This window comes from Galleria mellonella, unplaced genomic scaffold, assembly GCF_026898425.1.
Source record: "Galleria mellonella isolate WM207_F2 unplaced genomic scaffold, CSIRO_AGI_GalMel_v1 utg149, whole genome shotgun sequence".
Classification (NCBI taxonomy): Eukaryota; Metazoa; Arthropoda; class Insecta; order Lepidoptera; family Pyralidae; genus Galleria; species Galleria mellonella.
Window position 1 is genome coordinate 454,768 of NW_026442000.1, and position 144,179 is coordinate 598,946.

A 144,179-nucleotide genomic window follows, 5' to 3' on the forward strand; every position below is an offset into this window, starting at 1 on the left:
CAAAATATTCTAAATATAAAAATAATAATAATATTACAGGGTTTTTTTTTTTTAAATTTTTTTTATACAACTTAGAATGGCAAACAAGCTGACGGCCCACCTGATGGAAAGTGGTAACCGTCGCCTATAGACATGAGCAGTACCATGGACATAACAGAGTATACTGTTTCGCCCACGATACCCCCCATGCGTTGCCATTCCTGAGGACTCAGATGTTATTCCTCTGTACCCTGTAAATTCACGGTAAGTTTAGCTTGAGAATAATACTATTAGTGTGTTTCTGTGGCACATATTATTATAATTAATAATCATCTTAATTCTTCTTTGCATGATTTTTTATTCGTGAAATAAATCAAGGTGATATAATCCAAGTTCAAAATTAAAGGAAAAGTGGTTAAAAAAATAAATTTGACAGCTATGTTTTCTTCTCTGCAATGGACATTAAAAAAGATATCCAGACACGATAAACTTAAAGTGAACTTGTTCTTTTATATAATTTTTGGGCATTCAATGTTATGATGGAAATTTCCACCACTATGCAAAGAAGGGTTAAGTCTATGTTGCAGTTGTGAGCATTATAAATACCATCATGATCATTTCAGTCATTATTCATCCACTGCTCGACATAGACCTTCCCCATAGACTACCATAAGGAATGGTCCTGAGCCACTTGCATTATAAACATGAATCATAATAATTAATTTATGTGAGGCGGAACAACAAATTGCAACAGCTGCATACAAATTATTGTGTTGGTGTGAAGGCTACACGAAATACTATTGAGCAGTTTTAAATGACTTCAAAAATACTCAATCACTTGGACGTCTATTTGTATATATTTTAATGAAATTTGGTCTTTCGGGACCGCAGAACTTTTCGGCACAGGTTTTTTTGTATAGCGTAATATTTCCCGAATTTCCCATGGTAAGGGTTTTTATTTAAGGAAAAATAAAAATATTTCGTGGGCAAGGCTACGTAATGCACGATATGTGACGTAGCTAAATAAATATATAAATAGCAGAGATAGGTAACCCGTCTGGCAAGTTTGCAGCGACAGGCAAAGGAACTCTGCTTCGAGACGTAAATCGCGTAGTTCCAGAACTAACCTATTGCAAAATGGGTCATAAAATTGTATTTCCGCGAGCCGCTGACCCGGCAGACAATGGGTGACCACCGGCATTGTCTATTGTCATCGCCGACTGCTGGCCAGACGGTCGCGATGAATGGGGCAAGTTCATTCGATCCGGCCCACATTCGTGATGCGACGAAGACAGACATATACAAGCGGGCGGGCACGAAAGAGAAACGAGCAAGAACGGTGTTGCGGACACTAGAAATTATTGTACCGCTGCTTGAGTTTTGTTTTGAGGCGGCCGTGGGACCGTGTTCCGCCACGCCAGTATGTCCACGGCCGGCGCACGAGTCGAACTGTTTGTGCGTTCGGCTCTATCCGCGCGGTGTTCGTAATATGAACTCGCATTTCGATACGTATCGCGCCTGGCCGCGCTCACTGCGTCGATAACATCTGCAAATCCAATATACAGAGTGGTGATAGCGCGATACGGTTCACTTTTACGCGTGTTACTCGACAGTTTGCCGACGGCCATGTGATCGCTCCCGTCGATGGGAGCGAGGAGCGAACAAAAAAGGCGCCCGCTAATGTCTACCCCTCCCGGCCGCTACAAAAAAGGGATAAAAAGGATATTCCTGGAATGCGCACATGTGGACGCCGGGTAACTGTGGCTGCCTTCGTTGAGTCCGCAGTGTTGTCACGATGCCCCGTAGGAGCAAGTGGATGCATCTGGCCGCGGGCGTCGTCGCCGGCGTCATAGTCGGCATGTTCCTTAAGCTGTGCTTGCGATCGTCCTCTAGGACTACGATAGAAGCCTGCCCGCAGTCTGCGAAAGTGTACGTCGCCCCCGATCCACTCGCCTTGATAGGCCTCGGGCCGGAAGAGACAGTGCAAAATTCTAACAGGACTTTAGTGTTTGTCGGTGTTATGACGGCCGAACAGTATTTGGATACGAGAGCCAAAGCAGTTTACGAGACGTGGAGTCAAGATTTGCCTGGACGTATCGCGTTCTTTAGCTCGGAGGTGTCACGGGCTCCGGGTTTACCTTTAGTTCCATTGCGGGGTGTGGACGATAGCTACCCGCCGCAGAAGAAGTCATTCCTTATGTTGTTGTACATGTATGAGAAATACGGCGAAAAATTTGAGTGGTTCATGCGTGCCGACGACGATGTTTACGTTAGGGGTGATAAGTTAGGGGAGTTTTTGCGTTCTGTGGACAGTCGGAAGCCACAGTTCATAGGGCAAGCTGGCAGAGGTACGAACGCCGAGCGGGACGCTCTAGCTTTAGATTATAATGAGAACTTCTGCATGGGCGGTCCCGGAGTGCTGTTCTCCAGGGAGACTCTGCGGAGGGTGGCACCCCACGTGAAGTACTGTCTGAAGCATCTGTACACGACTCACGAGGACGTCGAGTTGGGTCGCTGTGTTGCCAAATTCGCCGGTGTTTCCTGCACCTGGAGTTATGACGTAAGTAACTATTGTGAAAATAAATTGGCCATTTACTTGTTCAATCTCAATGCAATTTTTCTTTTAAATAATGTTAGTCGTTTAACAGTTATTCTGTGATGATAATTCGAAACACGCTTGTGAGATATTGTATTCTAATAGTGACATTATGTACTCGCTTCTACCTACGTGCCGTATCGTAATAGTTACAAAAATCCAAATGTTATTTTATGATGCATTCGGTTTACGATTCATGATCATTGTTTTGATTTACAATGGGCAATAGTTTGTACAAAGTTGATAATCAATACTATTGTGCTAGGCACTCATCTGTCATAAAAATATTAGGTAGGGAGTATTTGTAGGTATAAATAGCTAGTATGTAGTAATATAGGTACATAGGTTTTTTTTAATGGATGATAATGGAATGGTAACCCCACCCGCGCTGTCGGTATATACCGGCGGGGCACCGGTGAAGGATGATAGGTGAGGATGAAGTAGGTCAGTTAGCCCATAGTGACGAATTCAAAAAGAATTGTTCACGATGGTTTCCAGGGGGAACCACGTGAAGGTCGACCTAATAAGGCATATTGCTAGCAATGGGGCTGTCAAACTCCATTGCTAACAATCCGTTTCCCCCATATATACATAGGTATTAGTAAAAGGTGTTTATTGATTTGTCAATCACTTGAATCTATTCGGAATAACATGGATTATCTATCACATAATCCGTAAGACGTAATCTTAATTCTATAGTATATTAATTTTTTTTTTTCTAAATATTCAAGTGTATAATATATACAAATGTTTGTATACTGCGGGAATTGAATCCGCAATCATCGTAAGGTGAGTTAGTACGTTAAACTATTACATATTTTACATCTAAAGAAAATCTGTGTTAGAAACTGCTTAACCATGGTAGTTAATGGATTGTCAAGGTATTGTTATGTAGGTAACAATACCTTAATAATCCATAGGTAATAAATCCTATAATGATAACGAAAACATGGAAGATAATTTCAGAAACAGTATGGTGGAGTGGGCATGCTAGAAATAAGGATGGTTCAGATTTAACACCATCAGTGACCTATCGAATAATTTAGCCGCATAAGGCAAAAATAATTGCCTCCCTTTATAACAGTAAGTCGCTGTCAAATAGCCGCCCTAAATTTTTGTTGTTCTGACCATATTCCCGGTTTGTTCCTATTTTTATCGGACGCTGATTATGTCATATATCCTAGCCACCTTTTTATATAAATTATAACTACCTCTCACTTATAGACATAAGCAGTACCATGGACATAACAGAGTATACTGTTTCGCCCATGATAACCCCCATGCGTTGCCATTCCTGAGGACTCAGGTGTTATTCCTCTGTACCCAGTAAATTCATGCCATATCCCTTCAAACCGAAACACAGCCATGCAAGCACAACTGCTTCACGGTTGAAACACGAATGGGACAGAGGTACTCAAGCAATCGATTTTTGTACAAAGTCTCCCTATGGTAATTATTACAAAAAATCTTTTAATTGCCTGGCTTTATACCAGATGTCTCACCCTTAGCGCCGCACTGCAGTCGATTAATCACTATTAGGTATCTCCTAACTGCTATTTATAGTTTTAGCTTTTTTTTTTTAATTTACATGTCTCCTTTCCTACGTTACATGGACAAATTATTTTTACTTAGATATATTAAGAATTTATCTTTTCTTTTTGGTTGTATCGTATTTGGGATACATTTCTAAATAATGTATTCAGTGTCAATTCATGTGCCAATTTTGTCCATGTTTTTTTTTTATACAACTTAGAATGGCAAACAAGCTGACGGTCCACCTGATGGAAAATGGTAGTGTCCATGTTCATTTGGAGATATTATTGATTTTGGTTTTTAATAATTTGATATCCGATAGTATTTTAAAATATCATAAACTTATTCTATATTGTTTTTTTTTAAATATTTTTTCAAAATTTTCGCACGCTACTCTGTACGCATAGATATCAGAAATAAGTCCAATGAAATGGACTATTTTTAAATGACGTATCAAGATAAAACACACGCCAATTTTTAAGTTAGACCTTCCGTAATATAACTGTGAAAACCTTGTCCAATTTGGTGTGACAATTTTTGCGTGACGCTTGAACAAACATATTGACAGACACAATTTTTAAATATTATTTTTTTTGGCATATATTCGTCTTATGTAGACTTCCGATTGTTAATTTATCTTAAATATCTTCCATATTTTTTTTTACAACACAGCGGGCAAACGAGCTTGCGGCTCATCTGATGATAAGTGACTATCGCCGCCCATGATCACCCACAACACCAGCGGCATTGTAGGTGTGCTGCCGGCCTTTTAAAAAGGAATATACTCTTTTCTTGAAGGTTATGTTGTCGTATCGGTTCGGAAATACTGCTGCTGGAAGTTGATTCCAAAAAATGGTTGTGCGTGGAAAAAAGTGCTTTGAAAAACGTCTAACTATATACAAATATCGTCTAGTTATAAGATTAGTAAGTTATATTAGTAACATTGTGTTATTAGAAATAAACATGACACGTTCATTGCCGAATAAATCCGCTAGAGGCGCTGCAGGCACGAGAATGTTTATCAGATAATATCGAAAGGTTAAGAAATTAGGACGGGCAGTTCGATAAAAAATTGGACCGTGAAATATCTATTGTAAAAAATGTAAAGATCGAGACAGTTACGGCTTCACAGAGGTCATCAAACATTTAACAGTTTTATGAAATGCTGTGTGTCTTGTATAAAAGGAATTTGCATTTCTTATTGACTTTTAACCGTTTCTTACTTAACGGTACCGACTGGTATCTACCTACGTGTAAAGTTTAAATGCAAACGATGTCAATTACTTACGTTCACTTTGCGAATGGTTAACGTACCTTCAGGCATGCTATCATGTTAGATTAATTTCATGCAGATATATCTATCTAATAGAAATCATCCCCTAAACGTGAAGGGCGAAAATATTGCTAGCAATGACCCCTATCAGGTCGACCTCCACGTGGTCCCCCTTGGAAACCGTCGTGCTTCATTTCAAGTATATTCATTACAATGGGCTAACTAACCTGCCTTTTTATTCTCACCTATCACCCCTCATCCCTGGCAGCGTATACCGTTAGCGTAGATGGAGTTACTATTTCATTATCATTCATTAAATAAAAACCTATTCATAAAAACTAAAACCTTCTATAAAACTATATTAACTTAATAGTTAAACAATAGAACAAAACAGTGTTATCACTGTTTTGTCACTTTCTTTCAAGTTGGAAATTTAAATAAAAAGAAAGAGACAACAGTTCAATAGCTAAAATAGATTTATGAAAGTAATTTATTTATTTATTTATTTACACTTTATTGCACCAAGTAAAAAGAGAAATAACAAATACAGTAAATATTAATGAGAAGTGATACAAAAGGCGGCCTTATCGCTAAGCAATCTCTTCCAGACAACCTTTGGTTAGAGGACATTGAGAAAAAGACAAAGAGTAGGTGGCGCACTATTATATAAATATTATCATATAAAATATGTATACATTTTACACGTTACCTACGCAATTTAATATTGAAAGTACTATATTTAATTTATGTATGTAATTAATACCATTAGACTCAGTGCCATGCTGCCATAATGTCTTGAACTTAACAGAGCATTTGCACCTTGAACATATAAGACATTGTTGGTAAATGTAAACTTTTTCTCTACATTACGACGAAACTTAATTTCAAATTATATTTATATTCTGTTTAGGGGTTAAACGAAAAGAGATAGGATCAGGGGGTCTACCATGAAAGGAAATTCCGAATTTTCGGACTCAATTTCGTGTTTTTGTTCATACGGAAATCGAGCTTAACATTCCGTTTGTCATAAATCCTACCATAAAAATCCAAAGGAATGATATTTTAACGTCTTTAAACTGTATGTATTATGTAATTTACAAATATGATGTTATCATATTTGTATTTCGTTCGGGGGCGAAATTTCGGAAAACATTTCATGTTAGGCCCTCAGATATGAAGAAAATGGGCTAGAATTGGTCCCGAAATAGCTTGGGTAGCGAAACAATTTGGTTGGCTAGTTGCAGTGATTGACGAAATTGGCGTCAGATTTGAGGTGTTGCCTATTAGGTATTTTATAGCCGCAGTGAACTCTAAATGTGACCCTTGAATAGGCCAGATAAAGGTTCATACTCGATGTTAACAAAGATGTGAATTATATGTTTAGTTTTTCATTTATTCACTATACTGTGCTGCCCTACTTTGCTGTTTTGTAAGCACACAATAAAAGCTATTCATACAATTAACTTTATCAAGTGAGCGTGGTCATATTATGTTATAATGGTTATTTTGTAACATTTAATACATTGTAACGTTGAGTAAAATAATTGGCGTGACAAATGGAAGTAATAAAGTCACTGAAAGTAAGTCTGACTTCCTTCATTTTTGACAGTTTATAGCCACTATGTTTATTTTATAGTATAGTACAGTCATATACTATATAGCAACGGTGGCCGACTTGACTAGACCCAAGATCTACTGTTTACTGACGAAACGCACAGGGTAAACAGTATTTTGAGATTTCAAAAAGTATGAAACCATTTACATACTTTTTGAAATCTCAAATGAAACAACATAGTTCAGTACACAATTATGTAGCATTTTTAATTTGATTCAGAGATAAAAATAAAATTGAAAATTATTCTTAGTAACTACTTATTTATATTAGTGCGAGCATTGCGTCTGAGTATCTTGGATAGATTAGCAAGATATTAGCAATATATTTTTTTGCCTTGTCACTATCGATTGGACTTAGTAGCGACCGACCGGTTGGCTACGCCTGCTATAATAGCACTCTCGTAATTAAAACGTATTTAAAGCACATAATTTATTTAAACTAGTGAGCCGTCCCGGCTTCGCACAAGTAGGTAGCTATATTATTGCAATTGTTGTAGGAATGTATGTATCTCTATGTATTTCAATTAAACATATTAATATAACCAATGTTATTCGCTGACAATGCAGCTTTTAACAGTTGAAAGATTTTTTTAAAACTGTTGAGTATTTTTTGAGTTTATTCATTGCAAACAAAAATCGAACCTTTCCCTTTTATAATATTACTTTATATTTCTTCCATTTGACTGTACTTACTTTTAAGTTGGCGCATTGCTCGACAAATTTAATACCTAAGATGCTGTGGTACTCGAAAAACTGTATTATTGTTCTTATTTTTGGCTGTCAAGTATAACAATTTAAAATTGCATAAACAGGTTATCCACCGTGCGTTTTTTAAGGCACTTTCTTCCACGCACAACCACGCTTTGGAATCAATTTCCAGCAATATTATTTCCGAACCGATACGACATTGTAACCTTCAAGAGTACATTATTTTTTAAAAGGCCGACAGCACACCTGCAATGCCTCTGGTGTATAAAAAAAGATCACTCGCTTGTCTTACATTATTTTACACGAATACTTCTAGGGGAATTTGAAATTGCCATATTTAAACTTCATATTGTAATATTAATGTAAATAATATACAATATATATGCCCACGGCTAGAGGGAGACTTTGTACAAAAGTCGATTGCTTGGGTACCTCTGTCCCATTCGTGTTTCTACCGTGAAGCAGTCGTGTTGCATGGCTGTATATCGGTTTGAAGGGTGGGATATTGCGTGAATTTACTGGGTACAGAGAAATAACAGCTGAGTCCTCAGAAATGGCAACGCATGTCCGTGGTACTGCTCATATCTATAGGCGACGGTTACCACTTTCCATCAGGTGGACCGTCAGTTTGTTTGCCATTCTAAGTTGCATAAAAAATAATTGTTTGACACCGACAAATAATAGTTTATTACATTTATTAATAGACTATGCAGATGTCGCCATTATCTTACGATATCGACCAAAGATCAAAGTTAAGATGCATAATTAAATATATAAAGGAAGTGTTATGTTGTTGTGTAACATTATTATTTTGCGTAACGTGCACGATAAACTAATATTTACATTACATTATTATCATAAAGATATATTATATATAGCTGACATGCGTTTTATTGAAGTCAAGGTGAATATCACTTTACCGTTATGTGATAGCTTTGATAAAATATTAATATTTCTAGTGGTATCTAGGTATTGGTATTTTGGTTTAAAATTTGTCGAATTTCGATATCGATTTTCACATGGTTAATTCCTGATGAATTCATCATGTAACCCACAAAAAAAGAGAATTTACGTTTTATTTATTTATTTATTTTTTGGAAAACGTACAGCTGAATTACAGTCAATACATAATCAATTATGGTAGCTTAAATAGCATACGTTTAAAAAAAAATTAAGTGAAATAAATAAGAATTGTTCGAATGAAATAAGAAGTATAAAAATATTTATTTTTCTCCATTATATTTAAATGAAATGAAAAATTTGTAAATTTTATGAATTCCTTACAATATTTCTCTTCTAATTGATGATGCGAGAATTGTAGAAATAATATACCTATATTTTAAAAGTAAAGACAGTACCTATACTTGGGGGGAAAGGGATTGTTAGTAATGGAGACTGAGAATCCCGTTGCCAGCAATATACCCAACAGGACGACCTCCTCACAGTTCTCACTGGAAACTATCATGGTTAATTCCTGATGAATTCATCATGATGGGCTAACTGGCCTGTTTTCATTCTCATCTATGACTGTTCACTGGTGCTCCGCCAGCGTATCCCGTTAGCGCAGGCGGGGTTACCATACCATTTTCATCTATTAAAAAAAAAAGGAAAAGAACCTCCTTTTTTGGACATCGGTCGAATCCCACAAACATATATAAAACCTAAAAACATAAACGCTTCAGTTTTTGGACATATGTATATACATATATAATATATAACCAAATTGAAAACTCCTTTTTAAATAAGTAAATACGATAAGATTCGACGTTTATAAATGTGTAGATTTATTTCGTGAGTGGTTTCGTACTTTTAAGGCAATAATGAAAGGCTAATTATAGTCCATTAAAGTGCATGCACGTGCATTTCGGTTTTCAAGTCACGAAATTTGATATATGATGACAAATTATCAAGACAAGGTAAGCCTTTTAAATATATATATATATATATATATATATATATATATATATATATATATATATATCAAACGTAGTAAGTACGCAAATATAAAACTTGATGCATTTAGAATCTTACTAGCTTATATCCGCGACTTTGTGGATTCCGTTGGTGTTATTCCGTGTACAATGTGGAAGGTTGGCGGAGAGTGAACCCCACTCGTTGATGGTTGTAAACTGGTACACTTTAGATTTAGATGATGAATACTCTCGTCTTAATTAGTTATATTTACTGTTTGATACAAAAAATAGCTTATATACTTATATGGGGTGGAGAACCATCCCATATACTACATGTCCTCGTGTCCAGTGCATCTAGAAAACAATTGCGGTCAATTCCTAAGAGATGCCATGACGGGATCGCCACGGTCACCTGACTTGAAGATCTACTATGAAATACTTTCCGAAATTTCTGGGCCGTACAAAACACAAATTTGATGGTAAAATTACCGTTTAAAAATGTTAAAATATTATTCCTTTGGACTTTTATGGTAGGATTTATGATGAATGAAGTATTGAGCTCCATTTACTGGATCGATTTTGGCATGAACATAATACTAAATTGAATCCGAAAATTCGGAAATTCATTCCATAGTTGACCCCTTATTTCGTCTCGTCGTTTCTCCCGCCATTATATACTACAAGCGTTTATAGAAAATAATAAGACGTACAATCCAAAATTATTTTAGTGCATTGCTATTATAATATGGGGAAATAAGTTAAATAAAAATTATAATATTTATTTCATAGCTACGGAACGCTACTGATGGCCTACCATGAAATGTTTTCCGAAATTTCGGAGCCGAACGAAACACAAATTTGATGTAAAAATTACATTATAAATGCCGTTTGGAAATATTAAAAATGTTAAACTAAATTGTTCTTTTGGACTTTTATGATAGGGATGTATGACGAACGAAATGTTAAACTCCATTTATTGGTCCGATTTTGGTATAAACAAAAACTCGAAATTGAGTCCGAAATTTCGGAATTTCATGGTAGACCCGCTGATTATTTATCTGATATGCTCTTGGACTGTTTTTTTTTAATTGCTTTAGTTTATTAATGACTTATATATAATTATAGTTTTTATGTTAATCAATTTATAATGGAATTTAATTAGGGAAATATATCTCATTAGTTTATTAACACTATCGTTATGCAAACGGCAAAAGCGTCACTTTTATGGTTTCACTTTTTTTTAGTGATTTTGATAACTAGTTTATTAGGTGGATAATGATAACAGTTACTGGTCGTTACTGTGTTCATTTCATAATAGTTCAAGCGAAAGTTAACTTTAAAAATTTGCACTTTTTTTTTTTTACATATTTAAATGTATTTACGAGACGAGAGTTCAGGCAGATGGTACCTACAAACCTGATAAGTTGAAAAACTTTTTGTTTAAAAAAAAAACGTTGCTAGTTAGAAAATTTGTTTATTATTCCTGTAATATTCACATCTCGGCCGTGTGGTCCTGACATAGAATAGGCCAACCCTTCCTCTCCTGTGGGTGTCGTAAGAGACGATTTAGGGAGGGTGAGGAATGGGCAGCAGCGTCCCTCTTAAAACATTTCTAAAGCTTGACTGCGGTTGTAAGCCAGCCTGACAAGCGTGGCAACTACTGGCAACCCCCACCATGGGGGGTGAGCTTATGTTCAGCAGTGAACAATTAAAGGGTGATATGATGATGATGATTCACATGTACCTTTTTAAACTTTAACTATTTTAGAATTTTCCCTTCACAAACTTCGGAGGTGAGGGGGAATGATTTTAACTTACATTTTCGATCATGAGTAAACAATTATGCAACATAATAATAAATAAAAATAAGTTTTAATTAATATGCTACTACGCTTGGAGTTATAGATATATACAATTAAATATAAACAATTTGAATATAGTTTTATTTAATCTCTATTTGGTCTCCCAGCAATTGTTACACTGATAAGATTTAATATTAAAATTACCGTCTATTTATACTTAGTGTACAATCATTTTAAAGGAAACACAGCGTGCTAATTAGCAAATAAACAATAATACGGCATAACAAACTCCTGAGGTATTCGACATTGGTATAGTTTTTTAAATTCAATAGATGATTGCATCACATAAGATTTAGCTATTCAAATTAACTGCTTTCCTGCTTTCCTATAATATAATATACCTTCTTGTAAAGAAAATAAAAATATTTTTTCAAAGAAGGCTAACAATATGTAAAATTATTCTCAAAACGACAGTATTACTAGTTGCTAAGATACGAGTACATCGCTGTGACAAATGAACGGACGGACTCACAAAGTCGTAGCATTAGGGTTCATTTGTACTTTTATGGTACGGAACCTCTTAGAGGTTCGTACTGTTTTTAAAATAGTAGTATAAGACTATTACAAAATTAATAAATATACTACGTTATATTAATTTATAAATATAATTACGTTAATTAATGAAATAGAAGATTAATTTAACATTTATTTCATCATCGTCATCATATTCTGCGTAAACTGTCCACTGCTGAACATAGGCCTCCCCCATAAAGGGAGTTTTGCCAATAGTTGTTATACTTGGCAATCTTGGGCTTTGGTGATGATTAAAACATCAGCTGTTGTCTCTCCCTCGACTATTAAGTTCCCTTAGTCACGTCTTACGACATCTATGGGAAAGGAAGGAGTGGCTCAATCTATGCCGGGACCATACGACAAAATCTATATACGAACAAAAATTTATTGTATAAATTACAATCATACACAAATACATACATATATAAATAGTAACAAATCGTCGGGTAAAAATGAGATCAAAATGTTTATCACGGTTCATCGACAAATCCAGTTCAGTGCAAAGATCCGCGCAAACCGGTCCCGTAACTGAGAGTGGTTTTTTAACAGATATGCGCGGGCGCAGCCCGGGCATTCGCATGGTGCGTGCATAAAGGGAGCGTAGACTATTGTGTTTTTTCCACAGACAACATTTGTTTGCCGACAGGTAACGATTTATAGAGTGCGGAAGTGAATGTAAAAAAAGTATGCTTCTCTTTATTGTGTATCATGGTTGCATCTATTTTTGATGGGATCTTGGTCTCAGAAGGTCATAGTAAGTGGAAATGACAGACAATTGATGCTAAAGATTAATTCTTCTTGAGATGTTCTTGTAAATTGAATTGTTTCTATAATTTATTAATGGTTTGAAAATTTGGTATTCACTTGTAAATCAGGGCTAGATTCAACCTAAGTAGCTTAAAAGCATTTTCACCTTTGAGACAGATGTCGAAGTTTGTTACGGTTCAATGCTCAGGCAATTTAATGCTAGCCAGTTTTTTTTTGCAAATTTGCGATCACAACAATAGTTTTTGTCTGAGTTACGGTTTGGATTGAGGCTTTATTGAGAGCGACAAAAGACTTTTAAAATATAATATGGCTCCGCCCATAGCAAAGGGAATGGAATAGTAATCCTGCCTACGCTATCGGTGAACGCTTGTGGGGCCCCAGTGATAGATGAGGATGCAGGCAGGTCAGTTGGCCCATCGTAAAGAATTCGACAAGAGTTAATCACGATGGTTGGGGGGAAAGGGATTGTTAGTAATGGAGACTGAGAGTCCCATTGCTAGCAATATACCCAACCAGGTCGACTTCCTCGCGGTTCTCCCTGAAAACTGTCTTGGTTAATTCCTGATGAATTCATCATGATGGGCTAACTGGCCTGTTTTCATTCTCATCTATCACCCTTCACTGGTGCTTCGCCAGCGTATCCCGTTAGCGCAGGCGGGGTTACCATACCATTTTCACCCATCAAAAAAAAATCACGATCGTTTGCAGGGGGAACCGCGTGGAGGTCGTATTGCTAGGGTATATTGCTAGCAATTAGTCCTTATTACTAACAATCCCTTTCCTCCTAATTCCATACACGCTATTAGGTCTTTAACCTAATAAGAAACATATGTGGGACTAGAGTCATAAAGATAAAAAACAAATAAGAAATCTTCGTACCTTAGATTATATAGATAGAGCGTCTCCATAGAAATGCTTCGAGAAAAACGAGTCAACTTTTTCATATAATTTTGCGTGATAAATAATTATGAGTGATTCTTTTATAACTTGAATAATAATTTGACAATTAGCTAACAAAAACTTGACTCGTTTTAGAGGCTGGATGCTCTATCTAAATAATCTAAGCTTCGTATGTAGGCGACAATATTTTTCTAAGGTCATTTTACGCATTGTTTATATAAAAAAATACCAAATACGCGTATTGCAAATGTGAATAATTTTAGAATTCAACGGATATTTGGCACTTTAGAATGTAAACAATTCAATTTATCAAAATAATAACCTTGTATGGCTGCCATTTAGAATTCTACACGTTTTTATATACTCCTTCAAGTTTATTGCGTAATAAATTATCTATTTATATTAATATATATAGGCAATAGGTTATTTTTTTTTATTGGATAATAGTGGATTGGTAACTCCGTTTGGGCTGACAATATACGCTGGCGGGGCACCAGTGAGGGATGATAGGTGAGAATGAAAGGGCAGGTCAGTTAGCGCATCGTGATGTATGCACCTGGAATTCAGCACGATGGTTTCTAGGGGGACCACGGGGAGGTCGACCTGATAGATTATATTGTTAGTAATGGGATGGTAGTCCATATTACTAATAATCCCTTCTCCCCAGCCAATAGAGTCAACTCTGATTCGTTATTATTTCCTGAAGATTGGAATGGAAATTTTTTTTGATTTATTTATTTATAAAAACCACACCAACAATATGCTCACAATAATTAAGTAGACAATATACAATGTTATTAGTAAGTAAAAGAGAAAAACTACTATTACAAAATGCTTAAATCTAAGTTTGAACAAAAAAATCTTACTCCTCACTACCAAGCTTAAGGTCATATGAACATATCAATTAAAGGCGTATACAGCTCTCACAGATAAGCGTCAATGTATACTAACTAACAATTATACAACTAGAAAAGACCTAACTACCAATCCATATTATTAATAAGCCTAGTATACTGCACTAAAGAATTACCAAAGATGTCGATATCATGGTCAACGTTTACGGCTTTATTATACGATGATAACATTCTGTTGAGGGGAGAATTGGATCCTAAGTTAGTACGACAAGCGTATGTTGAAAATGTGTTAACTATTTTAGCAGATCTAATATTGAAATTACGTGGTACTATCAAGCGTATATCCTTAACAACATCAGGTATCAAAATAAGGCCATTTAAAATCTTGAACAACATTATAAGATCTATAATCTTTCTACGCTGACTCAGTGACTTCATCCCGAAGAATTCCAGACGATCAGTATAAGATGCAGTTATTGGACATAATTTATCTTTGTAAGCCAAGTAACGTGTGAAACTTCTTTGCACTCTCTCAATACGATCGATATGACATTGATATTGGGGATTCCATATCAGAGAAGCATATTCAAGTGTACTTCGGACGTATGCGTTATAGAGTATTTTTAATGGCCTAACACCTCTAAATTCTTTACAAGTTCGTTTAAGAAATCCGAGCATTTTATTGGCTTTCTTAACTATATTATCAATATGTCCATTAAGTGATAGTTTTGAATCCAGTATCACTCCCAAGTCTCTTACATTAGCCACCTCCTCAATGCACTCATTCAATAATTTATATTTTGTGGGTATTATATTAACATTTCGAGTAAATTTTATATGGTAACATTTAGAAAAATTTAGAACCATCCTATTAGCATCACACCACTCTTGTACCGATTGAAGGTCTTGTTGTAAAAGATCAGAGGCCTCTGACACTGATATGGACTTATATAATTTAAGATCATCGGCGAAAAGGGAGAATTTACTATATTTTATAACCTCGACGATGTCATTTACAAAGACCAGGAACAAAATCGGACCCAAATGTGATCCTTGGGGTACTCCTGATACGGATTTGTAAGGAAGAGATGTAAAACCTTTGACTACGACTCTCAACTCTCTACTGTCTATGTAGGACTCAAACCAACGAAGTAAAAATCCATGCACACCACACATTGATAGTTTACCAAAATAACATGATTAACCATATCAAATGCCTTACTAAAATCGGTATATAGTGCATCTATTTGCTTTTTAGAATCTATTTCTTTGCATATATCATTCATATAGGTTACTAAATTGCTTATTGTTGATTTTTTATTACAAAAACCATGCTGATTAAACGAAATTATTACTTGTAGATGACGTGTTAAAGCAGGATAAATTAAAGATTCAAAAACTTTAGAAAATGCAGACAGAATTGAGATTGGACGATAATTTTTTATATCAGAGGGATTGCCTTTTTTAAGGATTGGAATTACGTTTGCAACCTTCCACTGTTTTGGATACCTACCTGTTTTAATTGAGATATTAAATATAACAGCAAGAGGCTTCACCAGATTCAAGGCACATTTTTTAATGAAAAGTGGAGGTATACCATCCGGACCACAACCCTTGTTGCTATTAATTTTTCTAATAACATTCATAACATCTCTTTCTGTGAATGTAAGAGTGCTTAGGATGCTCTGAGGAAACGTACATAGTGATTCTGAATTGTTTGTTGGATTAAAGGAATTATTTATATGAGTGGAAGAATCATATGATGAGAAAACAGATGAAAAATATGACGCAAAGGGATCACAAATATCATTACCCGAAGACATACATATGTCATCTAATCTCATTTCAGAAGGCAAAGATGATGCATTGCTTCGCTTTGAATGTACAAATGACCAAAATTGTTTAGGGTTAGATGCTATGTTATCCTCCATCTTTCGAATATACAAACCATAACATTTTCGCATCAACACTTGTGCTCTCTTATTGAGTAACCTTATTTCAATCTCATCTCTTTCATTTTTGTAAATCTTAGAACGTTTCCTAAGTTTCCCTTTCTCTTTCAAAATTTTTATTAAGGATCTAGAAAACCAAATGGGATACCTTAACCTTGATGGGTGAAAATGGTATGGTAACACCCCGCTTGCGGGGGGAAAGGGATTGTTAGTAATGGAGATTGAAAAATCCATTGCTAGCAATATACCCAACCAGGTCGACTTCCTCGCGGTTCTCCCTGGAAACTGTCACTGATGAATTCATCATGATGGGCTAACTGGCCTGTTTTCATTCTCATCTATCACCCTCCACTGGTGCTCCGCCAGCGTACCCCGTTAGCACAGGCGGGGTTACCATACCATTTTCACCCATAAAAAAATATAGAAGGATTACTTATAAATTGTATGATAATAGAAATCGTATTTTTATTACAACATATACATTTATATGTGTCATGTTTGAAGTGTTTAGGTATTTTGCACGTTTGCCGACACATGCGCGTATATTAAGGTGTAAATTGTTTACATAGAAATGATAAACTATTGCATAGATAGCGTGCAGGTAGTTAGTTGGCTGTACACTTTGTTTTCTTTGTAGGTTATTATCCGCTAGTTGTGATACGTTGGCTTTGCTTGAATATGACGTATACATTGTACGTAGTCTGTTTAATTATTGTGAACATATTGTTGGTGTATCTTTTATAAATAACTAGCTGACCCGGCGAACTTCGTACCGCCTGACAGTCTTCTTGTCTTTAATTTTTTTGTTTTTTTTTTAATACTTATTCTGCTATTCGGGACGCCGGGTAGGTACTAACGTTACTCAATTGTTTTGCCTTCCTGAAAACTCTCCACTAACATTTGAATGGTATGGTTAGAGTTCAAATTGACTTTTAAGTATATTTACGAAACGTTTGTATGGAAGTGTTGTTTTCAAACTTTTTCAGACAATTTTTAAAATTTTTCTCTCCGTAAGAACCATTCTAATAATCCAAGGAATATTGAAACAAAAGAATTAGTGTAATCGGTTCAGCCGTTCTCGAGATTTGCGCTTAGCAACACATTCAGGGAAACATTTTTATATATTAAGATTAAAGATTGTGTCCCCAAAAAAAAAGTCGGTTTCAGTTGTGACAAAACCAGTTATGTTCTTCTAAAAATTAAATTACTGAACCGATTTTGATAAAATTTCAATGAGACCAATCAGTAAGTATACCTTCCACTTTCCATCAGGTGGGGCGTCAGCTTGTTTGCCATTCTAAGTTGTATGAAAAAAAACCTTTCAGATGAGAAAGTATTTTTTTTTAAATCCGTAAGAACTGATGGAGTTACGAGGTAACAAACAAAAAAAAAAGAACTGAATTGAAATCTCCTTTTTGAAGTCAAACGACGAAAAAAAAATATTTTACACTTTATTGCACCATTTATAGATTAAAATTACAGTAAATACAGTTAATTTTAATGAGAAGTGATAAAAAAGGCGGTGTTGTTGCTAAGCAAGCTAAAATAAAAATTACTGTAAATAGCAGTTTTGTCCGAATAAATTAAGACATATTAATTTAGAATATGTACTATGTGTGTACTAAATTAAATATATTTATTTAACGGTATCATTTTATTAATCTCTAATATATATATACAACCTTGTGGCTGTATAGTCGGATAACCGGCTATGTCAGTACGAATCGTACGAATCGAGTACGAATTACCCAAATTTAAGAAAGTTTGCCAAAATTCTTTTGAACAAAGTTTGCAAAAAGACTTTTTTCTGAAGCTGGCTTTATTTATGAAGAGAAGCGAAACCGCTTCTAAGATCAATACATTAAGAATACACCTTCAAAAGCATTTAACAATCAGTCATCAAGTCTCTTTGACATGTCCATATCTTTATGTATTTTTATTATTTGCATGTACTTCACTGTTATTTACCACATTCATATGCTTTCTTTATATAACTTTATAATTTAACATTGTTTGCCGACTGCTTTAACCATGCTGTGTGTACACCTGTCTGGGTCTCAATCTAGTTCAAACTATTGTCTTTATATAAATGTCTATAATGTTATTGATTGTAACCGGTTGTGTATACCTTTAATAAATAAAAAAAAGGATGTTTTTTTTTTAATTATATACATCATACATTTTATATTCTGCAAGCTACTTAACCATAAAATTAAAAGCAGCCATATTTTTTTTTATACAACTTAGAATGGCAAAGAAGCTGACGGCCCAACTGATGGAAAGTGGTTACCGTCGCCTATAGACATGAGCAGTACCATGGACATAACAGAGTATACTGTTTCGCCCATGATACTCCCCATGCGTTGCCGTTCCTGAGGACTCAGATGTTATTCCTCTGTACCCAGTAAATTCACGCCTATATATAACTATATTAAGACATTTATCTGTGGGAAATTTAAGATTGGACTCTTATATTTGTTCATATATTTAAACTCCGTGAGATAATGTACGTCGGTATAGATAATTTGAGAATGCGTGCACGCAATGCAGTATTTATCTTGTAATAATACTTACTTATTATTTTATCTTATTATTTCCTTTATCATTTGTCAAAATAATACCATTTTGTCATATGTGAGCGATGAATAAGTGCTCAGTTCTGTAGATGACAAGAGTACACGATAAGTAGTGTCCGACCGAAACAGGTTTTAAAGCCGAAACCGAAACTTACTGAAACATATTTAAGATTTCTCTTCTATACTGAAATCTAGTGTATTTTTTACACAAATACACAAATAGTTAAAGGGTTATAATAAATACTAATTAAAGTATGTAACAAATATGTTATATATATTTATACGTAAAAACATGTTAAAAATATGACTTACTCTTGTAGGTAAACTTAAAAAAAACAACTTTCAGTTAGACACACACACAACACAAACACACACACAATGTTTCGGCTAATTTTTGGCCGAAACCGAAACTAAGGCCGAAAGTAGAATTTCTGGCCGAAACCGAAACCGAAAGTTCGGTCGGACACTATTGATAAGTATGTTGTTTAACACAGAGTTATGTCAGAGACTCAATCTATGTGAAGTATTTATATATTTATTTGTTTAACTATTTATTCCACCAGAAACATAAAAATAAACAATGATATATAAACAATTAAAATTAAATATAGTAGCATAAAGTATAGATTAAAATATATACATAAAGGTATAAAAGGCGGTCGTATCGCTAGGGCAATCTCTTACAGACAATCTTTGGTTAAAGGAGAACAGATACAAGTGGGCAGGTGGCGCAAGAATGAATTAATATTTTTTACGCATAATGCACAAAAGTATTTTTTATTGCACTCAGAAATACAGTAAGCTATTGGAAATGATGCCCACAGCCACTTTTTATCATCACACCGCTCGCCATCGACATGGAATTTATCCTCAAACGCTTGAACCTAACCTTGCACGTACAGTGCGGTTTCATAGGAAATCATGGTCTAGAAATAAAAAAATAGATTTTTGCAAGAGACTACAGCATAGGTTCTTCCAAAAAAGGATAAAAGGGTTTCATCAGAGACGACAATGAGTGCATATTGCCCCTGGTATTACAGGCTATGGTAACCGCTTACTATTAGGTAGGCCTTATGCTTGTTTGCCACCTGAGTGATATAAAAATAATAGCAGAGAGAGGGAGAGAAAGACGTCAGTTGTTTTTTTTTTTTTTATAAAACTTAGAATGGCAAACAAGCTGACGGCCCACCTGATGGAAAGTGGTAACCGTCGCCTATAGACATGAGCAGTACCATGGACGTAACAGAGTATACTGTTTCGCCCATGATATCCCCCATGCGTTGCCATTTCTGAGGACTCAGGTGTTATTCCTCTGTACCCAGTAAATTCACGCAAGTTGTAATCCCATCGCAGCGATTTGTCGGAAGGAACATTTTTAAATTTATTAATTAGGTAGGACTGTCGATATTTTGCGCCGGAGTAAAAAAAAATTACTTGTACAAAGTATATACATTAACTTCGGGTAAAATTTCTAAAACTACTGAATAAATTATAAAACTCATGAACTTATAAAAAAAATTGACTTTAGAGCTATAATTGCCATGAATATTCCCACGGGAACGGGAGAGGACGAAATCGAGCCATGCGAAACTGTGGGAAATAGTGTAGGATTTATTACGTATAAGATTAATGTGTATCAATAATTTTGTTTTGTAATAAAATTACGTTTTTATATACTACATTATTTTAGGTAGGAAACAAGCATACAGCCCGTCTGATGGTAAACGTTTACTGTAGCCTATGGACGCCTGCAACACTAGGGGTGTTACGTGCACGTTGTCGACTCTGAAGAAACCTTAATATACACTATACTATTTTTAAAAAACCTTTTTGATATAATTCCCTAAATGAAATAATTTTATTTAAGTAGGTTTATAGAATAGCTCTTTTGAATCGTTATATTTTTTATTATTCCACTGTATAATAGTTTTCGAAAGTTATCTTTTAAAAAGAAACGTAGAGATGTTGCATCTCTGTGCATATTTTATCGAATCTATCATGGGGAGTGCTCTGGGAAATTATTTGGATTGATACCCGTTGTCGATTCACCACCGTACAACCCGCCACAAACTAAAGTTCCATCCCAACCATCCAGACGAGTGGCGGTTTTCGACCATACATTTTTAAGGCACTTCCTACCACGCACAATCACTCTTTTGAAACAACTTCCAGCAGCAGTATTTCCGAACTGATACGACAACATAACCTTCAAGAAAAGAACATAATTCCTTTTAAAAGGCCGGCAGCACACCTGCAATGCCGTTGGTGTTGCGGGTGGTCATGGGCGGCGGTAGTCACTTACCATCAAGTTAGCCGCATGCTTATTTGCCCCAGGTGTTATAAAAAAACTACACGAATCTTAATAGAAGCTCACCGTACCTAATAGACTTGTAAAAAAATAATGTAAAAACTCCTCTATAAGTTTATTTTTTAAAATACTGCTATAGATACATACAATTTGGATCAAAACCGAGACAGCCTTGGATAGACGACTGGAATATAATTACTGTGGCACAGCTGACTCACAGATCAGTTGATTGCAAATTAATTACGGCGGACGTTGACCCCGCAGTGTCAATGTAAATAGGTACGCTGTTACTGCGAGGTCTATAAATATGTCTTGTGAAGACGAAAATAAGGATAAAAACTTGTGCTTCGTCATAATCACGTCAGGTGATCGCTGATAAATATCTAAGTACTAGTTTTTAACTACGATTTCGTCTACATAACCGGTTTAAAATATTGGTGTTGAGGGTTCGAAGGGCGCATATATTATTTATAATCGCAAACGGTACTGAAAAAAAAAAAACACCATCTCTATGAACTTACCAATGCCAACATCTTATTTTTTAATTATCTAAATTCTAATCATTTATAAATGGCCAGTACGAAAATTAATAACCGGTATTCGATTATTTATAGAATAAAAAGTTATGTTTATTATGAATGAATGAATGAAATGAATGAATGAATTGAACGAATGAATTTAATGAATGAATGAATTCTTTATTATGTATACTGTGGTAATTACAGGTTGATAGGTATACAATCTACCCGCTACGGGCGTACAATATTAAAATTATTAAAAAAAAAAAATACATGATACAGTTTCATGACAAATATTAAAAATATATTACAATAAACAATTTTAGTGTCCTTTTTCTACGATTCATTATTAAAATATTATTTTCAAATTATAAAAACATTTCTTTAAGCCACGACGAGCTATGAGAGTTGTCGATGATCCCAGGCTCACAGGCGGTATCGCCAGGTTTCTTCAGGGTCGGCAACGCACGCGTAATACCGCTGGTATTGCAGGCGTACACAGGCTACGGTAACCACTTACCATCAGGTGGGCCGTATGCTTGTTTGCCACCTCAGTGGTATAAAAAAAATTCTTTTAACGTTTTGTCAAATTATTTAAATACTATTCTTACTACTTACTACTCATCATATCAGTCTTTAACTGTCCGCTACTGAACACAAGCCTTCCCATTGAGTGCGTTTGCCAGTAGTTGCCACGCTTGGCAGGCGGATTAGCAACCCCAGTTAAGCTTTAAAGATGTTTTAAGAGGGATGTTGCTGCCGATCCCTCGCCTTCCCTTAGTCGTCTCCAACGACATCCAGGGGAAAGTAAGGGGTGGCCTATTCTATGCTGGGATCACACGGCCAATGGACTCAATTGACTGTCAAATGGACATCCTAAGATTTTAAGAAGCGATAGTTTGTGGCCGCCAATTTCTACCGGAATAAATACACATAACTCGAGTAATACTCAACTATGTTTACAAGTTTATGAGCATACGCAGTGAGGTCTGACCCAGAATAAGGTGTACTTTCCGCGCGCCGACAATGTTTGATGTTCAGCTGAGCTTCTCAAACTTTTATATTATTTGCACTGATTATTCTATTACTGACTATTGTAATATTAGGGCTGTGTATTTCAATGGATGATAATGGAATGGTAACCCCACCCGTGCCAACGGTACACGCTGGCCGGACACCAGTAATAGATGATAGGTGAGGGTGGAAGGACAGGTCAGTTGGGCCATCGTGAACAATACACCTGGAATTCAGCACTATGATTTCCAGGGGGGACCACGTGGAGGTCGACCCGATTGCTAGCAATGGGATATGTAGTCCGCATTATTAATAATCTCTTTCCCCCTATTATGGCTGGTAGTTCCGGCGTAGAATAGGCCACCACCTTTCTTTCTCTTAGATGTCACAAGAGACGACTAAATGAAGGCGAGGAATGGGCAACAGCGTCCCTCCTAAATATCTCAAAGCTCAACCTATTTCCGGTAAAAGCAGTAATGTTCTCACTTTGAGAGCCACGCTTAGTGTATAGCGAAGCGTCTCTTCATAAACCGGGAATGTAAACACTAACCTACACTTTTGTAAACGATTCCAATTTTAAATATAAACCAACTTTAGCTATAATTAATTTGGCATTCTTTTACTTATGTATCCCGAATGCCTTTCCATTACCTGTACCAGTTTTACACGTTCAAGTATTTATGTAAAAAATTTTGTCATTATTTTTATGAATTATGTATATACATATTGCATGTCAAACAGGCTGAATGTGAAAGCTATTTATGATCATTAATTTAATTCCATTATGTACCACGTTCACTGTAAATAATATTAATATAATTTAATTTAATTTCATATAATTTAATTCAATTTCGTTTAATTTAATTTAATTTCATTCAATTACATTTATTTCATTTACTCTCATTTCATTTACAATTGTCGGGTTACGAAATCGAATTATAGTAATATTTATTGAACTTGATTCAACATTTATTTTTGATGTTTCCAAATTCTGAATCAGTTTTAATTATTTTATTAAATTTATATTTTAACTGTTACAATAACTGGATTGATTTATGTGTTATAAACAGTCATTTTAGCGGGAGTTTTCGGTTACTACACGTCATTTTATAACCACATTTCCATTATATTCTGAAACAAGAGTAAATTACATCACGTCCATTGAACCAAATTGTTTCCCGCGTGCGTCGCGCGGTGGCGACACGCGTTCACAATCGAACGTGCTGCGCGCACGCATGCGTTCAATTATCTCACTATTTGTCACTTCCCCGACGTTTACTAAGTTTAACACAGACTAAATGGTTTACGTGAATTCTTGAGTTGTAGAATCCATTTAACTGTAAGGTCGATATTCCCTGACAGCTCTAGATAACGAGCAATAAATAATATTGTAATGTCTGGCCTATGTAACTCTTTAACTGACTTTTAAAAGTGATTTCTACTAACTTACGTAACATGCGAAAATTTGTAATGTTGGATAGATTTTCTTTATTGGTGTTTGTTATTCTTTTATGCAAAAATTAATGAACAGATTTGAATGAAACTACTCAATGTACGTACAGTATTCGTTGGGAGGATCATTTCTGGCGGTCACGACTCTCAGCCTTTAGGAATTCATTGAGATGAAGACTTTAAAAGATTGATTTAAAAATAAATGATTTGACCATAGTTTTTTTTATTAGGTATCAAGGAACAATGATTTACGTTTGCAGTGTTTTAAATAATATGTGTGTAGTACGTTTAAAATTTCCTGTCTAGTTTTAGAGCGGCGGCCTTGTGGCTTACCATATTATGTAAATAGCTCCGACCTTAGCTAGACTGACTCGGTTGGACAAATAATCCCCATTATTTATGAAATTAACATTTTAGTTTTTTTCCTTAATTTACCACTAAGCATATGGTTTGCTTGATATTTAATAAGGCGTCAGCATAGTTCATTAACGCTTGAAAAATCGTTTGTATTGTTCTTGTGACTTAGAGATATCCAGTTATTTCATGGTCATATTTACACTACACTTACCTTAAATGTCGTATATTTCGTATAAAAAGTAACTTTTTAAATTACGCAATACAGTATGTAAGTTTATGTACATATTATAGAATGCATATGTAAGTTAGTATTACATATCACTAACTGTATCCTATGACTCCGTCCGCGTGAGTCAGTAAATAAGTATGTGTTAACTTAGGATAAAATCTACCCGTGTACTAAATTCCATTCAAGTCTTTGCGTGAAAGAGTAACAAAATATCGTGATAAATTTTCGCATTTAATATAATAATAGGAAATAAAACAAAAATCATTCGGATAGTTTATATGGATGTTAAGTTGGTATGGGCGATATCGAAATGAGGGGTGACCTTTTTTCCGCCATCAATATACAAAAGAAACCAATATAGATATTGGAGGAGTATCAATATTACCTGTGCGTATTTTAATAATTCCGGGCTGCTATCCGGAATTCTCCGGATTTATCCTAATTTAAAAGGCGTCCGGGGGCAGTCCGGTAGGGTTTTTGAAAAGGTGGTTTGAAATCTGGTTGTAACCCGGACATTTTTGTTGTCAGGGGAAATAGATTATTTTTTTATATGTAGGCGATCAATTGAAATAAATCTTAGTTACAAATTCATCCACAACAACTTTTAAATAAAATTTCAAATATTTTTTCAGAAGTGTCCGGGGAAAAAACCATATTTCGCCCGAATGTCCGGGATTTTTGCCGTGTTTATTCGGTGTCGGCAATTTAGGTGATGGCAGCCGTACCTATTGTGAACACCTAGCCAAATCAGACGACCAACCATAGATGTATATATTTATTATGCGCTGACGTAATAGAATACACTGCATGCAACAGACGATTACAGTATCCTAATATTTATCTTGTGATTATCCTCTGCCAAGGTCCTAAAATGACCACTTTGAAGATGCGTAATATTTTTATATTCGTATTCATATTGAAGTAAGTAATAATAAAATAGTTTTTTTTTTTTCAATCCATTTCAAATAGAAGGTTTATAATTTGATTGTATTTTTTCTTTTTTTTTATGTTCGTGAATTTCATAACTCCGTCAGTTGGAAACTTATTTAGAAAATTGTTCACGATAGTTTCCAGGGAAAACCACGTGGAGGTCGACCTAATAGGGCATATGGGGGGGGGGCAGGGCTTGTAATAGTAATGGGGAGGTTAGTCGCCTTTGCTATCAATATACCCTACCAGGTCGACCTTCACGCGGTTCCCCCTAGAAACCGTCATAACTAATTTATCGTTGAATTCGTTACGATGGGCTAACTGACCTGCCTTTTCATCTTCACCAATCATCCCTCACCGGTATTCCGCTAGTGTATACAGATAGCACAGGCGGGGTCGTCGTTCCATTCTCATCCATTAAAAAAATTAGGGCATAAGGGGCTGTCAATCTCCATTGGAAAAGGAAAATGATTAATTATTTTCCCCCCATTAAAAAAATACTATATTTTTTTTAATGGGTGAAAATGGAATGGTAACCCCGCCCGTGCTATCGGAATACACGGACGAGGCACCAGTATAAGATGATAGGTGAGAATGAATGCAGGTCAGTTGGCCAGCCATGATGAATTCGACAAGAATTAAACATGATGGTTTCCAGAGGGAACTTCATGGAGGTCGACCTGAGAGGGTATATTGATGGTAATGGGGCTATTAGACCCCATTACTAACAATCCCATTCCCCCCATTATATAGTATTAGGTATATTTTGATTTTTTTTGTTCAATGACTGTTTTAAAGTTGTTTAAGTGAATATTTCATCATCACGTGTTAGTGTGGTGTGATTTGAGTGTCGTGTTACAACACGCGCCGATTGGTCGTACGTCTGTCCGTTTGCCAATATTATTGCTTACTTGCAACCTAATTTCTATGCACATGTCAAATCTACACTCCGAATATTGTAAATTACTTGATAAGTCCTTTTTTTTCATTAGTAAGCATACAATTGCTTTATTACTAGGTAGGTTTGTATTCGTTCTATCATGCCCTTTTTCTTATACGTAAAATATTTATTATATTTTTTAATTATTTTAATTGAAGAATCTTTTTATTTGAATAAATAAATCGAAATATTTTTATTCGTCCTTAATTGTATTTTTAACTAAGCCTATGACTTTATTTTTTAATCTCATCTGAAATGTTTTTGACTCGTCTTAAAACAAATGTTTTAAAAACATATTGGAAAGATGTATGGATAGCGTAAAACAGTTTTTATTTTAAATAAAAAAAAAAAAAACAACCTTAATATTTATTATAAAATAAGTAGGTAAATTTTATACTTCTTCATAAATATAGACATATAGAGATATAGATAGATAAATAGACGGATAGATATATAATTTATTTGCATTACTTACAGCACACAAATAACAACGGACCTAGATAGATATACATATACAGTAAAAAGGGATAAAGGAATACATATATTAAAAAAAAACACATAAAAGAATAAACATATTTTTTTCCTTTCGTGCGTGTGCCATAGCAACACAAAATGGTCACAATTCAGTTTATTGCTTTGCCCTCAAAAGAACAAAACACTGTTATTGTGTTGAGGTCGAAAGCGAATAAGGTAACAATAAGATAATCAGTTATCTATACAATAAACAATAATACAACAATTCATCTAGCAGGATGTTTATATTATATCACCAGAGGGAGACTTTGTACAAGTCGATTGCTTGGGTACCTCTGTCCCATTCGTGTTTCAACCGTGAAGCAGTTGTGTTTGCATGGCTGTGTTTCAGTTGAAGGGTGGGATATGGCGTGAATTTACTGGGTACAGAGGAATAACACCTGAGTCCTCAGGAATGGCAACGCATTGAGGGGTATCGTGGGTGAAACAGTATACTCTGTTATGTCCATGGTACTGCACATGTCTGTAGGCGACGGTTACCATTTTCCATCAGGTGGGCCGTCAGCTTGTTTGTCATTCTAAGTAGTATAAAAAAAGATACTCTATCTAATTATATTATATATATAAACCTTTCCATAGAATTATTTTATCTATTAATGAAAATCGCATTAAAATCTATCGCGTAGTATGTAGAGATAGCTGTAAATCGCTTCTCACGCGTTTGAATGATGAAACATCCAGAAACATTAACGTTTACGTGACTGTTTATTATTATAAGACTTCCATGGTACAATATGGGCCACCGTAAACGTTATAGTATTTGCCGTAAGTGTTTTGTTTAACCGTAACCCGCCGTTTGTAGTGTAATGGGTTTTGTTAATATGTCTGTAAACACTGATGTGTTAACCTACGCGCAAGTGGTCGAGTGAAATTCCTATATATGGATAAACGAGTAGATATTATTCTGTAAAATAAAAAAAGAGATGTTGTATATTTGTTTATGTACTCTAAATATTAATAGTTGTAACACAGCTGCCGCCTGTTAACGACATGCTTTCTCATTGTATTGGGTTGACTGGAAGAGATCTCTGTCAGAGATAAGTTCACCCTTGCTCACAACATTTATAAATGTATTATATTACATGTAATTTACAAGTGCAATATATATATATATATATATATATATATATATATATATATATATATATATATATATATATATATATATATATATATATATATATATATATGATGAATATATTATACACTAGCAATTCGGCCCTACTTTGCACGGGTATATAAAATTTTTGAAAATACGAAGCCTATGTTACTGACAGTTATTTACTTATCTGTCATGATATCAACCATTAACTGTGCTCTGCTAACCATAAGACTTCCCTATAAAAGGTGTTTTTTGGCTTGATAGGTGGGTTGACAATCGCAGTTAGGTTTTTTATGATGGGAGGTATTATGGGCGAAACATTATACTCTGTTATGTTTTTTTTTTTTTTTTTTTTTTTTTTTTTTTTTTTTTTTTTTTTTTTTTTTTTTTTTTTTTTTTTTTTACCATGGACATAACAGAGTATACTGTTTCGCCCATGATACCCCCCATGCGTTGCCATTCCTGAGGACTCAGGTGTTATTCCTCTGTACCCAGTAAATTCACGCCATATCCCACCCTTCAAACCGAAACACGGCCATGCAAACACAACTGCTTCACGGTTGAAACACGAATGGGACAGAGGTACCCAAGCAATCGACTTTTGTACAAAGTCTCCCTCTGGTGTCCATGGCACTGCTCATGTCTATAGGCGACGGTTGCCACTTTCCATCAGGTGGGTCGTCAGCTTGTTTGCCATTCTAAGTTGTATAAAAAAAAGATGTGTGGAACGCTGCTGTCCATTCCCCAACCACTAAGTTCCCTTAGTTTCCTTTTACGATAATCACGAGAAAGGAAACGGTAGTCCGTTCTATGCCTGGACCACACTGAAAGCTTTCTATAGCTGAAAATTCGTATTTCCAAATGTTCTAGACACGGTGTATATTTTTATAGCGGTTATAAATTAATGATGATGCCCTAATGATTGTTTCATGAGACTAAATCAATTCAAATTACATACATTACGTCAATAACAAGATTGTTCTTATTAGGGTCACCATCTCGTTCTTATTTATTGAGTTTTATTCGCGATAGGGTTAAAAATAAAACACAGATCCTTGCTAATATAATAAATGACTGAGTCTGTTTGTTTGTTATATATAAACGTTTTTTCTTTTCCAACTCGTTTACGGTTTTAACTTACTCGTGCATAAAAAAAGATTTCAAGTGTCCCCTATATCGCCCCTATCGTAACTCGAATCACGAGCTTTACACAACTTATGATGAATAGGAACGCTGAGGGTTGGAAGAAAAGGTTTTAAGTTAAAATGGGCTCTTCAAAGATGTCGCTATTGTTTAGAAAGCACTGTATCTGACATAGATTAAACTTTTCCTTTTTTTTATGAGAATAGAATGGTAACCGCAGTAAGAGATGATAGGTGAGGATAAAGGCAAGACACAACTAACCTGTCTTCCTTCTGAATTCCTAAAGAACAGAACTGATTTCTTATTTCGTTTTGTTCTACTAGTGGGATAGAACGGATTATTTAGTTCGTTTTGTTTTACTAGTAGAACAGAACGGATTTTATAGTTAATTTTGTTTTACTAGTAAAATAGAACAGATTTTATAGATCGTTTTGTTTCACTAGTAGAACAGAACGGATTTTGTAGTTAATTTTGTTTTACTAGTAGAATAGAACAGATTTTATAGATCGTTTTGTTTTACTAGTAGAACAGAACGGATTTTATAGTTCGTTTTGTTTTACTAGTAGAACAGAACGGATTTTATAGTTCGTTTTGTTTTACTAGTAGAACAGAACGGATTTTATAGTTCGTTTTGTTTTACTAGTAGAACAGAACGGATTTTATAGTTCGTTTTGTTTTACTAGTAGAACAGAACGGATTTTATAGTTCGTTTTGTTTTACTAGTAGAACAGAACGGATTTTATAGTTCGTTTTGTTTTACTAGTAGAACAGAACGGATGTTTCAGTCCGTTCTATTTTACTAGTAAAATTGTGTCCCAGAACTATACAGATACAATCAATTCATTAGAAATCTACCACTATGATTTTCAAGGGGGCATTGTGGAGGATCATAGTAGAATCTTTACGTAATTTATACAATAAAAAACACAATCTAAATACGAGGTTTGTCCGGAAAGTACGTATAAAAGTTTTTTAAAAATTTTATTTTACAATTATTCAGGTAAATCAATTTTATCCCCTTCAAAGTACTCCCCCTGTGACATAATGCACTTGTGCCAACGCCGTTTCCACTGTGAGAAGGCTCCTTGAAAGTCCTCTGGTTGTAGGTTTCTCAGCTGCCCCGTCGTAGCTTTTTTTATCTCATTTATGTCCCCCAAATGCCGCCCCCGAAGTACCAATTTGGTTTTTGGGAACAAGAAGAAGTCACACGGGGCCAAATCCGGCGAATAGGGGGGTGTTCGGTCACCGTAATGGAATTTTTACTCAAAAACTCACGGACAACAAGAGAGGTGTGGGCAGGGGCATTGTCGTGGTGAAGAATCCAACGCCCCTCTCGCGCCAATTCTGGACGAACTCGTGCCACACGAGCTTTGAGGCGTCTGAGCACATCGACGTAGAATTTTCCATCAGCTGTCTGGCCTGGAGGGACGAATTCTTGATGGACAATCCCCCGAACATCGAAAAAAACAATCAACATTGTCTTGACCTTTTTAGCCACTTGTGGACGGTTGGTTCCTTCACAGCATCATCCCCATAAACTGTTCTGAGATCGGCAAAAATTTCACGGCCATTCTTGCCGAGTTTCGAGAGAAACTTGATTACGACGCGCTGCTCTTCAACGGAAGCGGGCTCCATGCCGACGGGGTTTCGTTAAGAGGTAACTTCACAGATGGCGTGACAAGCCAGTTCGCACCGCACGGCGGTCAGACCAGAACTGAAGCATTGTTAGGGACATAAGGAAGGGGTCCTGCGCTTACCTGGCCTCCCCACTCCTCTTTCTCGCATTCCAGAACACTTTTATACGAACTTTCCGGACAGACCTCGTAATAGTTGTAATACGAGAAATTATCATGTACTCGTATATTCGATTGCTATCTCGTAACATCGCGTATAAAAATCGCAATTAAAAAACAGGGGTTGATCGCAAAAGCGTGAAAATTTGAATTTGTATGTATTTTTCAATGCTAAGTCATCATAAAATAAAAATAAAAAAAATAGTCTAAAAAATAAAATATTTAGAGGTGGGTCACCCTTATCATTGAGGGGTATGAAAAATAGATGTTGGCCGATTCTCAGACCTACCCAATATGCACACAAAAAATTATAAAAATCGGTAAAGCCGTTTCGGAGGAGTTTGGTAACAAACACCGCGACACGAGAATTTTATATATTGGATATATATATATGTTATATATATATATATATATATATATATATATAGCTTTATTTTTCCTCTATTCAATGCAATGCACCGCCTACATATTTCTCGGTTTGCCCAATGGTTTACTGGTAAAGAGCACGGTCCGGTGTTAAGTCCGCCAAATGTACATAGAATTTTACTGCGCATTAAAGTTTAAATAAATAAAAAAAATCTAGTTACAGTTTTATTATATTTGTAAGAAACAATCTATCGTGTGTGGGAAATGAAACGCTCTATAAAAATTATATAAATACAAAGTGACAAAACAAAACTACATTATTCGAGTTCTCATTTACTATATTACTCATCACCAGATGTTGCTAATAACTGCACTACTGTCATTTCAGTTTTTATTTTTGTCTGTGGATCATAAATTAACGCTTACTTGATAAATTGATTATATGGGTCAACAAACCATAGCGTTTTTTGTTTCGAATTTTTTTTTTGCAGTATTGTATGTACCTAATTTAGGACGTGAATTATAGTTTTTGATTATTGAGTAATATTGACTCTTTGGCACCAAGTTCACTGTGTACAACTGCCTATATGGGGGGAAAGGGATTATTAGCAATGGAGATTGACAGCTCTATTGTTAGCAATATACCCTATTAGGTCGACCTCCACGTGGTTCCCCCTGGAAACCGTCGTAAACAATTCTTATTCAATTCGTCACGATGGGCTAACTGACCTGCTTCCTCCTCACCTCAACTTAACACTTTAGTCTTCAGGAATGGCAACAGATAAGGGTTTTTTTTTTTTATTTTGATGAGTGAAAATGCTATGGTAACTCCGCCTGCGCTATCGGTATACGCTGGCGGAGCACCAGTGAAGGGCGATAGATGAGAATAAAAACAGGCCAATTAGCCCATCATGATGAATTCGTCAGGAATTAACCATGATAGTTTCCAGAGGGAACCGCGAGGAGGTCGACTTGGTTGGGTATATTGCTAGCAATGGGATTCTCAGTCTCCATTCCTAACAACCCTTTTCCCCTCAACAGATGAGGGGTATCATACTCTATTATGTCCATGGTACTGTTCATGTCTATAGGCGACGGTTACCACTTTCAATCTAAGTTTTTAATAAAGTTTTTTTTTAATATGCTTTAGATACATATATTGTAAAACCTATTGGTTTGAACATTTATGAGGTTTTTTTTAAAACAATGTATTCCTTTTTAAGTTGGTTCTGTGTCAGATTTTTATAGGACTTGTCTTGTATTTTTTTCACTAAACTTATTATTTTATATCTCAAATATATATATATATATATATATATATATATATATATATATATATATATATATATATGTTTTATTACTGAATCCTGCTATATACAACAGAATATTGATTAATTAATACTACTGGAACATTCTTATCTGATCTGTTCTCATCATTTATGTATTCTGATTTTTTTTTTATCTTCAATTACTCTGATGTAAAGGATAATCCTATTTACGTTTCAAGATCGAAGTAATTAATTTTCAGATTAAATTCTTATGATTGATAACAATTCTTATCGAATGCGCTACATCGCCCTTCAATAAATACCGAAGATTTCTGATATCCGACTGGTTTATTCACCCCTAGAATAGGTATGGTATCTATGATTACGTATGCTGCAAAAGAACAAGGAATTACATAGAAGAAATGTTTTTTTTTTTTATACAACTTAGAATGGCAAACAAGCTGACGGCCAACCTGATGGAAAGTGTAACCGTCGCCTATAGACATGAGCAGTACCGTGGACATAACAGAGTATACTGTTTCGCCCATGGTGCTCCCCATGCGTTGCAATTCCTGAGGACTCAGGTGTTATTCCTCTGTACCCTGTAAATTCACGCCATATCCCACCCTTCAAACCGAAACACAGCCATGCAAACACAGCTGCTTCACGGTAGAAACACGAATGCGACAGAGGTACCCAAGCAATCGACTTTTGTACAAAATTTCTCTCTGGTAAAAAATAAATAAAATAAAAACAGTAAAGTATATGATTGCCTCCTTTCTTTTTATGCAAATATAATTGAATTGGAATGATAGTCTGCATTACTAGCAATCCCTCCCCCCCCCCTCCTATTATTAAGTTCGCGCACGAGTAGTTAGAAGGTTTACGGGCATTAATAATTTAAAATATAAAATATGGCTGCGGAACCCAATAATGCGTGACCGACACGCTCGTGGACATTATTTATTTCCGCTCGAAAGGAGGAGTCTCCTAATTTGACGGTGTTTTTTATATGTACGTTATGTCTTCAGATATCTCAATTCAGATGATATACAACCGGTTTTTTTTTAACGGGAATCGATCTATCATATGTATTTAGTTAGACTGTCTTCCTAATTCTTAGTTTTTTTTTTTTTTATACAACTTAGAATGGCAAACAAGCTGACGGTCCACCTGATGGAAAGTGGTAACCGTCGCCTATAGACATGAGCAGTACCATGGACATAACAGAGTATACTGTTTTGCCCATGATACCCCCCATGCGTTGCCATTCCTGAGGACTAATGTGTTATTCCTCTGTACCCTGTAAATTCACGCCATATCCCACCTTTCAAACCGAAACACAGCCATGCAAACACAACTGCTTCACGGTTGAAACACGAATGGGACAGAGGTACCCAAGCAATCGACTTTTATACAAAGTATCCCTCTGGTAGCTTCTGGTAGTTTCCGTAGGAATGCTTCATAAAATAGACCAAAATTTCTTAAAAACTAGCTGCCCACCCTATTATAGCACGGGTGTACTTACGAAGAAAATAAAACCGAAGTTCCCTTTATCTTTCATACAAATCTATATATAACCTAAATATATGCATCCTAGATCTAAATTGATTCGCAAATATAAGGGGTATTTAAGGGGGTTGGACCGTGCCCATCCCAAAATTATCTGGCGCCCACCCTAGGATGCAAACGAAGCTTCGCAGAAACATCGCTGAGAGTACATATGCGCTTTTTTTAAGAGGCTAGCCTCCTCCTTCCCTCCATCTTAAAAAATGTTAAATACACCAACGTCTGCAAATATGAATAAAAACAATAATAATGCTACCGTCTTTTTTCTTTTCTCCATAACCCAAATGTTGTCTGGAAGAGATTGCTTTGGGTTGAGGAGAAAATTATATAATTCGTAGTAGTTTATATTATTCTCTAAGTGATGCAATAAAGATTTTTTTTTTCAATTAAACGTAATTACAAATATTTCTGAAAAGTCTATTTTAATTCAATTACGGATCTAAAGATCTGTGTCCGTATCAATTCAAGATATGAGTAAGGCACTACATTGACAACAATTTACAAGTTATGTTAAAATATCGTATTTTTGCAATATAATAATAATAATAATTTATTTATTTGCTTGAAATGCGGTAATAATAACGGTCTTAAATATTATTGAGCTACGCATTTCGCCTTATCTAAAGGCATACAAATTTTTATTTCAGCACATGCTAATTACTTTTTAGTGGCTTATAAATGTACTAGGCATAAGATTTTAAGGAGAACCATTTAATTTAATTGGTATATAATAATAATGAATTGCTATCTGTATTGAGAATTTCATATACTAAAGAAACTTAATAACGTAAAAGATCTGTTCAATATCCGCCAAAAAGTAACGGATATGAACACGGATATAAATTTATTTTCTCTCTCGGAATTTCGCCGACGCGAATACAAATATCCGACGCATCACTACTGTATTTATAAGATCTAGGTTACAATGTACATTTTCTGGGGAGAAAGGGATTGTTTGTAATGGAGTCAAGTAACGCCATTACTAGAAATATACCCAGTCAGGTCGACCTCCACGTGGTTCCCCCTGGAAACCGTCCTGGTTAATTCTAGTTAAACTCGTCAAGATGGGCTAACTGATTAGCTTTCATCCTCACCTATCATCCCTCACTGGTGCCCTGCCAGTGTATACCGATAGCGCAGACGGGGTTACCATACCATTATCACCCATAAAAAAAATAAGAAATATACATTCTCTAACTTATTGTATTATTATTTCAGCCATTAACTGTCTACTGCTGAACATAAGCCTTCTCCTTAAGGGGAGTTTTGCCAGTAGTTGCCACGTTTGGCAAGCGGGTTGGCAAACGCAGTTAGGCTTTAGAGATGTTTTAAGAGGGACGCTGCTGCCCATCTCTCGTCCTCCCTGAGTCGACTCTTACAACACCCACGGGAAAGAAAGGGGTGGATAATTCTATGCCGGTACCACACAATATGCTATGCCGCATGCCGGTACAATACAATAGTCTATGTTCACTTTAGATGTAATGATTGCATGGCAACATTCTCGATAATTCATAAAAACATTTTATTCTTGTATGTGGCAATTAATAATTTTAATTGGAGGTAGTAAGATAAAAAAAAAGTTGTTGGTGTCTGCTCTTAAATACAGAAACAGAACAGTTTTGTCGTTGTCGCTCATAAAGTATTTAATAAGTATAACATTTAATTTCACAATCGTGAGACTTTAGTTTTAAAATTTAATATTTTTGTTTTATAAAAAGAACTACGCAAAAGATAATTTCTCGTGTCTGTCTTAAATATTTAAAAGGATTTAAGATTGAAACGTCTGTCGGAAGATTCAATATCGAAACGCTTAGTTCTTATAACATTTACGAGGTAATCTCAGGTAGCTTTAGCATGCTTTAGGGAACTGAGTGATCTGAGTATGTTGTAAAAGGAATTTACGCTAATCAAAGGGTAAGTCATTTGAACTAAGTTTGAATCTAGGTAGTATAGTAGTGCTTTTAAAACAACTTGTCGGTTTTCGCATTCTCAGATCTTTTAAAAAACTTATCGTACATATAGTCCACTTATATTCTCGCACAGTTTATTTTAAACAACACCTACAGAACAAATAGAGAGTTTATTGGACAGCTTATAAATAATGCACTCAATGTATCATAATTTCTTCCAATTCGCTCAATAAAATGTGACTATTTAATAACAGTAGACTCGTTCGTTTGTATCGCAATTTATAAAAAGATACGTCTTGTTTATGGCCGTCGGCGTCGACACACATTCGGATCAATGGACTGCAATTTTTGAAACATCTGTCTAATTGGTACCTAGATACATGCAGAAGTTTGGTAAGCAAACGCGGCCATTTAATACAATATTTAATGAATATTGAAGCTATTTTTTTTTTGTTGTCATTGTCTCTTATAACATACATAGAATACGCGGGAGTGGCAAGGGTATCCTGAATATGTTATATGTATTTAAATAAATTAGATAGTCCTCTTGTGAGAATGCTTGCTAGGACTATATCATTATTAGTAATAGGTATTAACAGTATATACATATATAACAAAAAATGGACTCAACTTGTCTAAAATGAATAAATTAATTAAATTAAATAATCATCGCATAAGATTTAATAACAAAATTTGATTTTTTACAAACAAAAATAATCAATTTCTAATATAATAATATTTTATAGGAACCTATCGCTAAAAAAAAACGAAAAAACAAAATATAATAAATAAAATAACATTGCTATGACAACAATTACTGTGATATATATATATATATATATATATATATATATTACTATAACTAGATCTGGTTTTGTTGACTCAACAAATAAATAGTCTTTTTTTTTAATATTGTTAATATTGTTTCATTATTTACGTCATCAGTTGCAGGACCTAACAACAAACGGATTATTTTCTAATACCAACCGATAACTAACCTGACCTAATCTTATCTTATCTATCTGTTTCTACAAATTTAGATAATAAAAAACTAATCGACTAATATTATTACTTACATTTACGTACCAGAGGGAGACTTTGTACAAAAGTCATTTGCTTGGGTACCTCTGTCCCATTCGTGTTTCTACCGTGAAGCAGTTGTGTTTGCATGGCTGTGTGTCGGTTTGAAGGGTGAAATACGGCGTGAATTTACAGAGTACAGAGGAATAACACCTGAGTCCTCAGGAATGGCAACGCATGGGGGTATCATGGGCGAAACAGTATACTCTGTTATGTCCATGGTACTGCTCATGTCTATAGGCGACGGTTACCACTATCCATCAGGTAGGCCGTCAGCTTGTTTGCCATTCTAAGTTGTATCAAAAAAATGTTGCTAATTGCCATTTGATGGCTATAGGCGACGGTTACTCTTTTACAACAGGTGAGCCATTAGCTTGTTACCACTTTTAATTGCGTAAAAAAATACGCTTATATATTGTTTTGTGTAAATGTATGCCTACAACCACATATTTTTCAATGAATGTCAATGGAATGGTAACCGCCTGCGCTAACTGTATACGTTGGCGGGGCACCAGCGAGAGATGATAAGTGAGGATAAAAAAGCAGGTCAGTTAGCCCATCGTGATGAATACACACTTGGAATTCAGCACGATGGTTTCCAGGGGTAACCACGACAGGTCGACCTGTTAGGGTATATTATTAGCAATGGGACTGATAATCCGCATTACTAACAATCCCTTCCCCGCCTACTTTTATATTTACTAGATGCCTATTCTATACCATGAGATCACGAGATAGAATACGCCACCCGTTCCTTTCCCGTGGGTGTCGTAAGAGGCGACTAAGGGAGGGCGAGGGATGGGCAGCAGCATCCCTCTTAAAACATATCCAAAGCCTACTGCGGTTGCCAATTTATTCATAAAAAATCTATACTATAAGTGAATATACAATAGCATATAAATAAATACATATCCCGGTGGCGCGAACGAAGTAGCGTGTAACAGTTAGTATTTTTATTTAAAGTTTTAAGTAGGTTAACTGCGAGATCTAAATTAATAAGGCTTAGTTATCAGTAGTCTAATTCTCTTTGTTTCTATGAATCTAGATAATATAAAAGCAATCGATAAATATGGATAATTTTGCGTGTAACCTATTTAATCTATCTATATATCAATAAAAAACACCTGTTAGCGCCTTAATTAATTACTATGAAATATGGGATGAAGTTATTTTAGTTACTTATTATTTTTGTCAGTTATCATATGTTGGTGACGCAAACAAAGTCGCGGATAAAAGCTATTTACATTAAATCACTCCCAAAATCGCCGTATGGTACTTTCCTGTGGGTGTCGTAATAGGCGACTAGGTGCTTGGATGAGCAGCAGCTTTCCTATTAAAACATCGACAAAGCCCAACTGCAGTTGCCAAGTGTGGCAACTACTGGCAAAACCACCCCAATAAGGAGAGGCCTATATTCAGCAGTGGACAGTTAAAATAAATATATGATGATGACTCCCTAAAATGGATCAACCAAGAATTGAATATGGGGCTTCATTATTTAACTCAATCACTACAATTGTTACAATATTTGTGTTATCATTGTACTACATTACTATATACATACACACACTTACAGTTTTACCAGAGGGAGACTTTGTACAAAAGTTGTTTGAATGGGACAGAGGTACTCAACCTCTGTCCCATTCGTGTTTCAACCGTAAAGCAGTTGTGTTTGCATGGCTGTGTTTTGGTTTGAAGACATCACTACGACACTAATTTACTGGATTTGACAATTTTTGTCCTTTCTCTGGTATTATTATTTTTCTGTTACGTCTTGACCAGACACAAATTTAATTATTCCTCTCCATGCTAAGATGACCTGTAAGACCTGTAAGAGATCGGTATTTAGTGATAAAGCCGTCCATTGTTGCCCCTTTATATTTCTTTTATATAATTAAGTTTAAATAATTAATTATTAATTTATTCATTGTACATATTGTTAAAGTTTATAATCTATATCATTTTATGAAGCTAACAAAAAAGAGTTTTTCATTCATTAATTCATTAGAGCAATAATGAGTTTTTCATTCATACATTCATTCATTCATTGGAGCAATAATGAGTTTTTCATTCATACATTCATTCATTCATTGGAGCAATAATGAGTTTTTCATTTATTCATTCATTAAAAAAAATGTTTATTTAGGGTCCTTAGCTTAATAATAAAGTATTCTTTTTAGGATCGATAATAACTGCATTAGTCACAAAGAGACTGTGTCGCAGCGAGCAATAAAGCAAATTCATTGGAGCAATAAAGAGTTTTTCATTCATTCGTTCAATCATTGGAGCAATAAAGCGTTTTTCATTCAGTCATTCAATCATTGGAACAATAAAGAGTTTTTCATTCATTCATTTGAGCAATAGAGTTTTTCATTCATTCAATCAATTTTACTTTTACAATTATAATATTAGTAAGAATATACAAAAGAAAATACAGTTTTTAATATTTTTAATTATTTATTTGAAAAGTGTTCTGATAGCTATCTAAAATATATAAACAGTAATTTATCTAAGATGTTGATCATGATAAATTAAATAGTATAGATGTATAGATATGTGAAAGTATTACATATATAGTTCCCTTTATGACAATAGATATTGGTTTTGCCCGACACAGATAGACTATCAACCTTGGATAAGGGATCGTCTTATCTTCCGATAACGATTTTGTCGGTATTGTTTCCTTTTAACTGTTTTGATGCTTATAGATATAGTATCGAAATGAATGATCTAATTTTTTATTACAATTTATGATCTCATACAAAATGTGTCACTCTGGGTATATACTAATCTGAGATTATGTAGATAGGGCATAGAATATCAAAAACATGTCTGCGTTATAGTCAGCTAAATTGGCATTGTGCTAATTCAATTCGTCGCATATTTCTTACTAATTCAAAACAACAATAAAACACGCCATTTTATCAGTGTTGCAAGTAGTTTGATAGAAAAATTCCAGTTCAAGTCGATCAGGACTTAAATTTGAAACTATTTTTTTGATATAATGTAAATATACGTATATATATTTATTATATACGTATATTTATATATATATATATATTCATATATATATATATATATATATATATATATTCATAATAAATTTGTATTGTTTTTATTTTTCAATTTAACTACACATTATAATGCACACATGCATAAATAAGTTGACCTATTTTTGGCGGAGCGTTTGCATGGAGATACTCTACCTAAATAATCAAAGATATTAAGGATAATTTCCTTAATATTACCATCTATATATTAATAATCTTATTTCATTTATTTATATTAAAGGCGTTCATTATCTTTTTTATTCGTCTGTTAAAAACGTATGGACAATTTTCAATATTTCTGATTGATTATTCAAAATATCCTCCGACAATTAACATTAAATTATAAATCATGTTATACATTCCACATAAATCCATCAATAAACACATATTTTGCTTTGAAAATATTCAAATAAATTTTTGTTATTAATATTCAAAATTATCAATGATAGCTTAATATTTTTTCTTTTTTTATTAATAATCTTCTTTTTCTAAAAAAAAGGTGTTAATAAAATTAATTTAATACACATTGGTAGGTACAGCATATTCTTATCATCATTTCCAAGTTCACCTTTCTAACCACAAACCGCATTCCACTTTAATCAAATTGAGTGAAATATAACACAATCTATGTAAGAATGAGGTACACAATTTAAAATGTACTAGTACTGGATCATATTTCATATAACGCTTCCTACATTACTATTACTTCGTATAATATTTCGTTCTACAACATTCCGAGGTAACTACGCAGTCTGGCCATCAATACTGTTATGTCCAATAAAAAAAATTATGCACACATCTCATTCAAATTTGGAATGCCATTATTTCAGTTTACTTTTTGTTACTTTGGCGCCAATTTTTATGGTTCCTTACCAAATAGATACAAAGGAAGCCTTATAAAGCGACATTGTCCGTCATTCCGTCCATCTGTCACAGCGCTATGAAATATATAATATCTCGACTATCTATAGTATTTGAAATTTGGAACAATTTTACTTATGTTATTGTTAAATATTTCGTAAGTACACATTATATTTTATTGTAATTACTATCGGTTTAACGTGTATTGAAGTCGAGAAATCTTGACTTGTTTCAGAACCATTCCGGACTCTTAATCGTAGCGTATAGCGTAGGCGGGTTCACCATTTCATTATCATCCATTAAAAAAAATTCAAGTATATCGTATGAAAGAGCTTCATTGTTAATAATTTTAAAACTAATCTTTATGTATTTCTTTTGCTGCATATTTTTTTAAATATGGTCGAAAATGTGAGAAAAAAAAAACAATCATATCTTCGAAGTTCCATAGAAATGAAAATAAGTATAAATGAATAATACAGGAATAATAAAATTATGTTTTTAAGTAGCATCCCTGTTTATAAATTATCAAAAAGCCATCAAAAACAAACTTAGTCAACTTTATGGGATAAGTCCGCCATTGTATACTAAATCATTTACTAGTATTTAATCTGACTTATGTACAATAAAGATTTTTACTACTACTACTACTTTAGTTTTAACCACAATTATGGCTCTTAATAACAAATCAATAAAATAAACAAATTAAAAAGTGTTTATTTCGTATGAGAATTACAATAGTGGTTATTTTATCTTATATCCGTATATCCCTCGCCGTTTGAATCCAACTCATCCGTGACGGGTTTTTTTAGTGCATCCAATATTCTAAACATAGATTAAAGATAGTACCTACTACTTGATGTTTATCGTTGAATGTATAACATGATGAACGAAAAAGGCGGGAAATGTTAAACATGGCTATATTTGGAAGAATGAAACTAAAAATACTTGACACTGGCAGAAATTGTCGTAAAAATAAAGATTGATTGCCATTGAAGAAAAAAAAGACAGTATCTACGTTTCTAAAGTATAATAATGTGATCTAGTATTTTTTTTTTAATGTTATTATTGCACTACACAAAGTAGGCATACAGCCAAATGCAATTTTTAAAACTTCATTCATCCGCTCGGTATTAGTTGAATTTTTGTGAATCGGATTATAAATAGCAACAGTGGAACGTCTATTTGTGACAGTAACATGTCTGGACGTCCACGCACTTACTGAATAATAATATAACCATAGAGATAATTTAAATAAATCCCGTCTGTAAATTTTGTCTGGAGATACATTCGGATTATATTATTATTACATTTTGAACGTATAATGATTCTTTCAAATCGGTATCAGATTTATACGAATAAGTTTATGAAAAGAGTAAACTTACCGTACCAGAGGGAGACTTTGTACAAAAGTCGTTTGCTTGGGTACCTCTGTCCCATTCGTGTTTCTACCGTGAAGCAGTTGTGTTTGCATGGCCGTGTTTCGGTTTGAAGGGTGGGATATGGCGTGAATTTACTGGGTACAGAGGAATAACACCTGAGCCCTCAGGAATGGCAACGCATGGGGGGTATCATGGGCGAAACAGTATACTCTGTTATGTCCATGGTACTGCTCGTGTCTATAGGCGACGGTTACCACTTTCCATCAGATGGGCCGTCAGCTTGTTTGCCATTCTAACCTAACCTACAGACGGGGTTATCGATCTATTTTCATACCATTAAAAAAAATAAAAAAAACACTAAGCTAACACTTTCTTTGTCCCCACTGGCATGTCCAGTAGGTCGAGTAAGTCCCTTATTCTTAAAATCCCTCCTCATACCTCCTCATGCTATAGTGGATCATTTACGGTTCATGCGGCTAGACTATGGAACTCTCTTCCACTGCATATTCGTGAAAGTCAATCGCTGAATATATTCAAGAGCAGATTAAAAGAGCATATTCTGTCCTCATAAACTTATTATGTACCATATATGTACGTATTTCGTATGTGAAGAGATATTGTATGTTTATGTATATATGTATATGTATTATTATATACATATATTTATGTATTTGGATTTTAATTATATAAGTTACTTTGTATACATGTCAACATATTTATTATTTCCTAATAGAAACAACTATACTCTTTCCTGCTCTTATTGTACGCACATTGCCCGCTGGTAATTAATGCTCCCTACCACTCAGGGGTTTGCTGGAAGAGAACCCTTATAAAGTTAAGCTTGTCTATTGTACATTTTTATTTAATACAAATCATATGATTGTAATTTTTTGTGTACAATAATGTATAAATGAATAAATAAAGAAGCTAAAAAAATATACTAAAAATTTGATAGAATTACAGCATAATCGTTAGCATTCCAGTTAACGTGTCCCCACCTTCAATCAGAAGACAACACCGAGATAAATTAAGGAAGCACCCACTTGCCCCCGTCCTGTAATAGCTTGCTCCTCGCCACTGCTTCTCACGCGAGGAAACGTCAATCTTACACCGAGACGTGACCCTTGCATCGGTTTTGATAAAGCTTAAGATTACGGTGTTAAGGTCCAGTTTACGACAATCGATATAGCGAAGCTAAAAGGTCCTTCAATTATAAGCTGTCGTGACCTAGAACATTTGTGGAGAATATTTATTCTGTAAGAACGAATACCAGAGGGAGACTTTGTACAAAAGTCGATTGCTTGGGTACCTCTGTCCCATTTGTCATTCTAAGTTGTATAAAAAAAAACCTGCACTCTATTAGGACAGTATAAAAAAGTCCAGTAGCCAAAACCTTTAGAAGACTATATAATATACACTGTCAGGTTGACCTCTACGCTAATAACCATTGTTAATTCAAAAAGAACGAAGTCAACTTCGTTTTCACTTCTCAGCAATAACTAATATTCTAGCGTATGACTATAGCGCAGGCGGGATTACTATTCCATGTTTATCCCAATAAAAAAAAACCTTTGGCGTATGCTGACCGATTTTTTTTAATGGATGACAATGGAATGGTATACCCGCCTGCACTATCGGTATACGCAGACGGGGCACCAGTGAGGGGTGATAGGTGAGGATGAAAGCAGACCCGTTAGCCTATCGTGACGAATTCCACTAGAATTAACCACGATAGTTTACAGGGGGAACCGCGTTGAGTTCAGCCTGATAAGGCGTATTAAGCGCTAGTAATGTGGAAATTAGACCCCATTACTAACATTCCCTTTCCCCCGATGTTGACCGATTAGGTACGTGACAATTTGGGATGCATTGACAGACAGACAACGTGTGCTTCTATACTTTTAATAGTAGAGATATGAACTGATTTCAATTATTCCGTTTGATATCAATTAGCTTTGTAAAATAAAAGATATTGCAATGTCATCATTAATTGTGCATCTGATACAAGCAATTGTGAGTGCAACTCGTGTGCTTGAGTTACACATATAGTTACATACCTAATAAGAAACGCTTGAACAGGGGGTCTACCATGAAACAGAATTCCGAATTTTCAGGCTCAATTTCGTATTTTTGCTGATACCAACGGGTCTACTATAAAATGAAATTCCGAAATTTCGGACTCAATTTCGTGTTTTTGTTTATACCAAAATCGGACCAATAAATGGAGTTTAACATTTCGTTCGTCGTACATCCTATCATAAAAGTCAAAAGGAACAATATTTTATCATTTTTAATATTTCCAAATGGCATGTATATGTATGGTAATTTTAACATCAAATTTTTGTTTCGTTTGGCTCTGAAATTTCGTAAAAACATTTCATGGTTGGGCTTCAAATTCGGCCCAATAAATAAAAATTTAATATTTTGGTAGTAATAAATCCTATCATAAACTTCCAAAGGTCTATTTAAATTTTTTAATATTTTTATCGGTATGTATGAAGTAATTTTAACATCAATTTACCAGAGGGAGACTTTGTACAAAAGTCGTTTGCTTTAGCACCTCTGTCCCATTCGTGTTTCTACTGTGAAGCAGTTGTGTTTAAATGGCTGTGTTTCGGTTTAAAGGGTTGAATATGGCAGTGAATTAACAGGGTACAGAGAAATAACACCTGACTCCTCAGGAATGGCGACGCATGGGGGGTATCATGGGCGAAACAGTATACTCTGTTATGTCCATGGTACTGCTCATGTTTATAAGCGACGGTTACCACTTTCCATCAGGTGAGCTGTCAGCTTGTTTGCCACTCTAAGTTGCATAAATTAAAATCAAACTTGTGTATTGTTCGGCTCAGAAATTTCAGAAAACAATTCATTGTAGACCCTCAGATTTCGATGAAATTTTCCACAATATTTACGGCGTAGGTTTCCCGGGCGATAATCCATAATCAAAAGCCACGTGGATAATATAGTACCTAAACAAGGAGGAAATAAAAATAATCCCTTGATAAACACTTTAAAATTGCCGAAGTACGTTCTTATCCGGTGAATAATTTATTTATCTGACTGTACTTAACTGATGCACAGCGATCGAGTTATCATTGTACCTATTTGTAGTAATTTAGGAGCCATACAGTTATAATCCTACGGATATGTCTGATAAGGGTGTATTTAAATTGCATCCTTCTGTTTTTTAAACACGACTTGATTTTTAAGGCATGGGAACCAGGAGGAACCGCGAGGAGGTCGACCTGATAAGGTTTTTTGCTAGCAATGTGGTTGCTAATCCCCATTACTAACAATCCCTTCCCCCTACCATGCCATATTAGCCATTAACTGTCCACTGCTGAAGATAGGTCTTCCTCTATTGGAAGATTTTGGCAATAGTATCCGCGCTTGACAGGCGGGTTGGCAACTGCAGCTAGGTTTTAGGTGATGTTTTAAGAAGGACGCTGCTGCCTATCGCTCGACCATTATGTTCCCTTAATCACCTTCTACGACACCCACGAGAAAGGAAGTCGTGGCCCATTCTATGCCAGTACTACCCAACCATGAATAAAAAAGGGGAAAAGGATTGTTAGTAATGGGATCTAACAGTTCCATTGCCAGCAATGTACCCTATCAGGTCGACCTCCACGCGGTTCCCCCTGGAAACCATTGTGGATATTTTTAACGGATTTTTTTCACGATGGGCTAACTGACCTGCTTTCACCCTTACCTATCACCTCTAACTGGTGCCTCGCCAGTGTATACCGATAGCGCGGGCAGGGTTACCATTCCATTGTCACCTAATAAAAAAAATACAATCTTTCACGGACAAAAAATACGCCAAGGATTGTGCCCCGTATGCGCAGCTCATAATGTATTCGATGCGCGCGATAAGACAAATCAGCTACTCCAACCCGGACTAATATTAAGTATCGAATTAATGGACAGACACGCAAAAAGATCTAATAACACTGCGCTGCCGCGTTTTGTTAACTCGGACGCGGCCGGTCGCCAAAAAAAAAATAAAGATCGCCGTCCAGTGGCATACTAACGCGATTAATATATAGCAGTTAAAACGAAAAGCATCTCTAAAGCTTGACTGCAGTTGGTAATCCGCCTGCCAAGTGTGGCAACTACTGGCAAAACCCCCTAAGGGAGAGGCTTATGTTCAGCGAGGACAGTTAAGGACTGGCATGATGACGACGATGATCATACCTTCAGAGAGTCAGTGGTTGTAGGCAGGAGGGAAAGGGATTGTTAGTAATGCGGATTATCAGTCCCATTGCTAGCAATATACCCTATCAGGTCGACCTCCCTGTGATCCCTGCTGGAAAGTATCGTGCTGAATTCCTGGTGTATTCATCACGATGGGCTAACTAACCTGCCTTTTCATTCCAACCTATCATCCCTCACTAGTGCCCCGCCAGCGTATACAGTTAGCGTAGGCGGGGTTACAATTCCATTATCATCCGTTGAAAAAAAAGTGGTTGTAGGCACACATTTACACAAAGCAATGTATAGGCGTATTTTTTACGCAATTAAAAGTGGTAACAACTAATGGCTCACCTGTTGTAAAAGAGTAACCGTCGCCTATAGCCATCAAATGGTAATTAGCAACTTTTTTTATACAACTTAGAATGGCAAACAAGCTGACAGCTCACCTGATGGAAAGTGGTAACTGTCGCCTACAGACATGAGTAGTACCATGGACATAACAGAGTATACTGTTTCGCCCATGATACCTCCATGCGTTATCATACCTGAGGACTCAGGTGTTATTCCTCTGTACCCTATAAATTCACTCCATAACCCACCCTTCAAACCAAAACACATCTATGCAAACACAACTGCTTCACGGTAGAAACACGAATAGGGCAGAGTTACCCAAGCAAATACCTTTTGTACAAAGTCTCCCTCTGGTAAAGTAACATTTAGTAAACAACAATTAACAACTGAAATAACTATTAGTCAGCTAAAAACATTAACATCCAGTAACCGATAGATTGGTAACCGTTGGTAATAAGACTAGCAGAATTTGCGTCAGTCAAATTAACTGGACCGGCGAACCAGAGGCGTTAAGTACGCAAAGCAATTTGCCTTCTCGCTGCGCACCGAGGTCGTTTATCTTATTTAAATTTTATGTAACTGTACAAGAAGTACAATACGAGTAAGCCTATCAGTTACTGGCCAAATACAAATACTTAGAATAGCACAGCGTGACGTTGATAAATCCAGCAACCATGAAATGCCCCTGTTGCTAATAACTAGCTCCGCAAACAACGAATACTTTCCCTATCACAATCGACCGTTGAAATATTATATTACAGTTCACTATTGTTCTTCGTCATAAATTTTATTTTGATGGAATGGTAACCCCGCCTGCGCCATCGGTATACACCGGCGGGGCACCAGTGAAGCATGATAAATGAGAATGAAAACAGGCCAGTTAGCCCATCATGATGAATTCATCAGGAATTAACCATGATAGTTTCCAAAGGGTACCTCGAGGAGGCTGACCTGAGTATATTGCTAGCAATGGGATTCTCAGTCTCCGTCCCTAACAATCCTAGTCATAGATTACCAAGCATTACAATTTTGATATAACTTTAAAAATCATAATTTGCAACTATATATTTGTGTATATATAACGCTGGGTGAGCGTAAAGTTGTTATTTTGTTTTATTCGCGTGTTCGTTTCATATTTATTTCATTACAATTATAATTAGTTTTTATTATTGATATTTCATGACATATATTTACGACGTATCTAGTATATGAATTTAATGTTTATATGATATTATCTATATATTTTACACATCATAGTGAAACATAACAATTGGCAATAGGTTTGGATTGAGATCGATGTTGGATTCAAGAGTTATCCTACTGTTTGTTTGTTTGTTTATTGATTACTATTATAATTTAATTGCTTTCTATTTATATACAATTATTATTTTCTTTTGTTTGTTTTATTTTGTTTTCTTTTGTTCTTGTTTTGTGCGCTGCTGTGTGGGCCGCATGCTTCTTCGATTAAATTATTTCTTTTCTTTTCTTTCTTTCTTTCAAATACAAATTTAACAAAAAGAAAAATTTTAGATTCATTCGGTCATGGTTGAAGTACCTTTGCAAAGGACGCTCCCTATCGACACGCTCAATTAACCTCTCTGTCCATAATTTTTTTTACACAATCCACTATAATTATTCCTCTATTTGATATACTTAGATTAAACATTCATAAGCATACATTGATACGTTATCGTGGAACCACTTACATTTCAATAGAACAAAATAATCATGTATTACGTAGTGAGTAGACATCGACATTATCTTATCGTAATAATCGTCAGATAATAGAATTATCTAATTAATTCTAATAGTTAATCCATTAGAATTAATATCAGAGTCAGTGGCAGTTACACGAATGATAAATGCAATAATTAATTGACGTACATGAGATAAAAATGTATGCCTACTTGTTTCCTTTATTCGGACTTCAATAATTTTTTTTTTAATTGTATTACAATGCTAAATTTTTAATGTTAACATGTACGTATTCTATGTTTAACTGTGAAATAATTACAAATTATTATTATTATTTTATACAACTTAGAATGGCAAACAAACTGACGGCCCACCTGATGGAAAGTGGTAACCGTCGCCTATAGACATGAGCAGTACCATGGACATAACAGAGTATACTGTTTCGCCCATGATACCCCCATGCGTTGCCATTCCTGAGGACTCAGATGTTATTCCTGTGTACCCTGTAAATTCACGCCATATCCCACCCTTCAAATCCTATAACTACTTGTATGTGTATAGTATTTGAGGGTATCAAGTTACACTATTGAAGGTAACTAAGAAATAAAATGTCATTGAGTTTGTAACCGACCAGTAAACAAGTAACAGTAATCTTGCATTTTTATTTCGATATCTCTGGACATACATTACAATATGATAAATTAATATGGAATCAGCTATACCTTGCCGATTGCAAAGCGAAGATATCACATAACATTCAGACAATAAAATGCAAGAGGAAGTCTACCAGAGGGAGACTTTGTACAAAAGTCGTTGCGCTTCGACACCTCTGTCCCATTCGTGTTTCTACCGTGAAGCAGTTGTATCTGCATGGCTGTGTTTCGGTTTGAAGGGTGGGATATGGCAGTGAATTTACAGGGTATAGAGGAATAACACCTGAGTCCTCAGGAATGGCAACGCATGGGGGTATCATATGCGAAACAGTATACTCTGTTATGTCCATGGTACTGCACATGTCTATAGGCGACGGTTACCACATTCCATCAAGTGGACAGTCAGCTTGTTTGCCATTCTAAGTTGCGTAAAAAAAAATACAAGCGAATAAATAATATCACCTTTACGAAGTCGCCTAAAAATGTGAAATTTCACTAGTCGAGCCAGATAAAGCTATCATCGCAAATGATAGCATTGCTTGCTGTGTGCTGCGTTCCTATATATTAACGGTCAATGTAACTAAGTATAAGGATTGGCAATTTCGCCTAATAACTCGGAGGCAACGGCTCCGGGTTCAGTGACCCCGTTCGGCGTATTACTTGCGTACAGTCAGACATAATAATCGAAAGTGTGGAATATTTCACTAATACGCGACTGTACCCACGTAACGAGAATTGTGTTAGCTATTGAAAATAAAAGTCATTTTGCATTAATAATAATAAATTGGTCAAGTCCGAGTTGAACTCGCGACTTGAGGATTCCGACTCGCTAGTATACTTAAAATTGTGTATAATGACATAGAATATAAATCTATAGGTCACGGCAAACTGTATTTAAAAAACAAAACAAAAAAAAATACCCTTGTATTCCTTACTTTTATGATAATAAAATACACATTGCCTGGACAATAGACGCCTTTTCGAGCTGTATTTTTATGTAGCTATTATATTAGGCGAGTTTTCTCTTTATCTCCCTCCGTCATTCTCTCCTGTTGTATGTGTGCCATTAAGTATATGTAAAGTATATATATATATATATATATATATATATATATATATATATATATATAATATAAAATTCTCGTGTCACGGTGTTTATATATATATATATATATATATATATATATATATATATATAATGATAAGGGTAACCCACCCCTAAATATTTTTTTAAAATTTTTTGTCAATTTTTTTTTAATTTTATTTTATTATTATTTAGCATTGAAAAATACATACAAATTAAAATTTTCACGCTTTTACGATCAACTCCTGTTTTTTAATGGCGATTTTTATATTCCGCAATAGGGTTGCAAGATGACAATCGAATATAATAATTGTAGAACGATACTACTACCTACTCTTTGTCTTTATCTCAATGTTCTCTACCCAAAAGTTGTCTGGAAGAGATTGCTTATCGATAAGGCCACCTTTTGTATCATTTCTCATTAATATTTACTGTATTTATTATTTTATAAATAGTGCAATAAAGTGTAAACAAATAAATAAATTACAAGATTTCACTTTGTAACTATATCTTACTTTTACACGACCACATAAACATGCAATACCAAGAAGAGCAACATCCTAAAATTGCTGGAACGATTAAAAAAAAAAGTGTACAAGGCATGTCTGATGCGGCCGGGAGCCAATTATCCAAGGTTCGCACTAAAAGAACGTGAAAACCCATTGAATGGTGCATTGACTTAAAATTCAGTATAAATTAGTTGCAGATTTTTTTTCTTAATCACACTATTGGACTCTGTCTTGGAGGTAGCTATTGAAGTTTTGCAAATGAAACCTGAAATTCATTTTCAAAATTTTTTTTTTATTCATCTGTATTTCCAATTGACTTCAAAAGAAGAAGGTTCTCGATTCGGTTGTACTTTTTTTTTATTTTGTTACCATAAACTGTCAACCCAAAAATTTATAAACCGATTTGCAAAATTTCTGTGTTTATCTAAAAGGTTATACTGTCAGATTATTTCCATGCAGTTTTATTCAAATTAGTTTAATAGTTTAATCTTTAAATCAAAATAACTGGTTTTTCCACGGTTAAAGTCGATGTTTTTTTGCGAAACACAATTTTAAGTTATTATTATAAGCCCCTTTTTATCATCACGCCGCTTGTCATCGACAGGGAATTCATCCTCACACGCTTGAATCTAAATGGTCGTGTACAGTTCAATTTCAGAGGGGGGAAAGGGATTGTTAGTAATGGGATCTAATGGCCCCATTACTGGCAATATACCCTCTCAGGTTGACCTCCACGCCATTCCCCCTGGAAACCATCATGTTTAATTCTTGTCGAATTCATCATGGTGAGCCAACTGACCTGCATTCATTCTCACCTATCATCTTCCACTGGTGCCTCGTCGGTGTATACTGATAGCGCGGGCGGGGTTACCAATCCATTTTCACCCATTAAAAAAAAGTTCAATTTCAGAGAAATTTCCTCCCTCAAACGCTCAGACTGTAAAATGAGTTCTTTGCCGAGATTTTCCTTAAAAACTATAGGTGTCTTCAGGATCGGCAACGCGTACACGACATATTTAATATAACAGGTGTCCAAAAGCTATAGTGATCGTTTACAGGCTATTATGGAATTATATCACCATGTCGGAACCGATTTTGTATGTGAAGAAGTGAGAGATGATGAATAAAACCACGTCAATTAATTCATCGTGACAAATTTGAGAGGAATTAATCATGAGGCCTGTCGTAGTCCTCGTGGAGCCTAACAGGATACACATATGTCATTAACCCAAGAGACTTCCTTAACGACAGTACGTGAATTTTTTTTTAATGGATGATAATGGAATGGTAACCCCACCCGCGCTATCGGTATACACCAGCGGGGCACCAGTGAAGGATGATAGGTGAGGATGAAGCAGGTCAATTAGCCCATCGTGACGAATTCAACAAGAATTGTTCACGATGGTCTTCAGGGGGAACCACGTGGAGGTCGACCTAATAAGGCATATTGTTAGCAATGGGGCTGTCAAACTCCATTACTAACAATCCCTTTCCCCCAGTTAAAAGGATTAGAACCTAGCTGTTTGTTTATAATGATCAATTGAATCATATGTATAATATTTAAGGTTCATACAGTACGTATAAAAATAACACAAGTTTTTTTTTTAAATGTAATACTGATAAAAACCAATTATGTTACTATAAAAAAAATTAGTTATTTTTTTAAATAATGAAATTGTGTAAATTAAACTATGTTTCGGAGAATATTAAATCCTACCTCGTAACATTTTTCGAATTCAACAAGAATTATTCATGATGGTTTCCAGGGGGAACCACGTGGAGGTCAACCTAATAAGGCACATTGCTAGCAATGGGGCTGTCAAACTCCATTGCTAACAATCCCTTTCCCCCCTAGTACGTGTATTGGATTGTTATGCATTAAATTAATTATTATTAAAGAATGTTTAAAAAAAATGGCTACACATTTATTTACTTTAGAATTTTAGATTAGACAAGTTCACAGATAACAAATGTATTACGTGAATTAAATAGATAATAATACAAATGGATAATATTAGTGTTGATCCTCCTTATCTATTGGCACGCACTTTACAATATATATACTGTCGTAATTCTATGAAAACATAATGTTAAACAATTTGAAATAACAAACAAGCTGACTATTTTGTTGTATTTGCATGACTGTGTTTCGGTTTGAAGGGTTGGATATGGCAGTGAATTTACTGGGTACAGAGCAATAACTCTTAAGTCCTCAGGAATGGCAACGCATGGGGGTAACATGGGCGAAATAGTATGTATATTCTGTTATGTGCAGGGTACTGCTCATGTCTATAGGCGACGGTTACCACTTTCCATCAGGTGGACCGTCAGCTTTATTGCCATTCTAAGTTGCATAAAAAAAAGAACTAACGGCCTTCCTGATGAACAGTGGTAAGCATCGCGTATAAATAAATAAATAAATAAAAATAACACCATCTTCAGCATATATGAATAAAACCCGGCATAGAATGAGCCATGGGAATGGGAATGTCGTTAAAAGCGGCTAAAACAAGTCAACTCGACCATTGGTCGAGGGATGGACAGTAACGTCCCTCTTAAAACATCATCAAAGCCTTACTGCGGTTGCCAACTCAAGCCAAGCATGGCAACTACTGGCAGAATATCCCAATAGGGGGAGGTCTATTTATTTATTTATTTATTCATTAGTACAAATATGTGTACATGGCGGACTTAATGCTGAAAGCATTCTCTCCCAGTCAACCATAGGGAAGTGTTAGAATACTCGAATGCAGTACTAGTAATTATTGATATACATACATAATAAAATTACATATATAAACGAATAAATATATATGAATAACAAATATACTTACACATATATGACATATACTATATTATACACGAAATTGAGAATAATATAAAGCACTTACTGCTCGGATAAAGATAAAAAGTGAGCGTGAACGGTTTTTTTTTAAAGACGGTTTAGTCGGTAGTCTCTTAATGGCATCAGGAAACGCGTTCCAGAGTCGTGAAGAATGTAGGAGAAAAGAATTTGAAGCGTAACCAGTTCAGCATTAATGACTGATATGGGCATAATTATAAAGGAAGCAAGTTTTTCATAACTTTCCCGTTGTACATTTATTATTAATACTTTACAGATAAGCACATCATTTTTACACCCATTTCCTGACACGCAGTATTTCAAACATTGATCACTCTAAAAGAAGTAATTTTGAACTATTAATATTGTCAGGATCTAAAAAAGTTTTCGATATTAAGTCAAAATATATTTGAATATTGTTAAGACAAATTCCCCAAGAGGGTTGACGTCAGGCAGGCGGCTGGTCGCAAAACTATATGGTAAGCCAAATCATTTAGTACTATAGATAAAACCACATTACGCCGACCCCAAATTGGAATAAAGGTAGGACGATGATGATAATTGTTAAGACAAATAAACATGCAGTTTATTAAAAAAATGTCCGATGAAGGCGGAACCCATCTATTGGCAGATCCGCAAGCCGATTACTTAATTAATAAACACCGCGCGATCACTTCGTGATCTACGAGTAAAGCATGTAAGTACATATGTATATTACTAATTGACAGAAATAATAGTATTACGTAGTACTATTGCTTCCTAATGGCTAAATTAATTAGTTATACGGTTTTTTAGCAAACAAAACTATTAGCGATCAAGTGGCAATATGTAAATAGCACGTATATGGTATATGTATATTTAAAATACTATAATAAAATACAGTAATAAACTATATAAAATTTAATGGTCGAAAGATTAAGATAACTGTCAAGACAACACCAAAGATTATCGGCGTTTGCCAATTCACATATCAAAAATGGCAACTACTGGCAAAATCCTCTAATGAGAAGTACCAGAAGCAGTTTTTATGTACAACTTAGAATGGCAAACAAGCTGACGGCCCACCTGATGGAAAGTAGTAACCGTCGTCTATAGACATGAGCAGTACCATGGACATAACAGAGTATACTGTTTCACACATATTCCCCTCCCCCCTCATGCATTGCCATTCCTAAAGTGTAAGTGTGCAGTCTATGGAGGAAATTTATGTTCAGCTGTGGGCATTTAACGACTGATATAACTATAATAAAGCAATAAAAGAGTCTATTTCTTTGAACAGTAATATTTGAAAAATTCGTTTTGTATTTGATAGCTCATCTCTTGTGGAAGGCGATCCAACATTATAATATGACTACGGGCAAAGCCACAGAAAGCAGCTAGTCCATTACAACAGAAACAAAGTACCTATAATTAAACCTGAGAAATCCCGGCAAACACTTAACAAGTGCACACAGAAACGAGTCGTTAGTAGTTCAACAAAATTGGGGCCAATCAGTTGTTATAACTTTCATCGGAGCCTTGGCCAACTTATTTACAGCCGTTTACGACTTGAAGTCTAATTCTGATGCACCAATAAACTAAATAGAGATTCAAGTAATTTTTATTCAAATAGCCTTGTCTACAAGCAATTTTATAAGCCCAATAGCTTACTACTTATATTACACTTTAGTCCGCAGGAATGGTAACGCATGGGTGGGGGGAGGGCGGGAATATGGGTGAAACAGTATACTCTGTTATGTCCATGGTACTGCTTATGTCTATAGACGACAGTTACCACTTTCCATCAAATGGGCCGTCAGCTTATTTGCCATTTTAAGTTGCGTAAAAAAAAACTTTTAAACCGTAATTTTTTTACGAATACATGATTAGAAAAGTTGATACCAACAAAGAAGGACCCACAAGAAACTCAACTGTTACTCTTTTAAATCTCTGTTAGCATTATGTATATTTATTTAAGTGTACTACACGTATTTCTAAAATTACATGGTCATTAAAAAGCCCATGCGTGATCGTCTAACACCATACACATTTGTCATTCAAGTAATATATGATTTAAAATAATAATAGGCTTTGTTTAATAAGTGTTTTTTATTGGCATATTGCATTCTACAATAGTAGTAGAGGTTTGAGGTAAGAAATGGCAGTGTAACGTCACAAACGTTGCAGTAACATGTTTTTTTTAATGGGTGATAATGGAATGGGAACCCCGCCTGTGCTATCGGTATACACTGGCGGGGCACTAGTGAGAGATGATAGGTGAGGATGAAGCAGGTCAGTTAGCCCACCGCGACGAATCTAACAATAAATCAATCACGATGGTCTCCATGGGGAACCACGAGGAGGTCGACCTGACAGAGTATATTGCTAGCTATGAGGCTACTAAACCCCATTACTAACAATCCCTTCTCCCCCTGCAGTAACATTTTAAAAATAGATCAATTTCGATGCATCTACCATCTAAATCGATACACATACGAGTATAGTTCTCGAAATAATGTATATGGTAAAACAACGTTTGCCGAGTCAGCTAGTATATATATATATATATATATATATATATATATATATATATATAAAGCAATATGTCATATATGTCTTGATATAGAAGATATATTAAGAATATCTTCTACGTAAAGTTCTTGTAAAGAAATTTTAAATCAATAGGAGAGCTCTTAATAAGACCAACAAGGCAAAACAATCATTTTTAGATATTTTGTCTGTATATTTTATCCAGCATTACGCATAAACTACTGCACCAATTATATATGGTTTTGCTGAAGTTGCTGAAGAAAGAAAGAAAGAGAAAAAATAACTGGTATTGCCACAATTGCAGTCTGTTATTTTTGGAGCACAATTTGAAATTATTGTAGAATAAAATCATTAGTTTTCTACTTTATGTAATCTCAAATACGTTTTATTGAAAAACAATATAAAAATAAGACTGTTCGTAGACTGACCTTCAAACGATCTTATTAGGGGTACCGACAGAGACAATTGAATATTAAACATAATATTATACAGTTACTTTCCATGTTGAAAGCGAGACGCGGCAACGTTGGGGCCGCTGAGATGATTTGCACACAATAGCTAACACAGTGATCGAGATAAACATAAAAACCAGTCTCGCCATAATCCGCCGTCTGACTGCGTGTCACTGGTCTGATTTCACTCTCTTCTATTGAAGATTAGAAATAAGTAAGAAGTTTATTCTCATGATTAGGGATGGCCGACTTGACTAGACCCAAGATCTACTGTTTACTGACGGGGGGGAAAGGGATTGTTAGTAATGGAGACTGAGAATCCTATTGCTAGCAATATACCCAACCAGGTCGGCCTCCTCGCGGTTCCCCCTGGAAACTATCATGGTTAATTCCTGATGAATTCATCATGATGGGCTAACTGGCCTGTTTTCATTCTCATCTATCACCCTTTACTGTTGCTCCGCCAGCGTATCCCGTTAGCGCAGGGGTTACCATTCCGCTTTCACCCATCAAAAAAAAAACTGTTTACTGACGTAACCCTTTGCGATCTACCAATTACATACTTCTTGAAATCTCAAATGAAACAACATAGTTCAGTACACAATTATGTATTATTATAGTATTTTTTATTTTATTTAAAGGGAAAACAATAAAACTGAATTTTTTTTTAAATTTCTGTAAGCATGTATTTGGCAACACGATTCTCGGTTCCTACGGGACAGGCTCTGGCTCATGTGGGAATCAATGTTAAAGTTTTGTGCATAAAAACATACTTTAGTAATAGATACATTTTTACTTTTTAATTTTAATTCTTAGTAACTATTTATTTATTTATATTAGTATGAGCATTGCGTCTGAGCATCTTCCAAAAAATTATTTTTTTTGCCTTGCCACGATCGATTGAATTAATAGTCGCGATCGACCGATTGGCTACTTCTGTTTTAGATCATATTCACATGTAAATAGAGTGTATTGTCCAAAAGCGTTCTGAAAGCAGTCGCAAAATAGAATTAGAAGTTAGAATTACCAATCGATAATGCAACATGCTCGATTAGTAAACAATTTAAATTAACATAATTAATTATAATTAATTAAATTAATACATGCTAATTATGATTGTTTGTATATACACAGGTTTGTAATGTTTGTATATAATCAGCTGATGACCTTTGTTAAGCTTCAATTATGTAAAGGTTCCTGCACTTTGATTATGATGACGTGATGACGGTTGATAAATATATTAATAATAACATTTGTTTATTTGCGTAAAACATGGTAAACAATGATGTTTTAATTATGCTTGTTGTCGTTATATTCTATAATTTGACTGCCATTTACCATCCTTAAAAACGGAACACAGCCAAACAAGTATAGCTAGTTAATCATCAGAGCAGGAGGGGGGGGGGGGGAGGATTGTTAGTAATGGGGTCTAACAGTCCCATTGTCAACAATTTCCACAACCAGCTCGACCTCCACGTGATCCCCCTTGAAAACCATTGTGTTGAATTCCAGAATAATTTACCACGATAGACTAACTGGCCTGCCCTGTCATCATTACCTATCATCCCTCACTGATACCTCACCGGTGTCTTCGTTAGCGCAGGCGGGGTTACCATTTAATTGTCATCCATTAAAAAAAAAGTTAGCATCAGAAATCCGAATGAATATGACCAATAGCCCAAACTACTTTATGCACACACATCTGTCACATCTGCCTCCCATTAGGATAGGCAGAAGCAATGAAACGTCAAATGCTTTGATTTAAACAGATCTCTTTTGCTTGCTCCACATTCATCAATCTTTTCATACACGCTCGCCGGTTACGGGTACTTTTAATATGGCCCTTCTTCAGCACGTCTCCTATATGATCGACATAAGACCATTTAAGGAGGCTCCTACCTATATCTCCAACTAAATTATGATCATTAATATATTATTTTTATAAATATATTTTTTTATACAACTTAGAATGGCAAACAAGCTGACGGTCCACCTGATGGAAAGTGGTAACCGTCGCCTATAGACATGAGCAGTACCATGGACGTAACAGAGTATACTATTTCGCCCATCATACCCCCCATGTGTTGCCATTCCTGAGGACTCAGGTGTTATTCCTCTGTACCCAGTAAATTCACGCCATATCCCACCCTTCAAACCGAAACACAGCCATGCAAACACAACTGCTTCACGGTTGAAACACGAATGGGACAGAGGTACTCAAGCAATCGACTTTTGTACAAAGTTGTAAATATACAAGTATACACATTGTATGTATGTACATACGATTGCTCATTTACTGTGTCGGTATTAAATTTGAATTGCATCGGTGCTTACAATTTTATAACGCTCTTGCCTGTTTAGTAATTAACATTGACTCTTTGACATCAACCTTTGGAGTTCAACAATTGCAAATAAGTGATTTCATAACAGCTTTACGTTTTATTTTAAATAAACTTATTACCTGCGACTTTGTCTGCGTGACCGGGATATATTGATAGAACGGGTTAAAAAGATAGCTTAGGTGTTAAAAAATGTGTCTTTTTTGTAATAGCTAATAGTTTTTTTTTATATAGCTTAGAATGGCAAACAAGCTGACGGCCCATCTGATGGAAAGTGGTAACCGTCGCCTATAGACATGAGCAGTACCATGGACATAACAGAGTATACTGTTCCGCCCATGATACCCCCCATGCGTTGCCTTTTCAGAGGACTAAGGTGTTATTCCTCTGTACACAGTAAATTCACGCCATATCCCATCCTTCAAACCGAAACACAGCCATGCAAACACAACTGCTTCACGGTTGAAACACGAATGGGACAGAGGTACTCAAGCAATCGACTTTTGTACAGTCTCCCTCTGGTATGAAATGGTAACCCCATCTGCGCTGATTGTATTCGTTGGTGGGGCTTCAGTGACAGATGATAGGTAAGAATGAAAAGGCAGGACAGTTAGCTACCAACTAAAGCTCCATCCCAACCATCTGGACGAGTGGCGGTCCTCCACCGTGCGTTTTTCATGGCACTTTCGTCTACGCACAACCACTCTTTGGAATCAACTTCTAACAGACGTATTTCGATATGACATCAATTTACTGTGTTATGAAAGAAAAAGTATAAAACAAACATCGAATAATTGAATGTTCCGATTAATTGTTAATTTCACTTAGTGTTTCTGTAAGAATTTCAACAAAATTAATTGCTTTTTCAAGTTCTGTTTGAATAGATTATACATTTGTACGTGTTTCAAATATTTTGATGGAAAAGGGTGTCTTGTAATATTATCTAATATAAGAATCTATTTATTACAATAAATATAATAAAAATATATTTATTTATTTAACTCCTTACTGCACCAGAAACATACAAATAAACAATGACATATAAACAATTCAAGTGAAATACAGTAGCATGGAGTACAGATCAAAATGTACATTATAAAGGTACAAAAGGCGGTCTTATCGCTAGGGCAATCTCTTACAGACAATCTTTGGTTAAAGGAGAACAGATAGAAGTGTGTAGGTGGCGTAAGAGTGAATTAGTAATGATAAATTCTTCTTCTTCCTACCCTTTAATTATTAATGATATATTACTCGATATTTCAGATGCAAACGATCCTGCACCACAACGGCAGCGGTGCAGCGGCGTACACGGACCGGCTGAAGAAAAGGGAGGTACACCGCGCCATCACCCTTCACCCTGTCAAAGATCACAGGCATATGTATCGACTGCACTCCTATTTTAAGGTACGTCTAGCTCTATCCCGTGGCTCTGTTCGTGGTTGTATCGTGATATTGAATAGTTTATAACGTTCTTAAAGAAATACGCTATTATATGCAAAAAGAATTTTTCAAAATCAACTGGTAATTCCAAAAATTTGTGCGTTTGTTTTAACAAACTCTTTCTCTTTATTATATTTCTATAGATTAGACCAACGTAGAAAGCGGACGTACTATTTCTAATCTAGGATGCAATTAAAAAAAAAAACTACTATTGTTTTTTATGCAATTTATAATGGCAAACAAGCTGACGGCCCACCTGATGGAAAGTGGTAACCGTCGCCTATAGACATGAGCAGTATTGTAGACATAACAGAGTATACTGTTTCGCCCGTGATACCCCCCATGCGTTGCCATTCCTGAGGACTCAGGTGTTATTCCTCTGCACCCTGTAAATTCATTGCCATATCCCACCTTTCAAACCGAAACACAGCCATGAAAACACAACTGCTTCACAGTAGAAATACGAATAGAACAGAGGTACCCAAGCAAATACCTTTTGTACAAAGTATTATGACATCCTGGTGTATTCATCACGGTGGGCTAACTGACCTGCCTTCTCATCTCACCTATTATCCCTCACTGGTGCCCCGCCAGCGTATACCGTTAGCGCAGGCGGGGTTACCATTCCACTGTCGTCCATTAAAAAAAAACATTACCTGTTATGACGATGACTTGTTAACGTTTATATAAAGTTGTTTTAACTGTTCGTAGTAACCAAATATTTACTCGTAAAACGGATCTAAATTATCAGAGGGTCTACCATGAAATGTTTTCCGAAATTTCAGGGTTGAACGAAACACAACCGTGAAGCAGTTGTGTTTGCATGGCTGTGTTTCGGTTTGAAGTGTGGGTTATGGCGTGAATTTACTGGGTACAGAGGAATAACACCTGAGTTCTCAGGAATGGCAACGCATGGGGGGTATCATGGGCGAAACATTATAGTCTGTTATGTCCATGGTACTGCTCATGTCTATAGGCGACGGTTACCGCTTTCCATCAGGTGGGCCGTCAGCTTGTTTGCCATTCTAAGTTGTAGAAAAAAAAAAACAAATTTCATCTTAAAATTACATTATACATGTCGTTTAAAAATATTAAAATATCTTTATTTTGGTTTTTTATGGTAGGATTTATGACGAATGAAATTTGAAGTTCCATTAACTCATTTTGGTACGAACAAAAACACGAAAGGAAGTCTGAAAATTCGGAATTTAATTTCATGGTAGACCGCTTGGTAACAACCATAATTCGTAGTTTTATTGCGAGCTTTATGTTGGTGCGAACAATATGACTATAATAAAAAAAAGACAATATAATATTAAAAAAAAAACAAGTTTTCGTATTGTATCATCTTTAAATATAGACGGAGAAATATTTAAACTTTATATTAGTAATCTTGCTTTGTTTATGATAATATTCCTGTTTTTTTATTTTTTTTTATTTTAATAATCAAGCGAATTATACCTAGGTGTGGTTCGTTTACATCTCGTTTATATACTAGTGACTTGCTTCGGTTTTTTTTGATGGGTGAAAATGGTATAATAACCCCGCCTGCGGTAACGGGATACGCTGGCGGAGCACCAGTGATGGGTGATAGATGAGAATGAAAACAGGCCAGTTAGCCCATCATGATGAATTTATCAGGAATCAACCATGATAGTTTCCAGGGGGAACCGCGAGGAGGTCGACCTGGTTAGGTATATTGCCAGCAATGGGATTCTCAGTCTTCATTACTAACAATCCCTTTCCCCCCAACTTGCTTCGGTCTCATACGAGTGCAATTTATTACAAAAATTTTTTTTCTGTTACACTAAAATTATTGCCACCAAGCAGCTGCTCCTATAAGGGGAACTCTTACCAGTAATTGACACGTTTGGCAAGCGAGTTGGGAACTGCAGTTAGGCTTTGATGATGTAGGACGCTGCTCCCTATCTTTCGACTATTAAGTTACTTTAGTCGCCTCTTACGGCACCCACGGGAAAGGAAAAGGTGGCCCGTTCTATGCCGGGACTGTGTAGGCAAAGGGCCACTTCGCTCATCCATTAAATTCACTGCCATATGGGATACTGATGGGTATAATATGGTGTATTTTTTTTTATACAACTTAGAATGGCAAACAAGCTGACGGCCCACCTGATGGAAAGTGGTAAGCGTCGCCTATAGACATGAGCAGTACCATGGACATAACAGAGTATACTGTTTCGCCCATGATACCTTCCATGCGTTGCCATTCCTGAGGACTCAGGTGTTATTCCAGGTGTATGGATGGTATTATAGCATTTATGTCTACAATAGATGACAATCAAATCTTTATTCTCTTATTAGATTATAAATAAATTGTTGTACCAATTAATTTGACGTAATTGAAAATAATCAACGGTCGGCTGCAATTCGCGGAAAAAATGTGTAAAAAATGTGTAAACAGGTCGGCGTGTACTCGTACGCAGTCTGGTATATTGCATTATCATTGTGTATGCGTCAAAACAGGAAAATGTTGTCAAATTACCAGAGGGAGACTTTGTACAAAAGTCGATTGCTTGGGTACCTCTGTCGCATTCGTGTTTCTACCGTGAAGCAGCTGTGTTTGCATGGCTGTGTTTCGGTTTGTAGGGTGGGATATGGCAGTGAATTTACAGGGTACAGAGGAATAACACCTGAGTCTTCAGGAATGGCCACGCATAGGAGGTATCATGGGCGAAACAGTATACTCTGTTATGTCCATGGTACTGCTCATGTCTATAGGCGACTGTTACCACTTACCATCAGGTGGGCCGTCAGCTTGTTTATATATATGTATATATATGAGATATATATACATATATATAAAGAGACATGATGAATTTCTTCTGGCGATGAATCACCACGCAGTTGACATTATGGCTGTCAATGAGACTTGGCTAAGACCAGGGGAGGAAGGACGCGCACCAATTGTGCCTGGATACCGACTGCGTCACCAGCCACGGTCGAATGATGTGCGCGGGGGGCGTGGCGGAGGTGTCGCCTTCTATATTAAAACAGATATAAATGCACGAGTGCAAGCGCATCCAAGTCATCCAACTGTTGAACAATTGTGGTTGACTCTAAGCTTAAACAATAAAAAATTGCTTATCGGTACCGCGTATCGCCCACCATGGCTCGATTCTGAAATATTTTTAGATGCTATCATGGACAGTATCTGTTCCTTTGCTCATTGTGATAATGTCGTTCTGCTTGGTGATTTCAATATTAATATGATTGAAGTTAATGATAGCAAAACTAAAAAATTACATGATTTTTTAAAATGTTGTGGCTTGATGCAAATTATTACTGTACCTACTCATATTCTAAATAATAGTCAAACACTTATAGACGTTGTATGTACAGACGCACAAACTAGAAATATTTCGGTGGATCATGTCCCTGACCTTGGCCACCATTCATTCATCTCCTGCGAAATATTAGTAAAAAAAGATAAACCGCGACCTAAAATTTTAAAATACCGTCCTTTAAAGGATATATTACCGCATCTGTTCGAGGAAGATTTGAGATCAATACCATGGAATTCCATACACGAATGCCGTGGAGTAAATGATATGGTATTGAGTTTAAATAATTTAATCTTACAACTTTATGACCTCCATGCTCCAATTAGAAATAAAAAAATTACGACTCGGTCTACACCTTGGCTTACTGATAACGTAAAATATGTAATGAAATTACGGAATGAAGCCCATAATAAATATCGCAACTCTAAACTAGAATGTGACAAAACTTATTATAAGGAACTTAAACGTCACACCACTATTGCATTATCTTGCGAAAAAAAGGCATATTATGATCAGCATATCAATAATAACATAAATAATCCAAAAAAATTATGGCAAAATCTTAAATCAGATATCTTACCAGATGCTAAGAACTTTGAAATTCCATCAACATTTAACAACCCTGATGAAATGAATAAAACTTTTCTCGACGTTCCTGGTACGCATAGTGTTACCATATCTCAGTTAACTTACTATGAATTTAATAGATTTAGCTCAAATACTTTTAGTCTTAAGCCTGTTAGTCGGGATATTGTTCTAAAAATTATCACTGAATTAAAATCAAATGCGCAGGGAAATGATAGCATTAGCCGTGACATGTTACACCTCACGCTACCATATTCTTTAGACGCAATCACGACAATAATCAATGAATCAATACTAAGTAGTACCTTTCCAGAGATATGGCAGATGGCTATTGTGCGTCCGATTCCTAAAACCAATAATCCTACTGAAATTAAAGACCTTAGACCCATAAGTATACTACCATCTTTATCTAAAATTTTGGAAAGAGTAGTATACTTACAAGTGATGGAGTATTTAGAGGCAAATAGCACATTACCTGACTTGCAATCTGGTTTTAGGAAAAACCGTAGCACCTCTACAGCTTTATCAGACGTGGTAGGCAATATTTTAGAAGCAAGAGATGATGGTAAAGGAACTTTGTTGGCTCTTTTGGATTGTTCTCGGGCATTTGATTCAATTAACGTACAACTGCTTATATCTAAATTATCTTATTATGGTTTTGATATAAAAACAATTCAGTGGTTTAATAGCTATTTTTCAAACCGAAGTCAAATTGTAGAAATTAGAAAGGAAGATGGGTCGTTTCTTTCGTCTCACCCTCTTTCGGTATCTAGAGGTGTTCCACAAGGATCGATTTTAGGACCTTTATTGTTTATTATATATATCACCGATATCATCAGTTGTATTCATCACTGCAAATATCACATATATGCTGATGATTTGCAGCTGTTTATATCTTGTGAACCCAAAGATACGACAGAAACTATACAGAAACTTAATGAAGATCTTAAAAGAATTACTACATGGGCGGAAAATAATACATTAGCACTAAATCCGATAAAATCCAAATTTATGATTCTAGGAAACAAAAAGCAAATTAGTAAAATCGCATTGACGAAACCGATTGTAAAAATAATGAATGAAACGATTCATCAGGTGGACTCGGCACGAAATTTGGGACTCATTATAGACCCAGAGCTACGCTTTGAAAATCATGTTAATGATGTTGTACGACAGTGTTTTTATAGACTAAAAGTTTTATATAAATTACGCGAATATTTGTCAATAGAATTACGAAAAAGACTAGTTGACCCGCTCATTCTATCGAAATTAAATTATGGGGACGTTGTATACGGTCCTTGTCTCTTAAAAAGAACGGAACGCTTAATTCAGCGCGTCCAAAATGCTTGTGCGAGATTTTGTTTTGATATACCATGTAGGAGTCACATCACACCTTTCTTGAACGAAAATAATATGATCAAAATGTCCGCCAGGAGAAAGCTTCATTTTGCTACTTTACTCTTCGGAGTAATTGCTACTGGCCAACCACGCTACTTGCACGAAAAACTGTCGTGGAGGCAAAACTATCACAAGTATGCTGTTCGTCCAATTGTGAATGTACTCAGCATTCCAAGATATAGGACGGCTGCTTTCAGGGGCAGTTTCAAATACGCTGCCACTCGCTGTTGGAATGATCTTCCTCCACCAATTCGAAACCTGAAAAATGTACATACGTTTAAGAGTAATCTAAAAAAATATTATCTACACCAACAAAAAGCCAATTAAATTGCTGGTCTCTGTCCGGGATCTTCCTTACCAGAGACTTTCTAATGAGTATCCTATTAGGTGCAGCTAGGAGTTCTATGATACATATATGAACAGTTATTTCACTTTAATATAATACACAATCAATAATATATTTTTTATTATTATCTAATTACTGGTTGCTATTGATTACATTATTGACATATTGCATATTGCAAGAGGAGCATATTGCAACTCAAGGAGGTATGTACTTACCTAGTTTTTGTGGTCCTCGTTTGAATGTGGGGATGATTCAACTATATTCGATATTTAGTTTCTTTAGCGTCTGTAGTATTACTACGTAAAAGGAAAATACTTATTCTATACGTATTTTATGTTTTTCGTGTGATTATTATCATTCAACATTGACAACGTCACAATTTATCATTCAATATATACCCACTACAAATTTATTATATTTATTTTATTTTTATTTTTTACACAATACACTTTAAGCACACCACTGTGTTGGTCAAGTTTTCAAACATTATTGTTATTATTAGGACCCCGCGGGTTGGCGAGGCGCGTGCTGAAAATCAGCGCTGTAGTGTCCCTGACACTACAGCATAATGCTGAGCACGCGCCTCATTTTGCAGGTATTGCGACGCACGCACACACACACTCATTTTTGATGAAATTGTTATAATACGAATCGTTTTATTTTTCTTTTTTAATTTTATATATTTTTTTTTTTATAAATATTTTTTTGTGTTGTTTCTTTATTATAATTCGTAATATATGGATTTTTTTTAACCCCTGTGTGGGTGCCGTCGCATATTTCTTGTAGAATAAAGTTTTTTTTTCTTTCTTTCTTTCTTCTTTTATATAGTAACTATTTAAAAACCTGTAACTAGAGCTGGTTTTGTTGACTCAACAAATAATTAAAAAGTCTTCTTTTAAAAATATGCTTATTGGGTGCTCTGCGTATGTCTACAGGATTTTCTTCCACTTTCATGCAAATAAATTATTAATTCGACTTGATCGATTTAGACAAAAATTACCCTTTGCCCTTTTCGATTCCATATTGAATTTTTTTTTTATTTATTTATCAAACAGCTTAAATAAATAAATAAGGTGTTAATTTATGTTACTTTTCATTATTGTTAATAAATAATAAATAAATAATCTTTATTTCATTCTTTGTTATAATATAGTTTGAAGTCCTTTATTCCCGAGGTAGGTATGAAAAAACCTGTGTTTCAGGAGTTAAATATAATATGTGTATACAAAATTTCATAATGATTGCCTCAGCTAATGGCTTAAGTAAGGCGTCAAGATGTAGTAGTGTTGCTGGCATCTAGACTACCATGACCTTTTACTATTAGACGGGCTGTACGTTTGTTTGCCACCTTCGTTAACTGTCCATTGCTGAACATAAGTTTCCCTCATAAGGGGAGGTTTGCCAGTAGTTGTCACGCTTGGTAAGCGAGTTGGCAACCGCAGTTAGGCTTTTAGACATGTTTTAAAAGGCACGCTGCTGCTCATCTCTCTACCGTTAGGTTCTTTTAGTCGTCTCCTACTACACCCACAGAAAAAGAAGGGGTGACCTATTTTATGTCCTTTTTATGGGTGATAAAGAAATAGTAACCCCACCCGCGCTATCGGTATACACCGGCGGGGCACCAGTGAAGGATGATAGATGAAAATGAATCAGGTCAGTTATCCCATCCTGACACATTCAACTAGAATTAGCCACGATGGTTTCCAGGGGGAACCACGTAGAGGTCGACTTGACAGGGTATATTGATAGTAATTTATTTGACCTCATTACTAACAATCTCTTTCCCCACCCTATTTTATGTCGGGACTTAACATAATTATAGAACGGATGTTTACAACATAATTTTATATAATTTTACTATTCTATGAAATTCCTTGTACTTGCGTACCATATATTGTACTGTTTATTGTATTACTGACTCATGCGTAGATTTTTGTAAATACATCAGCACATGTGCTGTTTGATCTTTTATGTGAACGTTAGTGTTACTCGTAGATTGCAAATGGTTTTGTTTAGTGACAGATATACTGAATGATTTATGTGTTTCAAACACTTTCATCTTGATATAGCATCATACAGGTAAATGAACTAGTATCTTTTATGACTTCATTAATTAGTAAACAAAAATACAGTAATTTGAAGGTGGAGGTTTCGCTCAGGTTCTTTAGGAAAGGCAATGCGTGAGAGTTACCATGATTGTGTGTGTTCTGTGATGTACATAGTTTTGTTCGTATCTATAGGCGAGAGTTACCATGCACTATAAGATATAATAGATCCTTATCTTGCATGTCACTCCCAAGTTGCAAAAAAAATTGTTAAATATTTATGACGGTTTTATCTATGTAAAAGAACCGCCTTTTGTGAATTACGTATCTCAAAAATAAATTTACCTCAGCAGCCGCTATGTTAATCCAATATAATTGTAATAGATACATTAATGTATCAAATGGTTTAAATTTAGATCAACCTATTAATTCACACAAATTATGAACTCAAGTAAACCATTCAATTCACACAAACTATGAAGCCAAATCAATTATTTAATTCATACAAACTATGCACCCAAATCAACTATTTAATACACACAAACTATGAACCTAAGTAAACCATTCAATTTACACAAACTATGAACACAAGTAAACCATTGATTCACACAAACCTAAGTAAACCATTCAATTCACACAAACTATGAAGCCAAATCAATTATTTAATTCATACAAACTATGCACCCAAATCAACTATTCAATACACACAAACTATGAACTCAAGTACACCATTCAATTTACACAAACTATGAACACAAGTAAACCATTGATTCACACAAACCCAAGTAAACCATTCAATTCACACAAACTACGAACCCAAATCAACCATTCTTTTCACACAAACTACGAATCCAAATCAACCATTCTTTTCACACAAACTACGAATCCAAATCAACTATTCAATTTACATAAATTGTCACATTTATATTTATTAGTGAAATTAATTTTTGTTTTTCTAATATTTTTTTATAAAAGTTATCATTCTTTCTTTAATTTATATGACAGATACATTAATTATGTTGATTACAAAAGAACGTTCGGAATGGAAAGTCCATTGCACTATTATCTTGTTTATATCCGAATTATTGATTGTTCATAATTATAATCTTTATTATTCTTTATTGTAGACGTAGGTATATTATTGACATTCAAAGAGTCCGATCCGGATCCGATTTAATCAAATTATATTGTGGCGTTTAGATATATGTATATTACGAAGATAATTCCTTATAATTTATTTTATATTATAATATTAGATTTATTAAAAGTCTGAGGTAATTTGTTTTGAATACAACAGATGATTGATGATTTTATGTAACAATTATAAAATATATAATTATTGTATAAATAATTATTGTATAAATAATTATATATTTTACAATTGTTACATAAAATCACCACGGTGAGTTTCTAAAATCTATCATCATCTTTTTGCCCATATTCCAATTATTTTTGGTTGGCGTAATATGATTTTAATTATATTACCCAAGGTTTTGAATAATAGTTAGTTTTACAAACGGCCGCCTGCCTGAGTTCTTAAAATCTATACAGGATGAAATTGTTAAAATCTTTAAAGTGTATGTTCTAGCAGTGAAATTGAAAACTTGATAATCGAACACAATTTCGTGCGTATTTGAACTACTTTATTTATCGTTTCGTTTATTGTTTATTTTTTTGTAATTAGTTTTTTTTTATACCACTGAGGTGGCAAACAAGCATACGGCCCACCTGATGGTAAGTGGTTACCGTAGTCTATGAACACCTGCAATACCAGAGGTATCACGCGTGAGTTGCCGACCCTGAAGAAACCTCTTTACAACCCTTTTGAAGATTTGATGCAACCTATTGATTTCACTTAACTAAAGCTATTCTCAAATAAGGGTGTTATTTGGGAATGGCTGGGCTAATTTGATTAAATATCCGTAATAGATAACAGTGGGGGATGATAGGTGTGAATTAAGGAGACCACTTGAGTTGTTCGAAGAATTTCTATAGAAATTAATCACAATTGTGTTCAGGAGGGGCAGCTGACGCTAATGTTCGTGAATATTTACAACACTACGTTTCACTAGCAGTGCGTTTTTTGAATAGACTCATATTGTAGTGCCAGGAAACAGCGGCGGCCGTACCTATTGCGAGGCTTCGGGCGGTAGGTCTTTGTGAGGCTATTTGTCCTTCATGAAAAGTATATGATGCGAACTAAGTCTGGTTATTTGATTTAAGTATTTGTCATGTAATATATAAATGACAAATACTAATAAGTAATAATGACAAGTATATACATATATTTTTTTTATTTGTATATTTTAGTGTTGGTAATTTTGTTCATTCCCGATTAAAATGACTAATTCAGGAAGTTTTTGCGATTTGTCACTAGACAAATTGTCATGTCACTCACTGGTTGTTTAAAATTTGCATGAGTTGTTACGCGAGGCCTCTACAAGAACGAGGTCCCAGGCAATTGCCCTGTTCGCCGCTCCCTAAGGCCGTCGCTGCCAGGAAATAATCTTAGACAAAATCCAGTTACCAGAAGTCAAAAGATTATTAAGTGATCCTTCTTGAATCCTTCCCCCGTATTCATATTCGTATTTGGTGTATGAACTTTTCAAATGTCTCATTTCAGAACCTTCGAATTCAAGAGATCCGTGAGAGCTCTCTGGATCTTCACAGAGACATCGCGATGTCCATGCGGGAGCTGTCAGTGTCAGCCGATCAGGTCGAGGATCACGTGTTTCCTGGTGGCGTGCCTTTGTTCCCGGTGAAGGTCGGGGAGCCGGGCTACTTAGGGAATAATACTATATTAGGTAAGATTATATTATCACCATTTCAATAATTACTTCATTTATTCCTGAATATGTAAAAATATGTAAGATTGCTGTTTTTTTTATTGGTGATAATGGAATGGTAACCCCACTTGCGCTATCGGTAAACACCGGCGGGGTGAAGTGATAATAGGTAAGGATGAAACAGGTCAGTTAGCCCATCGTGACGAATTCAACAAGAATTGTTTACGATGGTTTTCAGGGGGAATCACGTGAAGGTCGACCTAATAGGGCATATTGCTAGCAATGGGGCTGTCAAACTCCATTGCTAACAATCCCTTTCTCCTCTGTAAGATTGCTGTATCCTACACCTACAGTAAAGGCCATCTCTATAGGATACTAGAAACAGAAGTTGGTATCATTCTTAAGACCATTCTGTAACAGGCGTTGTTAAAGCATTAATAATATGTCATGAATATTCATCACTCCTGCGTGTAATGAAGCGTTTTCAGCGGTAAAACCAATGGACGAGTGCTAAGTTATTAATAGACAATCACACACAACATCAACCAGTTACAAGAGTCGCTCATCACGACATCGCGAGAACGCCAGTCATAACGCAGGAGAAAATTATATGACCTTTCAGGTTTCAAATTGTAACCTTACTTGCAAAACGAAACTTCAGTGCATTACATCAAATTTATATTACATCAACGCTTCAAAATTATTTTTTATTTACCTTAGTTAAACCGCTTCAAATACTAGGTGTGTTTATTTATCATCATCATCACCATCATCATTATATCATCCGTTCATCATCAAAACGCAAACGCACATCATTAACAGGCGTATAGGAATAGTGTGTGTGTGTAGGAATCTAGGGATATCATTCTCAAAAGGAAAGAACCTGTGCCACTTGCATTCATATATTAAAAAATCATTTTGTTAGAGATAATGTGAATATATAAATATATATAAATATAAAGCTTTTTTAAAAAGAAGACCTGATACAAATATACAGAGGAAATTTGTTCTTGTCCTCATATAAGTTTTTCTTAAATATCTCCTAAATCTCGTACAGATATCGTTAAGTTATAATTCTATTAGTAAGATTTATTAATCCCATCATTTTATATATTTTCCACCTGTCGAAATTCAAATGCTATGTCTAAATGTTAATCAGTCGAGGGGAAAGGGATTGTTAGTAATGGAGACTGAGAATCCCATTGCTAGCAATATACCCTACCAGGTCGACCTGTTCGAGGTTCACCCTGGAAACTATCATGGTTTTTTTTATGGGTGAAAACGGTATGGTAACGGTAACTCCGCCTGCGCTAATGAGATACGCTGGTGGAGCACCAGTGAAGGATGATAGATGAGAATGAAAACAGGCTAGTTAGCCCATCATGATAAATTTATTAGAAATTAACCATGATAGTTTTCAGGGAGAACCGCGAGGAGGTCGACCTGGTTGGGTATATTGCTAGCAATGGGATTCTCAGTCTCCATTACTAACAACCCCTTTCCCCCAACTATCATGGTTAATTCCTGATGAATTCATCATGATGTACTAACTGACCTGTTTTCATTCTTATCTATCACCCTTCACTGGTGCTCCGCCAGCGTATACCGTTAGCGCGGGCGGGGTTACCATATCATTTTCACCCATCAAAAAAAATTTGATCATGTCGTGTACACATGTTTTTCAATTGTAACCTGGTATAAAAATCATAATTACCTATATATAAACGTAACATGATTAAAATTTGTTATGTGTGCGTCATTAAAATAAAAAAAATAAAAAAATACGTGTTCCAGGTGCTCCAATAGACATGAACAGGTACCAGCCAGATGACTACGAGGACATAGTGCCTTTTGATTTTATCAGCAAGTCCATCTACTCCGTGAGTCACTCCAATCCGAAGAGGAGGATCGAAGGCCCCCTGAAGGAGGCTCTGACGATGTCATTAGAGAAGTGAGTTTTGTAATTTTTTTTACCAATAATGACGATGATTTGATTGATTTCATGTGAAGTATGTAGTTTCACTCCCATCATTGAGATTTTGTAGTTACAATAATTTTTAAGGGAAAATTATTATAAATATTTATTAAGTATGTAATATGGTTCCTTTCAGTTGTGTTTGCATGGCTGTGTTTCGGTTTGAAGGGTGCGATATGGCGTGAATTTACTGGGTACAGAGGAATGACACCTGAGTCCTCAGTGGTATCATGTGCGAAACACTATACTCTGTTATGTCCACGGCACTGTTCATGTCTATGGGCGACGGTTTCCGCTTTCCATCAGATGGGCCGTCAGCTTGTTTGCCATTCTAAGGTGCATAAAAAAAGAAGTTACGACGCCTGGCAGGCGGGTTGACAATCGCAGTTAGGCGTTATTGATGTTTGAAGAGGGTCGCTACTGCCCATTCCTCGATCATTAAGTTCCCTTAGTTGTTTCTTACGACACCCATGGGAAAGAAAACGGTGGCCCATTCTATGCCAGGACCACAAGGCGAACACTATACATATGCTTTACCATTTAAATCGATAACAACTTAGCACCAGAAACACGAGTAGGAGAGAAGCGTTGAAGTAGACGACTCGTATATAGTCTTTCTTTGATCTGATTCAAAAAATTACTCAAAGCATATGATATTGTATTGTATTTTTTTTTATGATTGATAATGGAATGGTAACCCTGCCTGCGCTATCGGTATATGCTGGCGGAGTACTAGTGAGGGATGATAGGTGATGATGAAAGCAGATTAGTTAGCTTAGTGAAGAATTAGTTAGGTTAGTGAAGAATTTCGCTAGAATCAACCACTATGGTTTCCAGAGGAACCGCGTGGAGGTCGACCTGATAGGGTGTATTGCTAACAATGAGTCAGTTAGACCCCATTACTAAAAATCCCATTCCCCCCAGCATATGATGTTGTATTGTATTGGGTTGACTGGAAGAGATCTCTGTCATAGATAAGTCCCACTTTGCTTACAATATTTATAAATCAATTAACAATGTAATTTACAAGTGCAATAGAGAATATATATGTATATAAAACTCCATTTTACAAATCATTTCAGGTAATGGAAATCATCAACGCGCCGTCCCGTCAGCGTGGTAGGATCATCGACTTTAACGAGCTGCTGTATGGGTACACCCGTTTAGAGCCGCTACATGGTGTGGATCACGTGCTGGACCTGCTGCTCAAGTACAGGAGGTACAGGGGACGGAAGATGACGGCCAGTGTGCGACGGCACGCATACTTGCAGCAGACCTTCACTGGTAAAATTATTTTTATGATCTTTTGGTATAACTTCTGGACTTGTTTTATGTTAACATTAAACTTGAAAGCTTAGAAGCAAATAATAGTCGGATTCTGTTGCCATGATCAAATCACTCAAAAGCCCCGATTAAAGGGTTTTCAGAAAATTAAGTAATTAATTCTTTTGAATAAAAATATAATGTGTGTATTAACAAGGGCTCTCACAGGACACTGCAAACTAAACAAGCATATGGCCCAACTAGGCTTATCTCCAAAAAGTGTTTGCAGATTTTGTCACAGTGAGGAAGAAACGCCGTAGCACTTAATTTACGGGTGTAGCTCATTCATAGATAAACGATATATCTTCTTTGGAAAACACACTCTATCTCCTGAGGCGATAAAAAACATTGCCGCTAAAAACATCTTAAAATTCCTATCATTGATAGGAATTAGTAGCGAACTACAAAAAAGGGCGAGCACAAAGATTGGAATGGAAAGGTCGCAGTGTTACAGGTTTTTCTGCCTGGAAAAATCCGTCTTTCAATAATAATAATGTTACAATTAAACAAGTTGACAGTCTACCTAATAGAAAAAAGAAAACCGTCGTTTACAGATATGAACAGTACCATGGACATCATGAACACTCCCTCTGTGACATCCATGGCTTTATACGTTGCTATTTTTGAGGACAATTGCCATATTTATGCCTTTATGTATATATTATGTATATATTTATGGTTTTATGCCTTTTCCTTTATTTATGTACAGTGAAGTTGCCCATGAAACGTAGGGTCTCTTACCTCCCCCCCCCCCCCCCTTTTGAGGCACCCCATGCTGTAGTCTCTTGGGAAAACCTGATGACAAATATCTATTTATCTGATAATAAATAGTCACTGCAGCCTATAGTATGAATGCTTGCAAAATAGAAGGTATTAACCTGCGCCTTAAAACTTTTACCATAGGAATAAGGAATATATGGTAGTATATTTTATTCTATGATGCCCAAGATTATTAATTCTTATTATTTTACCATCATTAAATCCCTGATATGGAATAACACGCAAGTAATTTTATTCGCATACACATCTAAACATGTACGCAAGTTGTTTGGCAGCAGAAATAAATGAGACAAAGAAAGTAAATGAAGTATATTCATAAAAAATCACACACAATTCTACCGTATTGGTTTCTGTGGTTTTGAGTACTTGTTCGTTACAATAAATAAGCATAAATTGAGTCAATCAGAGCATATTAAAATGTCCATCTGCATATAACTTGCAAATAGGTACTATTTATTGTATATCGATCAAGTAAATGTTGTATATGTCCAAAAACATAATAATAAATAACTCAAAATGACTTTTTTTCTTTGCAGCAATGGAGATAAGGGAGCTGCCGATGGGTGAACCTCCGCCATTTGAAGACCCATCAATACTAAAGCAGAGCAGCGAGAAGGACCTCGTTAACGAATACGAGGACTTCGACGAGTCGAGTCAACAGCAGAACAGTTTTCTTGATTTTGGCAAAATAAACGTTAGGGAAGCCTTTGAAAACGGCATTAACAAGATACACAACAATCTGCCAAAAGTTCTACAGTGGAGCGAGGTTGATTTTGACGAATACCCAGTTTCCGATCGGAAGATTCATTTCATTTTGCCACTGTTGGGCAGACAAGAGATTTTCGGGAGGTTCATGAAGAACTATGAAGATATCGTATTAAAAAGCAACGAGGCTGTGAGATTAATAGTTGTACTTTATTTAGACAGTAAGAACCCTTTGGATTATGGAAATACGGAGGCGTTAATCAAATACTATGTAGATATGTATGGAAAGGAAATCAAAGTCGTACAAATGGGAGCTACTACGTTCTCGAGAGGCGCTGCGCTGACTGAAGGACTCAAACTGTGTTCAAGTGATGACCTAGTTTTCTTTATAGATGTAGATATGATGTTTAATTTTGTGACTCTCATGAGAATTAGGATAAACACGATTAAATATAATCAAGTTTACTTTCCAATAGTGTTCAGTGAATACAATCCCGAAGTGGTGAACGGTGATGACTACAATAAATTTATAGGTGAAGACGATGATACGAATACCGATTCAGACAAATTTGTAGAGAGTGATGAAAGTGTTAAAAGTGAAAGAGAAATTGCAACTTTGAAGTACACTAAAGAGATAAACGATGACAATGGGTATTTTAGGCAATATGGATTTGGTATTTTAGGTATTTTTAAATGTGATTTCGAGAGGGTTGGTGGTTTTGATTTGAGTATAAAGGGCTGGGGTCTAGAAGACGTACATTTATTTGAGACTTTGATAAAATCAAACTTGAGTGTGTATAGAGCAGCTGATGAGAGCCTGGTACACAAATTCCATTCTGTGGACTGTGATAAGAATTTGGAGAAGAGTCAGTTCTTAATGTGTTTAGGTACGAAGGCTTCAACGTACGGCAGTGAGAAACATATGACGTATTATATGTTAAACCACCCAGAAGTTCTGTGGCCTGAACAAGAGAAAGGTGCTAGCTAGTACAGGGTCTAAGTAGGTAGTCATAAAATTATTAGGAATGTTCAAAATTAACGACAAAATTGGTGAGTTAGTATACACAGCAAGTGATAGTGGGTGTGCTCTAGAATGCGTTATTATTACTTGGATGTTGATATTATTCTATTTTTGTACAAAATAGTTATTGAATGATATTGAGTGAGATTACGTTGTTAGTCAGTCAGTCAGAGCAGGTTGGAATAAGTGAGTCGGCTCTCTTTCAAAGTTTATTGTCTTTGAAAATAGTAAATTTTTCATTATTCATTAAATTATTAAAAATCAAATTTCGCTTTGGAAAATTATAACCGACCTTGATGGAGGAATCCCATTTTTTCATTCCTTTTTTTTTCTCAACAATTGCGGCGGGAAATATATTGCAATATAATAGGTGTTTAAATTTTTTTTTTATTATAATTGAATGTGTACATTCATACATCAGTCCAAAATACTTTTAGTTATGACAGGTAACTTAACCTGTCATCTTGGATAAGTTTAACACGTTTGCACTGAGTAATATAACAAATCCATTGGTTCTACAGTACGAATAATTTTATTTAATCAATACATTTTGGTATTTGAGCTATTCATTGATAGTTGTTGAAGAGATCGCTTAAATAAATAGATGTAAGGGAAATAATAAATGGTGTTGCCATTTTAAAATAACAATAAAGTTTTAACTGCAAATTCAATCGAGAAATTCTAAATAGATTTTATTATAAACTGTTAGCAAAATAAAATGTCGGTTCGAGTTAAAATTGTACTGATATACAAGTATTAATAATAAAAAAAATTGAACAATATAAATAAGAATAAAAAAAAAAATGAGTATAACACAAAAAACAAAAGAATTTGTAACAGATAATAAAAAAAAAAAATTGTTTTATACTCTACATGGAATGACAGTAGATGCATTTAAAAATGTTAGATGTAATATCATGGCATAATTTCGTATTTCCAGCTTCATTAGATATACAGTCGTCCATTGTGAAGCATTTATAATTATATTTTTATATTATATACACAATTATATTATTGATATTAATTCGTTCCTAGTAATTGTTGTTAAGCTAGTTAGGTATATTGTAATATAATGTTTAGTTACTTTTTTGCCTTCATAAATTATATAGACTAGTCTATTATATGTATAGTCAAAATTTTGTAAGAATTCCTTATATCTTTTCTTTTGCAACTTATATGTGCTTTCAATTGATAATCTCGCTCGTAACAAAAAAGGAGACAGTTTCTGGACACTATTTCTGTCATAGATTCATACAAATAACTTAAATGTTCTTTAAATTTTATATAATAATACATATGTTTATTTATTTAAAATTTATTGACCAATAAAATGTGGCACAAAAGGAGGACTTAATGCTGTAGGCATTGTCTACCAGTCAAACTTTAGAATGTGCAGAGATACGAATGGCGGTTTAAAAATAAAAACTATTTATATATATATATATAGTATAAAAGACTATTTTATAATAATATGTAATTACCAAATTAAATTCATAAAATAAACATACATATTTATATATAATACTTACATATTACGTGGATGCAGGTGGTTCAGGACCGTTCCTTATGGCAGTCTATGGGGGAGGCGTATGTCCAGCAGTGGACGGATAGTGGCTGAAATGATGATGAATATTTACATATAAAAATATATTATAAATTTTATCTAGTATTTATCCAGGAAAATGAAATAAAAATTAAAAATTGTCAATACAGTAAAATTAAATTAAATAATTAAAGTAGTAGTGTAGCGCTTAAAAAAAAACATTTATTTTAATTTTATATCTAAACTGCTGAATCGATTTCCATTAAATTGGCGTGAATTTACAGGGTACAGAGGAATAACACCTGAGTCCTCAGGAATAGCAACGCATGGGGGGTATCATGGGCGAAACAGTATACTCTGTTATGTCCATGGTACTGCTCATGTCTATAGGCGACGGTTACCACTTTCCATCAGGTGGGCCGTCAGCTTGTTTGTCATTTTAAGTTTAATAAAAAAAAATATATAGGACCAATCTGTAAGTATATATTTACAGATAATTTCCAAATTGGTTTATAATCGATGGAGTTATAATGTAACAAAGATGAAAAAAAAATATACCGAATTGACTTCTTACTTCCTTTTTATTGAAGTCGATTGAAAATAATCGATTTTATTTGTAGAATACTGCTTTAAAAATGATAATACACTCGATTTCATCCTGATGTTGTTGTTTTAAAATTCGTCCAAAATGGACAGGCAAAGAGCATGGCCCATACAGCCTATTCATAAGTTATTATTCGATTTGTAACCGGTTATTAGTTTCGGGATATAGTCGTTTGCAGCAAGGCATTCCATAGACGAAAAAGACGTGTGCTTTTATATAGGATTTATTTTTTCATATTATATCGTATCGAATATATGTAAAAGTATTCGAAACGTTTAATTTAATTTCACAATTTAATGATTGAATAATAATCCACGAGGAGACTTAGTAAAAAAGTCGTTTGCTTAGATACCCATGTACCACTTGTGTTTCTGTCATAAAGCACTTGTGCTTGAATGGCTGTGTTTCGGTTTGAAGGCTAGGTACTGGGATAAAAATTAAAAAAAAACCGGTATACTTATTTATGCTTCTGAACATATTTTTACATGCTACTTTTACCGAAATAAATAATCCTGGGGGAAATCAAAATTTTTATTGATCGTTTGAAAATATTAATTTTAATAGCGAAATATCTTAAATTATATGCTTACGTGTTACTCTATTAATGTTTTTTTATTTTATTTTATTTTTTATTTTATCAAATCAATCAAATTATTATATAAAATCCAACTCCAATATGTAACATAATGTTATGGCATTAAAAACAATACGTAATATACATGTATTTACGTAATTTAGAACTAACAAAATTTTTCATAGTGCCTCCCACCAAACTGTTTATAATTACTCCTCTCCATCCAAGGGTTGGCTGGAAGAGATCGCTCTTACCGATAAGGCCGCTCATTGTTTTCACATTGTGATTATTTCTTGTAATTATTTATATTTATAATAAGTTTACTATTGTAATCTTTTGGAGGAAACAATAAAGAGTATCTATCTATCTATATTATGACAGTAACATATAGTATCTAATAGTACATTCATAAATAAATAAAATGGGGACCTACGTATGTTAGGTGTTAATTAATCTAGCTGTTCGGTTATAGAGGCTCGAGTGGGACTGGGGTACCCAAGCGTACGACTTATGTAAAAAGTTGCTCTCACGTAAATCTAATAGTTTTATATATTCACTGTCAGTATGCAACTAATAAAAATTGCTTAAATTTAGGTTTACTTGTATAATTTTTTTTCTTTATTTATGATTTATTGATAAATACTATACATAAAGATAAAATATGTACGTACGGAGAGATTTGTTTGAAAAATCAATAAACAACTGATAGACATGTGTCAAAGAGAAAATTAATAAATGTTTTGAAAATTAATAAACCAGAATAATTAAGTATAATTTATTTAAAATGTGTCCAGATACCCTTTTTTAACTGCATATTAAAATAACACTTTATTACTCATTTTTTAATGAAAAGTTTTATTATTATTTCAATTATTAATTAATTTATTGTCTTTTTTTCGTGAATACAAAATATAAAATATTTATTGCATAGACCAAAATCAGTTTATTACTGTCATAATGCGTGCTGTTTTTTTTTTTTATTAGTATTAGCTTATAATGTAAATAGAACGTTGTAAATTATTATTTTTGTATCACGTTACTATATTATTGAGCTCATTAAGTGCCAATCGTAGAAGTAAGTAGTTAATTTTATTTTTATTTTAATAAATTACAACGAACGGTTTTATGTCGTTATTGTAATGAAATGAAAATATTGTGATTAAATCTTATTGAAATATAAGTTTTATATGAATATATATATATATATTTTTTATTGTAAAATATTTTACTGTTTCTTATTTTATTTAAATCACTTTTATAATTTTTTTTTTCACATTGAACAGAGTTTATATTGTAGTCTGGCAACATATGCGTTATCAGAAATGAATTAAAAAAAAATTTAATATCAATCTAAAAAGTATATTCTATATGCAACTTTTTTTTTATACCACAAGTGTGGCAAACAAGCGTACAGACCGTTTGATGGTAAACGGCCACTGTAGATTATGGACGCCTTACTTACTTAGAATAATAAATAAGGTATCCCATAATCACACCAGATGGTGCTACCAGTCACGCCTGGTCTTCAAACTAGGGTGATAGGATTACCTCTTGTTATAAGGAACCAGGCAACGAACTGGGGACATCATCCAGAACAACCAGAGTTGAGCCAAGCCACAAAAGTTCGTGTTTAATTGTCTAGATCGGGAATTGAATCCGGGATCTCATTACACAAAGTAAGGTGCCCATCACTGCACCACAGTGGTCTCTTAAGTACTAAGTACAAGCTTTTATTTATTTATTATTTATTGACCTAATTAAAACAATTTTTTTTTGGTACCAAAGGCGGACTTAATACTATATAGCATTCTCTCGCAGTCAATCTTGGCAATACAGAAATGTAATTTTTTTTGATGGGTGAAAATGGTATGGTAACCCCGCCTGCGCTAACAGGATACGCTGGCGGAGCACCAGTGAAAGGTGATAGATGAGAATGAAAACAGGCCAGTTAGCCCATCGTGATGAATTCATTAGAAATTAACCATGATAGTTTCCAGGGAGGACCGCGAGGAGGTCGACCTGGTTGGGTATATTGCTAGCAATAGGATTCTCAGTGTCCATTACAAACAATCCCTTTCCCCCTCAGAAATGTAATCATAAGGTGAAAAAATGAAAAATGTGGCAGATAAACAATTACACGTACGTATCGATATTGACATACAAATCAGAACACATACAATGGAGAACTACATACATACATACATACATACATATCTGTCACGCCTGTCTCCCATTAGGGTAGGCAGAAACAATGGAACGCCAAATGCTTCGATTCAAACTGAATGGAGAATTACTGCATATTATAACTATACAAAAGTGTATACACACATCAATCATGCACCATCGTCTATAGACATGGATAGCACCTTTTATTCACGACTTCGCCCGCGTCTACCAGTGCATAATGTATTTCTTTTTAAAGGACGATAATGGGATGGTAATCCCTTTTGCGCTAACGGTATACGCTGGCGGGGCGCCAGTGAAGGATGTTAAGTGATAATGAAAAGACAGGTCAGTTAGCCCATCGTGATGAATACACTTGGAATACAACACAATAGTTTCCAGGGGGGACCACGTGGAGGTCGACCTGACAGGGTATATTGCTAGCAATGGGACTGGTAGTCCGCATTATTAACATTATTATTAGTCCCCGTTGCTATCAATATAATTTGCCAGGTCGACCTCGACACGATACCCCTGGAAACCATCGTGACTAATTTATCGTTAAATTCGTCACGATGGGCTAACTGACCTGCCTTTTCACCTCCACCTATTATCCCTCACTGGTGCCCCGCCGGTGTATACCGATAGCGCAGGCGGGGTTACCATTCCATTATCATCCATAAAAATAATACCATGGCATCCTTTCTTCTCCAATAAAAATGGATTGGTAACTCTGCCTTTACTATCAATATACGTTGGCAGGGCGCCAGTGAAGATGATGTTAAGTCAAGCCAGTTGATGAATCATGGCGAATTTACAAGGATTCGACGACGATGATTTCAATGTGGGAGTATGGACTATTTTTTTTTATACAACTTAGAATGGCAAACAAGCTGACGGCCCATCTGATGGAAAGTGATAACCGTCGCCTATAGACATGAGCAGTACCATGGACATAACAGAGTATACTGTTTCGCCCATGACCCCCTCCATGCGTTGCCATTCTTCAGGGCTTATGTGTTAATCCTCTGTACCTTGTAAATTCACGCCATATCCCACCCTTCAAACCGAAACACAGCCATGCAAACGCAACTGCTTTACGGTTAAAACACGAATGGGACAGAGGTACCCAAGCAAACGACTTTTGTGCAAAGTCTACCTCTGTAATTTGATTAAAGGTGCATACTCAGACACCATTTACAAAAATCACATAATAAAATTACACAACAATGGCGTTTTATCTATTTAAAACGCGCTCGTCGTAATTAGACGCGCCATGTATACAATGCGATTTCACACACAGCAATAGTCTAAACCGGTGTTTCCCAACGTGGGGCCCACGCCCCACAGGGGGACAATTTGATAGTTAAGGGCAATTAAAATGGATTCGAATCGATTTTAACCCTCTTGATCCGAGCCATTTAAATGCAATGCTACGAGTAGATATCGGTGTCAAATTTAACAAAAAAAGTAAATAAAAAAATGCTGTAAATATTAAATTCGTTTGACGTTATTAAATATCAACTGGGCGATTACAGTCGTCATGTAAACGTTGTCGGGAAAAATTATGTATGGGGGCATAAAAATTTTAGAAATGTTCATGTGGGGCATGGCACAAAGATTGGGAAACACTGGTCTAAACTATCTAAGAATTAACCTGCCTATTAAGCGACCATTCACACGGTTGCGGTACCTGCGGCCGAAACAATTATGTCGAAATGTATTATACATAGGTGCACCAAATCGCCGGGAGCCAGTGACCATTGTGTTTGCTGCCGACATGGATGACGTAAGTTTATGTAACGTGTATTATGGATGAGATCCGAGCGATTAGTCGTGGGATTGCAGATTTCATAATGATCAAATGACGGCCCGTGTGGGGCTGCGAAAACGGCGGTTAGCTTGGTATAGCGTGTGGCGATTTTGTCTCGTCAATTTCAAAGTCTCCAGGGCATTGTTTATTCATCTAATTGTACGAGAACTGTTCGAAATATTATGTATATAGTACTATGTATATATATGTATATAACATACTGTTAATAATGCAAGTATGATAAATGGTCTTTGTATTATCTTGTCCATTTTTTCTAATTCAATTTAATAAATACATTTATTTATTTACCTCACTAATTATGTATTCGCTGAGTATGTATAATATATAAATAGAGTTCAAAAGACTTTAAAAAATCTATTAAAATGTATGCAATAAAGAAACGAAAGTGAAAAAGCTACGTATTTACGAAACTGAAAATCGGCAAGTAAAAAGAACCCTTTAGAATTTTGTAAATTTTACGTGAAAACCCGTACGTAATAGTAGGATTTAAAGAAATTTACTCTGGATTGAAGCTCTGGATTAATATGATACACAATGTAATATCCATATATTTGTAATAGGATCACCCGCTATTCTAATGGCTCCAAGATAATGGCGCGAATAAAAATATTTCAAACAAAAATCGAGAATAAAATTGCATTTACAAATGCATTAGAAGAGAATGGTACATTATTTTTTAGAAATAATAATCATATGTTCTTGGACAATGAATTAGTCCGAAATAATTTTAAATATAGGTATTTTAATGGATGATAATGGAATGGTAACCCCGCCCGCGCTATCGGTATACACTGGCGGGGCACCAGTGACAGGTGATAGATGAGGATGAAAGCAGATCAGTCAGCCTATCGTGAAGAATTCCACTAGAGTTGACCATAACAGTTTCCAGGGAGACCGCGTGGAGGTAGACCTGATAGGGTGTATTGCTAGCACGACGGTTTTTTTTGATGGGTGAAAATGGTATGGTAGCCTCGCCTGCGCTATCGGTATACGCTGGCGGGTCACCAGTGAGAGATGATAGGTGAGGATGAAAGCAGGTCAGTTAGCCTATCGTGAAGAATTCCACTAGAGTTGACCATGATAGTTTCTAGGGAGAACCGCGAGGAGGTCGACCTGGTTGGGTATATTGGTAGCAATACTAACAATCCCTTTCCCCCCCCAATCACGACGGTTTCCCTCAATATAAATGGGTTGTAATTTTCGTCATCATGATATTATAATATCATGGAGGAAAAGGGATTATTAGTAATGGGGTGTAACTGACCCATTTCTAGCTATACACCCTATCAGGTCGACCTCCACGCGGTTCCTCTTGGAAACCATCGTGGTTAAATCTATTGGAATTCATCGCAATGGGCTAACTGACCTGCATTTATCGTTACCTATCATTCCTCACTGGTGCCCCGCCCGCGTATATCGATACCGCAAGTGGGGTTACCATTCCATTATCACTCATTAAAAAAACATCTCAATCCTCAAGAATGCCATATTGGCATTCTAAAATAAAGAGTATCTTGGTAGACACACGCAGTATACTCTGTTACTCTCTCATGGTACTACTGCTTATGGTTATAGGCGACGGTTACCACTTTCCATCAGGTGGGCCGTCTGCTTGTTTGCCATTCTAAGTAGCATAAAAAAATAATTCGTTAGAGGAAATTCAATATAACATACCTACTTAGATAACAAATACTTTTTTATCACGAAAATGTGTTGTTTCCGTGAGATAAAAATGTCAGATGTTTCGTGTGTCACGCAATGCAATAGAAAGAAGTGGCACGACTATGTCGGCGTGTTTTAATATAGCAGTTATAGCAAAAGATACGGGTACATTTTGCTACGAATTAGAAACAATGATATTAACATAATTAATACTGATATTGAATAAAAGGGGCCGCCCTAGACGGACGTATGTCGACCAAATAGGCGACGTGCTGAAGAAGGGCCAAATTAAAAGTACCCGTAACCGGCGAGCGTGTATGACAAGATTGATGAATGTGGAAGAAGCGAAAGAGGTTTGTTTGAATCGAAGCATTTGGCGTTCCATTGTTTCTGCCTACCCTAATGGGAGACAGACGTGACAGATATGTATGTATGTATTGAATAAAACGCACTGACGAGTGGCAGGGTATTTTAAAGACACATTAGACATTGAAATATTTAAATTTAGAACTCAGAATCGTGTGTTAACTAAATAATTATGCTCTGCTACCAACTTTTTTTTATTTTTTTAATGGATGATAATGGAATGGTTACCCCACCCGCGCTATCGGTATACACCGGCGGGGCACCAGTGAAGAATGATAGGTGAGGATGAAGTGGGTCAGTTAGCCCATCGTGACGAATTCAACAAGAATTGTTCACGATGGTTTCCAGGGGGAACCACGTGGAGGGCGACCTAATAAGGTATATTGCTAGCAATGGGGCTGTCAAATTCCATTGCTAACAATCCTTTTCCCCCCTCTGCTACCAACTTAGGTTGCTTAATATTAAGGGTAAAATTATTATTAGAATACTATTTTCGAGTACAGGGCGAAGTAAAAGAAAGATCTGGCAATAGAGAAGTTCATTCTATCAATTGCAATAAAGTTCGTGAACACAGTGATCGATTGTTTTTTTGAAAATAAGTAGGCTATGGACTATTTTTGATTGATTGATGATTTAGTATTTACAATTTGAAATTTTACAAGAGCTCCGTACATTATCAGTGTGGTGCAGAATTGAAATACAGTGTTATTATTTCTTTTTTTCCCGAGAATACAGTGAGCCCACATAAAATTGAATCTAATATTATCAGGGTAGAGGGGAAAGGGATTGTTAGTAATGGAGACTGAGAATCCCGTTGCTAGCAATATACCCAACCAGGTCGACCTCCTCGCGGTTCTCCCTGGAAACTATCATGGTTAATTCTTGATGAATTCATCATGATGGGCTAAGTGGCCTGTTTTCATTCTCATCTATCACTCTTCACTGGTGCTCCGCCAGCGTATCCCGTTAGCGCAGGCGGGGTTACCATACCATTTTCACCAATCAAAAAAAAAATTATCAGGGTTCAGGTATTACGTCGACCCCAAATAATAATTGGGATAAGGGTAGGAAGATGATGATTATCAGGGTTCAGGTATGTATGTGTTAAATTGCGTTCAGATTAGAAGTTTCAACTAGTTATAAAGGTAACAAGAAGAGTACAAGAGACTACAGTAAGAGTACATCGATAAAAGCGTGAAAAGATCTATAGTTTAAATAACTGCTTCTCATTGTATGGACCGTATGATGGTTACTTTCGCAGTAGCATTGTTTAGAATTTGTCTCCCAATGCTATGAAAAAGACAAGAAAGTTCATACCATAAGTGGTATTATGGTGTTGTGGCTGATGCAGAGATGGCTTTAAATGTGTCGCTTAGTGTTTTTTTTTTGATGGGTGAAAATGGTATGGTAACCCCGCCTGCGCTAACGGGATACGCTGGCGGAGCACCAGTGAAGGGTGATAGATGAGAATGAAAACAGGCCAGTTAGCCCATCATGATGAATTCATCAGAATTAACCATGATAGTTTCCAGGGAGAACCGCGAGGAGGTCGACCTGGTTGGGTATATTGCTAGCAATGGGATTCTCAGTCTCCATTACTAACAATCCCTTTCCCCCAACCCTGTCGCTAAGTGTTAGTAGATCGCGCTGGATCTTGGGTCGTCTACGAAGAGGAATCCTGGGATCTAGCATTGCACCTCGAAGTACGTCGTGAGGTTTTAATGGGTAAAAATCTTATACATGGGGGGAAAGGGATTGTTAGTAACAGAGTCTAACTCATTGCTAGCAATACACTCTATCAGGTCGATCTCTACGTGGTTCCCCCTGGAAACCATCGTGGTTAATTCTAGTGGAATTTGTCACGGTGAGCTAACTGACCTGTTTTCATCGTCACCTATCATCCCTCACTGGTACCTTGCCAGCGTGTATCGTTAGCGCAATCAATGTACCACACCATTATCACCCATTAAAAAAAACTATAGCCATATACTATAGTGATAGAGACTGTGGAGCGACAGCTTTAAATATGTTTCAAGGTGTTAATAGTTCTCGTTGGATACTGGGTCATATACAACGAGGAACCCTGGGATCCAGCATTGCACCTAGAGACACGTCATAAGGTTTTAATGGATAAAAATTTCACACAGTTCTTCTACCGTTCCTCTGGCAGCTGGGACTTAAATTTTTTAACATGAGGTTATTTTAGGAAATTTTCCTTACGTTAAAAAAGAAAGGTGTTACCAGATACCGATGGTCGAGAACCGCTCTTATTTAACTAAACTGATGAACTCATTCGATGATATAGTCATTGTATAATGTTTGTTTATTAGTTGGGTTATAAAATAAAAACTAATAGATTTTGTGATCGCGGCTTACTGAGCATATTCTGTTTACGTAAGGATTGTACAAGACACGAGGTCTTCTATAAATAATATGTTTTGTAATACATATGGCCGTTCTCTTCTTAAAATACTATTAACTATGTTAATATGTAAGTGCTCACTATTTGTGTGGGGGTGGCGTTCTTTTACGTATACTTTCTATGCTACCTTTATGATAAATGAACTTGGCTTATTGGATGATCGTTTTATATACCATCCAAAACATGGGGTAAGTCAATTACTTGATCAGTTTTATATGATTCAAAAAGGAATTTGAAAGACATATAGGTTGGGATGCAATCCTGACCGCAGTCACCAACTATTTATGTGATGAGTACTTGGAAAGTATGTGTATAGGTAAAAGCGCAGGAAATAGAGAGTTTCTAATGAAAACAAATACGTGTTACGGTGTCAAAATGTATTTATTTATTTTTTTTTGTAAACAAAAATAAAAACTTATCTATAAATTAAGCTAATCTTATGATAAACTTTATACAAGACATGAGCCGAGCCCAGCGGGAAGCCACTTCGTGCTTTCAGGGACCAACTCCGCAAGGGAACCTAGCGAGTTGTCGCCACAGACGACTGGCTTGCCGCTGGGGCATCATAACCCGTGTTCGTGCACAGTCGCAAGCGTTGGCCGATCTTGGTGGCACACGGCCGGGCCGACACCACCTACATTGTACGTGACTGTCGACCGATTGGTTTACACATTCGAGCTGCCCGGAGTTGGTTGAGACGCGCCCGAATAACAAATTTCCGAACTAGGCGTCGAGATGGGCGTTCGGAGTTATTTATTTAACTTAGTAGGGGGCGCCGTAGCTGCCAGAGGGCGCGCGGGCGGGCGCACCGTATGATGACGAAGGTCCAGATGGGTAACCACCGGAGGAGCCACCGGACTGCTCGAATTGGGCGACTTGGATGGCCTGACGGACTCCCTCGAGGTTGATGCCTACAACGCGGGCCGATGGGGCGCCATAGCTGGTGGATGGAGCTCCATATGAGGAGGACGGGGCACCGTAGGATGAGGATGGAGCGCCGTAGGAGGAGGACGGAGCGCTGGCGCCACCACCGAATCCGGATCCAGACGAAGAGGAGGATTCTTCTTTAAGGAGGATCTGGCGGACTTGCTCGAGGAGTTGGGGGTCGACGTTCTGGCCTTCGGAGGTCTGGTAGCCGGAGGAGACGGCTCTGTAGCCGCCACCGCCGCTCAGGCCACCGCTGAAGCCACCGCTGAAACCGCCGCTGAAGCCGCCGCCGCCTGATGGGCGGTTGTAGTTGTAGCCGGACGGGGGCTCGGCGCTTGCGCACGCTACCAACGCGAGGGCTATGCACTGTTGAACAAATGTATGATTAGTTTCCAAAAATTTATTGATAAATAAAGATTAAATAAATTTTGACAAGCGCTTGTTTCCATGTGTAAAAACAGTTTTACTCAAACTACCCGTGCTATTATAATATGAAATAAATCCAAGTAGACAATAAAGTGCTTTACATGTTACAGTGGAACTCCTTATAGGTGGATATTGCTTTACGTTGTATAGATTGTTAATGAAATCCCAATATCTTATAGGTTCTAAATTTAAAATTTTACTTCTGTAATTTGTGCAATTCTTATTTCTTTTTTCGTCATGGTTTGTAAAAAATCACCATAAACTAAGTAATTATTTATGTCTAACGTCATCTATTCATTTATTACTCTAATAGTCGTTTAACCAGCAACTAAACCATTTAGAAAATCATTACAAAATGATTTGTAATATTGTTATGTTATGTTCGTACATTTGAAATATTTCCATTAAGGCTGTCGGCACAGTTGGGTAAGAGGTTAATGAGGTGTAAGACCTTCCCAAGTATAACCGACACCGAAATTATAATAGTTATACAATTCGTAAATAAATAGGAGATAATTTTAGAACATTCAAGCTACGAGCGTTGTCGAAATGTATTTATGCAATTCTAACGTCAGTTTTTACCAACCGATGTATTTTTATTTTATAATTGACCAAGTGAGTAAGATAGAGTTAAATTATTTAGAAAAAATGTATTGATAATAGAGAAGTACATCAGTTTAGCTGTGAAGCGGTGAAAATGTGGGGGCTTGAACATTGAATATTAAAACTACAGCACCGACTAACTGAAAACTCATTTAGAGACAATAATGAGGCCGTAATATACTTTACTACTTTATTATGGTCAATTTGCAAGTTAAAGTTTTTTTTTTTTAATTGAAGTTTACGACATTTACTTGTATAAACATACCATGATTTGTGGTAAACATTTAAAACATTAAATATAGGCATTTGTGTGTTTATTCTTTGCCGTTGTCATATTTCACACGAATTGGAACTGACGTACGTACGAATTTTTGGATGTTTACATTAAGAACTAGTATTTACCTAAATAAACCAAATCATTACATCATTTATCTAATAAGTAGACAATGATTGTATCACAGGTTTTTACCGTAAACATAACGAGTTACTACAGAGTTAGCACCTAGATATTATGATATAGTAACACTTCTATTTACTGTACTATTATTAAATTATTTTAGTTACATATAAATTAAGATATGTAGTTAGTTTTAACTTTCAAAGTTCATTATCATAAACACTATATATTGAGGATGGACTTTCATGTTCCATTTACCTCTTTAATGCACAAAATTTTGTTTGTTCTTGTAAATTATGCACGTAAAATTTCTATTACCTTTTGTACAGTTTGCACATTGGCGTAATTAAGTTTATTTTCCAGGAGAAATTTGGGAAAAAGGCACGTCTTTAGATGTCTTTGAGCATAGTTTACAGCTTCGTTCGCAATCTGGAATCGGGACTAGACAATTCTGAGATGGACACGGCGCTTCTCCCTCCTTAAATACCTTATGAGTTTGGATATAAAAAATGTTATAAACAATTTGATTTTAAATATAGATTGAAAGGCTGTTATGATATTTAGTAAAAGTAAATGAATCCATATTCAAATGAATGCTCATTCGAATTTGTTTAGTATGTAATAGAGAAATGAATTTACATAATTGGCTAACTGAGGTGGCTCGGTGAAATGGGATACACTCATGATTCCGTTAGTAGCGTGCATTGTGTTCGCTTTCCATTTCGATAAATACAGTGTTTGCTAATACGTTCGCATCTCAGTATTAAAATATATGTAAATACGGAGTTATTCAATAAGTTGCGTAAACATTATTGACCAACTGTTTCTGTGTTTTTCTAACACTTGAAGTTAATTGATAGTGAAATTTGTTTACTCACAATATTCAGGTCAAGACTTTGTAGGTAACATTCGTAATATTTTTTTTTTAAGATAGCTTTGTAGATACGGCTTCGGATGTTTCGATTCAGCCCATCTGCAGTACCAGACGATTCTGGGGTAAGCATGGTCTACACTACCTTTCTAAATACGCCTATAGTTATGACACCAGTGCCAGGAACTACATAACTATATTATACCGTTTATTTTTTATTTTCCGGCGAATACCAACTTTATTTAAGGCCAGTTCCTCGATGAAACTCGTTATGATGTCTTGTTGATTTTTAAATTTAAACAAACGTTCGAGAAACACGTTCCAATTTACGTCTCTTACAATTTAATACTGTATGTGAAATATAGACGTAAGTTTGCGTAACTGATAAAGATTTTTATTATGAAACGTAAAATTTAAACACAACAGTGAAATCTCTACGGTGAATTATAATAGTCACAAAGCAATAAAACGATTAGATAGACAATAGTGATTAGGTGTTGAGGGAAAGTGAGGTCATAGTTCGAAGGGATTGCATCACGGATCGCCGGAGGATCACGGCATATTGGCATGCATTGGGGATTCCGTGGGTCTGATCTTTGAAATCGGTATTGGCCATATTACATCATAGGGTATGCTATTTTTATTAGAATTGATCAAAGAAATGTGATGGTCAAAAGTTATCATGTTCTTAACATGACTTATGGTTTATAACACGGAAATTAACACGATGATAATCATTTAATGATGGCATTAATTGCAGCCTCTTATAAACATAAACTGTGCAATGCGAAAGTGTAAGTGTTAATGCATAATGCAATGAAAGAAGGTACAAAGTAGATAATTAATTAGTATGGAAGCAGATATAAAAGATCTGCCATGTTGTCTATAAAGTTAATAGCATAATATCTAATTTAAAAAGAGAAAAATGCATTATTCATTAATTATGTTAAATAATACATGAAAGTCGTCGAATGACTTTATCTAAATGACAGATTAGAATTTAAAAACGTTAAAGAGTCGTTTCTATGTTTATAAATTTGATATTATAATTTTGTATTTTAATAAACTAGTAACCCACCCAGCTTCGCACAGGTGTAAATTATGATATATTGTGGACCAATTTTCTGTAAAAAATATCTAAATGATAGTGAAACTTGTATCAAAATCTGTTAATTGGTTTTTAAAGACGTAAACGGAGAAACAGGTAAATGCAGAAAAATACTTTGTTTTATGCTTTTTAGAGATATTTGTGATCAGCTATTTAGTGTAAAGTTCACTTGCAAGCAATACGGCATGCAACTATTGCGTCACAACGTGGCGCCGCTTCCGGTATCTGCACCGGAACTCACGCAATCGCCATTAAACAGTCTTCAACTTTGAACCGTTGATTGTCTCTGCGTTGTCAACTAGGCATCTGTTATTTACAACGCTAAATTGCTAATCATTAAAACGCAGATGATTTGTAATAATAATAATTATTATAGCCCATAAACTTCGTTGCGTCCACTCTCTGTTTTTATAACCAGCGGTTATGAAGTCGTTTCTTAAAATTTCCATAATTATATTTATTTGATGACAAAATATTACTGCGGTTCTTGCGTTTTCTATTTTCAATATTCATTTATAAAATTTCTTCTCTCTATCTATCGTTCATAATTTACATTATTTAAAAATAACACAGCGACGGTTCTGCTCTACGTGATTTATTTTTTGACTATTAATTTAATTAGTAAGCGATAATTTTCATTTAAATATAGTGTTATTTAGCTATTGTAATATATAATAAAAACGGCAGAAATAAATTCAAATTTATTGTCTAAATTTTGTCATATAGTAAAGTACTTGAGTTGAATTAAAAATTTGAATATAGAATGCGGAATGTAGAGGACTGGACATGGTGGATGGCATCGGAAAGGCTCACGATTTGAAAGTTTTAGTGGTAACTTTGTAATTCACTTTGTCCAAATCGAATTAGCATCGAGTAATCTCATTATTTTACAATTCGATCATCAAGAATCGATTACATTTGCGTTTTCATAATCGCTCGAATAAAATTACCGACTACCGTCGTTTTCATCATTGGACCTCGCAATTTTGATTGCATATTTGAAGTGAGTATTTTCGTAATATGCTAATCATTACATTTTGGGAGACAACATGTGTTGAATAGTGGACAATGGATCGATGGTATACTCAAAACGAAAGGTTTTATCTATTATACTATATATATATACTAATATTATAAAAATCAAAGATTTGTTTATTTGTTTGTAATGGATTGATTCAAAAACTACTCAATCGATTTTCAAAATTCTTTCACATTAGCAGTGAGTGACCTAAGCTATATATTATTCTCAAAAATTCTTTGTACCCATGCAAAGCCGGGCTGGATTGCTAGTATCTTATAAAATGATTTATTTGTTACGCGATGTTTGCCTACGAATAATGGATTCTTAGGATGTTTTTAAGCGAAATACTTTTATTATGAGACAAAGCATAGTCAACCTAGTAATAATAGTAGATAGTAGACCGAAAAATAAAAACATTGGCAAATAATTTTATTGACATTTTGTTCTTGACCATTTAACAGCTTGATTGCGTTTCGATGCATTTAGAAATTGTATTTACACCTGTTCGTGTTTAGAATTGGATTCAGTTGTGTCATTATATCCATTTGGAATATCAATCGGACGTTATTCTTGTCACATCTCTTTGACGGTAAATCGCGGCGGTGACGGCCACTTTGTGGTTTATTGTATGTCGCTTGATGCATTACTTATTTGAACTTCTGTCTTCTGATTTAATGAACCATAAAATTGTTTTTAATAGATTTCAGCCGCTAAATATGTAATTTTATTTTTTATTTTTTTTAATAAAATCCATTTATTTTTATTCCAAAAAAGTTTAAGATTTAATATAGCTCTCTTCCAGTTATTACCTTAGTTTGAATTAAAAAAAAAAAATTAAAAAACATTTTCTAAACATTGACATAATGGCGTCATAGCTAATACTCTTATGAAACCGATGTAATGATGATCATTATTGATTTATAATCAACGTATGGCGTCGTAAAACGAGAAGAGACTTTATGCAATAAGTAATAAATTACTTTATTGTAACTACTTTCCCGATTACCTTTTAGATAAACATTCCCATTGGTTTTATCTATATAATATGAATTTGTTAACAGTTTTATTGTCTTTCTGACAATTGTGCATGGTGTCAGTCGATCATGCACGGGCTTTTTAATGACCAAATAATTTTAGACATGGTACATTTAAATAAATACACACAATGTTAACAGAGATTTAAAACTAATAATTGTTGAGTTTCTAACGGGTTTTAATATTTTATATTCATGTGACAAAAATTTATAAATATATAATTTATTTATATTAAAATTTGGAAAGTTTCAACGTTAGAACAGTTAATGATATTTTGTAAGTTATTATAACGATTGAAGTAAAAGTGAAAATATATATATTTTATACAAATTAGTTCTAGAACCTGATATAACGTTTGAAGATTTGGTATGCTGTCCAAGAAAGTTATGCTGATTTTGTATACAATTTAAATTTTCAACTTTTTAAATCAATATAATTTAAATTCGATATTTGAAACTTAAATATCTATTACAGAATAATATTAAATACTTTCGAATGTTGTATACAATTCTAAATATAAACGTAATGCCAACGTTTTGTTTTTTTTTTAGCGAAATATCTAAATTGATTTTGATAGAATTTGTTGTGGATACCTAAGGACTAAGAAAGAATATAGATAGACTACTTTTTAGAAAACCTAGTCGATTGTTAATAATGGGGACTAGCAGGGTCGAATCAACTATGTTGGAGCCACTAGGCAATGCAAATCTTCCAGATACAATAATTTGAAATGTGTTACCAAATATACTGAAATATGACGATGTAAACTAAAATATACATATAATAATATTTTAACTGAGGGTTTGTTTAATATATATATATCTACACGGAATTTTAATTAAAAAAAAATCTCAAGAACAAATAATTTGTTGAGGCGCGGGGCCCTATATAGATAGCGGGCCCCAAGTAGTTTGCATAATGGATAATCCGGCCCTGGAATCTAGACGAAATGGAATAATTAAGTTTACTAAGTATTATCGAAGCGTAAGTGACACCTTTACTGTCGTAGGCTTCTATAGACTGCAGTAATCTTTACCATCAGTCGGGCTGTATGCTTTTGGTTACCATTAAAACAGTATTTTGTAATATTATATAAATAATTTAAACAAAACTATAAAATACAAAAATAATACGTCAGATGGTATTTTGTAATTTTCTATGTTGTTACCGACCGGTATTGCAAGCTATGGGGTAGCTGTGCCGACCTTTGACCGGGTTAGTTGCACAAGCTAGCCGAGGATGCGTTTGCGCATCTTGCGAAATAATTGTAAATGGTATCACGTAATTTATTAGTAGTCACCAGTGTGTTATTATGTTAACTAGGCAATCTGGGTATATTTATTATTTATGGTGTTAAAATGAAAAAAATAATTTGAGAATATTCTCATTTTAAAACAATTTCTAAAGGAAACGATATTACGCGATATTTGTTCAAACAATGAATCGAACATGACGATTTTGTAAATCGAATGAGTTTAATTTATCGTTTTCATAATTAGTTAAGACAGATGATAGGACCTTTATAACGAATATTTTATATAAAAATACAGCTGCAGACAAAAAATAACTTATTCATTCTATTGAACAATAATAAATACTGTAATAATTTACTATATTTAATTAATAAAAAAAAAAAATTAAGTAAAATTTACCAGCACAAAATATTACTAAGCAAGAAGTATTATGCTGTCATTTTATTACCTTCTTCAGTTAATGATTTCTCCTAGAAAAATGTAAATGTCCTTTTCGAAAACTATATAAGAACGTACAACAGAACTGTAAATATATTTTTTTCAACATTTTATTAAAAAAATTATGGATGTAATAATTAACTTAAGGGTGTTTCCTTTTAGTTACTGTGATAATTACTACTCGTAGCTCTATATCTTTATAATATTTAATAAAAATAATAAAAAAAAAACATTAGTTAATACTTAAGTTCAAAGCACCATAGTTTAAGGAATAAGTATTATATTATCCTATGGTACCATATAGAATAGATAATTAATTTAAAATTGAAATTAGTTACCTGTATTATATATAAATAACATCAATACTGTTTTTGGGATTTTATTTTATAGAAAAAAATAAATTTGTTATTGTTTATTAAAAAGTGCATTCAGATATTTACTAGACACGTGGATCCAGAATAATGATTTTATGAGAAATCGTATTAAATCTGTAAAGCACTTTAATGCATATAAATTAGCATATATACTTTAATTAAATAATATGTAAAGTCAATTAAATGGTATATATATATATGAATATGCCAATAAACTTTTATCGAAAAAGATTGTAATCGTGATCCAGTAAGTTAATTATTTTTAGTACTTCCATTTAATTTGTCCAAACTTGGTGCATACGATTTCAACCCGATACCTATCGATTACACTAATCGGTCAAAATGACATTCCGAAATCAATTGTGTTAGTGCATTAAAAAAAAAACATTACTAAAAAAAAAAGAAAAGAAAAAAAAACACACATCACAAAAACGCGCGAATGCACTGTCATATTTGATTTCCGAACGTCACAAGCACTTGTCACTTTTGATTTTTTAAACACATAGGCACAGTCACTTCACTGGACTTACCGCAACGAAGGCTTTCATGTTGCTTAGTGATGGGTCACTGCGGGTCGTAGTGAAGTAATGTGATGTTCATGGATGTATCAGGTGCTATATACCTAACTGGAGTCCGCGGTGGGGCGGAGAAAGGATAGGATAGGTTGTGCAAGCAGGGGAGATGCTTGGTATAGGAAGTTTTGTCTAATTGGAGGGCATCATGCGATTTTTTCGGTTTTTTTTGAGATTGATAGTTGATAAGGTCAAAGGTATTTTTCGTTGGGTAATTGAAGTTTTATTTTGGCATAGTAACTGGTACGTATTAACGTGGCCAGTTTACGCATGATGTGTATGTAATCTTATTCGATTCCACTAGTAACAGACAATGCGTAATACTAACTTGAATACTTAATTATGAAGTGAGCTCATCTGTATAATTTGTGACAACATACTTTAAGATAAGTATACATAAGTAAGTACTAATATAATTTTTTTATTTATTTTTAATGAGTGATAATGGAATGGTAGCCTCGCCTACGCTGTCGGTATACACTGGCGGGGTACCAGTGAGGGATGATAGGTGAGGATGAAAAGGCAGGTCAGTTAGCCCATCGTGACGAATTCCACTAGAATTAATCACGTCGGTTTCCAGGAGGAACCGCGTGGAGGTTGACCTGACAGGGTGTATTGCCAGCAATGGGTCAGTTAGACCCCATTACTTAAAATTCCTTCTCCCCCCTTAGTAATAACATGTTAGAAAACAACGTAAACTTTGGAATATGGGGACCATATAGGTTTGATATGAAGTTTTAGGTATAGATCACTGTTGTACATGCTTAGCATATCTAGGTACCATAAATATATGTCTAGCAATGGTGGATAAATGACAGTGGCCTTATCATGGAAATTTTACACGATATTAACCATGACTTTTTTAAAAGTAAATATATATTTATTCACTCACAAAATAACAACAATAAAACTTATAGCTACATAGGTTACAGTAATTCTGTTCTTATCTGTCTAGTGTTGAACATAGGCTTTTCCTATAAGAGGAAATCAGATTATCATTTCAGATTTAGATTATTAAATTTTTGCTGAATTTTCTATATATCCCAGTAATAGGGCAAAGGACAACATTATTTGATATTTTTTTTTATTTTTAAAATGGTCATACAAGATGCATACATAGAATATTTATTGATTGTTAGTAAGTCTCTCTGACCTCTATGTTAGGAAAATCCTGTATTATAGAGGTCAATTATTATTAATGTATTTTTTTTTATTACATCGATACCCTTGCTCTTTTGTTAATAAAATCTGTGTAGGGCATGACCACAGTTTTTAATAACGATGCAAAGAAAAATCATTCATTCTGATTACGTATATTCTTATTAAATATAAATTTTCTAGTTTTTCCTACAACTTATTTTTCAAAAAAAATAAAATATATATAAATAATATATATATATATATATATATATATATTATAGGTTATTTTAGGTTATTCCTTTAGAGAAAAGTAAAGTAAGAGTTAAGTAGAGACTATAGAATACATATATACAGATAAAAAATAAAACAGTTAAAAAATAAAAGACAGGGTGTTTTTTTAGACGAACGCAGTACAGACTAGAAGTAGTATTAAAATATAATTGTTTGTATGTAGGGAATAATTTCTAGTACTCTAGAATCTGGCCGTGTGGTGCCGGCATAGAATAGGCCATCACTTCCTTCCTTCCTTTCCCGTGGGTGTTGTAAGAGGCGACTAAGGGAGGGCGAGTGATGGGCAACAGCGTTAAAAAACACCTGTCTTTTATTTTGTTTTTATTTTTTAACTGTTTTATTTTTTACCTTTTGTTTTTTATCTGTTTGTCCGTCTGTCTATATGTTTGTTCCAACATCAAGCTAAACTTACCGTACCAAATTGGATGCAGTTTTTATAGTTTTATTTCTTAAGGACTAACTTAAAACTTAGAATATGTTTTATCTTGATACGTAAATTTAGTTTAATGTTTTTTTTTTATATACAACTTAGAATGGCAAACAATATATGGAAAGTGGTAATATATAGACATGAGCAGTACCATGGACATAACAGAGTATACTGTTTCGCCCATGATACCCCATGCATTGTCATTCCTGAGGACTCAGGTGTTATTCCTCTGTACCCTGTAAATTCACGCCAAATCCTGTAATTACACTACCATATGCCAAGAAAAAAGTCAAAATCTCTCTCTTGTAGATAAATAAGATAAATGGTATAAAGAGACTGAATACCGTTCAGAATATTGTTATTAACATGTCTAGGCAAGGATCTGCCTCTGTCATTCGCAGAGTGCATTATCCGGACATCGAATCCTATCAGGAAAAGAAGCAGTATATGAAATCGCTAAACTATCGAGGCCATGAATGCATTGTTTTTTTTTAATGGATGATAATGGAATTGTAGCCCCACCCGCGTTATCAGTATACACAGGCGGGACACCAGTGAAGGATGATAGGTGAGGATGAAGTAAGTCAATTAGCCCACCGTGACGAATTCAAAAAGAATTGTTCAAGATGGTTTCCACGGGGAACCACGTGGAGGTCGACCTACTAGGGCATATTGCTAGCAATGGGACTGTCAAACTCCATGGCTAACAATTCCTTTCTCCCCCCCTCCTGAATGAATTGTTATTGAATTCTATTATGAAATAAGTGGTCATATTAGCCCCCCTCCCCCTATTTTCTCAATAGATTACCGTCTATCAGGAAGGCTGGGTTTAGAGTTACGCAGTTACAAACGGCCGGTACGGTCACGGGTCGCGAGCTGCAAGAAGGAACAGTTTGACTAATAACACTTACATAACGTAAAATTTTATTATTACGTCAAAAATTATTATAATTATTAAGTAAATTTTGCATTAACATCTACAATATAAACAACATATGTGTGCGGCTGCCAATGTTTATGGATTGACTCCTACTAGGCTATTAATATACGTAAGCCACTAAATTATAATACGAAATTTGCATGCCTTTAGATAAGGCGAAATGTGTAGATCTATTATATTTAAGACCATTATTATAACCACATTTCTAGCAAATAAATAAATTATTATTATTATTATTATTATAACTCTATCCTTTTTTTTTAACGTCTGGAAAATGCTTTATGCAGACCCATACACCTTGTGGGAGGTGAATGGGTACTGTGGGAATCTCCCCGTAAGGTGAGGGTGTACCCACTAAAAACCAGACGATATACCCTCGAGGTGCCATATGTCGGAGACATGGGTTCGCTTTCGCACTCACCACATCTCAGACGGCAAAAACAACTCTATCCTACCAGGCGTCTAATGGACATGTTTATACAGAGTAACGTTGTAACCATTTAGGAAGTGCTTACAGCGTTGGACTACTGGTCCAAACTGGTCTCGGTCCACTGGTGGATCAAAAATTTTGTTTCATAGTAGTTCACTGGAGGGAAAGAGATTGTTAGTAATGGAGACTAAAAATCCCATTGCTAGCAATACACCCAATCAGGTCGACCTCATCGTGGTTTCCCCTGGAAACTATCATGATTAATTCCTGATGAATTCATCATGATGGGCTAACTGGCCTGTTTTCATTCTCATCGATCACCCTTCACTGGTGCTCCAGCAGCGTATCCCGTTAGCTCAGGCGGGGATACCATTCCATTTTCATCCACAAAAAAAAAGTAGTTCACTATAACATCAATATGGAATGAATAAGGTTATGAGGTTAAGTTTGTTCAATGCAGATATTGGAATTATAAGAAATGGAGTGACAATTTTCAAGGATAAATAGATAGACTTTATTGTTTCCTCCAAAAGACTACAACAGTAAACTTATTCTAGATATAAACAATTACAAGAAGTAACGACAGTGATAATAATACTCTATGCTAACGGTATTCTATGGGCGGGAAGTTAGTGGAGGATGAAACGATGGGGATGAAAGCAAGTCAGTTGGTCTACTGTGGCGAATACGAAAGGAACTGGGGGGGGGGAAGGAATTGTTAGCAATGGAGTTTAATAGCCCTATTGCTAGCAATATGCCCTATTAGGTCGACCTCCACGTGGTTCCCCCTGGAAACCATCGTGAACAATTCTTGTTAAATTCGTGACGATGGGCTAACTGACCTGCTTCATCCTCACCTATCATCCTTCACTGGTGCCCCGCCTACGTATCCCGTTGGCGCAGGTGGAGTTACCATTCCATTTTCACCCATGAAAAAAAAAACGGTATTCTATGGGCGGGAAGTTAGTGGAGGATGAAACGATGAGGATGAAAGCAGGTCAGTTGGTATACTGTGGTGAATACGGAAGGAACTAACTTAGGACCCAATTCTCCCCTCAACAGAATGTTATCATCGTATAATAAAGCCATAAACGTTGACCATGATATCGACATCTTTGGTAATTCTTTAGTGCAGTTTACTAGGCTTATTAATAATATGGATTGGTAGTTAGGTCTTCTCTAATTGTATAATTGTTAGTTAGTATACATTGACGCTTATCTGTGAGAGCTGTATACACCTTTAATTGATGTGTTCATATGACCTTAAGCTTGGTAGTGAGGAGTGAGATGTTTTTGTTCAAGTAAACTTAGATTTAAGCATTTTTGAATAGTAGTTTTTTATTTTTTACTTATTTATAACATTGTACATTGTCTGCTTAATTGTTGTGAGCATATTGTTGGTGTGTCTTTTATAAATAAATAAATAAACTAATCACGGTGGTTTCCAGAAGGACCGCGTTGAGGCCGACTTGACAAGGTGTGTTACATTTTGTCAAGTTACACATAATATATATATTCTTTATTGCACTTGTAAGTTACATATAAAATAATCTATTTATAAATGTTGTGAGCAAGGGTGGACTTATCTCTGACAGAGATCTCTTCCAGTCAACCCAGTACAGTAAGAAAGCATTTCGTTAGCGGACAGCTGAAGTGCTACAACTATTAATACATAAACAAATATACAGTTAAATAAAATATTAAAATATATAATAAAATATTACATAAATACATACACTATAAATATATACAATACCTACCTACTTATATAGTATATGTTAAAATAAATTAATATACTACATACATTAGAAATTTCGTTTAATGATTTTAAGATTTGAGAGTTCAATTAGAAAAATACAAAAAAAAAAATATATTACTCAAGGGAAAGAAAATGTGATTTTAACCTCTTCTTGAAAGAGGTAATAGATAATAATACACATTCTTATAGTATTGGGAACTAGTTTTTTTTTGTTTTTTTGCTAGGTGAAAATGGTATGGTAACCCCGCTTGCGCTAACGGGATACGCTGGCGGAGCACCAGTGAAGGGTGATAGATGAGAATGAAAACAGGCCCGTTAGCCCATCATGATAAATTCATCACGAATTAACCATGATAGTTTCCAGGGGGAACCGCGAGGAGGTTGACCTGGTTGGGTATATTGCTAGCAATAGGATCCTCAGTCTCCATTACTAACAATCCCTTTCCCCTTTATTAGGAATTAGTGTTACCATTATTACGAGTATTAATTCCTATTTGCCCCCTAGTGGCAGATATTTTTTTAAAGGATGATAATGGAATGGTAAGCCTGCGCTAACAGTATACGCTGGTGGGGCACCAGTGAGGGATGTTAGGTGCGAATGAAAAGGTAGGTCAGTTAGGCCACCGTGATGACTACACCTGGAATTCAAAATGGTAGGAGATGATGAAGCAGGTCAGTAAGCCCATCGTGACGAATTCAACAATAAATCAATCATGATGGTTTCCAGAGAAACCGTGCAGATGTCGACCTAATAGGAGGGTATATCTAATTACTTATTAAATAGTTAATTATAATTAAGTACTTTATATTATTCTCCATTTCGTGTATAATATAGTATATTTTATATATGTGTAAGTATATTTATTATTTATATATATTTATTTGTTTATATATGTAATTTTAGTATGTATGTATATCAATAATTAGTAGTACCGCATTCGAGTATTGTGACACTTCCCTATGGTTGACTGGGAGAGAACGCTTTTAGCATTAAGTCTGCCATGTATACATATTTGTACTAATGAATAAATAAATAAATAAATAAAAAGTATGTTGCTAGCAATGGAATTGCCAATCTCCATTACTAACAATGGAGTGAGGAGAGAGTGGAGGTCATAATGATAGAACATATTGCTAGCAATGGGATTGATAGTCCGCCTTACTAACAATCCCTTTCCCTCGTAGTACCAATAATACCTCTGCCTAGAAACGTGGTATTCCTTCTGCAGGCATTCAAAAATCATGTTTGATAAATCATAATACCTAAAATAGGGGGGAAAGGGATTGTTAGTAATGGAGACTAAAAATACCATTGCTAGCAATATACCCAACCAGGTCGACCTCCTCGTGATTCCCCCTGGAAACTATTATGGCTAATTCTTGATGAATTCATCATGATGGGTTAACTGGCCTGTTTTCATTCTCATCGATCACCCTTCACTGGTGCTCCGCCAGCGTATCCCGTTAGTGCAGGCAGGGTTACCATTCCATTTTCATCCACCAAAAAAAAAATACCTAAAATAAATTAATACGAAAGTTTATTGTCCGTGGTACTGTTCATGTCTATAGGCGACGGTTACCACTTTCCATCAAGTGAACCTTCAGCTTGTTTGCCATTCTAAGTTGCATAAAAAAGTTTCATACCCTCCAACTCAAAGATGTCATTACCATAAACGTATCGCAAAAAATATAACTGCTCTCTAAAAATAAATTATTATTCGGTTAAAAAAAAAAATGTCAGAAGTCAGAATCTTTGACCCGAGAGAGTACAAACTCACCTTTGGCCTTTGTAAGCATATTGCAAATGAAAGTGATATTAGAGCTAATATGTGGTGTAGGTCAGGTAAGAGAGGTAATAGGCTCTTTTGAACTGCCACAGGCAAATGTAAAGTGATCCCCACTAGATAGAGTGGATGCAGAAAACCTATCAGTGGATGCAGGTACGATTGTTTCTTATGGTAATACAATATGGGGGAAGCTCGTAGAGAACTTTTCGTTGTAATTTTATACCTTAAGAACGGGCTCACCTATCCAAACCAAATGTTTAAGCTTTGTTCGGACTATTTAGTAGATGGTTTATGTGAAGTTTGCACAAAATCGCTCGAGCGGTTCTTCATTTATCACATTTTTTGTAACAAATGAATTCAATAAATGGCAGATCATTTTGTTAATGGGGATTTTTGTGTCAAATTCAAACTTTTTTTAAAATGGGGATTGTGCTGTCAAATTAAAACTTTTTTTAGTGTTGACAGTACAAGCATGTTGTTACGTCATTCATGCGGTCATTTAAAATTAAGTTTTTTTTATTATTTTACATTATACGTAGCGAAACACGTACTGGGCCGCTAATAATGTATACATTCAATATTCATGGAGATAAAATTGAAGATTTTGGAATGGATAAAGGAGAAGAAGTGAGATTGATAAAAGAAAGATATTAACTTTGATTGTGGATTGATAAAGTAAGACATTATAAATTACCAGAGGGAGCCTTTGTACAAAGGTCGTTTGCTTGGGCACTTCTGTCCCATTCGTGTTTCTACCGTGAAGCAGTTGTGTTTGCATGGCTGTGTTTCAGTTTGAATTGGTGGGATATGGCAGTGAATTTACAGGGTACAGAGGAATAACATCTGAGTTCTCAGGAATGGCACCGCATGAGGGGTATCATGGGTGAAACAGTATACTCTGTTATGTCCGTGCTACTGCTCATGTCTATAGGCAACGGTTACCGCTTTCCATCAGGTGGTCCGTCAGCTTGTTTGCCATTCTAAGTTGTATAAAAAAATAACAGTTTGTTGATTTATTTTTTATAATCTGTCGAAATATTGAATTTTCTTGGAAATTCAAAACGTGGTAAAATTCGAATATAATTATTTCTAAAAATCTATTATAAACAATAAAGGCATCATTAAAAAAACTCATTAAGAAGTTTTTTTTTATATACTTATTCAGATAATGTTCTCATATATTGTTTAAAGCAATAACCTTTTTGCAAATAAAGGCCACTGTTTAACCTTCTTTAAATTAGAGCCGTGACATGTTTGCAAAAACTGCATTTAGAATATTTGCATTCACATTACGACGGACTGTGACAATGGCGATTGGTATCACTTGCTAATATGGAATTGAATGCTTCATTATCATTAAATAAAATTAATTTATATTTGAAATAAACTTAGATCTTGTGTATTGTCGCTTAGGAGGTTCTTCTAGTTGCTTGTTAAAGAAAAGGACGTATTGTTTTGGGGTGTATCCTCTTTAATGGATGAAGATGGAATGGTGGGTTAATGTTACATGTGTCGCCCTCTGATGTTAAAATGTTCTTAGGCCGTTTTTATTATACCTATGCCTAAGGCATAACCTATGCGTTTATTTTTAGTTCCTTAGCATAGGGCTAAGGATATATAATACAGGGGGGAAAGGGATTGTTAGTAATGGAGTTTGACATTGCTGGCAATATGCCTTATCAGATCGACCTCCGCGTGGTTCCTCCTGGAAATCATCGTGAACAATTCTTGATGAATTCGTCATGATGGGCTAACTGACCTACTTCATCCTCACCCATCATCCCTCACTGGTGCCCCGCTGGTGTATACCAATAGCGCGGGTGGGGTTACCATTCCATTATCATCTATTAAAAAAATATATAATACAATTAGTTTATATAATATAGAGGCGCTAGTTGAGGATGAAACTATGGGGATGAAATCAAGTCAGCTAGCCCATCATAGTGAATTCAGGAGGAACGGTACATTGCTCTGGTTTCCAGGGATATCGTGTAAAGATGGAGTACAACCTTCTTTCCAGGGGGTAAAGGATTGTTAGTATTGGGGTATAAATATTTCATTGCTAGCAATACTATATCTATCAGATAAACTTTCACGCGGTTCCATCCAAACATCGTGATTAATTCTTGTTAATTTTGCCACGATTCTCATCTACCATCCTTCTCTGGCATTCTGTCAGCGTATACTGATAGCACACGTACCTATTTATGTTCAAGTATTAAAAATTAAACATTTTAAAAACTGGCCTTTAAGGCTGTACACACGAGGGGAGCTTAAAAATGGACTAACTTCTCCCGTTTTCCCAATATTTCCCTTCACTGCTCTGCTCCTATTGATCGTGCCGTGATGAAAAGTGTACTATAACCTGCCCAGGAGTATGAAGAATAATTGTACCAAGTTTCGTTAAACTCTGTCGAGTAGTTTTTGTTTCTATAACGAACATATAGACAGACAGACAAAAATTTTACTGATGGCATTTTTGGCATCAGTATCGATCACTAATCACGCCCTGATTGTTATTTTGGAAATATATTTCTTGTACAGAATTGACCTCTCTACAGATTTATTATAAGTATAGATAGATTAACATCTTTTATAATAATATGCAATAAATGAATTGAAATTGAATTAATAATACTAGCTGCACCCGCGGTTTTGCCCGAATTGTGATTGGAAAGGTATGTGTTAATATAGAATACTGGTTTATCTTTAAAAAAAAATCAATTCCATTTGCCTGTTTACGTGCTTTCGATAAATATCTAAACATATATACGAACTTTCACATTTAGAATTTTAGTAGGATTTCCGTATTACTCCGGATCATTGGTGCAACATGTGTTATAAATGGCTTGATGGATTTTAATAAATATCAAGTCGTTAGCATGGTCTTAATTGCAGGAGCGCTGTTAGTGACGAAGATAGAAAGAAAGAAAGAAAGAAAACATTTATTGACAACAATAAAAAGTTATATAAATTATGAATTAAAAGATAGATCAAACCAGATAGATCAAATCAATACCATGGACATAACAGAGTATACACTGTTTCACCCATGATACCCCCCATGCGTTGCCATTCCTGAGGACTCAGGTGTTATTCCTCTGTACCCAGTAAATTCACGCCATATCCCATCCTTCAAACCGAAACACAGCTATGCAAACACAACTGCTTCACGGTAGAAACACGAATGGGACAGAGGTATCCAAGCAATCGACTTTTGTACAAAGTCTCTCTCTGGTTTTAATTAACATTATACATTTTTATGTTTGTGGTGCAATAAAGAATACAAAATTCTCATCTCCCCTCTTAAGGAGAGGAGATGGCAACTAACCCCCGGCAGAAGCACAGTTGACCGGGGTTCAGGGCGCCAGGGAGAGAAACCGGCGTACAATGCGGGCAGTATCTAAGAGCACCGCTACCGCATCTTTCCCGGGAGTGAGCCGCCTCAGAATCCCAACCGTCTGAGATGTTGTTCTAGACTGGTTGGGATAAGACCGTTCACCGATAAAACGATTGGAATGATTTCTGTGGACGTCACCCCCCACATTTCGGTCACCTCGTGAGCCAGGTCGAGATATTTTCTCCAATAAAGAATTATTATTATATTATTATTAATATTATCTCTCACTGGTGCTTCGCCAGCGTATACCGATAGCATAGACGGGATTACCATTCCATTGTCACCTATTAATTGACTGTAGTCTTGAATAACCTTAAATCACCTTTAATATTACTATGAATCCCATGGTATCTTATTGGATTCACCCATGGGATGACTCCTCATGTGTAACTATTCCTAAAGACTAATATTATCATAATGAGTGATGGTCGACCACTTATTTATTTCAGTTGTAGTCTCAGAACGTCCATTTTATTTGCACTCGCGTCCTCTAACACTACACTGTACTACAAATAAAATACAATGTGCCAATTGTAACAGGTATTCGCCATCTGTATCAAATTCAATATTTGATCAGTCCAACGGGATTATTGTTCAAAAAGAAACAAAGAAAAATATTTTTTTGGCGCATATCAATAACAGTTACAACAAATACGTAAACAGACATAAAGAAAAACGAAAGAAACTTATACCTAATTAGAAATTATGCAACCAAAATGGTTACCTAAGTTGTGGATAGCTAAGTGTTTAGGCATTCATACTTAAAAACAGGTACTAAACTTAAAAAAAGTACTAATAGGTAATTAGAAATAATAATAATATAATTTTTTGTGGAAAGTTAATAGTGCATAATTAAAAATAAATATCATAATCACGAATTTGTTATATGAATAAATAATATTACGTTATATGCGTTTAATAATACCCATTAAATAAATAAATTTGTTGTGGCACTAAATTTAAATGATGTTATAATCAAATAAGAAATAAGTTTAAAGAGAAAGTGAGTATTTACCAATTCATCTACGTAATGTTAGATATATAAACTCTTGCTTAAATATTCTAAACAAATTTGTAAGGTATTTTCCTGAACATTGCATACACTAATGGTTCACATCTATTGCGAGGTCGGTACTGGACGAATGGGATTTTTATTAGTGGGGTACTAGCGGCCCCACGCATAATATATATATATATATATATATATATATATATATATATATATATATATATATATATATATATATATATATATATATATATATATAAAAAACATGACGATATAAAAGTGCTTGTAAACAAGTCTATTTGAATAAAGATGATTTGAATTTGAATAATGGTCTCTGTCATGGCGATCTCTAATTTGATGGCATTGAAAATATATTTAATATTTAGTGAAATTATTTTTTTATTATCACAGTGATGTAGCTTATTACAAACGATTAAAATATAATTAACATTTAATGGAATTATTTTTTATTATCACAATGGTGTTGCGTATGAAAAACAAATAAAATATTAACATAATAATTAACATTTAGGTAGTGAAATTATTTTTTATTATCACAGTGATGTCGCGTATGACAAACAAATAAAATATAATTAATTTTATTGAAATTATTTTTATCATCCCAGTGATGTCGCGTATGACAAACAAAATATAATTAACATTTAGTGAAATTATTTTTTATTATCGCAGTGATGTCGCGTGTGATAAATAAAATATAATTAATATTAAGTGAAATTATTTTTCATTATCACAATGATGTCGCGTATGACAAACGGTTAAAATATAATTAACATTTAATGAAATTATTTTCTATTATCCCAATGACGTCGCGTATGAAAAACAAATAAAGTATAATTAACATTTAGTGAAATTATTTTTCATTAACACAGTGATATCGCATATTGTTGTAAATAGCAGGATGCAGTAATAAAACATATATGTATTTGTGATATAAAATAATAAGTTTAGTGAAAAAAATACGACACACGTCTTATAAAAATCTGACAGAATAAATAAGACATGTCTCGTATTTTTTTCACTAAACTTATTGATTTATATCTCAAATACATATATGTTTTATTACTGCATCCCGCTATTTACAATACGTATGACAAACAAAATATAATTAACATTTAGTGAAATTATTTTTTATTATCACAGTGATGTCACGTGTGATAAATAAAATATAATTAATAATAAGTGAAATTATTTTACATTATCACAATGATGTCGCGTATGAAGAACAAATAAAATATATTTAACACTTAGTGACATTATTTTTAATTGTGATTTTATTATTTTTTAAATGATTTAAATATAAATTTGGATATTTAGAGATTAATCAGATATTCGATTTTGGATTCTCAAGATCGTAGCGTTTCAAATTAGTGTCTCCATTTTTTTAAGTCGGCTGAAAAAATAATTATAATGTCATATACATATATTATATAGTTGTAGTAATTTAAAAATGAATTGAAAGGTTGAAAATGGAGAAGTTTAAGTAGCAGACTTAGAGAACTTTTCTCTATCTAAATTTAGAACTCAGTATTTAGATATTCTTCTGAATTTAAGATATTTGCATTGTTGCAATTTATATAAATTGGAACAGTTCTACTGCATCTACATGTGCGACATCTATATTTAAAATTAAAATTCATGTCCATGGTATCATGGTTTAGCTTTCTTCTTCTACGATACTACTACGATACACAAAAAAAATATACACATATAGTAAATTTGTTTATTTTCTTGTCTTCCTCCCATTTTAGACAGGGCCATAGACCTTAAATTCGCTCTGTTATGGATGTGCGCAATTTTTATATGAATTATTTAACAGTTTGAAATAGAAATAATCTTTATATATAATATATAAACTTGTTTGCAAGAACTTTCGTAATATATTTATACATTTATCTTCATTAGTCTCCAAAATATTGGTTCATAATTAATTACTTATAGGTAAATATATATGATTATTTATATTGCATATATATATATATATATATATATATATATATATATATATATATATATATATATATATATATATATATATATATATATATATAATTTTTGCTAGTTTAACCCACCCTGTGTTATAAGGAACCAGGCAACAATTGTGTTCTAAAGAACTCTTTAATACGATGCCTACATCCACCTTTCACCATCGTACTGCTCACACCTTGGAATCAGATTGGTCACGCACAATGCGGTTAAAGGAGGAGTCAAAGGAGCTTCCTTCCGCAAACACTCAGCTTGTGGAATTAACTTTATGCCGAGGCTTTCTTTAGCGACTATAGTATGGGGTTTTTCAATAAGGGCGTATTAAGATTTCTTAAGATTTGGCAATGCGTGCGTGATATCCTTAGTGTCAAGGCGTTCATAGGCTACGGTAATATACTACGGTTATACTTGTTTGTCACCATAGTAATAATAAAAAATCTAGAAGCACAACCCAGAAAAAGTGCGCTTCCTAAATTGGCCCGACCGTGAATCGAATCCTGGATTATATTTATGCAAAGCAACGTGCCCACCGCTGCGCTACGAAGGTCGTCATGTACTAGTACTGTAAAGAGGTCACGTCCTAAAAAGCTAACTATAGTCCGGTCGAATATTTTAATATTCAGGGTGAAAATGAAGTTATTAGCATCTTTTAAGGGACTATTTTACCTTTGAAACCGAACATATTTCTTAAAGAAACATATTAAAAAATGACAAATATTTGATGGCGCGTTCAGCTGTTGAATTAATATAGTATTATATATTTACAAATGGCAACACATGAGAGGTACCCTCATGTGTTGCCATTTCTGAGGACTACGATGTTTTTTTATTTGTTTAATGGATGATAATGGAATGGTAACCCCGCCTGCTCTAACGGTATACGGTGGCAGGGCACCAGTGAGGGATGATAGGTGTGAATAAAAAGGCATGCCAGTTGGCCCATCGTGATGAATACACCTGGCATTCAACACGACGGTTTCCAAGGGAGAGTACGTGAAGGTCATCCTGACAGGGTATATTGCTAGCAATGGGACTGGCAGTCCGCGATAATAACAATAACTTCCCTCCAGGATTGCAATGTTAAGGTTCTGTACCCTATAATTTCACAGTTACATCTTTCAAACGTCAAACTTCAAACACACAAAGACGTGGAAATCTCTTTCAGAAATTTATAAGCAAGTAAGTATAAAATAAGAGTATATAATTCTTCATTAGTTTTTTGGTAGATTTAATAAGATCTAATCTATCTATACTTATAATAAATCTGTAGAGAGGTCAATTCTGTACATGAAATATATTTCCTAAATAACTATCAGGGCGTGATTAGTGATCGATACTGATGCCAAAGATGCAATCAGTAAAATTTTTGTCTGTCTGTCTGTATGTTCGTTATAGAAACAAAAACTACTCGACAGAGTTTAACGAAACTTGGTACAATTATTCTTCATACTCCTGGGCAGGTTATAGTATAGTTTTTATCACGCTACGCTCAATAGGAGGAGAGCAATAAAGGGAAATGTTGGGAAAACGGGAGAAGTTACTCCATTTTTAAGCTTCCGTCGCGTGTGCAGCCTTAATGGCCACTTTTTAAAATGTAAAAATGTCCACCCGTGCGACGCCGGGACGGGCCTCTAGTAAATAATAAAATAAAATCCGCGGTATTAAATAAGCCGAAAAATGACCTAATGACTTCATCACTCCACGCCACGCCATAAAGAGGTAATGTTATTTATTATTTTTAATGCTACCTTGTACTTATTTCTTATTAAAATAAATATCTCCTATGACCTCCAGCTGACGTGAAGCACTCACCTAAGCGTTCACACATAATCATCACACGTCCATATTACAGTGCCATCAGCACATTTGAGGTCAATTTGAGAATTCGAGAGTTTATGTGCTTATATTACTTTTGGCATTTCATTTGAAATATATTTAGCAATGAGTGCATTACGAAGGCAGTACAATACAGTACTAGACAGTTGGTATAGTTTCTTAAATGTACAAAAATTATAAGAATATATAGTATAAATGTATTGTACAGTTCCTACAATGTAGCATGGATCAGAAAGCTGAATAGACTGGAGTTTACTGGAGTATATTTTGGAGGCGGTAATTTTTTTTTTTATAAACATAAAATTACAAATTCATTAATAAAAAATATTGTTATTAATATTTTTTTCCCACTACATACAGGGCAAAGAGCCCTTCCTTCCTTCTTTCCACGTGGGTGTCGTAACAGGCGTTTCGATACTGTATCAGTTCCGAAATAATGCAGTGGGGAGTTGTTGAGATCAAAGTGTGATTGTGCGTGGAAGAAACTGCCTTGCAAAATGCACAGTAGACACACGGGTATATGAACGCTGTCCCATATTTGGAGGCCCCATTAAAAACTAGCACTGTGGTGTTGTCGAATACTGCACGTCATATGGTAGGTGGGACTCCCATTTGGTATTCACTGAAGTACGTGTAATGTCAAATGTTAGTAAATGCCTTTTTTTGTATTCCTATTGTCGAGGTTTTTCCAAGGGTCTACAGCGTGGAGTTCTTAAAAAAAATTGTAAAAAGGTTTCTTCAAGGTTGGCAACGCGCGTGTAATGCTCCTGGTATTGCAGGTACCCATAGGCTATGGCAACCGTTTATTTATATTAATTCTAAACATTACTATTATTATTATTATATAGAAAAAGCTATGTTCTCGAAATTAGAATAAAATATGGCAAACTTCGCCGCGTAGGTCTCGGCATAGAATGGGCCACCCCTTCCTTTTCCGTGGGTGTCGTAAGAGGCGACTAAGGGTGCATATGGTGGAGGGATAGGCAGCAGCGTCCCTCTTAAAACATCTGTAAGAGCCTAACTGCGGTTGCCAACCCGCTTGCCAAATGTGGCAACTACTGGCAAAACTCCCCTTATGGGGAAGGCTTATGTCCAGCAGTGGGCAGTTAACGGCTGAAATAATAAATGGCAAACTTGCAATGGGAATGATATAATTAATTGAAACTCGAATTGTAACTTTTTAAATTATGAATAAATGATCTGTGTATCTGTACCGTCAGGTGGGCCGTATGCTTGTTTGCCAATTCAGCGGTTTAATAATTATATAAAATAAAAAAAAAAGTATTTTTAGATTTTTATGTTTAAAGATCAGAAATCTATAAATAATTCTGTATGAGGATAGATTAATCTGTCTTATCTTAACGCCGGTTAAGATTACCGGAGCCGTGTCAGTGTGTCAGTTACTCCAATGACAATGCGACCCTAATCTACATTAGAGATAAAACGCAATGCTGATTTGTCCGGTTACATCAGCTCCGATGATAATATAAGTAATTACCTTTACACTTAGAGTACGTATGTTCCTCTCTCTTACGACTAGTATCATTATATTTTATTTTTAATTTGTGAATGACGTTATATTCAAGAAGAAAGAGCAAACAACTGCATGTGAAACTGTATTACACACGTCACAGTATTGTTTGATAAAAGTTTTTTTAGGTATGGTTAGGTATATATATATATATATATATATATATATATATATATATATATATATATATATATATATATATATATATATATATATCAGAGAAGTACAAATTTTGTTTTTAAAATTTTTAACACTAGTTGTACTCTAATTTAAAGTTACTTATGCACGTCGCAGTTAGGCTTTTAGAGATGTTTATGAGGGAGTTCCTTCAGGAACCAGAATTAGTAAGAATTTATTATTTTACTATACAAAGATTGAATAGAAAAAGTTAATGGTTACTTTATCAGATCTTGGTTGACTTTTAAAACATTCCGTTCCACTTATATTATTTATAACATCTTGTTATAGCACAGAAATGTATTTCGAAAATAAAAAGATTGTTAACTTAAACAAATACTATTTTTGTAATGTAATTTAATTAGTAAATAAATAACGTTTTCCATTATTTATTTATTTATTTATTTACACTTTATTGCACCAAGTAAAAAGAGAAATAAAAAATACAGTAAATATTAATGATTTAATTAGTGATACAAAACGTTTTCCATTATTTATTTATTTATTTATCGCTATTGCACCAAGTAAAGAGAAATAACAATACTCATTATGCAATCTCATTATTTTTTTTAATGAATGATAATGGAACGGTAACCCCATCTGCGTTAACGGTACACGCTGGCGGGGCACCAGTGAGGGATGATAGGTGAGAGTGAAAAGGCAAGTCAGTTAGACCATCATGATGAACACACCTGTAGTTCAGCACGATGGTGTCCAGGGGGGATTACGTGGGGTCGACCTGACAGATTATATTTCTAGCAATGGGACTGGTATTTCGCATTTCCGCGGGATATCGTAATTTTTTTATTTTATTGGTGGATGAAAATTCCTAACCCCGCCTGCCTAACGGGATACCCTCCATTATGAGAATGCTCATCAAAAAAACCTGGTTGGGATTTGAGGGATGGGATACCTATTTGAGTATATGGAACTCTATTTGGAGTATATATACAGTGGCGGCAGACAATAGGCAAAATCTTTATAGGCGCCCAGAGATAACAATAACTGGACATGTGCCAGTAAGGCATATACTATACAAGATGTATTTTATATATGTATTTTCTAAAAATATATAAAAATCTTCGGACACACTGTGCAGACTATAATATATATATATATATATATATATATATATATATATATATATATATGTGCGGGCTTAGAGAAATATATATATATATATATATATATATATATATATATATATATATATATATATATATATATATATATATATATATATATATATATATATATATATATATGCGATAGTTACCACTTTCCATCAGGTAGGCCGTTAGCTTGTTTGCCATTCTGAGTATCACAAAAATGGTATTTTACTTAGATTGTTATTCTAACAAAGTTACCAAAAGCTCACCTAACCTCTAGTTTTCATTCAAAATTTGAATGCGCCTACACAGGCTGCTTACAAAACGATTTAGTTGGTTACACTGTCAGAATTTTTATTATTGTTTATGTTTTAATGTTTAACTATATTGTGATTGTAGTCCGAGGATTGAGAGCCGGTTTTGGATAGATACTTTGAAGACAGTAAAAAATCATTAATACTCGTAGATGGAGAGACAGTCCTTCTTTGAGTGAATTGCTGATTTTGGACTATACTGATTATAGAACCCTACGCTATATTTCTGCGATGATTATTATTATCATGGCGTGAATTTACTGGTTACAGAGGAATAACACCTGAGTCTTCAGGAATGGCAACGCATAGGGGGTATCATGGGCGTAACAGTATACTCTGTTATGTCCATGGTACTGCTCATGTCTATAGGCGACGGTTACTACTTTCTATCAGGTGGGTCGTCGGCTTGTTTGCCATTCAAAGTTGTATAAAAAAAATTACAAAGTGAATAAAACTTTTTGTGTACTTTCAGATTTTATCAAGTACCCATACGAAACTCGTCACCAGTTCTCGGACTAAGGCCGACCTGATGCAAATCAATTGATTTCAATATACGACCTTGGGCCATGGTGTGGAGGTACGGTTTTAGAAAAAAACTATTCGACGCACGTGAGGCGGCGTGCCTTATGCCGTAACACAGCACTCGTGGAATTAATAATGTTAACGCTATTCGTGAATTCTTACTCATATCCAGTTATCGTAATGCCCGCGGCTTTGCTCGTGTTTTCACTTTAGCTTTTGATCCTTTAGTACATTGTTTTCACACAAATTTGTAACAAGATTTTTCTTATTTTTGTTTGGAAAATTTAACTGAATTTCTTGCTCTTTCTTTTGAGCTAAAACTGCGTTTCGAATTATGCGATATAATTATAGAAAATAAAATATTAAAAAATGCTTAAAATAATTTACTTATATGAATAAATATTATTTCTATTTTATTGTAATCTTTACGTAATGGATTTTTTTATACGACTTAGAATGGTAAACAAGCTGACAGCCCACCTGATGGAAAGTGGTAACCGTCGCCTATAGACATGAGCAGTACCTACCATGGACATAACAAAGTATACTGTTTCGCCCATGATACCCCCCATGCGTTGCCATTCCTGAGGACTCAGGTGTTATTCCTCTGTACCATGTAAATTCACGCCATATCCCACCCTTCAAACCGAAACACAGCCATGCAAACACAACTGTTTCACGGTAGAAACACGAATTGGACAGAGGTACCCAAGCAATCGACTTTTGTACAGTTTCCCTCTGGTAGATATACGACCTCGGCCTCCTGAATTCGCATGAGTTCCTCTTTCCCTTTTCCCCATAAACCCTTCAACCCTTTTTTACCAACTTTCTTTGTTCACTCGTCATGCTCATTATAAGGTTCACTATTGGTGGCACCGTGAGGAGTTGGGTCGTTGAATTTCCCTAAAATATGATTGAGATATATAACGCAATGTTGGCTAACTCATCCGTCATACTCGTGAACGAGTGCTGCTTCTAGGGACTGGTCTGCTCATGTTTGCTTGTTTATTTTTTTTATTAATATGTATATATGTATATATAACTTAATTCCATGTAACTATTTCCTGGTCCGTAAACTTTTGTTCCGTCTGTCCGTCCGTTTACAGATTGGGATGGGGACGAAGACGTGAGTAAAAAATAGTCTTAAATATGTTGTGCCTATGCAATGCCTATTATAAAAAAAAAAAAACTATCCTATCAATGAGATATTAATGTGATGTTTTGATTTTGGTGATGATGATAAAAAATGAAAAATGATTATTTTAATAAATCTAAAACTAATATTATAAAAAAGATCGATTTGTTTTTCCGTTTGTAATGGATGAATTAAAAAAAAAATACATAACCGATTATAAAAATAGTTTTTTAGCTTTTAATTGAAAGTAGTAAGTATCATAGCCTATTTTTTTTTAATGTGTGATAATGGAATGGTAACCCCGCATGGGCTATCGGGTTACGCTGGTGGGGCACCAGTGAAAGATGATAGGTGAGGATGAAGAGGGTCAGTTGGCCCATCGTGACGAAGTCAACAAGAATTGTTCGCAATGGTTTCCAGGGGGAACCACGTGGAGGTCGACCTAATAGGGCATATTGCTAGCAATGGGGCTAACAAACTCCATTGCTAACAATCCCTTTCCCCCCTATCATAGTCTATTGGCCGTGTGGTCTTGGCATAGAATAGGCCACCCCTTCCTTTCCCGTGGGTGTCGTAAGAGGCGACAAAGAGACAACGAAGAATGGGCAGCAGCGTCCCTCTTAAAACATCTCTTAAGCCTAACTGCGTTTGCCAATCCGCCTTGCAAGCGTGGCAACTACTGGCAAAACCCCCCAAAGGGGAGGCTTATGTTCAGCAGTGGACAGTTAAAGGCTGGTATGATGATAATCATAGGCTATTAGTTCTAAATATCTTTCTACCAATCATCCCGTGCCAGTCGTTTTGGGGGAGAGGGGGTTTGTTAGTAATGCGGATTATATCAATCCCGTTGCTAGCAATATGCCCTAACAAGTCGACTTCCACGCGGTTCCCTCTAGCAACCATCGCGATTATTTTTTTTTTAATTCATCACGATGGGCCAACTGACCCGCTTCATCTTCACCTGTCATCCCTCACTGATGCTCCGCCAGCGTATACCGATAGCTCAGGCGAGGTTACCATTCCATTTTCATCCATTACATTTACACACATACGCACGCACGCACGCACGCACGCGCACGCACATACACATACACACAAACACTTTTTTTTATATTAACTTTATTGTTCTTTTTTTATCACCTACTATTTTATATTGTTTTTTTTTTTAATTATTTTTGGATTGTGTAATTTCAGTGGAATTAAATATTTTGTTTAATTATTATTTAAACATATATCGGTTGGGGACCCGGTGGTCTTAACCTATTACAGACACCAGCTACTCACAGCAGAGTTCCATATTATTTTAATTTTATTTTATCCTAAATACCTCATGTGCAAATTTAAGTTGTTTGTGAGGACACATAAATAAATATATTATTCTATATTATTATTAAAAAAAAAAACCTGTGCTAGTCGATCGCTAAGATATTGCATAATTGTGCAACTGATCTGCATAATGCACATCTTTATATAAATATTCAACGGTGGAAATATATAATTACGTATATGAGGTGATATGCGAGTTTTAAATCGATTCGTGTATATTAATTTATTCGTTTTTACATATATTTCATCATAAGATGTTAGTATTGCAATATTTTAGTTTTATATAATTGTCGTTTTGACAGGAAATGGCAAATAAGCTAACGGTTCACCGGATTATAGTTGTTTTTTTTTAATAGATCATAATGGAATGGTAGCCCTGTCTGCGCTAACGGTATACGCTGGCGAGGCACCAGTGAGAGACGGTAGGTGAAAATAAAAAGGCAGGTTTTTTTTTATGGGTGAAAATGGTATGGTAACGCCGCTCGCGCTAATGGGATACGCTGGCGGAGCACCAGTGAAGAGTGATAGATAAGAATAAAAACAGGCCAGTTAGCCCATCATGATGAATTCATCAGGAATTAACCATGATAGTTTCCAGGGGGAACCGCGAGGAGGTCGACCTGGTTGAGTATATTGCTAGCAGTGGGATTCTTAGTCTCCATTACTAACAATCCCTTTCTCCCAAACACGGGCGTTATCATTCCATTGTCACCAATTTAAAAAAAAAGTACTTCGCCAGTATACAACGATTTTGTTAAAATTTTAACTTATTAAAGAATAACATTTTAGCTATGAAGTTATAACATAACATCCATAACTCTTCTATAATTAACCGTGACGGTCACCAGAGCTGTGGCGAACAGGCAACAGGCCCAAGGCTGTGATGGTTACCGTCACGTCGCAGTACATTCGCGCCGTTCACTTTTCGTATATAATGTAAACATTAGAATTTACGCTCTTACTATAAACGGTGATTTTATGATGTACAACTGCGTGGAGAAGTTCATTTCATTAAACATTTATTTTATGATATTTATTTTATTTATTTAAACAATTCAATTTTTCAATGCATAATTTATACTTATAATAAATCTGTAGAGAGGTCAATTCTGTACATGAAATATATTTCCAAAATAACTATCAGGGCGTGATAAGCGATCGATACTGATGGCAAAAACGCAATCAGTAAAATTTTTGTCTGTCTATCTGTATGTTCGTTATAGAAACAAAAACTACTCGACGGATTTTAACGAAACTTGGTACAATTATTCTTCATACTCCTGGCCAGGTTATAGTATACTTTTCATCACATTACGATCAATAGGAGCAGAGCAGTGGAGTGAAATGTTGGGAAAACGGGAGAAGTTACTCAATTTTTAAGCTTCCGTCGCGTGTGCAGCCTTAGTGGCCACTTTTTAAAATGTAAAAATGTCCACCCGTGCGAAGCCGGGACGGGCCGCTAGTTATATAATATAAGTAAGTGTACATATGGCGAATTTAATACCTAAATGGCGTTCTCTACCAGTCAACCATGAGACGAGTAGAAAATTAAGTAGGCGGTGCATTTACTATTAAAATATGTATAAATATCCATACTGTAATTCTAATGATAAATTAGAACAGCAGATAAATGAAAATAAGACAGAAAAATAGCTACGACTGAAGCAAAAAGTACAATTAAATAGCAAAAGAAAGGAATAGAGGGAAACAAGAAAGTTATTTAAAAAAAATATGTTACAAGTTTTCTTAAGAAGTGAACCCGTAAATTACATTTTAAAAGACAGATTTCTTTTTGATGTTTTCGACATCTGACAATTTTATTAACTGCAATTCGTTCCGGCACAAATCTCGCTCATTTGAGATTTTTTTTTTATCGCACAATAGTTATTAGAATAGATTTTTCACATTTCAATAAATGGGTACTTCTCTTTTTTTTATAAATTTTTATTTTTAAATCACCTGTGCCATCAATAATGTTTGCTGACTTGTTTGCTGACTGAATTGTTTGTAGATTAATTTTTGCATTTTCCCGTGAAAGTGCCATTTTTGTCGCTGTATAAGAGTATCTCATAATAATGACGACCTATGTAGAAATTCACTAAATAGTGGTATATATTTCTTATAACTAATATTTAAAATGACTATGTACATAAAAACACAGTGTAGGGCAATTTCCTAAGTGGAGAATTCAAATGTATAATAAAGACTAGCTAATGACCGCGATTTGTTCGCGTGGTATTTGTTATTCCTGTTTAGTATATATCGATGCATGTACCTACCTATTTATTATGTCTGGGAATACTGTACCAAATTTAACCATAGGGAGATGGGGAAAAGGGATTGTTAGTAATGGAGACTGAGAATCCTATTGCTAGCAATATACCCAACCAGGTCGACCTCCTCGCGGCTCTCCTGGAAACTATCATGGTTAATTCCTGATGAATTTATCATGATGGGCTAACTGGCCTGTTTTCATTCTCATCTATCACCCTTCACTGGTGCTCCGCCAGCGTATCCCGTTAGCGCAGGCGGGGTTACCATACCATTTTCACCCATCAAAAAAAAAAAACCAGAGGGTGACTTTGTACAAAAGTAGTTTGCTTGGGCACCTGTCTCATTTGTGTTTCTACTGTGAAGCAGTTGTGTTTGCATGGCTGTATTTCGGTTTGAAGGGTGGGATATGGCAGTGAATTTACAGGGTACAGAGGTACAACACCTGAGTCTACAGGAATGACAACGCATGGGGGATATCATGGGCGAAATAGTATACTCTGTTATATCCATAGGTACTGCTCATGTCTATAGGCGACGGTTACCACTCTCCATCTGGTGGGCCGTCAGCTTGTTTGCCATTCTAAGTTGCATAAAAACAAAACAAGAATGTGGTCAAAAACATCACATGTCACGAATTACCTTGAAACAGTAATGGGAAAAAGGTGCCCAAGCAAACGACTATGATGCCCAACAGTGGACAGATAATGGCCGAGAAGATGATGGTGATAATACTAAATGTCATAGTTATTGGTTAAACCGTTAAGGCGTTATAAGGTAACAAACAAACGAAGCATTACTAAGTATTTCAAGCATACTTTACAGAGATTGCGTGCGTCTGTACGCGATGCCGCGATGCATGATTCTATCTCGTACATTATTACATAAGTGTCGAAAACTCATCTGCCGCCGGAGTGCACGAAAACAATTGTCAATGGCCCTAATATTTTACTTTGGAAGTGGCAAAGTGTTAGATTTGGTAATCGTATTGGGTATCACTTCATATCTTTCAACAAACTCGCTGTCCGTCTGTCTATTTATTTACTTATTTGAACTTTGCCAAACTAATGCAAACTGAGGGCCTACCATGAAATGCTTTCCGAAATTTCGGAGTCAAACGAAACACAAATTTGATGTTAAAATTACATAATATATGCCGTTTGGAAATATTAGAAATGTTAAAATATTGTTCCTTTGGACTTTTATGATAGGATGTGTGACGAACGAAATGTTAAATAAACTCTATTTATTGGTCAGATTTTGGTATAAACAAAAACACGAAATTGAGTCCGAAATTTCGGAATTTCATTTCATGTTAGACGATTGATTTTAAGGCGGGTACACTTTCGAAATCTGTAATAAATATCTTTTATTAAGGTTATTATGTACTATTGTGTAAATTGTATTCGTTATAATTAACCTATTATATAAGTAGATAAACGCAATGTTTATTATTTTTTTTATACAACTTAGAATGGCAAACAAGCTGACGGCCCACCTGATGGAATGTGGTAACCGTCACCTATAGATATGAGTAGTACCACGGACATAACAGAGTATACTGTTTCACCCATGATACCCCCTCATTCGTTGCCATTCCTGAGGACTCAGAAATATTATATTTTGCTTGCATTTTAATAAATTTACGCGGCTTTCGAATGTTTCAAATTATTTTCAACCGACTTAAAAAACGAAGGAGGTTATCTATTCGATTATAACTCCATCAGTTGTAAATCGATTTTAATTGTTTGTATCTGAAAGGATATATGTACTTAAAGATAGCTACCATAGAATTTTTCAAAATTGATTCGTTAGTTTAGTTTTTAGATCGAAACTACTGTTTTTTTTTTCCAAATTGAAGTCGATTATTTCGTGGCATTCGACTCTTTTGCTTTTTTTTTTTTGCTACGTTCCGCATCTACGTTGGCGAATATTGAACTGTTTTTCATAAATCTATATGTGATTAATAGAGTTTACTCTCGTCGATTAGATTAGATTAGATTTCTTTATTTGCGAGAACATTGTTTTTTACAGATATTGATCTATTAGTTGAAGTACAAATGTTCGCCTTATATTCTAAAGCATGCAAAATTATTATTCGTACTGGAAATCTCATACAGGTAGATATTAATTTCTGCGTAAACGAAATATTAATACCAATATCGGTGAATCGTATTGGACGTGTTTCCATCCATTAAAACGTATTCGTTACGAACGTAGAAAGAGAATGCCACCACGTATTCTTAATCTGTGGTTTCGAAATATGTGAAATGACCAGTCAGTAGGTATTAATTTTGTCACTCGTTTACCAGTTCAGTAAACAGTTTCAGCAATACGTGAACGTATTTATGTTTGTATGACACAAATGTGATACTAGATCAATTAAAACATCGTTGAATATTTTATAAGCTCCAGTTCTTTTCAAGACTCGATGACAGATCTACAAAGATTTATGACAGAAAATTACATACATATTACACGTTATGCAAATAATTATATACGCTCAATTTCTAAACAAAATTGCTATTGCGCATGATACGGCCCGTGGCATCCCACGTTTTAAGTCAGTGCATTAAAATATTTACATATTTTGTGGTGTGCCTCCAGTGAGACGAGGTATAAGTCAAGTTGTATCTTTTTTTGGACTATTTAAAATAAGTGTTTTATTTCTCTTTCTAATGGTGCATGTAACGTGATGATATCTTTATAAATTACGAAAATACAGAATGTGTGAAAAGCTACGATTATGTAGATATTTTCGTTCCAGAGGGAGACTTTGTGCAAAAGTCGAAGAAGCAGTTGTGTTTACATGGCTGTGTTTCGGTTTGAAGGGTGGGATATGGCGTGAATTTACTGGGTACAGAGGAATAACACCTGAGTCCTCAGGAATGGCAACGCATGGGGGTATCATGGGCGAAACAGTATACTCTGTTATGTCCATGGTACTGCTCATGTCTATAGGCGACGGTTACCACTTTCCATCAGGTGGGCCGTTAGCTTGTTTGCCATTCTAAGTTGTATAAAAAAAAAATATAAAAGACGAAATTCGAATTAGAATGATAATATTTTCTAAAAAATAGTACTAAGAGTATTCCAAAACGTCAAATCGTTTTTATTCTTTTATACTAAATATTTTTTCTTTAATATTACATGTAAATAGATAGAAAGCAAATTAGAACTATTCTTATATGATACTTGCAAATCAATGGACTGTTTATTTCAGTACATTTAATTTACTTTAAAAAAAAAAACTACTTTTTAGATAAAAACCGACAATTTCATATAAAGGAGGACAAGAAAGGAAGGAGAGTAATAAAAAAATACTAACAAAGCAATTATCAGCATTTTCAATGAAAGCACTTGAATAATAATAAAAGATTGTGTCCCATAAAAAGACTGACTTTAATGGTAATAAAACCAGTTATTTTGATATAAAAACTAAACCACTGAACAGGTTTTAATAAAACTTCTATAGGACAAATCTGTAAACATATCCTTTCAAATAAAAAAATATTTTTTAAATGGGTTTAGAAGTGACGGAGTTATAAGGTAACAAACAGCAAAACACAGTGAGTTCATTATTTTCCCGTTATATATGTATATAGACATGAGGTAGCAGACATAAAAAAATACAATCAAATGGAAAATCTCCTTTTTTGAAGTTGGTTGAAAAAAAATTTTGCTTGCATGAAAAATAGCGATTTTGATTTACAGCCTTTCTCACTAGAGGCAAAGATTTTCAAATCAACCGAAATACTGATAAGTTAGATATGTAATTAACTATGTAGACTGTAGTTACCAAAGCTGAATGTTGCATTATTGCTTATTATATAATATTAATGCATATATGCTTAAAAATCCCGTTTCACGACGTTTGTTAATGTTAGTCTTCGAAACTGCTCAACCGATATTTTTTTTATACTACTGAGGTGACAAACAAGCATACGGCCCACCTGATGGTAAGTGGTTACCGTAGCCTATGAACACCTGCAATACCAGAGGTATTACACGTACGTTGCCGACCTTGAAGAAACCTCTTTACCCTCCTTTTGAAGAACCCCATGCTGTAGGCTCTTGGGAAAACCTCGGCAGGGAGCTCATTCCACAACCTGGGTGTTCGTGGGAGGAAACATCTCTGAAACCGCGCAGTACGCAACTATTGAGGCTGTAGGACAGGAGGATGAACTCCCTGTCGATGGCGAGCCGTACGATGGTAGTTAAGTGGCTGTGGGCATCATATTGAACAATACCTCTGAGCACAATCCGTTGTACAAGCGGTAGAACATGCAGAGTGAGGCAAAATCTCTCCTAAGACTAAGTTTTATAAATGTAGGTATATAATTTGTTACAACTTGAGACAATAGTTTGAATCAATTAACGGGGGTATTTTCTTGGTGGGAGGGCTAAGTGTGGGCCTTAGAGCGAGCCCATTTGCTCCAGCTTCAATTTCGGGGGAAATTACCACCAGATCACTGGATCTAATCCTCACCAGCATGGTGAGGCGGGTACGTAAAACGAACTACCAATCCCATTGCTAACAATATGCCCTACTAGGTCAACCTCCATATGACCCTCTCTGGAAACCATCCTGTTGAATTCATCACGATGGGCTAACTGGGACTGCCTTTTCATTCTCACCTATCATCCATCACTGGTACCCTGCCAGCGTATACCGTTAGCGCAGGCGACATTGCCATTCCATTATCATCCATTAAAAAAATTCAAGCAAAAATTTTAAAGAAAAATGGTACCGCTTGTTGGCGGTAGAGGGCAGCACAACGTTTGCGGGGTCACTATACGATTATTTATTATGATTATTTGTTAGAGCAATCAGATAAATTCACAATGTATTGTTATAAATTTATATGTAATTGTATTCTAGATTTAGTACATGGGAAAGGCACATACAGACGTGTGAACCTCTTTGTATATATAACAATAATTGCGGAGCACAACAATATGTTACTGTAATCTTTTTGTTTGTATACAAATAAGTAATTAATTACAGTTACTTAATTTCGTCGTGTAATCACTGTATAGAAATGGCCACCTTCTCCTTTCCCGTGGGTGTCGTAAGAGGCGACTAAGAGGATTTAATGGTCGAGAGCAGCAGCGTCCCTCTTAAAATGTCACCAAAGCCTAACTGCGGTTGCTAGGGGGGAAAGGGATTGTTAGTAATGGAGACTGAGATTCTTATTGCTAGCAATATACCCAACCAGGTTGACCTCTTCGCGGTTCCCCCTGGAAACTATCATGGTTAATTCCTGATGAATTTATCATGATGGGCTAACTGGCCTGTTTTCATTCTCATCTATCACCCTTCACTGGTGCTCCGCCAGCGTATCCCGTTAGCGCAGGCGGAGTTATCGTTACCATACCATTTTCACCCATAAAAAAAAAAAACTGCGGTTGCTATTTTTTTTTTAAATGGATGAAATGAAAAACACAAACAATCTTGCAGTAACAATTACATTAGAATTCCAAACTGGAACTTAATATCTGGTCAGGGCGGACTCCTACAAGGGGGAGCAATAAAAAAAAAAACTGCGGTTGCTAATCCGCCTGCCAAGCGTGGCAACAACTAGCAACTGTTACAGTAGCTTTGAAGAAACCTTTTTATCCCTTTTTTGAAGAATTTCATGCTGTAGTCTCTTGGAAAAGCTCAATAGGGAGCTAAATCCATAACCTGAGCGTTCTTGGGGGTGGAAATATCTCTGAAACCGCGCTATACGCGACTATCCAGACTTTAAAGTATAAGGGTCAACTCCCTGTCGATGGTAAACTGTACGATGGTAGAAAGTGACCGTAGCATATGACCGTATCATATAGCAGCATGATGCGCTGAACAATTCCTCTGTGTATAATCCGTTGTACAAGCGGTAGAACACGCAGAGTGAGGCAAAATATCTCCTAAGACTAAAGAGTTCGATACCGCTTGCAAGCCTGGGATCATCGACAATTCTTATAGTTCGGCGTTGCATTGGGTCGAAGGGTTTAAGCTGGTATCTAAGTGCTTCCGGCCATAACTGAATAAAGATCTGGGTATATTTGTAAGCGTATGAACATATAGCATAACACCCTAGTCTTTAGGAATGATCACGCTTGAGAGGTATCACAGACGACACAGAGTATACTAGGCAAATTCTGTGTATCATGACAGTGGATGATGACCGACATCACATTCCATTAGGTGAATTATCAGCTTGTTTGCCATTCTAAGTTGCATAAAAAAAACATTACCCTCCTTTCGTTAACACTTGGGTAAAAGCTAGGTCACCAAGAAATTTATTAGCGGAAGATTAATTACTAAGTCTGTCGTGAGCTCAGTTTATTTATATTTTATATATATAAAAAAAACATATACAACTCTCCGATCGTGCAGTACTAGATCACGAACTGAGTAATTGCTAAATTAAAAAAAAAAACTGAGTTTTGTATAGTAATATCAATAGCTCATTTGATGTTAATTAAAATGGCCGAACTACAAGACAGTTGAGTAATGAAAGGGTCTTTTAACAAGTACGTGACGGATCCGATCCGGAAGTATTTTAAACCACCAGAGGGAGGCTTTGTACAAAAGTCGTTTGCTTGGGTACCTCTGTCCTATTCGTGTTTCTACCGTGAAGCAGTTGTGTTTGCATGGCTGTGTTTCGGTTTAAAGGGTGGGATATAGCAGTAAACTAACAGGGTACAGAGGAATAACACCTGAGCCCTCAGGAATGGCAACGCATGGGGGGTATCATGGGCGTAACAGTGTACTCTGTTATGTCCATGGTACTGCTCATGTCTATAGGCGACGGTTACCACTTTCCAACAGGTGGGACGTCAGCTTGTTTGCCATTCTAAGTTGTATAAAAAAAAAACTATTTTTTTTTATGAAAATTGGAGTGGATAAAAATTGGCCTATTTGATGGAAAGCGATATCCGTCGTTTGTAAATATGAATAGTACTACAAACGTTACAGATACACGGTAATATCTATTGTACCCTCATATGTTTAAAAATTTTTAAAAATTGAGGATTTATAGGCCTCAATTTCCTATAATTCTAATACCATAGCCAACGTTTCTAAAAGAAATAGCCATACAATGATAGACAATCGCCTATGTAAAAACTTTAGTCTATTTTTATCGTTTTTAAATGCTATTTATAAAAACAAATTCATGCTTTAGAAGTTACAAGATATTTCTTGCTATGTATCCGTAGATGTTCTTTTATCAACCGACAGGTTCTCAAGTCGCTTGTATTTTTTTTTTATTTTCCCATAACTCCGTCAATTGTAAACCGATTTGCAATTTTCTTTTTTGTTTTCTTAAACATATACTTACAGATTAGTCCCATAGAAATTTTATTAAAATCGGTTTAGTAGTTAATGTTTTAAAACAAAATAACTAGTTTTACCACAGTTAAAGTCGGATTACTTTTTGTGGAACACAATTTCATTATTATAAATAAAATATGACAAGTATAATCGTATTTTACATAATATAAGATTTGTGTACAAAGAAAATAATATAAAAAAAATGACGCCATACTTTATCACCATACTTTTTCGCCATAAAAGTTACGAGATCACACGACGTAGTCTCTTTCGCCTTGACCTTGATTATCCATTCAAGAAATCAGCTGACAGACATTTCTATACCCATCCAATAAATATTAATGTTAATATTTACCCATAAAAATAATTTTGTAATAAACATGGCAATTGGTGATTTTATTACATATTATATTTCGCTTGAAGAATGCATCAAGAATCCATCTATTCAGTTGTATGCTGAGAAAAAAATCACTTCTCTATAAAAAGAAGATATTTCTCATACATTTTCCATTGATAGATAGATAGATAGATAGATAATTTATTTGCATTACTTACAGCACACAAATTACAACATAGATATACAAAAAAAGCGAGATAACATAAATGATAAAAAAAAATACATAAAGCTAAATACAATTTTAGTTTGTGCGTGTGCCATAACAATACAAAATGGCCACAACTCAGTTTATTGCTTCGCCCTCAAAAGAGCAAAGCACTGATATTCTGTTGCGGCCAAAGGGAATAGGGTAACAATAAAACAATACTACCAGATTATCCATACAGTAAATAGACAGATATACAGTAAACAGACAGATATGACAGTCTATCTAGCAGACAAATGGAACACAGAGGTAACTTGCTGGACTGTCTAACTTTTGCCTCTCAATTAAGGATTTTTGTAAATTAATTTTGAAACTGGACTTAGTGGCGATCAGTCTTATATTATCCATTGCATTGATGATAATGATTATTGTTGCAAAACTGTCATTAATCTCCAAATAATTAAGTGTGAGATCTATGTAAGAATATACAGTTTTAATTTTTAAAAAAAGCATCATCAAAACTGGCTTAAAAATATTGCATAACGAATAAAAAATAACAAATAAGTAAGTAAATAAATGATCGATTGATTTAATAAGTCGTAATTGTAAGTCAAAATGGATTATGTTCAGCAGTGGACAGTTATAAGCTGATATGATGAGAAGTCAAAATCAGAACCTGTCTGTTTTTGAAATCGGTTGAAAATAATAAACCAGGGTGGACTAGTGTCGACTGGAACGTATCTATCTGGATATGCGTCCAAATTATGCACGTTAAATAATATTAAAAAAAAAATCGTAGATATATATATATATATATATATATATATATATATATATATATATATATATATATATATATATATATATATATATATATATATAGCCATATATATATATCAAGTTATTGAGCGGTAATTATTATATTATTGTAATTAATCTGTGTGTGAAAAAATATTCTCTAACCAAAAATAATGTATATTTCTTGTGACATAAGTTTCGTATATATATATATATATATATATATATATATATATATATATATATATATATATATAATAAAATATATAATAAAATAAATAAAAATTTTTATATTTAGTCATTTTTACTTGAATTTTATATAGACCTGACACCGCGTGAATAATGAGGTTAGAAATTAGATTAATCCACTGTCAAAAAAATTTTCAAAAATTCTTAGAGCAAAGCTAAAAGATTGTATTCATGTATATTTCGTGATTGATTGAGATCATGACAGTTATCCTTATCATCATGATTATTTTAGAAATCGTTTTTAATTTTCACAAAATTAGTATAAAATAGATCCATTTGCAGGCGGACGAAGTCGCAATAAAGATATAGTAGCACATATAATAATGAATCTCACACAATCATACCAGTCCATTGGTCTTCAAGATAGAGGACATGTGTTTTGCAAGGGACCAAGCAACGAACATCATATGTGAAACATGAATTCATTCATGGCGGCCATGAATCCATTTAATTATAACATTGTATTCATCATCATCATCATCATATCAGCCATTAACTGTCCACTGCTGAATATCCTCGTAGGTCACCCCTTAACCATGGGTTTTACCAGTACTTGCCATGTTTAAAAGGCGGGTTGACAACCGCAGTTAGGCTTTCGGTGATGTTTTAAGACGGATGTTGCTTTCCATCGCTCGTCTATTAAGTAATTGTATTAATATTATGTTATACTAGCAGCCCGTCCCGGCGTCGCACGGGTGGACATTTTTACATTTAAAAAAATCGCCATTAAGGCTGCACACGCGACGGAAGCTTAAAAATGGAGTAACTTCTCCCGTTTTCCCAACATTTCCCTTTACTGCTCTGCTCCTATTGATCGTAGCGTGATGAAAAGTGGTAACCGTCACCTATAGACATGAGCAGTACCATGGACATAACAGAGTTTACTGTTTCGCCCATGATACCCCCTATGCGTTGCCATTATTGAGGACTCGCGTGTTATTCCTCTGTAGCCTGTAAATTCACGCCATATCCCACCATTCAAACCGAAACACAGCCATGCAAATACAACTGCTTCACGATAGAAACATGAATGGGACAGAGGTACTCAAGCAATCTCCCTTAAAGGAAGAGGTGGTCTAGTCTATGTCGGGACCACACGGCTATCTTTATTTTCATTATTTGTAAAATCGCTTCAGCTTATATTTTGTATAGTCTTAAAACGTAGAGATGTGATCTATGATACGACCTTCCATTACAGCATCCTTTCGTTTTCCGGTTATAAGGTTACCCGTTCGAATGTATTAGTGATGTGGGTATTTATTGTGAACGTAATTGTTTCTAATTTGGATAGTAGCTATCCATCTTGACGCTTAGATTGGGCAGTAGATTACCAAAATAGGTATGTTTAATATTATATCTACAAGTATTTATTAATATTTAAAATAGTCAAAGCATAGTATATCGCCTTATGTGCCTTGGCATGAAATGGACGGCCCCTACCTCTCCCGTGGGTGTCGTAAGAAGCGACTAAGGAAGGCGAGGGATGGGCATCAGCGTCCCTCTTAAAACGTCTTTAAGAGCCTAACTGCGGTTGCCAACCCGCCTGCCAAGCGTGGCAACTACTAACAAACCTCCCCTTATGGGAAAGGCTTATGTCCGGGCATTGGACAGTTAACGGCTGAAATAATAACAGTACAGTGGTACCCGGCACTTTGGTTGTTTTGTTTAAGAGAGGGACTGGCTGAAAACCAGCGCTGTGCAGCTGTTCACATTGCGCTGGGACACTCACAGCATCCGCTGAGCCGGTTCCTTTTGCCGGGTGTGGGACACTTTTTGTATATGTTATTTATATTTTATATTGTAAGTTTACTGGCAATAAATGTTTCTATTCTATTCTATTCTAATAATAATAATAGGCCGAAACTGAGAAAAAGAGAAAATATCTCGACCTGGCTCACGAAATCACGTCCACCGAAATCATTCCAATCGTTTTGTCGGTGAACGGTCTTATCCCAACCAGTCTGGAACAACATCTGAGACGGTTGGAATTTCGAGGTGGCTCACTCCCGTGAAAGATGCAGAAAGCGGTGCTCTTAGATTCTGCCCGTATTGTACGCCGGTTTCTCTCCCTGGGGCCCTGAACCCCGGCCGACTGTGCTTCTGCCGGGGGTTAGTTGCCATCTCCTCTCCTTAAGAGGGGAGATGAGAATTTTTGTAAAATAGTATTTTTGCCTTATATACTGTAACTCTGAATCAAAGATTGTTTCATTTGCTCTTCTAATACAGTTAATTGTTTTTTTATAGTAATATTTATGTATATATATATATATATATATATATATATATATATATATATATATATATATATATATATATATATATATATATAAACACAGTCATGCCATATACTGCTTCACGGTTGAAACACGAATATATCGACTTTCGTAGTCTCCCTCTGGTAAATGTTTGTATTAGTCTATTTATATGTTTTTAATAATATGAATATATTACGTAATACTTTTTATATTTCCTCTATTCAATAATACACCGCCTACTTATTTCTCTGTTCGCCCAACATAGTTGATTGGTAGAGAACACCGTCCGGTGTTAAGTCCGCCATATGTATATCGTTTCACTGTGCATTAAAGTTTAAATAAATATATAGTATATTAATTTAGACTTGTGTCTATTGGCTTTGTTTTCACGGCTAAATAGATGAAGCAATTGTACGGAAATGAATAATAAATAATATAAAATGTGGTGAAGGACATATGTTACTTAAAAAACCCATTAATATCTTATCGCTGGAGGGTAAAGATAACTACTCGGTATTGGCATTTGTTAAAAGTTTATCTTTCTGTGGCCCCTCAACCTTTAGAAATCCCCAGAACAGTGAGGTCGCTCCGTCAGGCCTGTGAAGAACCCAGGAAGCTTCTGTGCTTTTGGGCGAATGCGGGCTGGCTGTATTAGCCACGACTCATACGCACAACGGCCCAAATGAGAGGCTTAGCGCGCAAAAGAGAGTCCAAATAACATTACATTACATTCCATTATAAGTTTTTCTTTTTTTTTCAATAAGTATATTGCGTCGTGAGTTGTTTCTTACAAGATATTTTAGGGATGAATTGGTAATTTGAATTCTTGATCTACCATTATAGAGAAGCTGTCGAAATGTATTACAACTGTCTTATATATCCAATCTCTGACGCTTTTTATTTTGCTTAGATATGGGTATGGGAAATTGGACTCTGGGGCTTTGGCTTTTTTTTTAATGGATGATGATGGAATGGTAACCCCGCCTGCGCTAACGGTATACGCTGGCGGGACAGCAGTGAGAGATGATAGGTGAGAATGAAAAAGCGGGTCAATTAGCCCATCGTGATGAATTCACCTGGAATTCAGCACGATGGTTTCCAGGGAGGGCCATGTGGAGGTCGACCTGGTTGGGCATATTGTTAATTGTTGGATAAAATGAAGGGTAAAGGACAAACCTGGTTCACTTAGTCCCCGCGTGTAGGTCTTTCGTACGCGTTCTCGTTCTCTCTTCAAATTATCCACCACTTTTCTTGATTTGCATAAGGTGTCACTGTACGTTGCGCGGAAATCGCGGCTGATTGAATAATTCGCAACTGGCGGAGATTTATTCGTGATCTTAGCGGATCTTGACCAGCTCGACGCGCAGTTGGATTATAGACTGATTTTGTCCATCTACCCCCCAATGTGATCCCAGATTTGATAGGGAATATGGATAGGTAAGGAGGGTAGAAGGATATTGCGTTCGGAAATGATTAATGCATATACAAATGATGATATTATGCTTACCATTAACAATCCCACCTCCCTGGGGCTTCGGCATTAAGCCTTGGTACGTTAGAACGATATATATTCGTGTGATCCCGGCAAAGAATGAACCATCCCTTCTTTTCTCGTGGGTGTCGTAAAAGGAGACAAAGGGAACTCTTAATGGCCGAGGGATAGGCAGCAGCGTACCTTTTAAAACATCACCAAAGCATAACTGCGGTCGCCAATCCGCCTGCCAGGACTGGCAACTATTGGAAAATCCCTTATGGGGAAAGGTTATGTTTAGCAGTGGACGACTAATGGCAGATCATATCCGCCTCTAACTGTCTGTTTTTGAAGATTAGCCTCCCTTTGGGGGGTTTAGCTAATAGTTGCTACTCTTGGCATGCGAATTCGGCAGTTAGGCTTTAGAGACGTTTTAACAGAAACGCTGCTGCCCATCCACGAAGGGGTGGGCCAATCTATGACGGGACTATACGGCAGATTTATTTATCCTATTTTAAATTCATGGGCGAAACAGTATACTCTGTTATGTCCACGGTATTGCTCATGTCTATAGGCGACGGTTACCATTTTTCATCAGGTGGGCCGTCAGCTTGTTTGCTATTCTGAGTTGTATAAAAAATATCTATATACAAGATGAAGAAATATATGTTGCATCGTGTAAACTTGCAATGAAATATGTAAAGTATTTCTATTCTATTGTAATATATTATTGTTTACCACGATACAAGATACAAGTTGCGTCTCAAGCGACAATAGTTACCATGCAAGTACCGTCGGGCCGACCTCTACACCACTGACCTCAGCAAGACATTCAGTGTTCACATACATACAATGCAATTGACATTAATTGCTTTTTTTATCAGACACAATAAAAAAAAAAATTCTAAACATGTCTGCAACTTTTTATATAGTTACTTCATACTCTTCGACATTAGCGAGACGATTTCAAAATAATCATATCAGCTTTTAATTATCCACTGTTGAACATATGTCTTACCCTTAGGGCGTTTTACCAATAGTTGCCATGCTTGGCAGGCGAATTGGCAACCGCAGTTAGGCTTTGGACAAGTTTTAAGATGGACGCTGCTGCTTACTCTCCCTTAGTCGCCTCTTACGACACCCATGGAAAAGGAAGGGGTGGCCTATTCTATGTGGGGATTAGACGGCAAAATTATCACTGTTTATAATTTTAGGGGGTTAAATCCTTGGCAACCATAGCAACACATCACTGACAACTTTATTTTCAATGATTGTATTTAGTCCTGAAAGAGCTTACAAATTATGTATGAATACCGGGAGAGAATGCTTTTAGCATTAAGTCCGCCATGTACACTTATTTGTACTAATAAATAAATACGAGGCGTTACGTATGAATGGCTAAACACTTAGCTGAGTGGCGACCATTTTGGTCACATAATTCCTAATTAGGTAAAAGCTTATTTTTGTATTTTCTTTTTCTTAAATTTATAATTGTTTTTATTTTACTTGTAATTGTTATTGATAAATATTTTTCTTTCTTTCTTTCAAATTAATTGTTAATTAAATATGTCCTCAATTATATTTTCTGTATTTTCCTGTCAACGGTCGTTTAGTAGATAACGCCATATGGTGTAAAGTCCGCCATTTACACTATCTAGGTGTCTACGTTAAAGTCATTCAAATGTCACTCTAATTTTTATTTATTATTCGGTTGCCAATCCGCCTGCCAAGCGGCCTGGCAACTACTGCAAAACCCCCCAAGGGGAGGCTTACATTCAGCAGTGGACGGTTAAGGGCTGATATGATGGTATATATGTTATATTATTACCGTATGCTTAATATTGTTAACATAGACATAGTATAACGTAACTACGAATCGTACAGACATCAAAAAACGTGAAGGTACTGTATTCAACAAAGAAAAATCACATTCAGCCAGACGCGTAATAAATCTTGTAGGCGCAGACATAAAAGAGTGCGAATGTTGGCATAATAGCAATAAGTTGCAGTGATGTACGATAATAAAATGATGGGCATGTGCCGATGTCGATAAATACACAGAATGCCGGCACCTCTGCCCCATTCGTGTTTCAACCGTGAAACAATTGGGTTTGCATGGCTGTGTTTCGGTTTGAAGGGTGGGATATGGCAGTGAATTTACAGGGCACGGAGGAATAACACCTGAGTCCTCAGAAATCATGGACGAAATTGCCATTCTAACTTGTATAAATAAATAAATATAAAAGAAATAAAAGCGTTGGTAATTTGATTTGATTTGAGAAGAAAGGATTACGTATAGTTGAAGTCGCTATCTTCTCAAGTGGCGCGCTTATGTACAAATTTGTATTAAATTTGGATTAAATATTTTTTTTACAGCATAGCTAACTATCAATGTCAACTATTGAGGGGGTAGGATTGTTAGTAAAGGGGAGGTTAGTTCCCATTGCTATCAATATACCCTATCAGGTCGACCTCCATGCGGTTCCCCCTGAAAACTATCGTGCCTAATTTATTGTTAAATTCGTCACGATGGACTAATTGACCTGCCTTTTTATCCTCACCAATCACCCCTTACTGGTGCCCTGCCAGTATTTATTTACTATTTATTACCGTAAATTAAATATATTTGTCTTGGGTTGCATAATTACATTCGTTTTTATGACATATTAGTTGCCCTTTAAATTTTCGACCTTCTTACTATTAGGCAATAAAAGATATACAAATAAAATAAATAAATATAATAGTGTAATTAGTTATGTATTAGCCATTAACTGTTCACTGCTGGACATAGGCCTCCCTCATAAGGGGGGTTATTGCCAATAGTTACTATGCTTGCCAGGAGGCTCGGCAACTGCAAGGCTTTAGTGACGTTTTAAGAGGGATGCTGCTGCCCATTTTGACTATTAAGTATTATTAATAAATATGTATAGTTCAATGACATTTATTATTAATCCCGCAGCTTCAATAATGTACGAATGTGTAAGGTGTTTGCATCGCAGAATGGGCTCAATTTCATAATTTTATTTAATTCTCATTCACGCGATCAATCTGGGAATTTAGTTATTGATTTTATTGATTTATTTATTATAATTTAATAATTTTATTTAATTCTCATATATATATATATATATATATATATATATATATATATATATATATATATATATATATATATATATATATAAAGTAATCGCTCTTATATACGGCAATACTATTGCAAATTACACCAGACACTTACTAAATTTAATAAAACTAAGTCATAAAGAATTTATATAACCTTTTTATTACCGCTAATTAGATTTTTTCATTCCATTAAGTTACTTTATCGACAAATATACATCACTATTTCTTCATAAAGCGGGTCATTCGAAAGTAAAACGCAAAGGTTATGGCGTCGGTACTCATAATTATTTATCGCCGCATTTCGAACAAGCGGTGATTCTATGATTTCTATTCAATGGATTTCGACGTTTTATTGAGGTGTCAGTCGACTTATTTTTTTTATAAACCTGTATAAATCAAGAAATATGCATCACTTTTTGGAACTATAAAATTGAAATGAAAGAAAGAAAAATATCAAAACATAAAAAATTACAAGAAATTAACCTATACCTAATTAGGAATTATGCGACCAAAATAGTCACCACTCAGCTAAGTGTTTAGCCAGTCATACCTAACGCCTAAACGCGGTGGGGGGGGGGGGGAGGGATTATAAGTATTACGGACTATCAATCCCATTGCTAGCAATATACCCTATCAGGTCGACCTCCACGTGGTCCCCCTAGAAACCATAGTGCTGGATTGTACAAGTGTATTCATTACGATGGGCTAACTTACCTGCCTTTTCATCCTCACCTCTCATTGGTGCCCCGCCAGTGTATACCGATAGCGTGGGTGGGATTATCATGTCATTTTCACCCATTAAAAAAAATCCTTCTCGTGGTTTCTCCCAGAAACAATTGTGGTTAATTCTTGTATAATTTATCACCAATTGACCTGACTTTATCTTCACCTATCTCTCACTGGTGTCCTGTCAGTGTTCCCTGTATACCGATAGCACAGACGGGACGACCATGCCATTATAACCCATTAAAAAAAAAAGTGCTTTGCTACTACTGCTCGTGGAGGTCACGCCCTCTGGTATCAAGAGTATTTAGACAGCCCCATCTATTTTGACACCAGTCGTAAATTACAACTAATAGTAAAAGTCGAATTCACTAATAAATTTATTAGGGGGGAAAGGGATTGTTAGTAATGGAGACTGAGAATCCCATTGCTAGCAATATACCCAACCAGGTCGACATCCTCGCGGTTCCCCCTGGAAACTATCATGGTTAATTCCTGATGAATTCATCATAATGGGCTAACTAACCTGTTTTTATTCTCATCTATCACCCTTCACTGGTGCTCCGTCAGCGTATCCCGTTAGCGCAGGCGGCATTACCATACCATTTTCACCCATAAAAAAAAATACATTTATTAAATGTATTATTATTTTTTATAATTCTTAAATATTTGCTTTGCATATTTATTATGTGTACCTACTTTATTATGTACTCAGAAGGTGAAAACAAAGCGGCCATGCACCGTAGCTTTTATTAGTTCTCCAAGTAATACATATGTTTAGTTTAATTTGCAGAAGAAAGTGGATCATTTCTCTGAGCTCACCGTGTCTCACGTCAATTACGTAGATGCCTTTTTTAGATGGAGAAAATACCTTTGTGCACACCGCACCTTCTTGGCTTAGGTACGAGTATGGAAAATTGGAACCTATGGTCTTGGTAATAAGTATTAGTACACTAAGACGATGATCGGAGAGATGATAATGAAACCTGAATGCATAATCGATATATATATATATATATATATATATATATATATATATATATATTATACGCTGTTCTAATTTATCATAATTAGAATTAAAAGTTGTATGGTTATTTCCCGTACATCATTCTCATTGGAATCCTTCATGAATCCGGTCATATAAGACCGCGATTCATGTATTATATACTAAAATGATAATTACGTACCTAATACCTTTATAAAGATTCGGCCAATTCAACTGATCGGTTATTTTATAGCATTTTTTATGTTAGATTGATATAACATTTTTTATTCATGAACCGATTGAAATAAAATAAACAATGAATGTTAAGTGAGGCAAATCGCAACGCAATAGTGAAAACTGTATTCAAATCGGTTAAGCTGTTTCTGAGATTAGCGTGCAAACAAACAGACATACAGACCAACAGAGAAAAATTCTAAAAATCATTGTTTTGGGTTATATTGCGCTTATAAAGCCCCCTGTAACAATTTTTCTTATCTTTTATGTCTTATATTAATATATCTTCCATGTACAGACAGCGACCAATTACGATTTTATTATATGTATTATTATTGACTGAATCTAAATTACAATTCATTAGTTGGTGTGGAATTAATTCCGAATGGACTTTTCCATCACACATGATCACAGTACAGTTTAGGATAATCATTGAGCAACTAACAATGTCATGGCGGTCGTTCATCACGAATTATATTACGAAATGATAATGCAATATTCTAATAATTTCATTTGATATTTTGTAAACAACTTATTAATTAATTTGTTTTTTTCAAGTTAATATATGATTTTAAATATTTAAATCAAATTAAAAGTGTTCAATTGAGACATAACTTTGAAATGAATCGCGTGTTCTATCCCTGAACGAAACAAACATTTGTGTAAACAAATATGTTTTGTTTATTTGATTAGAATTAAGCAAAATAACACCTAGTTCATTAAAATAAAAGATATGGGTGTATTTATATGTTATATTCTATGATTATATAGATAGAGCATCGAGCCACAAAAACGGGTCGACTTTTTGTCATCTAATTGTCGAATTAGCTGACTTGTATTTTTTTATCAGTGTTCTATATACTTACCACAAAATGTCTTTTGACAAATTAAAAAAAAAAAACAAAACGAGTGTTAACGCATTAAAAAAATGCAGAAATTATAAGATAAAATCATTATGGAAGTTATAAAGGAGCCACTCATAACTATATATCACGCAAAATTGTATTGAAAAAAAAAAACTGGTAAAAATTTACCAGTTTCGAGAGAAATTGTTTCGAGTAACGAAGCATTTGTATGGAGACACTCTACTTATATAATAATTTAAGGTTTATTTATTTACACTTTATTGCACCAAAAAAAAAAAGGGAAATAACAAATATAGTAAATATTAATGAGATGTGATACAAAAGGCGGCCTTATCGCTAAGCAATCTCTTCCATACAACCATTGGATAGAGGACATTTATTTATAATATGTTATTGTATGAAACGCATGATTCTGTATGAAGAAACAATTACCTTCTTTCAGGCAGAAAGGGATTGTTAGTAATGGAGACTGAGAATCCCATTGCTAGCAATATACCCAACCAAGTCGACCTCCTCGCGGTCCCCCCTGGAAACTATCATGGTTAATTCCTGATGAATTCATCATGACGGGCTAACTGGCCTGTTTTCATTCTCATCTATCACGCTTCACTGGTGCTCCGTCAGCGTATTCCGTTAGCGCAGGCGGGGTTACTATACCATTTTCACCTAGCAAAAAAAATTACCTTCTTTCTTTTTATTGGTTTGTTTATTTTCTTGTACGAAATAAATACGTATATTTAAGTATTTCCATTATTTATCTAGCAATTAACACCAATTTGATTATAAGTGGTCAATTCCTCTTCAAACAGTGTTACTGTCCATCCCCTAATAATATTTCTATGATACCCACTGTACTATTATTTTGTGAGACGATTGTCACCAACAATACATAATACTTCAAGTACTCTTCAAATACCTCTTTACCAGAGGGAGACTTTGTACAAAAGTCGATTGCTTGGGTACCTTTGTCCCATTCGTGTTTCTACCGTGAAGCAGTTGTGTTTGCATGGCTGTGTTTCGGTTCGAAGGGTGGGATAAGGCGTGAATTTACTGGGTACAGAGGAATAACACCTAAGTCCTCAGAAATGGCAACGCATGGGGGGTATCATGGGCGAAACAGTATACTCTATTATGTCCTTGATACTGCTCATGTCTATAGGCGACGGTTACCACTTTCCATTAGGTGGGCCGTCAGCTTGTTTGTTAATCTAAGTAGTATAAAAAAAAAACTCTTCAGTAAATATGGACAATGCTTGTTATTACATTGCCAGTTGTTCGTATTCAAAAAAAAAAGACAACGATTGATACTTACGAAGTGCTTGTATTTCAAGAGACAGTTTGTTTTTTTTTTTTTATATTTGAACATGGAATCGTAACCCCGCTTGCGCGGGGGGAAGGGATCGTTAGTAATGCGGGCTACCAGTACCACTGCTAGCAATATACCCTGTCAGGTCGACCTCCACGCGGTTCCCCCTGGTAACCATCGTGCTGAGTTCCAGGTGCATTCATCACGATGGGCTGACTGACCTGCTTTTTTCATTATTCACCCATCATCCCTCACTGGTGCCCCGCCAGCGTATACCGTTAGCACATGCGGGGTTATCACTCCATTCATTAACCATTAAAAAAGAAAAAACCCAGCTTGCGCTATCAGTATATGCTGGCGGGGCACCAGTGAGAGATGATAAATATCAGGATCAAAGCAGGTCAGTTTTTTTTAATGGATGATAATGGAATTGTAACTCCGCCTTAGCTATCGGTATACACCGGCGGGGCACCAGTGAGAGATGACAGGTGTGGATGAAGCAGGTCAGTTAGCCCACCGTGACGAATATAACAATAAATCAACCGCGACGGTTTCCAGGGGGAACCACGAGGAGGTCGACCTTATGGGGTATATTGCCAGCAATAGAGCTGTTATATCTCCTATCAAGAGACGGTTTGCTTGTTTTAATAGTTAAATAATAATGTTTCACAAATAAATCGGTTTCATAACAATGTTGAAACATAATATTGACCGATCTTATAATATTGTGATTGGTATCTAAGAATCTTGATAAGGTACGGAACCCTAAAAAAACAGTATACCTATTATATACTGTTCTTTTAGGGTTCCGTAACTCCAAAGGAAGAAACAGTACCTTTATAGGATCACTTCGCTGTCCGTCCGTCCGTCTGTCAAGACCCTTTTTCTTAGAAACGCGTGGAGGTATCAAGTTTAAATTAATATCATATACTCAGGTCTGCAATCTCTTAAAGCGGTGAAAAAATCAAGCTTCTAAATCGACGCAATCAAAGGAATCGGCCGTTTATGTTCCATTTATATCGCATATTTTGACATTCGCAAACTGAATCAAAACCTGTAGGACACTTTCCGTTGACATAGAATCATGGAATTTGGCAAGAAGCAATTTAATTTAGCACAAGTAAAGGAAAAAATCCGAAAACAGTAAATTTGTAGTTATTTCATAAAAAAATTTACTTGATGATTTTGTACGGAATCCTTGTTGAACGAGTCCGACTCGCACTTGATCGGCTTTTTTTTATATTGATATTCGAGATTTACATCTCTACGAGATGTTACATCTTATTAAATAACTATTTATGTTCATAAGACGGTAAGAGTGGTGTAGATTTACACTGACAGGACAGAGGCTAAATTGAATAAATTGTATTAAATTAATTATAGGTATAAAAAGCATGCACTTTTTTTATACATGTGAGGTAACACATGTATAAAAAATAATCGTGTCGTATCAAGAGGTGAAGAAAATCGTAGTGAGCGGCAAGAGCTCTTAAATAGGATAAATAGAGGTAACACCAGAAATGAATAAATACTACTAACAAATGTGTTTCCATGGAGGCGTCAACTCTCGTGACGTGAGGCAGGCGACCGGTCATAAAACTAAATGCCAAAACCATGGGTCCCAAAACTTGGATTATTTTAGGAAAATGATGATACAGGCGAGAAAATATTGTATATATATATATATATATATATATATATATATATATATATATATATATATATATATATATATATATATATATATATAAGTGGTGAAATAAAGAGTAAATAAATAAATCAACAATGACAGGATATAGCTGAAATGATTATGACGTAACAGGCAAATTCAGTCGTACAACACCGACGAATGACGATGTTCCGTAAATAGATTAAATTGCAACACAGTCGGAAAGTCAGGAACATCTTTAGTTTTAGAATATTTTAACTTACAACGCGGAATCACATGTCTAGAATTACATTTAATATCATCACAAGCAGTTTTTTATTCAGCAATAAGTTTAAATATTATTAACGTATAGTTATTAATTTAGATAATATTTTAGAAATATCTGAAGAATACTTTCTCTTTGGCATGCTTTTTCTGTCGCAGCATGGCTGTCGTCGTGTGCGTTCAGTCTAAATCAGTCTGATATTGATATCTAGTTGTCACGATGCTGTTACAAGACGAGGCACGATCTGTGGACAAGATTAGGTTATAGAACATACACTTTTACTTTAGGTATCGATGTTGCATTAAAAAAGAACTAAATAGAGAACCGGCAAGAATATTATGTAATTATAACTTAACGTATGTAAAGTTATGAAAAACAAAACAATAAACTATATCTACTTTATACCCATGTGGTCCCGGCATAGAATAAACCACCCCGTCCTTTCCTGTGGGTGTCGTAAAAGGCGACGAAAGGAAGGCGAGGGATGGGTAACAGCGTGATAGGGAATATTGCTAGCAAGGGGGCTGTTTAACCCCGTTATTACCAATCTCTTTATCCCACAATATAACTAGTTTTTTTTTTTTTTTTCAATCGGTTCATAAATAAAGAATCACATATAAAATGCTATAAAATAACCAGATCAGATAAATTGTCTGAAACATTTTTTATTATATGTATTGATTTTCGAAAATTCTGTCTAGTCGTGCGAAATCGGGTTGGATCACTAGTGATATAATAAAAATGGTAATATTTTTGTAATGTGGTCAAAATATTTGCTACGATGCTTTTGGTAGGCGCTTTAAATGTACGGTAATATCTGAACAATTAGTAGCTGTAGGTAAAAGTAGGGGTGGTAGGGGGGAAAGGGATTATTAGTAATGGAGTTTGATAGCCCCCTTGCTAGCTATGTGTCTTATTAGGTCGACCTCCACGTGGTTCCCCCTGGAAACTATCGTGAATAATTCTTGTTGAATTTGTCACGATGGGCTAACTGACCTACTTCATCCTCACCTATCATCCTTCACAGGTGCCCCGCCGGTGTATACCGATAGCGCGGGTGGGGTTACCATTCCATTATCATCCATTAAAGAAAATCCTCTCCTTCACAAGTAAGAGATGAGTACGACATATCTATCAGATTTTGGTTTCGGTATCGACTAATATACCATTGTATGTTATATAAAACAATTAGCTATATACTTAATTCTCTAAGACAGGTTATCATTTTTACTAGAGGGAGACTTAGCACAAAAGTCGTTTCCTTGGCCGTCTCAGTCCCATTCATGATTCTACCGTGAAGCAGTTGTGTTTGCATGGCTGTGTTTCGGTTTGAAGGATGGGATATGGCGTGAATTTACTGGGTACAGAGGAATAACACCTGATTCCTCAGGAATGGCAACGCATGGGTGGTATCATGGGCGAAACAAAACTGAGTAAGCAGTTAGTTGTGTGCGCATGGTCGTGTTTCGGTTTGAAAGGTGGGATATGGCAGTGAATTTACGGGGTACAGAGGAATAACACCTGAGTCCTCAGAAATGGCAACGCATGGGGGGTATCATGA

The 144,179-nt window shown here is 35.2% G+C and overlaps 2 protein-coding genes across 2 annotated transcripts; one reads left to right on the forward strand and one right to left on the reverse strand.

Moving 5' to 3' along the window:
- The first annotated feature begins 1,384 nt into the window (after positions 1–1,384).
- On the forward strand, positions 1,385–81,126 carry LOC113510859 (chondroitin sulfate synthase 1-like). The gene is given in 7 exon segments (XM_031907201.2): positions 1,385–2,539; positions 60,765–60,905; positions 71,241–71,421; positions 73,198–73,335; positions 73,338–73,354; positions 74,461–74,662; positions 76,018–81,126. Coding segments are annotated over 7 exon segments (2,601 nt in total). The 5' UTR covers positions 1,385–1,774; the 3' UTR covers positions 77,175–81,126.
- Positions 81,127–88,737: 7,611 nt separating this feature from the next.
- On the reverse strand, positions 88,738–97,519 carry LOC113510693 (pro-resilin). Its single transcript, XM_026894196.3, has 2 exons — positions 97,359–97,519; positions 88,738–89,668 (listed from the first exon to the last, which is right to left on the reverse strand). Exons 1-2 carry the CDS (start codon positions 97,374–97,376, stop codon positions 89,138–89,140), a joined length of 549 nt encoding a protein of 182 aa, XP_026749997.1. The 5' UTR covers positions 97,377–97,519; the 3' UTR covers positions 88,738–89,137.
- Between the last annotated feature and the right edge of the window lie 46,660 nt (positions 97,520–144,179).